This window comes from Polyodon spathula, chromosome 13, assembly GCF_017654505.1.
Source record: "Polyodon spathula isolate WHYD16114869_AA chromosome 13, ASM1765450v1, whole genome shotgun sequence".
Taxonomy (NCBI): Eukaryota; Metazoa; Chordata; class Actinopteri; order Acipenseriformes; family Polyodontidae; genus Polyodon; species Polyodon spathula.
The window spans coordinates 8,182,733-8,309,553 of NC_054546.1; the positions used below are offsets into that span (position 1 = coordinate 8,182,733).

A 126,821-nucleotide genomic window follows, 5' to 3' on the forward strand; every position below is an offset into this window, starting at 1 on the left:
GCTTTGTTGTATTGTTCCTGGCTTTTCCGGTGCATCTGTAGTTTTGACCTTGTTACAACCTTAAAAAGCAAAAGCTTTTGTGGCAATAATATCTTTGTTAACATAGGAATAACCTGGAAGCACTGTGAGTGTTTGGTATTGCTCACTACAGCAGCAAGAACATTAATGTCTTCTAGCTGTTATATAAAGTGCAGATTGTCATTTCCGTGCCAAATCCTCTGGGCACAGTCACGCTTTGAAGATCATCTGTCTGGCAGAGAATAATATTTCAATCACTGGGGGAGTGGACAGCAATTTTGTAACCTGATAGTGACTTTAATGTCTGGATTAAGTTAAAGGTTTGAGTTAAAATTGTGATTTAAGGTGAGAATTACATTCCTGAAGATTTAGCTGTTACAGATCAGAGACAGAGAGAGAGAGAGTAGAGAGTTTTAGCACCTGTGTGCACAGCCTATGCAATGAGCTGGTGCTGCATGCAAACTGATCTCAATGCAGGAAAAGAGGCAAAGATGGAGATGGTGAGAGAGAGAGAGCGAGCACAAGAAACCATGAGAGACATGGAGAGAGGGAGATGGAAGGAGGACAGGAGGAGTGAAATGAAATGGAGGGAGAGCTCATTCCTGTTGCATTAGCCCAGTTTTGAAGGGAGCTGTCAGATGTGACAGACTCTGCAGTGCAATTACAGCTCTGTAGCTAATGCAATTTAACCAACAATCCCCGCCCCCCCTCACCCATCCTTCAGTACCAGGAGGATGGGACAGCAGTGAGGCTGCAGCAGAGAGAGGCTGCTGTGAGTTCATCAGTTTGAATTAGGAGAGGACTGTATGTTCAGTATTTTATATTTTAAACTTTAGTGATAAATGTGTCTGAATGAGAGTACGTCTGTGTGTGTATGTATTGCTACCCCTCTAACACTTCTGATCACAAGAATAGACCCACATGGTGAGAAACCTGGAATGACTCACACAAGCTCGAGGCTCCAGATGGTGGCAGCCTGCCCCCACCCCCCCACCCCCCATCGCACTGCACTTAGTGTGAGCGGCAACATGCCGCTGCCACCTTTGCAATCCACGGGACGGTATTTTGCCACGTTGTGTGTTGCGTTCTTGTAGGGTGAGTGTTGCAAAGTACATCACGACAGAACTTGTTAGTGATGACAGTCATTTCTCTCTCTCTCTCTCTCTCTCTCTCTGATCGTGAGAGAGAGAAGAGAGGTAGCAGAAATCTTTACACAGTGTTTTACAGCCTACCACCTCATTGGAAGTGCAGAGTAAAGGTCTTTCCATACATCTTCTCTGTTCTGATCCTCGGTCCTTACCTGAACTTCAGCTGCCTGTCATTGAGACCTGGGCCACTCTCTACCTCCCTTCCTCCCTCAATGCAAGCAGATTGACATTGTCCTGAGTTATGTGGAGGCATTTGTTATGTGATGTGAATTAACCCTAGCTTACCCTTTAGTTTCTGCCACTAATATGGCCTTATGTGAGTAGGCTGGATCTAAGTTTCACAAGCATATTACTCTTGTTTGAATATAATGCAGACTGATGACATCACTCAGGTGAGCCCAGGCAGGCAGGCGGAGGTTGAGTGAAACAAGACAGGCTTGGGGCAGAGGTCCTGTGCAACACTGAAAACTTATCTTTATTGAAAAATTAAAAAAACAAAAGAAGAAACAGAATAAATGGAGCTGCTTTACAGGGCATCACAGAAACATCATGTTAGCCAGGAGGTTACTGTCAGAGAGCAAAGCTTTAATGCATCGTTCAGAGAGCAGGCCTGGAGACTGGGGTCACAGGGCATAAATATATACAGCACCCCCTGGACAATCCACCCGCAGTGTGAGCCCTGCAGCCCTCTGTGGTTTGCGTTAGTGGTTATTGAAGATACCTCAAGATTAGCACTGCCATAGCGCTGCTGCAAGAGAGAGTGTGAGGTCTGGTTCCTATCTGGTGCTGTCCTGTGTGAGGTCTGGTTCAGTCCAGTGCTGCTCATCATAACTGTGCATTAACGTGGGCTCCCTCAATGCAATAGTGGTACTGAGGCATTTTAGTGGTTATTCAAGATTCACATTGTTCTTATTGTGAGAAAGAGGGGGGGGCATTATCTTTCTCTGAACTCTGGTCCTTTAAGATATTCCAGGCCAGGTTTTTCTACCACCCAGACCCCAAACACTCTTCTGAAACCTGCTTTCCAGCTCCTCATTATAGGCTAAGAAGATTACTTTCTATAGTGAGCGTGTGTTTTGGCAAGCATAACATGATACAAGTTCTGCTTGGCTTGCTGTGGCACAGTATATTGAGTGTAAAGACTTCCCTGAAACACGGTCATCTAACATGCTACTAAGCTATTTTATTTATTTCTTTTTTTACTTACGTTTCCATTATACTATGAGATGCTTTTGTGCCTGAAGACAAATACATGATGGAAAAAGATTATTGTAATTATTATTCCAATGTATTAGTATCACTATCAGTCAGTTGATTGTTTGGGACCTGGTTGGAGTTTACTGCTGGAGTGGAGTGTCTCTGCCCTTTCCTTCATTTCCCTTCTCAAGTTCAAGAGATACTGCAGCTGGCATCTGGAACACACACTTTCTGCTGTGTGTCTGTCTTACTGGTTCCCTCCTGACTGGTTTAAAATGCAACCCTATACAAGACTCAGACAGCACTAAATAAATGAGTTCAATGCAGCCGCACTACACAGAGACATTGATAAGAAATACACCTTTCCTTGAACCTTCCTTTACAAATGCTCTGCAATGGAAAGGCAGACAGACAGAATAATCTATAAAACCTCTTTGAGTGTGTTACAAAGGTGCTTTTAAACAATATTAGACTGCCGTCACTAATAATACGACAGGGTGTAACAATGAAGTGTTATGAGAACATGTAAAGACAGTGTCGTACGAAGCTGAATAAGATGACGGCATGTCTCAGAAAAACAGCATTGTAAAAAACTGTGATTTCTTCTTAGTGCTCCTTTCATAGCATGTTTATAGATTATTTTATAAACCGATCCTTAAACTAAAGTGTGACTAAAAATAAATCCTTCCTATTTTCTGCTTTTCAAAATCTGACGAGCTCCTTCAGGTGGCAGCAGCTTTTACATGTGGATGTTTGTTAATTTATTTGCTCCTCTTTTCACCCTCTATAACAACACTCCCACTTGAGATGTGCAGCAAATTCAGATTGTGAGGCTAAAAGCACATCCCATTTAAAAAGCTATAGTTTCCTTTAGACTGCAATGGCTTTGTGCCCTATATTTTAAAAAGCATGTGGCTTTGATTAATTGAGTGGCAGTGAAAAAAGTTGTTCTCTAGGGTGCCTGGAGGTTTTATGATAATCTGAATGGGTTCTCTTAAACGGAGCGTCCCGACACTGAATTTACTGCACAGCCCTGGCACCCCCTCCCCTCAGGGTATGAGATAGCAGCCATGTGACACCTTCAGTTTATAAAAACAAATAAAAGAACAGAAACTCTCTCCCACCCTCCCTTACAGTGCCCAGATCTCTAGGATCCATTGACACTTCTTCATTGAGTCCAGGGTTCTGATTGGTTAAATTCTCTGAATGAAGCCAGTCAGGAGCGCCAGTATCTCTGCTATGCTGGGCCATCATTTTGTTTCAGTATTTCTAAATGTAGCTCTATGGAGTGTTTAATAGTTATGGATGAAACAGCAACAGTGCACAGCCTGGACATACTCAAAGGTAAAAACTAATCCAAAAAATACAGCGCCTGCGTAAATGTCCTGTTCTATTGAGACATTTCAGTCAAAATTCTTTACAGGCATCCTACAATATGTATGGGGGGGGGGGGGGGGGGGCTGGTGTTCTAAAATATTAACACAATCCAACATTCAGCTTGGAATAAGGGTTTTAAGAAAATACAAATTTATTAAATATGGACAATGCAGATAGATCCATTTTAGTCAATCAAAACCCTGAACCTGCCGGCCACAAATCTTTTACTGGGGTTCTCAGGCAGAGGGCAAAGGTCAAGCAGGAAGAAAGGAAGAAAAAGGGGTGTAATTCCGGAAGGGGAATGAACTGTCTGCATTTCATCAGGCAGAGCCGCTACAGAGGGGTACAGATTGAAGGAGGATTGGGGGCTCTGTTACAGAATGGTACAGACTGAGGGAGAGTTGGGGGCTCTGTTACAGATTGAGGGAGAGTTGGGGGCTCTGTTACAGATTGAGGGAGGGTTGGGGGCTCTGTTACAGATGACTGAGGGAGGGTTGGGGGCTCTGTTACAGACTGAGGGAGGGTTGGGGGCTCTGTTACAGATTGAGGGAGAGTTGAGGGCTCTGTTACAGATTGAGGGAGAGTTGGGGGCTCTGTTACATTACACAGGGATACAGATTGAGGGAAAATGGCAGGCAGTTTGAAATGAGTTTACTTGTACAAATTCAAGCTTTTATCATTTGTGTTTTTTTACTTCTTTACATTTTACTTTTTTTAACAATTAAAAACACCATGGAGATGACATACTATTTGGTTTTCTTTCTAAGTAGATGTTTCTCATTTTAAATAAATGCATATAAATAATTTCTCTTTTTTTTTTTGAACCCCCACCTGTATGTCTTTTCGTTTCTTCCATTTGTCAGTTCTTTGAGTATTTAAAGGTTTTTTTTTGTATTTGCTTGTTCCCATATGTTGTTTCCGCAGTCACATTTTGAAACTCCTCCCCTGCAGTACAATTGGTCCAAGATCAGATCAGCTACACTTCTTTATGGTTCACTGACAGGAAGGGGAGTTGTCTCTGTGGGGACCTCTGGGGTGGACCAATTGGGTCTCAGCAGGGGTGGGTTTGACCACACCTCCTCCTCTTATAGCCGGTGACATGAAGCTGGCTGGGAGGACCGGACTGCAGTCCTCACACTTCCTGTGAGCCTGTGCCAGCACCCTGAGCTGCTCGTGAGCAGTGTGGAGCAACAGCGCCACCTCCTGCTGCTGGCCAGTGGGTGGTAATGCAGCCGGGGAGCGCACAGAGCTGAGAGAGAGGGCGGAGCTCCCTGGTGCTGAGGCACAACTCCTGCCCCTTCGTTCTCTGCTCGTTTGCATACAGGAAGGGTCATCAGGGCCCTGGACAGAGGGGATTATAGGGGTGGACCAGGCTTTCTGGGGATCTAGGCTGCACTGCAGTTCAGGCTTGTCCCCTCCAGCCCCTGCAGTAGAAGCACAGAGGGGGGGTTGCATATTTAAGAAATCTTGGGGGTGTAGTGGGGGGGTGCCGCTTACTGAGTAGTGCCTGTGTAGGGAAGAAAAAGAAGGAGAGAACGTGAACAATCAAGCTGCACACGCTGTAAGAAAATGAGAGATGAACGACAGGAGTCCATTCAGACCAGCAGTGCTCATTCAGTTCCTAGTTGATTATTGATCTTGAACAACTGTCAAGTTGGGTCTAAAGGATCCCAGGGATTCACCATCAACAACGTGTTTAAGTAACCAATTCCATACCCTCACCACTGTGCATAGTGTCTCCTACCCTCTACAGCCTCTTCAGCTGTTTCATTTGAGGATCGTGCTGTAAAGCTGTTTCTTTTATTGTATTGATAATGATAATCACCAGGCAGAAATATGCTGGTGTTTTCATGCTGATAAAGCTTCAGGCATTTCCCAGCAAAAACAAAAGAAGACTGGGACATGGGTGTCCCTTGCCATGGAAAACGACCCCTTTTAAATCAATGCCAAAGCAAATTAACATCAAACTACTCGCAGACACATGGAACCACTTTAGCGTCAATACAAAAACAACTGTAGAATTGTTCTTGGTCAGATCAAGTTTAGAAACTATATAGTATTTGTCACACAACTTAAATCTTGAATATTTTTCTTAACAATGAGAGAGCTATGAATATTTCAGCAGAGGCATACCAAGTGTTTGAAGCGCAGCATGTCAAGGATTATAAATAATTACACACAGATTATTTGTTCAAAGCATGGCTGAGCTTTCATGAGGGTTTGATTTCCGTCCTACTCAGTAAGTGAGCTGCACTCATCTGTGAGAGGGACCAGAGCAGGTTTGCAGATAATATCATACCATAAGTAATTACATTATCTTTAGTCACAACAATGACATAACAGGCTAGGAGGCTTTGAGCAAACAATATTTGTGTAATCATTCAAACATTCAATACATATTTAAGACTGCGTTTTATCTTTGCTAATGGTGTTGTTGTTGATTTAGCCTTCATCAAGGATGTGTACAAACTGACCCACGTCAAATACAGAACACTAAAAAAAGTCAATTCCCAGCACACCTCTCTCAATCTGGAAATTGCATTAATTATTATTTGCAATCATGTCTTTGTTTAGGAAGTGCACAGTTCAGGAATGTTGAAGAGGTATGCTATTTAAACTTCAGAGATTCTGATCGCACTGGTTTGAAACTTGGCCCTAACAGACTAAACACTCGCCAGTCCCTTTGAACACTGATAAACTCTCTGCTGTGCTCGAGGATTCTCAGAGTGAACAGAGGTCAGACTGTACAGATCGAAGATGGAGCTGGTGGTTTGGTTCAACTTTAATAATATAATGGATCGTTTCAGGAAAGCATTTGTATGTATTTGTTTTCTGAATGGCAGCACACATGTGCATGCTGGCAGTGCAGCGCAGGGCCACTCCATTCCCACTGTGCCTCGGCCTCTACTCCTAGCCCTGCTTCCTCTGCAGACTGTACCCATGGCAACACAGGCTAGCAGCAGGCAGAGAGAGACCAGGATGTAGGTCAGCCTGCCATCGAGTCAAATACTCCCTGTCTGTGTCAGAGTCACTGGGAATCAATCTGCAGCAAGATATCAATACCAAGGTATTGACCTACTCATAGGTTGGACACCCTGACTATTTTCTGGGGTTCCACCTCTTCTTTTACAAGGATTTACTCCATAAACCCCCATTGAGACAGCTCTCAGCCCTGCGCCAATAGGAAAGCGATCCTCTGCCCTGCCCCTGTCGCTCACCCTTCCTGCACTGCCTCCTTCTCTGATGGCTCCGCCTCCTGCAGGTGCTGGTAGGCGGGCCCAGAATCCTTGGCTCCTCCAATAGGGTTGAGTCTCCCACGCGGAGGGGGTGTTGTCTTGCGAGGGGCGAGTCTGTGTGTGGCTTGGCTTTGCTGATCAGGGCTGTGAGACAATGAGCTGCTCCTGCAACACACAGTGTGGGAGTTGGGAACTACACACAACACAGTCAATGAATTACACACAGCGCAATCCAGGAATTAGACATAGCACAATCCAAGAATTACACATAGCACAATCCAGGAATTACACATAGCGCAATCCAGGAATTACACACACCAAAATCCAGGAATTAGACATGACACAATCCAGGAATTAGACATAGTGCAATCCTGGAATTACACACTGCGCAATCCAGGAATTAGACATAGCACAATCCAGGAATTACACATAGCGCAATCCAACAATTACACATAGCGCAATCCAGGAATTACACACACCAAAATCCAGGAATTAGACATAACACAATCCAGGAATTAGACATAGTGCAATCCTGGAATTACACGCAGCGCAATCCAGGAATTAGACATAGCACAATCCAGGAATTACACATAGCGCAATCCAACAATTACACACAGCGCAATCCAGGAATTACACACAGCGCAATCCAGGAATTACACACAGCGCAATCCAGGAATTACACACAGCGCAATCCAGGAATTACACACAGCGCAATCCAGGAATTACACACAGCGCAATCCAGGAATTACGCACAGCGCAATCCCGGAATTACACACAGCGCAATCCAGGAATTACACACAGCGCAATCCAGGAATTACACACAGCGCAATCCAGGAATTACACACAGCGCAATCCAGGAATTACACACAGCGCAATCCAGGAATTACACACAGCGCAATCCAGGAATTACACACAGCGCAATCCAGGAATTACACACAGCGCAATCCAGGAATTACACACAGCGCAATCCAGGAATTACACACAGCGCAATCCAGGAATTACACACAGCGCAATCCAGGAATTACACACAGCGCAATCCAGGAATTACACACAGCGCAATCCAGGAATTACACACAGCACAATCGACAAATTACACACACACACACACACACACAGGATTTGGAAGTTACATAAACACTGGATTTGGGAATTACAAAACACAATATGGGAATTATAATCTCAGAACACAAAACAGGAAATTACAAACAGCACAATCTGTGAATTTGGGGCATTTGGGAATTACACACAGAGCAATCCAGGGATTACCTCAGTAAATAACACAACACACTGTAAATACACTAGGAATATCATGAAACACAATCTGGGGAATTACTGTATGCTGAAGATAAACACAGAACACTATCCAGCAATCTGCAATGAAGACACAGCTGAATCTTATTATATCAGGGCAACACAGTCTGGGAGCCACTGTATAACAATGACAAGAGTTTGTTCTTGCATGATATGGGTTTCTTGATGTTACTCGGTGGACTAATGGTAGCACTTAGATGCATTCTCTGCTGCATTTTTCATGATGCATTTAGCTAATGCACTTTACTATTACACTTGTAGACATTACCTTGGTTTTTAGTAATGTGATTTGGAGTTGCAACCCACTGATGCATTCCCTGTATTGGTGCTTGGTAGATTTGCAATGTTGTATTGCAGTACTTTAACATGTTTGCACTGTGGAACTCCTGTCTGAATCTGCTGCATGAGAAACTGAACCAAACTGCTTGTCAGAATCACAGAACGGTGGAAAGTCCAACAATTACCCAGGATCACACTAATTGTACCCTTAATAGAAGGACATCACAAACGATTAAAACATTAAGTAGAGTAACTAATGGATCTATTACAGCAATAAACCAGATCAATCACACTGTTCCAAAACTATAGCATAGTGCGCTACAGAATTGGATCTGTCAGCTGCTAGTCATTGCTGATTGCAATATTCCTTCTTAGGAAATACTATCTTCTTCATTCTCTTCCCCTAATTCCAAAAGTGAATCCCATCTTACAGTTTAGCTGTTCTGTGACAAGCTCCATGAGTAAAGATTGATGACGTCATACAGTATCTGTGCCAGTGGCACGCAACACTTTGATCATAGACAACTGCGCATTGCTGATGTCCTACCTGTGCTGTTTCACCCTCTGCGAAATCCTGGTGTTGGGGGATCGGCCTCCTGTGAACCGTGTGCCCCCGCCGTGCGAGAAACTGGACTCATGAACACTGCCCCCTAGTGCAGGGAAGGGCACAGGAGCCTTGCAGTACTGTAGAGAAAAACACAATTTGGTCACAAAGTGAAAAAAAAAACCCACTGCTTTCAATAGGAAACATATAATGCCTTACAATATCCAAGCACAACATCATTAGTCATAGCTGATCACAGCAGACAATGGGAACGTTTTCATAATGCATTATAAACCATTACCAAGGCACTCCCATTGGGGAAGAAAGGTCTAATATATAGAATTAAAAGCTACTTTATTGTTTTTGCTCAATGTGTTTTGGAACTTCTTACTATACGCTAATAAACCGGGGTGGCTTTTGAATAGCTGCTGCAGATTTGGGTCATAACAACAGCAGCCACCCCTCAGAGAGGAATGGTACGGCCCTATTGTTGCACTTGTTGAGAGAAACGAATGACAGGAATTTTGGATGACTGGGTTGTTTGAATGCGTCAGAGGAATTGACTGTTTAAAAGCTCCCATTCTTCACTATGCTCAGCTTTCCTCTAATGGAGAATTGAAATGACCCTTCAGACAACTTCAATCCACAGACATCATATTATCAAGAGTACTCTCATGCACCTTTGTTCAAGAGTGCGTTTTTCAAGACTGATCAAACAAAAGCATTAAAAAAACAGTTAGAATCTACCGTGAAAAAAACTAGACTAAACTACATCCCTCTTTCACTAGACCACCACACTGCCTGCCTCTTCCAGTTCATCTCTCCTTTCTCAGCTCTAACCCCTAGATCACACTGCCTCCCCCTCTCCCTCACAATCCTTTAGCTCTAACCCCTAGATCACACTGCCTCCCCCTCTCCCTCACAATCCTTTAGCTCTAACCCCTAGATCACACTGCCTCCCCCTCTCCCTCACAATCCTTTAGCTCTAACCCCTAGATCACACTGCCTCCCCCTCTCCCTCACAATCCTTTAGCTCTAACCCCTAGATCACACTGCCTCCCCCTCTCCCTCACAATCCTTTAGCTCTAACCCCTAGATCACACTGCCTCCCCCTCTCCCTCACAGTCCTTTAGCTCTAACCCCTAGATCACACTGCCTCCCCCTCTCCCTCACAATCCTTTAGCTCTAACCCCTGGATCACACTGCCTCCCCCTCTCCCTCACAATCCTTTAGATCTAACCCCTAGATCACACTGCCTCCCCCTCTCCCTCACAATCCTTTAGCTCTAACCCCTAGATCACACTGCCTCCCCCTCTCCCTCACAATCCTTTAGCTCTAACCCCTAGATCACACTGCCTCCCCCTCTCCCTCACAATCCTTTAGCTCTAACCCCTAGATCACACTGCCTCCCCCTCTCCCTCACAATCCTTTAGCTCTAACCCCTAGATCACACTGCCTCCCCCTCTCCCTTCACAGTCCTTTAGTTTTAACCACCAAACAATGACGCTCCCCTCCTGACCTCCCAGTCCATTGGTTGGTATATTTCAATAAAGTAGCATACAGGTGAATAAAGTTAAGCAATGCAAAACTGCAGTCAAGATGGCGACACCAATGTGAATTCTATATTTATATTTATAATTCATCCACTTTTGAAGAAGAATGAGGATGTTAGCCCTGGTGTTCTAGAAGACTAAATCCCAATACTGTCACAAAAGCAATAATAATAATAATAATAATAATAATAATACAAAGCAATCCAGTGAGAAGACACTCACACTCTGAGGCCTGAAGGTGGATTTGGACATGAGGCTAGAGGTGTTGAGGCTGTAGCTCTTGAGGCTCTGGCTTTCTTTCAGGTGAGCTTGGAGCTTCTCCTTCCGTCTCCTGGGGAGAAAGCAGCTTTAGCACAGGAGTGCATAACAATGTTTTTAAGTCTAATGTGCTTCATATATTAATTGAGCATGACTGAGCAGAGGAAGAACATGCAAGATAATAACATCAATATTAAAACAATGGAACGCAGAACGGATTCTATAAATAAGACATTTAAACATTGAATGCTGAAACATGATGTTCCCCAATACAGCATTGGTCCTTTTTATACATATAAATAAGACCAGGGAACAAGTTCAAAAGCGAAGGCAAACTATCTAAGAGAAATTAAACAATTTGAACAATATGAAACTTACAAGAAGCAGTGTACTGTAGCTGCAGGAAAGAGATGTTCAGTTATCCAGTCTTGCTGGTTTCTTGACAGTTTTATACTGTGTCACATACTGTCTGAAGAGGCTACCCCACTGAGAACTGGCTGGCTGGCTGCGTTGCCCCTCCCCACCACCAGATGGCCCCTTACTCACTTGTTGCGGCAGTAGAAGGCGACACAGAGCGTGCCCAGGAGACTGATCCCAATCGTGATGCAGGAGATTGACAGCACCTGCCTCTGGTATACCTCCTTACTCTCTATACATAGGAATGAGAGAGAGAGAGAGAGAGAGAGAGAGAGAGAGAGAGAGAGAGAGAGAGAGAGAGAGAGAGAGAGAGAGAGAGAGAGAAGTATTAAAACATTTGCCACTCTCTGTTAATGGAATGGTAAAATGGCAGCAGGGGACAGCTACAGAGGCTTGTGACAGCAGTGTCAGGCAGGGGGTGTCTCGACCCCTTCTCTCGTTCACAAGGCGCTCTGTATCTTGGGTGAGTGGCTAGGAAAGTGTCTGAATCTTCCAGGCCCTGGAGAGCTTTGTTATTTCTCTTTCAAAGTGAATATTAAATTGGGAGTCCATTATAATGAATTACTTTCGCTTGTTTCCCCGGGCTGTGTGAAATGAGTTTACTGTAATTAGTGAAGTTGTTCCTGTACACTGTAACCAGGACAATGAGGACTGGGGGACTAGGGATGTGTGAGTGAGTGGAGTGTCATCTTCTGTGTCAGTGTTGTGCTTCTATGAGCTGTGAGCCAATGTTGTGTTTCTGTAGTTTGTGACCAATCAGGTGCCATCTGCAAACAAGAGACAAACCCCTTCAGCAGGCAATGGAATGATTATCTATCTGAGGGCCGATATCAACCAGTAACCATGCTGTTCAGACTGAGATGCACTCACACTCTCTCTCTACCAGAGATGCCAACTTTGTAATTTAAAAATCAAGAGGCACCAAATCACAATACACTTTTCAGATGAGGATACACCCTAAAAGCATCACTAGGTTAAGCATCTTCTCTCTCTCTCTCTGAAAGAGTTATGATAGTATGTGCCTGATTAGACAGCACTAGGAAGATGACTGCTGCAGAGGATTATATCAAATAGGGTCAATCAAAGCACACAATAACCAAAACCTGAATGCAAGCAGGTACTGCACTGTGGAAATTGTGCTTACAGGTAGAAAGCTGTTGAGCTCACAGTGTGTACCAGGGAGATGTCCATTGACATGGTGCTGAAATCACTGAGCATAGTCTACTGCCTGCCAAAAATCGTTTTTCGTTTTTATGTCACTTTGCCAGTGATAAAGTACCTATTTTTGTGTCAGTAACTATTTCTGTTCAGAGAGTGGGTGTGTGCTGTTTACTGCATTGACTGTAGCTCCTGACTTCTCAGTGCTGTGGGGTGGATTAAGTTTGTTCCTCACTGGTGTGGACAGACCACCCTCATCCCCTCCACTGCCCTGTCTTCCCTTCACTCTATTCCACTCTCACCTCCTACCTTGCCTCTCCCTCTTTCCCCCTCCACTCTCTCCCCTGCCCTCTCAACTCTGGCCAGTAAGGGAATGCCTAACAGCAGGTTAGACTAGCATGCAAAACTAACACGTAACTCCAGCAGATATAAAGTAAGAAAGAGATAGAAAGTTATCATCTTCTGCTCACCCATAAACTCAATCCCCAAGTGGTCTGCTGCTCCAGAGGACAGGATTGAGAGAAGGATGAAGGAGAGAAAAAATAGGGAGAGTCTGTTAGATACACAGATAGGTCTATTCTGTGAGCACCGGAGGGCAGAATGAATGCCTCTGTGTTCTGCAGGGTGACTTGAAATGTCCGGTAATCTGTGGGGTAGAGAGGAGAGGGAGGGAGAGCAGAGGCAGAGGAGTGGGGAGATAGAAGGGGGAGGAACGGGGAGAGAGGAGGGGGGAGTTTGTGCCACTGTTCTGATTCCAATTTGAAAGTAGGGCAGACTGAGGCAGACAAGCAACGCTTTGTAACTTCAAACTCCGATCACATACAGTGACAGACATGGTCCCCTGATCCTGTGATAAGAGAGAGTGCTGCAGCCTTCTGTCTGTCTGTCTGCCTCTCTGGGGGTCTGTGTTTCTGTCTAGCTGTCTGTATAGCTATCTATCTACATGCCTGCATGTCTGTCTGCCTGCTTATGTATCTGCCTCCCTGCCTCTCTGTATCTACAGTACCTGGCTGTCAGTCTGCTTGTATGTTTGTCTACCTGTCTGCTGGCCTGCTTGTCAGTCTGTCTGTCTGTCTCCCTCTTTTTTCCCCGCAGTGTATTCAAGAGGCTGTGTTAGAAGTTCTCTCATTGAAATCTATTTCATCCAGCCGCAGGAATAGTTCAGAAACAATCTGCCATAGTCTCTGGATTAGTGTCTCGTTTGAAATGACTCTGAAACGTGCTTTGTGAGTGAGCAAGCAAAGAAATGGGTGTGTATATAAAGGGGATAGAGGGAGACTCACTCATCTCCTTTACCCTCCCTTACCATCTCCACCCCTCCTTTCCTTTCTGAGATGAGATACTGGGAGGGAGGGAGGCAGTGTGGTCTATTGGTTAGAGTTGAGAGACTATTATGTAAAACACACACGTACACACAGGCAGTTTTTTTCGCAGCTTACTACCAATTTTAATTTAAGACAGAAACAATTAGGATTACTAAGAAGAAAAGGTGCAGACTATTTATCATTAGAATGCTGTGTTTTGAAAGTGCCAAGAGGAAATCCTGTCCTTGTTTGTCTCTCCCCTCTCCCCATCTCTTTTTCTGTTTTCCACAACTACTCTCAGAGTACATCAGATATGAAAAAAGATATTAAAAATGCTACACTGTGAATTAGGATTCCTGCTGCCTCTTTCTTTTCCCCTCAAGTCTTTCCTCATACCCTTTGATCGCAAAACCTTCTATTTCTGCCATCTTAAGAGAACGTCTCTGTATGAGACTGAAATGCATTGAGGATTCAGTTTCTCCACTGTCTCTACTTCTGTGTGTCTATCTGTCTGCTCATCTGCTGTATGGATCCATACTCCACAGCCTCAGCCCAGGCAACATTTGTTTCAGCGCAATTGCGCTCCCTGCCCAGCCCTCTTCCTGAAGGTGCAGTCATCTTTATAAACAGCACTAAAGCAAATTGAAAACTGGCCTGAATTCAGAAAACACGAAGCAACATCAAACTGTTAGTGTGTGCTCCTCACATCGCTGTGTTTAAACAGCTGCTGCTGTCAAGTGCTCTCTGGGTGGAGTGGGTGTTTAATTCGACACTCACCGCTCACCCTGGGGGGTGCCACACAACCCTCTCACACACTCAGGGGTTATAATGACTGGCCTGGTTTGTGTAGCGAGGGCCTTTCTTCCCTCTCAGTGCCTCACAATCCTTGATAAAAATAATGAATACAGGAATTTATTTACATGTTGTCATATCCTTTTAAGGGATTTCATATCATCTGCATTGCCCTACGAATATGGTATTTCATTTCCTGTCTGATCAATGTCCTATTGTGTATGTGTTGCCATTCAGTATTGTTTTCATTGCTGGGATTCTTCACTAAACCATCCAGCCTCTGAAACGACTCCTGAAAGCTGAATTTCTACTATGAGCAGTTACCTCGAGTTGTTATTACTGCCCTGTTTGTAACTGTGATTTTGTATAGAATTTTTCCATAAGCTAACTCACAGTTGTCACAGTTGCAGAGGAGTTGGACATTAAACAGGTTGGAAATGTAATATCTGGAAAATATAGATGGTATCCTTTGAATACACCCTTTTTAATACCTTCCTGACTGTATCCCTGCCTGTATCCCTGCCCATATCTCGATGTTCTCTTGCCTGTATCCCTGCCTGTATCTCTGGCTGTATCCCTGCCTATATCTTGATGTTCTCCTCCCTGTATCTCTGCCTGTATCTCGATGTTCTCCCTGCCTGTATCTCTGACTGTATCCCTGCCCATATCTCGATGTTCTCCTCCCTGTATCTCTGCCTGTATCTCTGCCTGTATCCCTGATTGAGATGTAGCTGTGGGCCCCTCTCCAGGTCTCCAGAGCTGGTTAGCGGACTGCTCATAGGTTGTCGGACCTTGGACTTCAGAAGATAAAATTAAAGTTAAGATAGAGCTAAAGTAGACAAAAACAATACAATGCAGTCCCGCAAGGCTCAATACCGACAGATCAGTGTGCGCTGAAGCGTTGGAGAGGCCAGTGTCAGTGTTACAACATTCTCATTACTCACCCAGAAGACTGCTGGTTCATATTAAACAGAATCACACCTGTGTGGTTTGAGCTCAGGATGATGTGAGCTGTGTGCTGAACAGGAAGAAACATGAACAGAAAGAAACAACACAAGAATCCACACAATATTTAGCTGATGGCAATGCAATGTGCTTTTGAATGGCTACGTCATCTCACAACGCAGTTCAAATTTGAACCCAGTGTCTCAAAACTAGCCTACACCCTCCCTTCCTGTAGGAAACGTTGCTGATATTTGTCTCAAGGTTTGCTTCCATCCTTATGAGGACACTGGTCAATATTTTCACTAATTGCATTAAATGGTTAGTTGTTGTTTATTATTCTTTTACCTTTGCTTTTTATCTGTCTGAGAAGTTTGGAGTTCTTTTACTCCTCCAGTGTTAAATTGTAATCATTATCTGAGCCTCACAAATCCTAGTTACAGGCTTCTCTTGAGTACTTCTTAGTTTTGATGTCGTGACATTTCAACTCTGCTGGCCAGCCGAGTTGAAAGTTCACAGCATCACGTGATTTCTGTGGAATCATGAAGTACTCACAAGGAACCGGTAACTAGGATTGTACATTCCAGGGGGATTCTAATACACAAATAAAATGATGAGTTCAATATTGGACAAATAGCACTCAAAACCACACACGATGCTTGTAAACATCACAATAGGGTAAGACAAAAATGAAAGAATTAATCGAATTGCCTTTGAAGCTGCTTACCCTTTACCCTTATTTAACAAGGATGAGTCTGCTTTTAAATGAAGAGCCAGCTAGAAAGAGCAAAGAGCTACCTGTTGCTCTATCAGTGAAACGAGGATAATGACGAGAGCTGATCCTGCATCGTTTCCTGATGCTATAGGCTTCGGCTGCCAGAGGCTAGTCAGTGCAATCAAAAGTGTTTCAGTGCTTTTTTTCCAAACCTGCCCAACCTCCTAAATTCTTGTCGTGTGTCAGTGGTCACTAGGGGATTGTGGGATTGTGTTGTGTTTTGTTTTAAACAAACTGGTGGTATCAAATACATTTAACCAGAGGCTCCTTAGAAATAAAAACTAATCTGGTTAACAAACAGCCAGCTTTTGTCATTGTGTTTGTCATGAATCCAAAAAAAATAAAAAAGGTAATGCGACTTCAGAATTTTTTCTTATATGCCAAAGCAGGATGAACATTGTTCAATTTAACAAAGTCCTCTGTTTTCAGTGAATAAAATAAAGTTTAAGAAAAAACAATAAGAAAATGTCATGTGCGTGCTTTTCCTATATGAAAAAGAATCAGTCACAATGGTAGCGATTTTAACGGTCACTTTCTTCTCTACAAGCACTTCCTTTGAAGCCAGTTTGGCTGCATCAAGTATGAGGTACAGAACCTTAGCAGAAGCAGGGGAAAAGGGGCAAAAGTGACCCCCTCAGAGACCCTGCCCTGGCTAAAACATGCCTGCCACTCCAAACCAACACCCACAGACATGATATAATGACCTAGTTAAATGAAGTGCAGCATGCTGAGGAAGTGAATGTGAGTATGTGATTGTCAGTGTTTGTGTGATTCGTGTCCACGTGTGTCTGTCCCTGTGCAGGTGTCATTGTATGGTATCACTGCTGCAGTGCAGTGCTATTGAGCGGTGACTCTGAAAGATGAAAAGCTTTCTTTCTGTTTCATTCTGTTCTGTTCTTGGGCTGGCTCTGCTGTTTCAAGGTCTATGGAAGTAAATGCACAGAGCCTTGTTCGGGAGAGAACTTAAAAGTTTCTTTGACTGAAAGGGAGGAGAGAGGAGAGAGGGAGGGACAGAAAGAAGAGAGAGAAAGAGAGACACATTCCATAGCTATCATTTTGTAGATTTGTATATTTTGCAGCTGAAAGCAGCCAGCACAGCCAGCTTGGGGAAGAGAGAATGCCTCTTTGGGTGAATAAGGGACCTATCACTGCGTCAATCAACTGGGAGTTAATGGATACACCCACAGACTTATTGCAGCCTCATCGAAAAGAGCAATGCTGCTCACTCCAGGACTGCAGCCAGGAATGTAAACACAGCCACCAAAGCTGGGCTAATTAAAAAACAATAGCAAGGTCTGATACATCTCACAGGTATTGGTATAGCCTGTTTACCTGTGATACAGAATTGTTAACGTGCCATTACCTACACAGTGAGCTCACTGGTATTTCACATATGAAAGGCACAATGGCACGTGTACTGCAGAGCGTCCAGGAAGATGTTTACAATGCAGAGCGGCTGCTGAGCATTGCCACTGAAGAGTGCCAATCCCAGGTCAAGGATAACCCTCTGCTTCTCTGTAATAGGCTTGAATTAAACCTGTCATGTATACACAATACAACCAACATGAGACCCTGGGGCTAGGGTACTAAACAAGTCTGTCCTCTGTGGCTAGCTGAGCTTCTCTTTCTAATGACATCAAGGCAAAACATACGAGAAAGAGTCTGTCCCAGGACTGCCTGGAGCTGGAGGGCTTAATGCCTAATATTTGGTTATTAGGATTTATTTCTTGTCTGTGTTGCATAAAATAAGGCGAGGATATATACTGTGAAAAATCCTTATTTTATTACTTTCTTTAATGCAGCATCAGCATAAGATGGTAGAAGGGAACTAGCATTTTCAAGGGACTAAATGAGAAGAAGACATAACTGATCAAAAGTAAATATAGGGCATGTTCTATCACTTGTTATTATAAAAGTATTTTCTTTCTGTATTTTATTATTTATTTGGGGATAAGCTTCATCCTTTAGTTAGACATACCAAAGTAATTTAATTAGACATATTGAATCTTCAAAGGAAATAAACTATAGTTAATTGTAATGCAATTAATTATAAATTTAAAAAAAAAATCTAGTACTGAGATTTGAATTTTGAGCAGAACAGAATATGGTTCTACTTTAAAATCTGATTTAAAAAAGGAAGTATAATCCCTCCCTCCCTTCCCAGTGACTACATATGCGTTAGCCAGACCCTCAGAAATATGGGTATATTGTGTTAGACATGGGACACATTCATAAAGTTGTTTATTTGTGCTTTGGTAGCTGTAGAAAATGAAGGAAATGTGCTGACGAGAGCTTTAAGAATCGAACCTGGGGAGTATTAGACTCCGTGTCCCACCATGTGTGCTTTACATATATACTGTATGTCATACACGAGACACATCTGCTTCTTCCATGTGTGCAGTGCGAGGATGGCCACGCCTGTCCTACCCCGTGTCAGTAGCCAGGTATAATTGTGCTGTTTGCTTGCCCTGTGTTGTGGGGTTAAGCGGACCTCTCCTCTCTCTGCCAGCCCTTCTGCCTGCCTGCCTGCCCGCCTGCCTGCCCGCCAGCACTGGAAGCAAACCAATGGAAGGAATATGATTAACCTCCCAGCAACCCGGTTGGCTGTAAGCGGCCTTCTTACTGCAAAGTTGGCTGATAATATTCTTCACACTACGGTGCTCCAAAACAAGTTTATTCTCCAGAAATCGATGACCATAAAAAAGAATCTGCTGTGGCCAGCCGAGCAGAGTCTCACCTGTTTCAGTGGGCAAATTGAATCAAAATGCCAGCTTGGATCTTTGTTGAAATTGGCACAGATCAAACAGCAGCAAAGCTATTGATTTTCAGCTAAGATAAAGAGAAGGAAAGCAGGATGGCTCTGCATAGGGAAAGCAAACAAACACTGCATGGAAAGCCGTGAGCATCACAAGGTTTGGACTTCACTCACAGAAGCAGCACAGCATTGCAACGCTCAGCTTCAGATCCACTTTGAAGGGATTTGGTCCCTGAAGTATCAAGCATCAAACTCCTGATGCCAGACCATAAAAGGCATGTGTTTTTATTTCTTAATCCGTAGAGCAAGCAGCTCTGAGCAATAGTAGCTGGGGGAGGAGAGCAATGCTTAGGGTCAAGTATCAGGTATCCCTAAGAAATACAGCTTCCTCGGGCTGCTGTCTGTGAACCACTGGGAACAGGAGAGATTCTGGGCCATTCATCTCAGAAACGATATTTCACCTCCAAAGAAAAGGAAATAACAAACCAACACTGTTGTATTGGAAACCCAACAAATAAAGCATTTTTTTTCTAAATTATTAATACTTAAAACATGATTAATAATGTACTATTTGCTGTATAAATCTATTAGCAGCATTAACAGTTAAAAAAAAATTATTCAGAAGCGGTAAAACATTTAAAAAAATATATTCAAACATCATTAACTTTTAAAACACATACAGGGTTTGAGTGGTTCAGTGGTTAGAGAAAGCGCAGGGCTGTGGTATGGAAGGTAATGGGTTTGAGTAGATCAGTGGTTAGATTGCTGGGCTGCAGTGTGAAAGGCAGTGGATTTGAAATGCTCAGTGGTTCAAGAAAGCGCTGGTCTATAGTGTGGAAGGCAGTAGATTTGAGTAACTCAGTGGTAGAGCGCTGGGCTGTATTGTGCCCAACATATTGGAGGTTCTATAGAGATAACAGAGCTATAAGTTCTACAGTAATGTACACAGTCATTTGTATTGATGAAAAGTATAGGTTATCAGCCATTCATGTGCATTCTGTGGTCCTAAGTAGTCTTGTGTTGCACAGAACAACAATCATGGTCATTTTTTAAAACACCTCAAATCAGAAATGTAGCTTTTAGAAGCAGGCCCAGTGGTTGAAAAAGAACAGTTTTGCAGGAATAGTTAGTAAGAATGGCAGTCAATGCTCCTGGCAGAAACCGCAACAGAGAATCATGCAGAACACATGGAAGAAGATAGTTACTGTGTATTCCTCAGTAAAATCAGTGACATACAGACACACACAGCAAAGCAGAGGAAGGTGAGGGAACTTACTTGGGTCGGAAAGGATGGAGTCGGTTTTCGGGAGGAACTGGTCGCAACGAACCCCCTGGTACCCCTCTTTGCACCTGAGAGAGAGAGAGAGAGAGAGAGAGAGAGAGAGAGAGAGAGAGAGAGAGAGAGAGAGGAGAGCAATGTTCAAGATATTAAGACAAAATAATCTTTATTCAAGCAAGCAGCTGAGGATAATTGCTTAAAAATGTCACTGTCAGATTAACTGCCGGAGAGATACCTGAAAATTACCTGGTGTTACATTATAATTAGAGACATAGAGGAGCAAGAGAAAAAGAGAGAGAGAGGACTAGGGATAGTGTGAGGGTGAGGGTAGTGCTTCCACAAACATTTCCCCACATGCTTATACTGCACTTTGCATGTCCTGTGCTTTACCTTGGTTAATCATGCTTAAGCATTGCCATAAGTCTCCATGCTTTGCTTTATTACACCTTGCTTTGCTTTTGTCTTGGTGAGGTGAGGTAAACTTCAATAGAACGAGGGTCATTCTGATGGTTATCATCTCCCTGCCTGGAGAATGGAATCCCAACAGACATACCAGCTTTCCTATGATGCGGAGAGCAGAGACGGAGAGGAGATTCCCTGGTGGGAGCTCGGCAGCGTGCCATTTATTCTCAGCCTGCATGCCTGACTCTCTCTCCCAGTACCCTAATCTGCCAGCAGCTTTCAAGAGCGCCTTTTTTGTCCTGCCGATTAACAAGACGACACTGATTTACCAGTCTCAAAAACAAGCAACCAAAAAAAGTGCAATCTGGCCTGTAGCAAAGCTGGAAGGAAAAATTGCTATCATTTTAACACATCCAGAGATTGCACAACTGGGAAATGGCTAGGAGTATTTACACGCTGGATTGTGTTAAAAAAGTCTTAACAACAACAAAAAAAAAACCCCTGGTGAAATACTATAAACCCTGGATCTCGCTGGCTAGCTGAACATCAGACCCTGGGTCTGATGGGCAATCCAAACTCTCAGATAAACCACCAGAGCATGGATCTATCAGGCTGACTGAGCCCAGCTGTGAACACGACGACTGCTTGCTTTTACTTCTCCAGTGAAATTCTCTGCTTTTCTCTTCCTGATTGGGATTTCATTTTTTTACAGCTGGTTTAATCGAGTTGGAATTTCAATAAGACTTGCAGAATCAAGTTGTTACAGAATGGAAATCTGAATATCTCTCAAAGAGGCAAAGCTGAGTGCTGGCTAGGTCCTAATCAGAGTCATAGTCACTGCAAATGGGGGATGGAGAACAAGACAAAGGGAAACCAGATTCAATGGACTGCTATCCATTAATGGGAAAGACTTCTAATTGTTTTTTTTAACCTTGCTACATATTCCTTTATATTACCTACAGATTGTAGTATGGAGGCCATATTGAGCAGTCAAAGCAATACCCACCTATGCAGCTCTACTCTCTAGCAGAGACAGGCAATCACGCTGGGCTGTGTGATGGTGGAGTTTGGTTTGTGATTTAGACAGAAATCCACTGAGGGCTAGGTTGAGATTGCCAAACTAATATCTCGACAATGGTAAGGAGCAGAATAAAGTCCTTTGGAATATGTTCTAATGGGGACATAACTTAGGCAGTCACAGTGCAGAAAGAAGTCACTGACAGAGCTCTGTTACACAGCAGCCCCAGTGCAGTGTGGGAGTTTAAGTGCAGGCTGACCACATGTGAACCAGTACAGCTGCTTTACCAAAAGAACAAAACAGGAATAAACAGGTCACATTTGTGTCGTTAGTTCTTCATATAAATTCATCTTTTTTTTTCAATTGTTTTAACGTGTTAATTTATTCCTAACTGTTTAGTACTAATGTATCTGCAATTCCTTGGCAGAGTCCCGGGGGTTGTTCAAAATAAAACTTGTTTTCCATATTCATCCTGTGTTCTGTCAGTATCGATTTGCTCAGAGATGAGAGGGAAGCTGACAGGTTGACAGCCTTGATGTTTACCCTCTGTTGAAAACATTTAGCCAAGGCCCATATATAAATAAACCCCCACATTAATAGACACATTACAGCTGCTGTTCGCTCGGTGCGCTGCCTTCATCTTTGTGAATCTCAGTGTTTTACAAGCAGTTTGTAGAATCATCCAGTAAGAATTACTCTGGGAGCATGTATACACAAACTGAACACAGGGTCAGTATCTAAACTACCTGCTCCTCATCTACACACAAACTGAACACAGGGTCAGTATCTAAACTACCTGCTCCCCATCTACATACAAACTGAACACAGGGTCAGTATCTAAACTACCTGCACCTCATCTACACACAAACTGAACACAGGGTCAGTATCTAAACTACCTGCTCCCCATCTACACACAAACTGAACACAGGGTCAGTATCTAAACTACCTGCTCCCCATCTACACACAAACTGAACACAGGGTCAGTATCTAAACTACCTGCTCCCCATCTACACACAAACTGAACACAGGGTCAGTATCTAAACTACCTGCTCCTCATCTACACACAAACTGAACACAGGGTCAGTATCTAAACTACCTGCTCCCCATCTACACACAAACTGAACACAGGGTCAGTATCTAAACTACCTGCTCCTCATCTACACACAAACTGAACACAGGGTCAGTATCTAAACTACCTGCTCCCCATCTACACACAAACTGAACACAGGGTCAGTATCTAAACTACCTGCTCCTCATCTACACACACAAACTGCTCCCCATCTACACACAAACTGAACACAGGGTCAGTATCTAAACTACCTGCTCCTCATCTACACACAAACTGAACACACACTAAACTACCTGCTCCTCATCTACACACAAACTGAACACAGGGTCAGTATCTAAACTACCTGCTCCCATCTACACACAAACTGCACACAGGGTTAGCTTTTAAACTTTAAGCATAGTAAAGTGTAATAAAGCATAGTGAAAGCATGGCAAGGCACAGCTAAGTGTTCTAACTTAGCACAGGTAACTTTGTCTCAGCATTGAAGGTATTTAAATTGAGTTGAAATAAGGGTTGAAAGAAAGTCCGACCCCTTTCCCTGAATTCCCAGAGCAGAAATAACAACACCTCCATGACAGTGGATTGTAATTATTGGGAGGCGTGTACAGGGCCTACTTTCCTGTATTGGGATGAAGGCAGCTTAATTAAAAACTGAACTGAAAACTAGGGTGCAGACGGGCTGAGAGATGAGCCCAGTGTTTCAAGAAATCAAAGAAGTGTTGTGACAGCAGCTCAGTGTGCCTCCCAGACACAGCATGGGAGAGAAAATAAGAACCCTAATAATAATGATGGGTATTACATTGCTTTCCATACATTCCACCTGACTGCTGCTGAAGGATTCAAATGATCCATGCTCATGAAATACAGGAATTAATATAAGTACATTCGCTGATAGAATTGGAAGTGAGGGGGCTGGCTTTATTGATCTGGATCTTGAATTCATTCTGTGTTTTTCGCAGCCCCTGAGAATACCATTTTAGATGTCACAGTGGAGTGGAGAGACGATTAAAGTCCTTGGGAGATGCGTGAGGGAGGTGATCTCACTGGAGTGTGGCAACGATGTCCACACCCTTCCAGTCTCACTCAGCATCAGAGACAAAGCCACCAGAAGATCAAGGAAAACTAAAGATCATTCTACTGACAAAGGCGTTAGATGAAACAACTGTCTGCTTGACTTAGGGCCCTGTCTTTAATTAACTCAATTTTTTAAAACGAGGGAATTCAACCTTCAAATGATAAACAAACTGCCTGAGAGTGCTGAAGAAGTTATCTGTGCCCTACCTAATCAGTACTGCAAGATTTACAGATCATCGCAATACCTCTCTCTCTCTCTCGCTCTCTTTCTCTGTGTGTTTCAAACATGCTATAAGCACACACTTCTAGATAACTGCACTGCCCCTCCAATTACAAACCAGCACTCGCCAAATACCACTCCAGCCCTGCCGGACTGGTCAAACCACCTAATACCCTGTGCTTTAACACTGTGCGTGTACCAAACACTGCTCCAGCCCGGCCATACTGCTGGAGCAAGCAGCTTCATCCAGCCACCCCCTCCCACCTTCAAAGTCACATACACCTACGCAAATAAACAGCTACACAACATCTGGATCACGCTGGAAGGCTTCAAACATCTCTATTGATTTAGCTGCTGCTTTAACTTTGGCTGGCCAAAGCACATTTTATCTGGTTGGATTTATGTTGCTGTTGTTGATTATCATTACTCAAGTGGCAGCACATTTTTGCATTGTGATGTGTCCTGGTCTGCTGCTTTCAAAGGGATGAGAGAGAGGAGGGAGAAAGAGGAGAAAGAGAGAGAGGCAAGAGAAGACAGAAGACATTGTAAGCCTCAGAGAACTGAGACTGAATTAAATCAATAGCCTATTAAAATTGTAACATGACTTAAAAATGACCTTTTTAAAGAATCAATTTATTCAAATACAACTCACTTGATATGTAGTATTGTCTTCATATTACACTTATACATCAGTCCGGTAGAGATATTTATATTGTACTGTAAATGGGGTAAGCACACACATTTTTCAAATGAAATTATTCTGCATTAGGAATGTTATCATAACTCCTGCCTGGTACTGTTGCTAATGTTTCAGTTACAATTGCACACTACATATTTTATTAAAAAGATTTTAAAAAAAATATATATATATATATATATATATATATATATATATATTATATATATATATATATATATATATATATATAATTAGTCTCAGAAATTGGATTGTGCTAGGGATTCAATTCAATTTTCTATTGTTTTGTCACTAAGGGTCCCATTAAGATCCACAAGCAAGCAGACCGAACACTGAGCTCAGCCTCAGTAATACTAGTATTACTGTCTCACTGACGCCAACTGAAGCAAGCAGCTCTTGCTCTGAACCCACTTTGTAATGCTGCTGTGGAAACCCTCTCCTTATGGATCTGAAAGCCAGGGTTTCTGTTCCTGTTAGGAGCTTGCTTTATTATAATCAACAACAGAGCACGAGAAGAGTGGTGCCTTAAAGGACCGCGAACACAGAGTTTAGAATCCATTATTTTACCTTTCATTGCCCCCCATCCTCTTGTTGCTTATTTTTTATACTTTAGTTCAGGTATGCAAATATTTTAAATACCGTGTACCGGCTGAAAATGTGCTAGTGATTACTGATACCTTGACTTGCTGGGCTGTAGTTCAATGGGCTGTGGTTCAAACTCACACCAGTGGTCTGGCTGCCATCAGGTTGTGAACCCTATAAACAGATACGTGTAAGCATGAGTCTGAACTGTTCCCTCCCTCTTCCTCTAAGAGAAAGGGTGCTCCCTCCAGTGCAGGGCAAGCTTGAGTCATGGAGACTGAACTGTTCCCTCCCTCTTCCTCTAAGAGAAAGGGTGCTCCCTCCAGTGCAGGGCAAGCTTGAGTCATGGAGACTGAACTGTTCCCTCCCTCTTCCTCTAAGAGAAAGGGTGCTCCCTCCAGTGCAGGGCAGGCTTGAGCTTGAGTCATGGAGACTGAACTGTTCCCTCCCTCATTCCTCTAAGAGAAAGGGTGCTCCCTCCAGTGCAGGGCAAGCTTGAGTCATGGAGACTGAACTGTTCCCTCCCTCTTCCTCTAAGAGAAAGGGTGCTCCCTCCAGTGCAGGGCAAGCTTGAGTCATGGAGACTGAACTGTTTCCTCCCTCTTCCTCTAAGAGAAAGGGTGCTCTCAATATATGTGTTCAAGGCTATATATATACTGTACATTTATTGTCTATCCAACCAGCCCAGGCTTGAGATAAACTGAACTGAGACCGAGAGAGGGAATAGTGAAGAACTGGGAAGCGGACAGGAGAGAAGAGAGTATCTGGTTTCTGTTTGAAGCTCGCTGCCCCTCTCGCCAGTCTATCTCTGGTGTCAGCTCGTTAGTGCAGAGCGCTGTGGTTGTCATGGAAACCCCAGCACTGCTCGGAGCTCAAGGACACGGAGCTCCGCAGGTGCCCAGCGATTACCCAGACCGCACCGGGGCACTGACACACACACACATTGCATTCCCTATCTCATAGGACCTTACAGGAGAGAGATGAAATGGAAAGGGAGAGAGAAAGGAAAGGGGGGATGAGGTGAGAGAAAGAGAGAGAGAAGGAGGAGAAAGAAAATGAGAGACAGAGATAGACTCATCTTTTCAGTTAGTCTGGCCAGCCCTCCATCTCTTAGTTGTTTAAAAAGTTGTGACAAGGTAGCTGAGTGGATACAGGTGCAGAGGTGATGCAGTGTAGGAATGAAGCAAACAGAGACTATTAATCTGCTTTGGTAAGAGGGTATCTTATTTTGTAATCCCAGGTCTGGTGACCAGTAACAATTATAACAAAAACAATAACGGGTTTTGCAGACCCAAACAATAATAAAACCAGACGTATCCTCTCCACAATAACACGTACACGGTCACCAGTCCTGGGTGAGTGCACTAGTGCTCTTGGTGGGTGATACAGTTTAGTTTACAGTGACAATGGCACACTTTAGTGATGGAAACATGTTAGCCGTCTAGTGTACAAACAAGACGATTTAATACACAGAAAAATAAACAAACAACACTCGCAATATTTGTTATTTTAGTTTTTGCTTTCTTTTTCACTGGTTCACTCTCAGTCCTTCTCGGATCTCCATGTAAACCAATGCGAAGGAACAGATTGCGATTCTCCATCCCCTTTTATGCTGTCACACATGACCCCATGGTAAACGAGTGCAGCCGCCTCTCCAATCTACGGCTGCCACATCGTTTCCTTTCCGGGTCAATAAGTTCTTGCAACGGAGTCTCGCCTTCTTCCAAACTGGTCGACTTCCTGACCCTGGGAAAGAACGGTCAGACCATCCTGTCCAAAGAACTCTGTTCTAGCTGCTTAGCGCCCACACAGGTCGGGTGGGAGATTTACAACCAAGAATCATTGTATTTCTGTCAAAAAAGTCCAGTTCCTTTCATTTTTCTTTTGAACCCTCTATGACTTTAACTTTAGAGGCACTTCTTTACTTAAAAGCCTATTTCCTCTATCTTTAGAGACCATTAAAGATAGACACAGACCCTTTAGGCACAGACTAGACAAATCCTTAACTCTCGCAACCAGGAATACCCACATGACTCATCCCACATGAATGGCTTGTGACATCTCCTACATGATGCACTATTTCCATTCTTTTGCTAAAGACTCACACAAGTATCTAAATTGGTCTCAGCTGCCTGCAATACATTGATCACTCTTAGAGACAGGACTGCGGAGAATAGGTTGCTGCTGTGATTTTCCCCCTTTTTTATTCTCTTTATTGGTTATTCTCCTAGGAATTGGCCCCCTATTGGCTGAAAAAAAAGAATGCTGTTTTTAAAAGGATTAAAGCTTACTTTATTGCCTGCTGTGAGGCCAAGCTGTGCTGAGCTACTACATTACTCTGTTTATCTGGCTTTCATCTGCATTGTATTTCTTGGCTTGTGATTTGCTCAGGTCTCAGAAAGCTGGGCATTCCTTAATGGTCAGTGAGATTTTTTTCTGTGAGCGGATAAAAGTGTGGCTTGACTGTTTAATAACATCAAAGTGTTGTTAATGAATTAGTAAAGTAGTTAATTAGTTGACAAACATCCGAGTCAGCCAGGGGATTGGTCCCTTGGGTGTGGGGCTTGGGCAGATAGGCTAAGCCAATAAAACACCTTAATCCAATTTGTTAATTCTTTAATGGCATCAGGGATACTAGACCTTATAGAGATATGCTGATATTTATTAGATACAATGCAACACAATACAAAAGTCTAGACATACCAGATACCCAGTATCTGCTCATTAACAGTGCCTGCACTATACAAATCTGAAATTGGTTAATTGCCTCTTTGTTAGTAAGTGCAATTGGAATCAGATTGTTTTCATTACTATTCTAATTGTTTCTGTCGTCAGTGTAATTGGTGTGATTGTTATAATTATAATTGTTGGCAAGATTACAGCAGATTTCATCACTTCCTGAAACGTCTGCTTAGACATCAGAACAATATGCTATGACTGATGCAGTTCATAGGTACTAGGCATGCAATACAATAAAACAACATCAGCCTCCTTCACACCAGATTGAGCCAGTGGCAGGACTGAACCTTGGGCTCCAGGCAGCAGAGACCAAAGCTCTGTGGAACTGTCTGTTTTTTTATACAGCCAGGCTCTATCGGGGAAACAGACAGACAGACAGACAGACAGACAGACAGACAGACAGATCTTTAAATTACTCAGATCTTCAATGGCAGTGAGTTGAAAGCATATTGAAATGAGTCTTGCTTGTTTCCACTGAATTCAAAACCTGTTAAACACATCCACTAGCCCAGTAAAAAGTCTAAAAAACATTCTCCCCTTCCCACCTCCCGGCCACTCTTTCCCTCTCTCCCCCACTCTTCTTTCCTCCCTTTCTCCCCCCTTCTGCTTCCTCCTTCCCTCTCTCCTGCTCTCTGAGTGGCCTGAATAATTAAAGAATGAGGGATCATTGTAAAACAGACCAAGGCTTTATTATCCGTGGTTAAACTGGATTAAACATTTAAATACAGCAATTTAAAATCCCTTTTCCTATGTCATTTATTTAAGGCACAGTGCTGTAAATGTGCAGAACGATTCTCAGGTAACACTGAATCACTGTCTGAGGGTCCTGTAGGAATAGCTGTTCCTACAACAGGCCTTTAGAATTCATTATCAACATATATGCAATGGCCTCTGGTATTTAAAGCTCTTTAGATCCTATTTCTCCATTTGGTGTCTTGTTGATTTGAAACCACTGTAGTGGTGTTAGTCAGCGTCGGAAGAGAGGCAGAATCATATTTCAAGAAAACAAAGAGAGCTCACATATTACACATATTACAGAGAGAGAGAGAGAGAATGGGAGTGAGAGCTATAATGAGAGTAATAGTGTGCGAGAGAGGGAGAATTTAATAGCGGGAGACAGGGTATCACTGGGAGGGGATTATGTGAATGTTAAAACAGCCTTGCCTATCGATCGCAGCGATGTTGAATGGACAAATTGCATATCTGTGAGATTCAATAATTGACAGACAATCAGTTCTAATTCCCTGTACTCGTGCACGTGGCTACATTACAAGGAATCTCAGCCTGCCTCCTCCTTTCCCTGTCTCTCTCACTCTTCTCTCCTTCCCTCTGTCTCTTCAGTCTCTTACATTGTTGTTTTAATGTTTTTGGAATTGTCCTCTCAAGATCAAGTCTTTCTTTCAATCTGTTCAGTGGTGAAGAACTCATTTCCCTCGCAGCCTTTGGCTCTCTGACATCCTCTGTTAGCAGTTTACGGGAAACAAGGACAGAGATAATGCCAACAAGGGCTTTCATAAGGTAACAAGCTGCATAGATATTGTTCCAGTGGTACAAGCCCTACACAGTCTCAGAGCTGATGTGTGTGGTGAAGATATAACTCCTGTATTGTGCTGTGGTTATTCCAGTGTCCCTACTTTGTAATTACTTGCCCTGTCTGTTGCTGAGTGGTTGAGGTTGGGACTGTATTTCAGGAACGGCAGCTCATTTGAAAGGTTCCTCTTGGCTGAATCTCAGTATTGCAATATTGAGCTGCCCTGCCAAGCTGAATTCCGGAGTGGGGATTGCATGCAGCCAGCTGGCCCTCACTGGCTAACATTAATTTACTGTCCTAACCTTCTTATCATTAAGAAACAGTAAAGCTGGCCATTTGTATGACATTTAAATTAAAGCCATTCTCTCGCTCTCTGCTCGCACACAGCCTGATATACAAGGGCTGTTCCGGCTGAAGCAGAGCGGAGACAGAAGAGGCAGAAACTCTCCATACTTTAACTAGCTGGCTCACCCACTCCACTGCAGTGAGAAAAACAGTAACATAGACTATTCCATGAAAATCTGGGGAGTAATCCTGTTCTCTGATTAGCTGAGGATGTACCAAATGAGGATGTATAAATAAAATACCATCTGGTTTGAATATCGCTGGGGGTAGGCACCACTCTCTACACCTCTCTGCCCAACACTGCATCTGATATACAGCAGATAATACCTGCTTCGTGCAATGGTTTGTGATCTGTTTAATACAGCAGGCCATTTTTTAAACTCCATGGACTTTACACTATTGCAATATAAACAGAGAGAGAGAGTTGCATTGCTTGGTTTTGACATAAAAACTATTTGGCTTATTTTTGCATGGGCCAATGATATGACATGATGCAAGCAAATTAACTGCATCGAGGGGTTCTATGACATTGTGAACTAGGAGAGCAAAGCTGCAGGGATGCGTGAATTAAGACATCACTGAGGCCCGAGATGCAGGTTCTTTATGAATAAGACAGTTGATAATATAGAAAAAAGAGCACCACAGCGTTGTTTTCAAATCCTGACTGCAGAGTCTGAGAAGCTTTCAGAAATGAAATCTAAAATAAAATAAAACAATTTGATGTCATAACGGTGTACTGTAGACAAAGAAGGTTACAAGAGGGCGCCGAGCCAGCTGAAGGTTTTCCCTTACCAGGATCTTCTGGACCGGGACCTCTATCACACTTGGAGGCAGCCATCTGAGGGAAGATGGCATGAATACACAGGTCCCTGCTACTCAAGTGGGATTGGTGTTCGGCTGACAGCGGGGGCATTACTGCATCATGCAATAATATATGAGGAATAAGGTGCACCCAACTGCACATAATAAGGCTGCAATTCTGTCTAGGGTTTCTGGTGACATATAAATCACAAGAGTGCTGGCAGAAACCAGAGAACCAGAAATTTGCTTGGCTTTTTTGGAGGGTGGATTTGGATGATTTCCTCCTCACTCAAGAGACTCTTCTTTCTGAGAGCCATCAGTCTAAACTATCTAACATCCTACAGAGGGCACGCGGCTCAGGTTATTACTTACTAAATGTAAATTGCTTGTTGTTTTTCTAAGAGTTAAACCACCAATCAGGTTTCTATGTTCTTCTTTTTCTCCACAGATGAGAGCATGGAACTGGAAAGTGAGAAAGCTGATTGGTGTGAATCTGAGGGGGCTGACAGACAAAGGAATGTCACCTTCCACACAAGTGAGGAGGCCCTCATCCAGACAACAAGAAGACAGGGAGAGGGAGAGAGAGAGAGGGGAGAGAGGTGAAAGACTGAAGGAGGAGGGAGAGTTAGAGAAAGAGAAAAGGGGATTATCCAATAGTATCTCCATATGAAAAAAAAAACACTTAAGTTATTCAGTACTTCTCTTAATTGAAAAGAAAAGTGCACAATCTTTCTCGCTCTGTCAGTCCATAAGAATTACAAAATAAATCATAGCTTAAAAATAAAATAGTACAAGTAATTAGTGTGCTGATGGTAAGAGCCATGTGAGTGGAGTGCTGCTTGGCCCAAAGGTTGGGAAAGCAACGCAGTTTCTGTGCAGTTCAGATCATTCCCATCCTTAGTCTAGGAGCTGTTTACTGTTTGCTGTTGAACATACAGACAGCACTGTGCTCGGTGTTAGCCTGTGATTGATGCGCTAGTGGGTGGATTGACATGTTTGTCATTATTCCAAGTCAATTAATGGAGTCCTCAGAGCTCAGGGTAATGCTCAGAGGCAGGGTTCTTACAATTACAGTGTGATATTAAAGAAATCTTCAAAGTGCAATAACACAAGTGTAGCTCAGAACCTCACTGATAGCTCAATTGTGCGTATATCCTGATATTAGCATTTAAATTCATCCAGAATTTTAAACACACTGAAGAACTGAGAAAGAAGAGCCTGCAAAAGGATGATTCACTCTACCCACCAGAACAGACTGTGTTGCAGATTTCCATCACAGCTTCCCTGGAGGAATAAGACTGTGATCAAGAAAGAATAATCATGTATCCCTCCAGGACGATATAAACACCTTGCAGACTTGCTGCTAAGCTGAGTCAGAGACATCCTGGCAGCCCACAGCCCTGCACCTGATAGACTATGGCAGGTATATCAGTCCCCTGTTATCAACCCTATTGACAGTGTTATGGCAGGTGGCTCTGTACCCATAGTGGCCATACACCTTTCTGACAGTGCTATTCAACTCCAGATGGAGTGACAGACTGTGCCCTCTCCAGCAGGGTGGAGCTCAGTGTAAAGATTGCTAATGTATCCGCTGCAGCAGCAGCATTGTGCTGGTATATATTGTACACAATGCCCTCAGGCTGCTCCCAGACCCTTCCCTGTCTGGGTTACAGCCCCTGGAAACAGTGCAATTGGCAGAGGTAATGGATGGGGGGCAGTTTCTACCAACACTAACCTAAACTGGCTAATAATTTTATGTGACAATCAGAGGCATGGCGTGAATTACTTTCCATTATTCCCGCTTTGCGCACACTGCCTCAAATACAAACGAGGGCCCCAATAGAAAAAAAAAACAATCGCTGGATTTTTTATTTTTAAACAGAGTGCTTTGTCTTCATTAGACGCTCTTTATTTCGACCTGCCAGCAAACCAACACAGCAACACTGGTGACAGCATGAAAACATGCACATGTAGGCTATGCTGGGGATCAGTATAGAACACACCGACACGTGGGGCACAACTTTATTACACAAGTGAGCATACAGTAGCTGGGGTTTTTAAACTCAATGAGAAGTTTATCAGAAAGCAACCTCATTTACACACATTTGCATCTCATTAGCACATCAAACTGCTCGACATGAAAGGGAAGCATTGATTAGAAATGCCAAGAATGTTTTGTGTCTTCATAACAAACACTTCCTAAGAAAAAAAACAATTAGAAAAGTTTAACCTTTGGAGGGGGTGGGGGGGGACAGCTAAACAAGCTAGAGTAGAGTGCGAGACAGAATTTGAGAAAATGTCCCCACAAAAAACGACGCTGTGGGCATGTCCCCACTTTGTAAAACACCTTTTTAAGAACTAAATGCCTTAAAAAAAAATATTTTTGCCAAAATATTTTGTTGACTTTCACCGTGTGTACGTGCGTGCATGTGTGTGTGTGTGTGTGTGTGTGTGTGTGTGTGTGTGTGTGTGTGTGTGTGTGTGTGTGTGTGTGTGTGTGTGTGTGTGTGTGCGTGTGTGTATGTGTGTGCGTGTGTGTATGTGTGTGCATGTACCTGATCTCTACTGTATGTTTGTAAAATGTAATAATTGGGCATTATACAGGAATTTATACAGTATTCCAACAATATTCTGTAAAAAATATATATTATTGGGGAACAAATTTACTGAGGGTTTTTTGACCTTTGGGTATCTAGAGGCCAAAAGTCCACACTTTATGTGTAACTGGAACCTGTATCATCTGACATCATCGGGACACAGCCACTTTAACCAAGGGAGGGGCAGTGAATACTAGTAAACAAGAAAACAATGTGCTTCTCTGAAGGCTGGTTGAAGGGACTCGGCTGTGCCTTGTGTGTTAGTAGCATTGCTTACTGTATGCTTCAGAATATTGATCTAGAGCAACTCAACAGCAGTAATGGTCATTTAACACTGTTACAAAGAACAAAGCCTCCTTCCACTGTTGTACAGATCCATAGATCCTTGAAACTGAGCCTGCTTCAGTACACTGGGCTGCGTTTCTAGCACATAATCCCACTGCAGTGATCTGTGATACAGGGGCAGCCTCGTTAGCAGGGTCCAGTGCAATGCAAACAATTCTCCACTCAACACTTCAACACAACCCGCAACTCAAGATATGAAGGCATTAATACAAAATCAATAATACGGGTGTTGATAAAAGATCAATAATAATATCAATAAGTAATCAATGGGTAGAGCATGTTAAAAAACAAAACAAACCGCTCCTAGCTATTGGAACATCAGCATTCACAAGCTATGTATGGGAATACTGTATCCATGAATCTGTTTTTAAACCATCTCATCTACATAAGTCTGACAGGAGCCTATATTCCCCCAGGCCTGTCAGAATTTCTCCGGTCTGCTGAAAAACATTCTGTAGGTAGGTTACCATGGCGTTGTTATGGTGCTGCATACCAACTCACCTGCAAAGTGTTACTGATCTTGCAGACTCTTCCACAGCACTCTCATTCAAACACACCCATATCCAACAATGAGTGACAGGGGACTGTTCAACACAGTACAGAATAACCTTAGAAAAGTTTACCATAGCAAAGCGTTATAAAGCATAGTGAAAGCATAGCAAAGCAATGTAAAGAACAGTGAGGTATGGTAAAACATATTAATTAAGGTAAACTATGGTTAATACATGATATTACCAAAGAAAAATTAATCTGAGACCAGCTAATTCAATGCAGTCTAGTATAGAGAACACAGTACTGTACTAGGGATCTAAGAGCCAGCTAATTCAATATAATCTAGTATAGAACTCAGTACTGTTCTGGGGATCTGGTACCAGCTAATTCACTGGTTTCTTTCTTACTGGTTATGAAACAAACCCAGTACAGGCTTACAGAAAACCATTTAAAAATCAATTTCTGCAAGAGAAAGCTGGCCCGAGTAGAAACTTGTTCAGCAGTTTACTCTAAAGAGACAGAGTGCTGAAGAAAGAGGTTGAGTAAGAATGTGGCAGCAGCATTGAGCTGGCTGGTCCCAGCAGAGGTCATCATTGATCTCTAGGGAGTCTGTTCATTTATCTGTTAAACCAGCAAGACCAGTTGGCATGTGCTGGTAATCCCTTCCCATCCCATTACAAAGCTGTCTGTTTCAATCAGTCCGCTGGGAACGAGCAGAGAATTCAGATTCCAGCCCTTCACAATAAGGGTCTGATGAGTGTGGAATCGATTAGGAGCTTACTGATTGCTTAGCTGGAACAACGCCAGATTAGATAAACAGCTGCATCCTCCCTGGTATCTTTGCCATTGGTCACACGGTCTGATTGCATGAAGTGATTAGGTACCAGGAAGCAGCAGCAACTTTTGATCGATAGCGTTCCACTTGAGATATCTGCACATTCCATATTGAAGTATAAAATACAAGCAAAGAACCAAAAAGAACACAAGAAAACTGGAACCCATTGGTAACATTGCCAGTGTTTGCAGCAGGGTTAAAAACTGATTTGTCTAAATAAAACGATTACTCCCAGTATGAGCATCTCAGGAAGAGTCGATTAGAAAGGATTGAATTATGCACTGACGGCACTGCAATGAGCAGTTAACAGGGGCGTGCCATCCTCACACCATATAGATCAGATCACTTAGATTTGTGCTGGCAGATATTGCACATCTAGGCTGTGTGTTTAGAGTAAAAAAATAAAAAAATAAAATAAAAAACTATTAAAAGCAGTCAATGATTGTGTTTTGCAACTTCAAGGAAAGTGCTGCTGAATTCTAAATTAAAACTGTCTAAGGAAAAGAAAATTATAAGCAAGCCTTGCTAGATTAAGCTTGCATTGTTTTGTACTTGTTTTTAAATACAGCTATGGTTTTGTTGCAGGCAACAGTACTGGGCTTAGATCCCAGGATGGCATGGCCAGTATTTCTTGTAGGTTATCTCCAGAGCAGATTCAAGGTGACAGTAACACATGTTGACAGACAGTTCTCTTTTTATCTGGTGGATGGTTCGCAGGTAAGCTTGGCATATTTTCTCTGCTCACACACTACTTAAAATGTTGACTGATGCTATTGGAATGGTGACAGGCTGTTGGGGCACAATCAGTGTTGACATCTTGCATCACCATGGGAACCCAGTACACAAGGCTGTTACCACAGCAACTGGGGGGTTAACAACCAGGAACGGTGTTTCCTGTACTGGACTGAAGAGCAGTTAAGGAATATATTTTTATTTGAGGCCATACAAACAATCACTACCACTTAAAGTGGCATTGCTTGTCTACATTTTCTACATTGGCATCTATGTTTGTTGCTATTAAACTGTATGCAAACTCACTGCATCAGCCACATTGTAGAGCTCCCTCCCTCTTCAGACAGCATCCTGCAGGACTTATGTGAACCTGTGTGGTTCTGAATGACTTAGGGGAGATTAGTCTACTGTTTGTGGGAGCCCGAGAGAGATGAGGGAGTTAGATGTCGATGTCTGAGTGACTCAGAGAGATGAACTGACCTGCAGTGCTTGTGGTAGCCCGAGGGGAGGGGTGGGGGGGATGGGGGGGTTAGATGTCAAAGTCTGAGTGACTCAGAGAGATAAACTGACCTGCAGTGTTTGTGTGAGCCTGTCAAGGTCTCGATGACAAAGCACTCGCCCTCGTTCAAGCAGTAGGCCAGGTCCTTGTCTCGACATGGCTTAAAGTGCTCCGAGCGCTCAGGGGAGGAGGTTGGGGCATCTGAGAACCAAAGAGAGAGAGAACCAGTTAACACAAAGACAAACAGTTAATAAACCTACTGGAACCAGTTAACACAGAGAAAAACAGTTAATAAACCTACTGGAACCAGTTAACACAGAGATAAACAGTTAATAAACCTACTGGAACCAGTTAACACAGAGACAAACAGTTAATAAACCTACTGGAACCAGTTAACACAGAGACAAACAGTTAATAAACCTACTGGAACCAGTTAACAGAGAGAGAAACAGTTAATAAACCTACTGGAACCAGTTAACACAGAGAGAAACAGTTAATAAACCTACGGGAACCAGTTAACAAACCTAACAGAACCAGTTAACATTAAGAGAAACAGTTAATAACCCTCCAGAACCAGTTATCACAGAGACAGAAAGTTAGTAAACCTACCGGAACCAGTTATCACAGAGACAAACAGTTAATAAACCTCCTGGAACCAGTTATCACAGAGACAAACAGTTAATAAACCTACCGGAACCAGTTAACACAGAGACAAACAGTTAATAAACCTACCGGAACCAGTTAACACAGAGACAAACAGTTAATAAACCTACCGGAACCAGTTAACACAGAGACAAACAGTTGACTTTGATTGGCAGGATTTAATGTAGTTTGCTATCGTTTTAATATGCTCCCTGTGCTGTGCAATACCTGTCTGTGTTAAACTCACCTAAGCTTTATCATGGTAAACCTTCATCAGGGAATACCAGCGAGAGCCACATTTCCTTCCTCCCTCCTTGCCAGCCCCCCCCCCCCCCCCCCGCAATAACCACTGAGCCACACTGTCTCCCTCCCAGCCAATGTCCCAGGAATAACCACTAAGCCACATACCCTCCCTCCCTCCCAATTCCCCAGCAATAACCACAAAGCCACACTGCCTACTTGTCCCTCAAGTTTTTCACCAAATGAAAATGTGACTTGGGCAGGTTTTGCCTTGGGCCATCAATATTAGAAATGTTAGGTTAACTGACTTGGTTCCCTCGGGTGCTGTGTAAAAACGTCCTTCAGAAGTGACATTACTCTCGGGCCATGCCTGTCACATGAATTTGAAAGGTCGCCTAGCATTGATTACTGTGCAGCAAGAGGAACGACAACAGACCCTGAACAACAACAGAACTAATCTGCATCACAGCAAGGGGATAGGCCTCTTAATAGGAAAATAAGCATGCACACATGGACAAGGGTCTGCAGAAATCCAGGGACAGGGGAGGATGGTGTGTGTGTTAATGTGCAGGCTGCTAATAGAGCAAGGTCAGACTTATCCCACACTGAAGATCTGAAAAGGAAAAAGGGTTACCAGTTGGAGTATAACCTATCTTTCAGCTAATCTTGGAAGAACATTAAAAACAAATGAACTGTAAACCCACAAACAAGCTGTCAAAGATGGAGCTGGTACAAGATAAAAATACAACATGTTTGGCTTTCCATCAGCTTTTTTTGTCATGGATTACCGAGTATTAAATCAGGAAGCTTTGGTGTGAATTTCCAAAGACAATTCTATAAAAACTATAACTATGACTTTTGTAAAAACCCAAGAAAGTTTTGGTAAAAATTGTAAAATCAAAGAAAGAAATTAGAATTTTTGTTTTTAAAATCCGTTTTTATGAATAGAATACAGTTTGATATATATGAAACTGATGAAGACTGTTGCTGGCTTTCTTAACAACATAATAGAGCATTTTAACCCTGATTTAAAGCTTTATGCACAGAGCCAGGGGTGTTAGGGTTATGATCAGGCTGTATGCAACTCAGTTCTGATAAAAGTATCACTGTGTTCCACTGATTCTAATATTCAACACAGCTGGATTCTGTGTATGAGAGTAACTGACAGCACTGGGAATCTTAATTCAATAAGTCCTTTCCAGGGAAAGACTGGGGGAAATTATAAATGTATGCAGTTAAGACAGTTCATTCTCAGCTGTGTTTATTTGGACTCAATTAACACCTTGAAGATAAGGAGTATCATTTCACATTCTATTGGCTAATGGACTGAGCTTGTAATTTCACCTCAAAGGGAGCTGAATTGGTTCCTGAGTCTGAGAGCCGAGAAAGGAGACAGTTTCATTGTGTGTTTCATTGTTGTGCTGACTGGTGTTATTTCACCCTGTTTGTTTGTTGTCTCTGTTTGGAATACAGGGGCCAGCTGCAATTCTGCATCACTAACCTCTCTGTACAGATACAATGAACTTCATCTCCCGAATCAGAAAACTGCGAATGAGACTTAAGACAGGCAACCTGTCAATTTGCCATCCTTGTGTGAACAAATTAGACCACCAACCCACCCACAATACACACACACACACACACACACACACACACACAGTTTTACTGGACTGGAGATGCAGGTCAGGTCAGCTCTGTGGAGATTGCTGTTAAGGGGACCAGTTCACTCCACCTTATTACAGATCATTTTAGATGTATTGTGCAAATAAAACCCAGTGTATCTAGTGGAAGGCAACCACTGCTCCACACTGCCTCACTCAGCCTGCCTATCAGACAAACCCCACACTAATAATCCTGTTTATTAATGAAACTGTAGAGAGGTAGAGAGAGAGGGTGATTGTCTCTTTGTGGTCCTCACAAAAGATAGTCTGTCACTCCTTCAGAGAATCCAAACAAAACAAAACGCCTCTCTTTCATCTGTTCTAAAAACACCTCACAGAAGAAGCTCTGCATTGCCTGCCTGACAGACGGCACTCGCTGGGTATTTGAGCTGATCCTGACTTACTGACTTGATAAAGGACTTGGGTTCAATTCTGACAGTAACCTGTCAGACCACTGTCTGTGAAAACAGCCTGACCATTCAGGGGAGCTCAGGCAAGCTCTGCCCTGCCGGCGAGGCTACAGAGCTCATGCTTCTTACTGGCACAGTGCTAACCACAGTGAAATAAAATGTGTCAACATCAACAATAAATCACATTATATCATTTGACGTCAGTGCATAATGAGACTTCATTAACCCAAATCCCTATTGACATAAACCGTTTAAATCAAGTCCTCTGCCTGTGGCTTCAGTTTGCGTAATTAAATAATAAAGTGATCAATCAATCATTCTGGGTTCAGGGGAAATTTGAAATCTATCAGCAGCAGTTTTTGATATCGATGCCTGAGCTTGTTTGTCCTGAGTGATTGATGTGAAGTAGGACCTGGCTGCCCTGGACTTCAAAACAAAACTACTGACCAGGGCTGACCTGCTGCTGCTTAGCTTTCAGATCCCCAATCCAGTTTGTTTAGGGTGCATTTAGGCTGAGTCTTAACATTTTTTCTGGTGTTATAGTCACATTTGGAAGCTGGAAGTCACATTTGCAACTACAGTAACCCTTAACTATAGCTAACGATACGCACAGTAGTCACTACATTCACAGAACCTGTGAGTTTTGACATTTCTTTCCATTAAGCCTGAAAATAGGGAGTTAGGAATGCATGTCTTTTGTATTTGCGGCATTGTAAAATTAAATTGCAAATGTCAAATAAAGGTGAACACGTACACAGAACTGCAGAAAACTGTCGAAAGCATGTTCCGAGCAACTAGCAGAGCAATATCCCAAAAACTTTTTCATGAAACAGGAGGGAGCAGCTTTATAGAAAAACAAACTTCAAATTAACCAAAGCCTTATGTGCAGAACATATACCTCTGCATCCCCTTGATCACGCAAGCCTAAAGGGAGGATTGGGTTATAGTTTTGGAGAAGCATGAAACTCTAGTTTGCAGCTCTTACCTGTCAACCATGTAGCTGCAGAACGATCATTCTAATCTTTCAACAATGTGTTCAGGGATGACAGACGCTGCATCAAAAGAGGATGTTGTTCTACAATTTTAAATTTACAGCCAGAACATTTATTTTACAAATGTAATTTAAGCGTTCTTATTATTATTATTATTATTATTATTATTATTATTATTAATAATAATATAATAATAATAATAATAATAATAATAATAATAATAATAATAATAATAATAATAATAATTTTTACATTTTAAAATTTAAAGGTAAGCATATTCCTGAAAAAAATAAAATACACACTAAATACATGTTAAATACATTAAATTGATGTTTATTTAACACAAATATTAAAATATTACAATAAACATTTGTTTTTTTAAGTTCGAGTCTTTGTAGCCGTGAATCATTGCGTGAAATCATCTATTTTTAACGTGATTTTTACATATTTTTACAGTGACAAAATCGTATCCTTGACTGTTGCCACCAGTTTGATAGTAAAAGACATTACTTGAATCCCTAAGATTTTGTTTTTTAATTTGATTTGGCAAAAGGGTTCCCACTGATGTCTTGAAAGTCACTCTGCAGTTCCACTTTTAAAAGAGGTGCACAGTAACAAGCTCAAACTGAAATGCACTGGTATTCAATGTTGTTCTTCCTTTGGCCATTTAAAAAAAAACAACTGAGGATTGTTTCACACATAGGATTAAATACATTATACAAGCTAACTTCAGCATACTGTAGTAAAAACAAATCGTTAAAGCTTGTTAAAGCTCAGCTAAGTGTGGTAAAGCACAAATATGCGTGTTAGATCACAGAAGCCTAGAGCACATAGACGTGTGGCAAATTGTATTGTGTCAGCATGGGAAATGCAATGTAAGATGCCAAATTACTATGCAAATGTGCTCCCTCTCAAACACTCCACAGAAACCACGGCAACACCACAACAGTGATGCTCCCTCTCAAACACTCCATAGAAACCACGTCAACATCGGTACCATTTGGCATTTTTGGTAGAGTAGGTATTTAGTTTAAAAATGCCACAAGAAGGTGCCGCTTATGGCTGTATTTTAGCCTAGATTCCAACCGACGATTTCCAGACGTACAGAACACTAATACGTTTCTAAAATTATTAACAATAATTACACTTCCTGTGTAAAAGAAAATATTAAATTGTTCTTTTTAATTTTTTCAGTTAACAAATGCATTTTAAAATATTCCTTTAATACAGGACATGTTAATGCCCCCCAGTCTGTTGTCAATAACCTAACAGTAATATCTGTTTTGAGGTTGCTGCGTTTGCTCGGACAGACAATCAGAATAAAGCATATATATTTTTTCTTATTTATCAAAACACCTACATATCTGAGCATTTTATGTATAGTATGATCTGAAGTTTAGGTTAACCATAGACATTGGAAACTTGACATCGAGTATGTATTTAAAAATAAAAATGTGTCTTAGTACCTTCCGCTCAGACAAGGTTGGATAGGGTAGTAATATTCTGGTGACGGAATCAAGGCTTCCCAAGAATTAAATAGTAATGTCCAGGCTTGTTTTAAAAGTTTAAAAATATCTCTTTTGAGGAGATGGTTTATTTAAAAGCTCAGTATTTCCCTTACTGTGTAAACGTGTTTCGCGGACAGAATAAACAATAACTCCAAGAAGTAATGTGATAAATGTCACAAATGTCTATGACTGCTTTAACTTTACTTACAATCCCTAAATAAACATTTGCATTTAATAGGCTTTTATTTCTCAACACTTTACAGTAAATCGACCAGCATTGTGTTCCATTGGTTAAAATATGCCAAATATCAAGAGTTGTTTACCGGTATCGTGTGGTTTGTTTATTTTACCAACCATGCATCTGACCTCCGTAAGATGGCGGCCAACACACGCATTCCAGTACACAAGCATCAACGGCGGTAACGCTTCTAGTGTTCTAATATAGTTCTGTGGTTCTGAGACTGAGACCTCTCAAACATTCCACAGAAAGCACGTCAACACCACAATAGTGATGCTCCCTCACAAACTGCTCTCAAACACACTCCCACACTGGAAGAAATGACAGCAAACAACTTTATTTTAATGCTGCTGAAAGGTAGAAACACACCAACTAGCAGCAACAGGCGATTGTTGACAGTGTGGAGAAGAGAAAGAGAGGACCTTTCATGAAGGCCAACTGAAAACCTGACACTTATATACAGATAATATTGGAGGTGAACGCAATCTATGTTTCTGTGCAGCCCCGGTCCTGGGTAGGTGCTGTATCTACTCATTCACCTTCCCTCTGTCTCACGAGGTCAGACTGGACAGCTGTGCTCAGTCTCAGCATCACACAGATGCTGCAGAACAGAAGCCAGTAATCTGAAAGGCATTTCTTTATTTTTGTTGTTCATTCTTTACCAGTGTGTGCAGTCTGTTCAGATTGGGAATGAGACAGACACAGCATCACACAGATCAGACCCTCATACTGGACTCAGGACCGCTCACCCTGCATTGAAACTGCCCTGCGTGAGTGAGTGTGTGCAGCCTGCTCCACTGGTAATGAGAGTCACAGCATCGCACAGCCCTGCAGAATCACAGAACAGATCCTCATACTGGACTCAGGACCGCTCACCCTGCATTGAAACTGCCCTGCGTGAGTGAGTGTGTGCAGCCTGCTCCACTGGTAATGAGAGTCACAGCATCGCACAGCCCTGCAGAATCACAGACCAGACCCTCATACTGGACTCAGGACCGCTCACCCTGCATTGAAACTGCCCTGCGTGAGTGAGTGTATGCAGCCTGCTCCACTGGTAATGAGAGTCACAGCATCGCACAGCCCTGCAGAATCACAGAACAGATCCTCATACTGGACCCATTGAAACAACGTGAGAGAAACTGAATTCCCATGAGAACCATAGAGCTGCTCCTTTCCCTGACTGGTCAGACTGTTGATGTGCAGAATATGCACACAGGCTGGTCTATAGGAGTGATTCAGGACAACAGACTTAAAGTAGACCCAAAACTCATGCTGCGTATTATAGAAGGGCGACCCAGAACCACAGAACTACCTCTTAAACTAGACCCATTCCAACAGTGAGATCAAGGATTGCAGATTCCTGAATGTACTGGTCTGTGATGCCTGATCCCAGACTGGTCTAATATTCTGCTGGTTTCCTATAATGCAGAGTGAGCAGTCCCACATTTGCCTGTGGATCCCAGGAGCCCAGCACAGAGCTCTGTCTCTGTGTCGAGATGTCAGTCAGCGCAGGCTCTCTGTCTCCCTGAGCTGTGATAACTCCACCCCTCCAAAAATTACAACAGTAAAGTTCCCTATTAACACAAGGAGACCAATTTCCAAATGAACCTCCCCTTCGCTCATACTGATACCATCAGGGGTGAAGGGGGGTGAGAGTGTATCACTTTGTCAGCCACACAGACGCACGCTCTCCTGCTGCTGTGCAGAGATGCAATAGCACAGCAGATAACACACGTCATCTAAAAATCTGCAACTACTCACGCCCTGGTACTACCATCACATAGAGAATGTTTCACTCAACTCGAGGAATAGTTCTAGTCTTTCCAGTTTATTACTGGTAAGCTACCTGTACAAAACTAAAAGCTGGACTGGATCACATTGGAAGGCACCTAATCTTGCCCTGATGAAAGCTGTGGTATAGTGTGGTATACTGTGGTAAAGGTGTCGTAAAGCACAGGTATATGAGGTTTTGTGATACAGATCAGTTTGAAAACACAGTGCAGTTGTACTGCATGAATAACACCAGGATTAAAAAAAAAAACTCCAAACAAATGAGCTCATACTACATTTAAATGTTTGGTACCTGGAACCTTTCCTGTTACTGTTCTACAGATAAAGGGAGAGCTAGTTTTGTGACTTGTTTTTTGCGGTTTCTCATGGTTGTTTCTTGTTAATGGTGTGGTCTTGTCTGTGTGCTCAGTCTCTTTAAGCTCTGCAGAGACTCAGAAGCTGGCAGTCCCAAACTAGGAGCTGATCTGGGCACTGTGCCGGAGTCATGAGCCTGACAAGCTGTGAAAACACGGCCCTCATCCCTCCTGGCAGTAAACAGCTGGGCTGAGCCATTCCAGATGTGTCACAGTGGCCACACCATCTCTGCACAGCTGTACAGAAGACACAAAGAGAGGTGTGGGGAGAAGGGGAGAAAGAGGGTGGAAAGAGGGGGCTCTGCTCGTGACGGAACTGGCTCTGTGTGTGTGAGTGTGTGTGTATGAGAGAAAGTGTGTATTTGTGTGCGTGTGAAAGAGAAAGGGAGAGACACGACCCAGAATTTGATGCTAGTACTCATCACCCTTACCATCTTTCTCCACTCTCACATCCCCTCCCTCTCCCTTTCCCTCTCCTTACTGAGGCAGCTTCATTCTATCAGTGGAGCAGAGCCCAGCGTGTCTCTCCTGCTGAGAAAAGTAATTAATCTCTCATTGACAACCAACCCCAACTCTGACTGAGATACAGGAAGCAGTGCAAACCTCCAGCACAGACACTCGCAATGACAACAATTTACACATTCACTGAAAAGAACGCACACACACACACACTGACAGGAATGCACACACGCATTGACAAAAATGTACACACAGACACAAATATGCACTGACACAAATATGCACATATAAGTGGCATGTATTTACATGCACATGAAATTAATATAATTATCAACCAACTCTATGGGAAACACTGACATCTTACAACCCACACAGCATGCTAAGAGACACACCCACAGTACCAGCACGCACACATGCTGACAGACAGGCGCACAGTGAAACATTCTGCTCCAGGACAAATTATGAGTATTCAACCTTCCTGCTCCCATGGTCTTCCCTGAAGCCCTCTGACCCCCTGGGAGTACTCTCACACCAATTGACCCCCTTGTGTGGCTGGATCTGTGGATATTAAATAGGGTCACGGCACAGGTGGCACAAAATAGGTCGTGAAACCAACCAGACTACATTCTCCCATGCCCTGGTCAACTCCTGACACTTCCTGGAAAAGGGGACTTGAGTTTCACCCTTCCTGTCAGCGAGACATTGCAAGTCTCCCTTCAGCTATGACTTCTTCAAAAAGAAACGGCTCGTTAAAATCTCTTGATGAGCGGTGGCTGAACCCTGTAAACGAGTTAATGGCCAGGCATAAATCACAACGCTCGTTTGCCAACAAAGACAAAAATGAAACAAACAAAAGGAGACCAGGTTAGGGAGCCTTGTCTGCTGAAGCTCATCAATACGGTCATGAAACATACTGTCTTGTAAAATGAGACACGGATGCTTCAGTGTAACACACATACACACACACACACACACACACACACACACACACACACACACACACACACACACACACACACACACAGAACAACAGCTGAACATAATTTGAATTGTGTTCAATTTCACTCAGTCATCATTTCAGAGAAACTACTATCCTTAAGGTACAGAATGTTCAGATTCAATTTCCCTTTAAGAGAAACAGTTTGAGCCCAGAGAGAGAGAGAGAGAGAGAGAGAGAGAGAGAGAGAGAGAGAGAGAGAGAGAGAGAGAGAGAGAGAGAGAGAGAGAGAGAGAAAGAGAGAGAGAGAGAGAGAGACTAACTGAACCACCACCTATAAAACAATCCAAGAAGGCTTGACCAGGCTTAGATTTCTGAGATTTCAACTGTCAAGACTGTAACCCAACACTGTAATTTGAGTAGATCAGAAAGCATATTTTAAGAGACAGAAATGCAACACAACCTGTCAAGTTTCCAAGAGTCTCACTTCTATAGTAGCAAACTCTAAATTCTTTCCCAATATAACAATGTATCTCAGTGCCCGAAATGGATTCATGTACAGTACAACATTAGCTTTCACAGCATTACGCTTAGTGACACACTGACCATTTATAAAACCTGTCGATTGTGAAGGAAAAACACACCAGTGCAGCAAAGGTACAAAACCAGAAAGAAACAACTAAGGAATTAGAGTTTAAATTGCTTAAATGACCCTTTCAAGTTTTTAGTTCATCTCATTTGAGTTTCTTCCTGAGTTGGTAGCATTACTAGTAAGAAACAGTAGCAATAAACAGAATAATGAAGACGTTCCAGAGCAGTTTCTCTGACTCTAGTGATCATCAGGCAGCAGGTAACACTGTAGCCACACCTCTAGAACCAGGGCAAGCCTCCCATTTATGGCACAAGCTTCCTTTTTATTCTGTTTACCCAGACGGTAATGGCACGGTCCTACTGCCTTTTTAATGGATATTAATATCTATCTCATCAGAACGTCCTTCTTGTCCATCAATACAGGACACTAACCCAATTACAGTCCTGGAAGAACGAGTATGGATTTAAAAAGCAATGAAAAAAGGACAACTCTGCTTCTGAACTTTACAGTAATTGAGCTGAACTGTACTGCGAACCACTAGGGAATCAACAAATATCTATAGTTATCCCACCGGCATTGTTAATTAGGTATTTTTCCATAGAACACAAAGCCCATGTTAGTGAGGTGTTGCAACTGCAGTGACAAGGATCCAATCAATACATGTTATACCACAAGTTTTTCTTCATAAAGTCCAATGAAACCTGCTGAATAATGTTACGTTAACATATACTTAATGAAAACTGAAAAATGTGACATTTCAAAATTTAACAAGAAATACCGTACTACTAGCATGGCTTCTGCAATATAACTTTGTGCCTGTGAGAAGGCTTTCTTCCGATGCATGCAACATTGAAAAATAAACTCAGTGGATCCTCTGCTGGCAAGGAATTATTCAGATTAACATTTCCAGTCAGTTTTCTGAGTAGAGACAGCAGGAGTCTTAAGTGTGATCTTTCAACACTTTTTGCTCAAGTGCTAAAATGTCAGTTTTTTTTCAGAAAAAAAGTTATTTTTTACAGAGCTGAAATAATGATTCCAAATGACTACCTCTGTGACATTAACAATTATGTGCAGTGAAGCTTCTGAAATGGCTGTGTGAGTGCATCACAATATAATTCCCTTAACTTCTAGTTCTTCCACTTTTCTTTGTCAGGTCACATTGTGTTCATTCTGTGAGTTTATTACCTGTGTGGTGCACAGAAGCAGATCACAGACAGAACACATCAGCACTCACTGCACTGCACAAGCAGCTTGCTCTTCAGCTTATGAAAGTGTTTGTATCGAGATGGGCATTCATTATTAACATTTTAATCATCATTCCTATGTCAATTCATTAGCGACTCATTTTTGTGTCTAGTCTGCTAGACTCCCTGCCATGATCAATGATAACGACAACTGTGATCATTTTTGCTGATTTGGACTTATCCATGCAGACAAACAAACAAGCAAAAAAAAAAGATTAAAAGACGAATCGACAGATACATAATTAGCGCTGGTACCTCAGGTCAGGCATTCCGAGATGAACACTACATTTTAATTATACTCACACACAGAACTCTGTTCGAAGGAAGCCAGGACCTAAAGCACAGCTTTACAACTATTCTATTCCCACTGATGCAAACAACAGGCTGATTTTAATATGCAAACAGTTGAAAACCAGTACAGCTGTCAGTCCTGACCAGTTTAAAAGCAGTACAGCTGTCAGTCAACAGTTGTACTGTGTTCTTTATCACTAGAGACCATTCCCCTGTCACAAACTGTTTAGCGAACCTCTTCATACAGACCCTCTTTACTCAATGCACACAGTCCTGGTTTTGTCCCTGGCAACCTAAAACGATCATCTTCACATCCCAAAGGACTGGGGCTGGGGGAGTTGTCAATATATCTGACACAGAACAGTGACAAATGGCTGCCTGTCGACTCCGAGGATTATTGATGTGCCAATGAAACCAGTTCTGTCCCCTTGGCCTCCAACAAGGTCCTGCTCCATCTTGCATAGCCTGCATAGAGTTCTCAGGTATTAAAAATATGGCAAGCTAACCTAACACGCTGCTCCGAGATTTACAAGCACGAGGAATCCACTGAGATAGTATGCATTAACACACAGGCACAGCTGTTATGTTTTATTCTGCACAATTTGCAGTTTGTATCAAAAAGGTGAAAGTAATGGAAGACAGAGCTCTGGAAACTGTCAAATGACAAAAAGAAATTCCCTTTGCAGCGCTTTTTAAAAATTCATTTTTCGTATAAAACACAATGCTTCCATATCTGCTGTAACAGCATCTGCATCAGTTCCACTTTAAAAAAAGGTGTTGATTTCTGAATGATGTGTACTGTGCTCTATTCACAGAAACAACGTCAGTGGCAGTGTGTACGTATGTGTGTATGTGAATCAATGTGTAGGAGTATGAGGGAACTGTACTGTTAGGGTTAGTATCGGTAGCATTGAATGTCGAATCTTGCAGAAAGTATGAAGCTCTGTGGAGCTAAATCGAACCCCTGTTGAATTATTTATTGGCATGCTGGGTGAGCTATGTGTGAGTGAGGCTTGTCTACCTGGTGAGATGCAATGCAGGGAGAAGAAGAAGAGGAGAGAGACAGAAAGAACAAGATAGGAAGACAGAGCAAGACAGAGACAGGGAGAGGGATAGATAAAAGAGAGGGAGAGGATGTGTGGTTGTCCTTGCACGTGTCACAGTTTGTACATGTCAGTTTGTGTAAATGTGCATACTGTATATAGAGACAGGTGTGTGGAACGGAAGGGGTCTGAGTGCGGAGATCCTGTGTGTCTGATTTAACGAGAGGGAAGCCAGGAGTTGCCAGAAAGGAAAATGAGAGAAATGACCTTGACAGGCAGCTTGGGATCTTTTGCGAGTTTAACCCATTAATGACCAGGAACTTCAGGGGTCTGAAGTCAGTCACTGAAGTAAACATTTATTTTTACTTTTCATTGTTTATTTATGTATTTATTTATTTATTAAAAAACAGCACAGCTCCTGTTTATTGTATCAACTAAGGTCAGTTCAGCAGTCATGAGATCCAGAGCTTAGGATCATGGGATACCTACACAAAGAAACACATCTTAAATGTTCATATCATGAATTACTAGATATCAAATTGACACATGTTTAGAGACTATACTTTCTATTGGCCCTAAGTGATTTTTCTCACTTCTTGAACCATGAATTTAAAAGAAGTCAGACACAGTAGTTGTTTTCTGTTTCTGTGTTTAAATCTGTCCAGAAGTTGTCGAGCTGCTTTCTGATTTCATCATCAAGCCGGCTGATCACCTCTCTGTGTCTGTGGGAGCTGCAGGCTATGAGTGAGGGAAGGCTATTAGCTCTGTGGCAAGAGGTTAATGTGTGTACGTGAGTGTGAGTGAGTGTGTGTGTCTAATCTCCTCGTAGCGATTGCACTGGTGGCTGTATCTGAACCACAGCTCCTTAGCTCTAGGGTTTGGTTGCCACTGACTTTGTATATTTCTGGAAAGTGAGCGAATGTGTGTCTCTGATATCTTGTGTAGTGAAACTGTTTCAGAGCTGCAGCCCATTAGCTCTGCAGTGAGAGGTTACCAGAGAGTGCAACCCAGTCAAGCTAGAAGTGTTGGTTCTGCTCCGACAGGAATCACAAGAAACACAGCCTGAAACACTCACTGATACACTGCATAGCAAGAAAACACACACACACACACACACACACAAGCACACACGCACTCACACACACACACACACACACACAAAGAGACTCACTGGGTTTGAATTGCTACGCAACAGGAAAGACATTTAATTGAATGTGCACACACTCATAGAAGCGAGTGAGCATGGAGCTTTCCACAGCAAATGGTGCTGCATTTACTACCTTTCCACCATATTGTACATGCAGGTTTACAAGACAGAACAGGGAGCTCTTCATTGCCTGTGGACCTTGTCTTGCAAATACATGAATTAATAAACTATAGGCGTTGCACTGAAATCGTAGGTATCAAAATGTCAAACCCTCCAAGCAGTGGCTGCAGTACGACTTTTTGCCAGATCAGGAACCTGTTAACCTGTGTGACCTTTGCCTTTGATCTGATTGGATGTTTTTTTTTTTTTTTCCTGTGATCAATGCTCCTAAAATGATGCATGCTTTGAAGTGCAGGGCAAAGCAGGATATTCAAACTGTTCTCCTGACCCCAGGGTCTCTCTGCAGGAGCTCATATACAGTTTATTCACTATCCTTAACCTTAAAAGCATTTTGAATAGCCTTCCAAACATGATTGCAGTTTTAAGGGAGAATAATAATGCTGTGTTTTAGTTTATGTAATCTGATATAATCCAAATAGTAGTTTGACAGCAAAAACTGGAATGCCTTTAGCCCATAAAATTGGTATGAATTTGAATTGCTGTGTTTTTCGTGAACTACATTAATTTAAAGTTTTTGGGCAGATGAAGATTTATATTTTAAAACAAAAAACGTTGTCAATAGTCGGTCAGTAGGCACAAGAATCACATGATCAAGAGAGATGCAGTTTAAATGCAGAGGGCAACACACAATAAACACAGGTTGTGGAGCTTGACGTTGTTACACATAGATTTAGAATAAGGAATGAAAACGAAACATTTCCCTTGATTAAATCATTCAGTTACAATTGTATTATATTATATCATATATAATAGAAAACGAATGATCCAGTCATCATCTAAAGCAAAACGCATAGAGCTTGATGTGGACAAAAGGAGCTCTCCATAGTCCTGACAGAGAGTCCTCTCATGGGATCTAGCATTAAGAAGCTGAAACCACCATACAGAGTATAGGGTGCATAGTCTTGTGCAAACAATCACCCAGAAGACCCAGCTATATTCCTTCAAAATTTTACACAATTCCTTTTATGTTTTGTTATATCATCCTGCACGAGATGCAAAATAATTGTAAACATATACGTTTATATTTTGAAGCTACTATTTTACTGTTATTCCTGGTATTCCTTTGGATTGTTTGCCTTAGTTGTTTATGCTGTTTTGGGAAATCAGGAAGAACACAACTGTAACCCGAAACACATCTGAATGTTTTTGTTGGTACAACCTGGAGATAAATGATCAATTTACTAGACTGAGCAGCGGTGGGGTAAATCAGATTCCAAATCGGCTCTGTGCACTGGCCTCTGTTCCAGCTATATATTCATATGACTTCAGAAAAACTAAAACGAAACTAATTGATCAACACGGTACAAAGGTTCTTTGATATATTCATACGCTGTTCAATTAACCTCAGGTGCTGCAATGTTGTAATGTATCCCAGATGCAGTCAATTAAAACAGTGCTAAAACTCAAAGATTACAGACCTAAAACCTAACTGACAGTGTTCACATTAATATGTCTGTGTGTGGTTGTGTGGGCAAAGTCTTCCATTACATTTGACATGACCTCACATGAAGTCATTCCACAACAACGCTACTATTGAGCCTTGTATATCTGCGCTACCATTGAAATGTTGTACAATACATGCTGTGGATTTGTAAGTGTGTGTGTGCTGGACTGTTTATTATTTATTGTTCACTGGGAGTGATATATATATATAGTAACAATTGCCATGTTGGTTCTTATCTACTGAATTAAAGTTCTTGATCTTCCAACATTGATAATTCTATCTCGGAGCCTCTTTATAATAAAGAACAGTTGGTTGCAAATACCATTCTTTTCACCAATCACAGTTTGGCTTACTGCAATACAGCAAGCAAAGATAAACTTGTGGAATACAACTAATTCTGATTTAACAGAGAGGTCTTTGATCCTGGTCGACATTAGAACAGTTCTGGAATCTACAGGATATCATCATGCAACAACAAAGGGCTGTGACTGTGAACTGGGGTTTTAATAAGAGACTTTCTGGACTTTAGTTTGTTTGCTTTAGAAATTATAACGGTGTTGTAAATAATTGATCGATTGATTTGAATAAAGCAGGCTTGCTTTGTTCAGTACATGGCATGTGTAATAAATCGAGTGCTCATTTTCTAAAGAAACACAGCGGAAAGATTTTCCTCGTAAACACACTTGCATGCTCACGGCTCCACGTAGTATTAAACAAGGCCTGCCTTCAAGATTGTGTGGTTTAATCTACATTCCTGAAGAAACTACATTTTTTACTTGTGGGGAAATCCCTAGCAAGGGGGTAGGTTTAGCCCTATGCCTCTAGATCTTAGCATTTTTTTTATTCCTTAGCAACCATAGATGATGAGTTTCTCACTGGGTTGGGACTACTCACATGACACACCTACACTCATCCAGATCCACAGGGAAGAAGGTTGGTGTCATGTGGGAGATTGTGAGGGGGCTTGATGGGCGGGGTTTCAAAACCGTTAAGAACTAATTTTCTAAATGATTTGCCCCCCTGCCTAGGGAGAGAGAGTGGGAAAGATGATAGAGAAAGATAGAGAAGAGGGACTTGGGGAGCTAGTGAGAAAGAAGAATACAAGGCTTTGTTCTTTTGATATTTTATTGTATTTGATGTACTGATTGACAATATCAATAAAGACCATTTAAATTCGAGATTGTGCGACTGACAGGGAAAGAGCAAGCGAGAGAGCAACACTATGAACTCCTTCATTCCTCACTTTCATTCAGCAAATTGTTTTTTAATCAAAGGTTAAAGTTTCATCTCATGAGAGGAGATCTTGTTTCTATAGCAACACCCACACCTTCAGTTATTCAGAGCAGATCTTTCTCGGCTGCGTTTAAATATGGCAACAAAACAGGACCTTAACAAAAGACGGTTTAGCTAAATGCAAATGCTATAGTAGTCTTGTTTAAAGAAAAATGAAAAAAAAAAAAACATGTATGCATTCTATATTTATTATATATTGGTTTGACCTTGGTATTGGTATTATTATATATTGGTTTGACCTTGGTATTGTCATAGATAGAAAAGACCTAGTACTATAGCTAGAGACAGCTGTGCTTTCTACTGAGAGCAGAGTGTGCTGTTCACTGAGCAGAGGGTCTGTGCCCCAGGAGGGCTGAGGTTTTTTTTTTCTCAGCAGGAGCAGAGGGGAGACTGGCATCCCAAGAGACCTACTGCCAGCCTCTTGAAACAGTCAGAAAACGCTTCAAGTCACAACAGCATCAGTAATCTAACAGAGCCATTGAGATGTGACCAGACCTGACTCTCTAATTTTATTTTTAATATTGAGTTCATGTTTTTAAGTTAGCAGGACCTTTCCCTCCAGCATAGGCTAGAGAAGATGAATATCTCATTGCTTCACTGTACTGTGTGTATGTGTGTTTGTTTGTTTTTGTGTCTGTTTGTGCGTTTGACTCCATCCCTGGTAAAGAGCATTTCAAGGGCATTTCAATTTTTCTTTGCTTTTTTAATATTTATAATCAGTATGGTTTTTGTACTTACTTTCCAGACACCTATTTGTCAAAGCTGTTTTTCCTAGTAAGTACAATACAGTAGTAATCTTACAGGCAGCTAAGTGGGTGGACTGAAAATTGCTTGCATTTCACATGAATGATCTACTCTGTAACTTGGCCATGGGAATTTGTCCTCCATGAATAAAAAGGATGTTTTTTGTGTAGAAGTGTGTATCAGAGTAGGACAAGCTGACATTCATCTGTGTTCACCAATGATGAGACTGGGTTCCTCACCAAGATTTAATTTACAGTGCTAATGAAAAGAGCAATAGACAAGGCCATCATGCCTGCCATCACTAGACTGACGATGTCACAATATAAGAAGTGATAACCAGTGCCATAGCTTGAGTTCTCTTACCCTTCAACCACTGACACAGTCATCTTGCCAGAACCAAGCAATGACAATAGACAAGCAATCTGCAAAGCCCTTGCTTTTAGCTAACACAGCACAGGGAGTCGTTCTGTTCAGTTTAATGACAGCATCCATTAGTGACTGTGTGGTGCAGTATGAGAAAAAAAAAAGAGGATTTCTGATGCAGGAGGCATGCTGGGGAGGATTTCTGATCTGGGGAGGATTTTTGATGCAGGAGGCGTGCTGGGGAGGATTTCTGATCTGGGGAGGATTTCTGATCTGGGGAGGATTTCTGATGCAGGAGGCATGCTGGGGAGGATTTCTGATGCAGGAGGCATGCTGGGGAGGATTTCTGATCTGGGAAGGATTTCTGATGCAGGAGGCATGTTGGGGAGGATTTCTGATCTGGGGAGGATTTCTGATGCAGAATGCATGCTGGGGAGGATTTCTGATCTGGGGAGGATTTCTGATGCAGGAGGCATGCTGGGGAGGATTTCTGATGCAGGAGGCATGCTGGGGAGGATTCCTGATCTGGGGAGGATTTCTGATGCAGGAGGCATGCTGGGGAGGATTTCTGATCTGGGGAGGATTTCTGATGCAGGAGGCATGCTGGGGAGGATTTCTGATCTGGGGAGGATTTCTGATGCAGGTAGGCAAGATGAAGGTATTGGAAACAGGGCTACAAAACAGCAGTTCAGTTTAGCAGGCTTATCTCCTCCAGGAACTTTCTTCATTCGAATAACTGAAACAAAACGGGAGGTTAAGAACATCCAGACAAAGGGGAAGGATTTGTACACAAGTCTTGATTTTGATTTGTTTCTGTGAATTATGGATGAGTGAAGTGCAGACAGCTCCTCCCAGGTTTGTAAATTGAATTTCAGTGTTCCTGACAACAAAGACATCAATATTTAACAATGCTGGAAGACACATGAGGACACCCATCAACCACAGAGAGCTGCAGATCTGATTTGCTGCAAAGCCCAGTCAGTAACTCTCAGCACCCTCCCTAACATTTCATTGTGCAAATGAATGAATGGCTGATTTTTTTCTCTCCCTGCTAATTCACTGAGAGCAGCACCTGCCTTGTGAATTAGACTCCTCTCCACCTCTCAGTGGACACCTCCTGCCTCCTGAGAGCAGCTGATCTCCAATCCTGCTCACAGCACTCCCTGCTGCTCAAACATGCAACTGCACGTTGAGAGAGCTTCCACACAATGAATTAGTGTGGAGTGTGACTTTCCCTTAAAGAGACATTGAAATGCTGTGGCAGCTGAGTATCAATATTAGAGCAGCTTGTAGTCATAGAGTCACCCAGTTGAAATGCTGAGGATGCCCACATTGCATACAGACCTCCATCACTGACCCATCTAAAGCGCCCTTGCTCCTCCACTCAAGAGCAATAATTCGTTTCCAGTGGTACAGTGTCCAGTATTGTGCTATCTGTCAGAAATACGTGGATTATCCTGGTAAAAATAATTTCTCAAAAAAAAAGAGTTCCCATTAACTTCAGTGCAGAGCTGTGTAGCAGTCTGTTTCTTTAATGCTGGCGCTCACTGACAATATAACTCTCAGCTCTGTGTGATTGGATCACACAGTAATAATCGGCTCTGAGAGCACACAGCTCAGCTGCACTGACAGGCCTCTTCATCAGAGGAGATTTTCTATTTGCTTTATTTTGATTTTTCATCATACTTAACTGTGCTGCAGAAATCAAAACTGGTTAACTTTTTTGGCATGGATAGGAGTACTAAAAAAAAAAACTCGATAAATTCAAACATGTTTCTCTTAGGGTTATGGGTTTTACTTCAAAAGACAGAATTTGCTTACTGCACAGTTTTTTTTTTGTATTTTTTTTTTTTTTTTTTGTAGATGGTTCACGAAAGGTAGAGGCTTCTGAATGCCACAGTAAATCACTGTGGTTTGAGTCTGTGATTGAGATAGGCCTGCAGTTACCTGGAGCAGTGCAATGAACTGCAAAGAGACGAGGATTCTGAACTCTGCTGATCTGGTTCAAAAAGCAGCCTGTCATTCTTGCCTCCTGCATTACACAACAGAATAGGGACAAATGAGGGAGAAAGAGAACTGCTCATTCCCATTACCTACAGTACTACAACCAAGATGAAGTACTGCTAGACCTCATACATCACTGAGAGTGGCAATAGCTTCACATGATCCACACCAAGAGTTCCCATAATGGAGAATACTGCCCTCCCCAGTCTGAGCTTATGGACCAGGACCTCGGCTTCACCTCACGTCCCTTGGAGGCTGGGTCCCTCTCTTCTATCCTCTCTACAAGGTCATCCTGTGATCTTACGCTGCAGCTGATGAATTCTACGATTCAACTGAAAGCCGTAGATTCATCAAAGAATCCAAATTACACAAATCCAGGCGCCGGCTCCACTTAATTGCATGTTTTGTAACTGAATGGCTGTCAGAGCTGCAGCAGGGAAGGGATAAACAACTATTTCTAATTAGCTTTGGTTCAATTAGAGAGGGGAATGTTTTAAGAGACACGAACAACTCAAAGTGTCAAATAGAACCAGCATGCTTCAGTTCTCCTGCCTACCAACAGCAGTGGGTTATTATTCCTCACTCCTTCCCCAGGGTTTTATTTCAGTTGCGTTCTGGTTAACAATGCCAGGGCAGCGCTGTAGGGTGTATCCTATGGGATTTATTAATGGTGATGTCAGATGGGTTACCCAACCATCATATTTCCCTTTAACATCTTCTGTGCAATGTACTCGGGTAAAATACCATTTAAATGTAAATGATCCACAAATCAACCACTGATGAAGACGTTTTTGTTAAATCAAGTGAGAACATGAATGGGTCAAGCAGTTTACCCCCCTCTCCCCTCTTCTCTTCTTCCCCTTCTCTCTCCCTCTCCCTGATAAATTGCTCTTCCCGGGGCTTTATTGCACAGAACAATTGCTGGGTCCTGATTGATTTCATGTGAGGAGATATTGATCGCTGGAGCTGCTGTTGTGTTTGTGAGAATCAGCTCTGCACAGCAGATACAGGCAGGATAGCAGAGAGGATATAACCCCCCCCCCCCCAATCTGCAGCTCAGTGATCCCTTACTCCAGCTTCTCTTTGCATCTTTCTCTCTCTGTAATACCTGAGCCCCGTTTGTTCAGCAGCCATTTCTGTCACTAAATACATCCTGTCTCTCAGAGCAGAGCAAGCAAGGAGCTAATGAGGACTGAGGGTGAGAGAGATGAGAGAAAGTAAGAAGGAGAAAGAAGGAGGTGGTGGAGAGGAAAAGATCAGTAATGAGAGAATGAGACAGAAAAAGAGAAGAGAGAGGGGGATAAAGCGAGAGAGGGAAACTTGCTTGAAGAGAGAGAGATAATGCTGAGGCCTACATATCTCCTAACACACCTCTAAGACTTTCAGTGAGTTAAGATCACTCGTTCCCTCGGTTTTGTTGCAAGCACCCTTCATGGCTCCATCACCCCTTCCCATTTTAATTAGATGAACTGAAAAAACGTCTAAACTGTAATTAAAAATATATAAAGCCTGTGCGTGGCTCAGCTGCTCTGTTTGGCATGGGTTGGTGATGTACGTTTCTGTTCAGATCTGCTTCTGTCAGCAAAAAACTGGCTGATCGCTCTGGCCCTGGTGGAACACACATTATTTCAGCCTGCAATCCTCTGAAAGCTCTCTCCCTCCCTCCCTCAATGCTGATGTTCAGACTTCCTCAGGATAGAGAGAGAGAGAGAGAGAGAGAGAGAGAGAGAGAGAGAGAGAGAGAGAGAGAGAGAGAGAGAGAGAGAGAGAGAGAGAGAGAGAGAGAGAGAGAGAGAATATTTAGAAAAAGGAGAGAATGGAGGAAAGAGAGCAGACACAGGGAGGAAGAGAGATGTTCTTGTCTACTTGTGCTCACTGAAATTGCAAAACAATATTGCCAAGCCAATAAAGCCTTCAATCGAATGTATTAGTCACTGTAGGGACTTGCATACTGCTTTATTAATTTAATAAGGACAATGCATTGCAATTGAAATCCCTTTAATAAAAGATACCTGATCCAGGCTGGATTTCAGGAGGCTGAGCTGCAGCAGCAGGGCCAGGCCTGGTCAGTACTTTTTCTTCTTCTTCTTCTTGGATTGTAATCTGAGCATTGGGTATGTATTCCAAACTAAAATGAAATATGATAGATTGGACTTTCAGAAATAAATTACTGGAGATCACCGGAGGGAAAAAACAGATTTTCCTCATAATCCTAATAAACTGGGGTATTACATTAACACTGCTGTTTATGCACCCAGTATACTAATTAGATTCAACACTTTATCAGTGTACATATAATAAAATAGGAGCAATATTCAGAGGAAAAAATAGTACATAACCTCCAGATGTATCACTTGACAGCTCTCTGTATTCAGAACACAGATCTTCCACTAGAGTATTGAGCCAGCAAATTCAAATAATAAGAGAACTGAGAGCCCGCTTATTCAGTACAGTTTGATATAGAGAACTCAGTACCGTGGATCTGAGAGACAGCTAATTCTATACAGTCTAGTATAGAGAAAGTCCTGGGGATCTGAGAGCCAGCTAATTCAATAGTATAGAGAACTCAGTACAGTACTGGGGATCTAAGAGCCAGCTAATTCAATACAGTCTAATATAGAGAACTCAGTAAAGTAAACCTGACAGCCAGCAAATTCAATACAGCATAGTATAGAGAACTCAGTATTGTGGGTCTCAGATCCAGCTAATTCTATATAGTATAGTACAGTATAGTATACAATAGTATAGTATAGTACAGGGGTCAGCAACCTATAGTTTGCAAGCCATACCTGGCTCTTGAAGTAACCAAATATGTCTCTTGAGTCTCACACACAGAAAAAACAAATGACCAACTCGCAACGTGACCTCTCACTTTATTTATTTACCTTTATAGTATAGAGAACTCAGTATTGTGGGTCTCAGATCCAGCTAATTCTATATAGTATAGTACAGTATAGTTAACAATAGTATAGTATAGTACATCAGCAACCTATAGTTTGCAAGCCATACCTGGCTCTGAAGTAACCAAATATGTCTTTTGATTGTCTCATATGCAGTGAACGACCAAAAATTCAATTTATAACGATCTCTCACTTATATTTATTTATATGCATTTGCATCCCCAATCTGTAAGGTATTAATTATCTTGCAGGTTGAATCAACGTGTGACTTTAGGGCTGCGTGTCATCTCAGCTCTTGCACGAGTTTCTTAATAGCAAAAAGAAAGAAGTCGGATGAGGAATACTGTTCTTTTCAGCCGGAATGGCTCATATGCAGTGAACGACCAAAAATTCAATTTATAACGACATCTCAAATAAGGCATGCTCATTTTCAAAGAAGGTATTAATTATCTTGTGGACATTATAGGTCATTTGAATCAACGTAATGCTACACTTTAGGGCAGATCTACGAATGTCGTTCAAGCCTAGTTTTGTGGACTATCGCAGAAACGCAGACACAGCACTTTGTTCAAGTTTATGATTCATCCCCTTGAAACTTGTGTGGAAGCGTCTCAGTCGGAGATTCTGAGCTGGAAGTTGCTGACTTCAAGGAGTCAGACATTTGGGTTGAAAAGTTTGGCACTCTAAATTCTAATCTGGAAAGCCTTGCTCGGCAACGCGCCGAACTAGCAAAACTGCACACATGGAAATTGAAGTGTGAAGATAACCTCATTCTGCAAACTAGGAATGAACTTCCACTTACTTACGGCCCAATGCAGAATGTCAGTTTGGCTCTCTTAGCCAAGTTTGGCTTGTGCTAGAATGTGCTAGAATGTGCTGGAAATGTTTAAATGGAGCAATACTAAACTTTATGTAACCTTGGATTTATAGTAAGAGGAACTCAGCAGCTATGAAACTTATCTAACCACAGCACTAAGACTGGAATGTCCCTAACGTCCCAGTCTGACCACAAGCAAAAAAAAAAAAAACCCTTGTGACTGTTAAGACAGCGTTCTGCTTTTTAGGCTTACAAAAATAGAGTACTGACAAAGATTCAGTGTCAGATACTTACAGACAGCTTAGCATTCTGTGTGTCTGGTCCTTTCTCGAGAAAGTGCCTTGGGTAAATAAAGCTCTTAAAACATATTTCGGGTAGTGTCAATTGATTTTCAGATTTCCACCACAGGGTTCACCTATATGTGTGAACAGGCACCCTCCCACTTGAATTACATCAAAAACAATGTGTGCTCATGTTTAATAGAAGAAAGTGTGAATGCTTGCATGAAGCTAAACTTGATCAGCTATGACCCGGACTTCAAAGAAATGAGCAAAACGATACAGCAGCAAAAGTCATATTAAAGCAGGACACTATACAATAATGCACTTTAAAGGGCATAAATTATGTGTCTCTTTGTAGACCTCTTGCTCTAAATTTCCATTCAGTTTGGCTCTCTTGCAGAAACAGGTTGCTGACTTCTGGTATAGTATATTATAGTATAAATAACTCCAGACCATATTCATACAGAATCCGTGTGCTCACAAATGAATGGATCCCTCTGCATTCATTAGAGCAGTAAAGCATTCTGAAAGAAGCTTCTGTACTCAGTGGTGGAACAGTCTGCCTGTGCTGCAGTGGCAGCTATGGTGTTGGTGCTGTGACTGAGTGCAGAGCAGAGACAGGATCTGGCATCCTGCTGGGAGCCTGGTCAGAATATACTTTTCCTGCTGGAGCCTGGTCAGATATAAGAGTTTTGTCCAGAATGAAATATTCTTTGCTATAATGTATACATTGCTGTTGGTGGACGGGTTGAAAGACTGACTGATTATGAATAATAAAGATGCAATGTTTGGTTGTGTATGTTCTGTTTAAATTGATCTCACTGCTGAGGAAAATTAACAAACAGACCTTCAGATGAGCCAGAAATACATTCTCTCTCTATCACTATCTCTCTCTCATATTCTGCCTCTTATCTTACCTGGCTTTACATTTAGTTACCAGCTGTATCTGAGATAAGTACATTACGTTTTATTACTTTCATATAAATGGATGGCAAGACTCTGGCCACTCTTTTCTTCTATTGCTGTTGAATTAATTAGGAGATTGAGTGGGACGGAAAGCGATCAGGTGACCTGGTGAACTGCAAGGGCATTCTACTCCCTTGGTGTTGTTTGTAATTTAAATACCAGCTCTCCAATGACATTCTCCCCCTCACTTTCTCTCTCTCCCCCACCTTTCTCTTTCTCATCCTCCTGCCCTTTCTCACTCTTCCCTTCCTTCCCCTTCTTACTCTCTCCCTTTCCCAATTCCTTCTCACTCTGTCCCCTTCCCACCCCCCTCTCTCAATTTCTCCCCTTCCCACCCCTTCTCACTCTCTCCCCAGCTCTCCCCAGGAACGTGATGACAATGGATTTCAATCCAACCTGATAAAAGGTAGGTCTCAGAAGAACCATGACCTGCTAAACCACCATAATGAGCAGGTGCCTAATTAACATGTCATTATCCTGGCCAACATCAGAAAGGATCAGGGTGTGAAATGTGAAGTTTGAGCTGTTCAAAGATTTGACTTTAGGTCATGATTCCTATTTAAAAAAAAAAGAGCGAGAGGGAGAGAGAGAGAGAGAGAGAGAGAGAGAGAGAGAGAGAGAGAGAGAGAGAGAGAGAGAGACAGAAGGTGTTCTATCCTCACCTCACTCTCCCCCCTGATCTCTGTGGCTCAGACACTTACTTTCAGATCTGTAATTGCCTATAAAACATTAATTTTATTATCCCAGCGCATTGCTGTGAGCTGCTGTCCTCAGCAGAGTCTTAAAGGGGAGGCAGATTACTCTGCTACGACAAACGAGGTTCTTTCAAAACATCCACATTCTTCAAGGAAAAAAATGAGTGAGAATGATTTAAATTCGGGCTATAATGGCTTAATCCCCCGTTCCATCTCTGGCTGCTCTACAGACATTTAACACTGTCTCTGAGGTGAGCTATTACAGGACTTACCCTGCTGGGGGCGCCCTCTCACGGGTATATGAATATGGAAAAAACAAAAACAAAAAGTGAATGCAGGAGTGCTGAAATTAATATTCTGGGTTTCATAATTCTAATTTTCATTTCAGAAATAAAACAATGAAATATCTGTCTTATTGATGCCTCCCCCCAACCCCCCCCCCCCCCCCCCCCCCCCCCCCCCTTGAGTTAAAGAAAGTCCTTAGAAAATAAAATCTTCATTGGATAACACGTTCTCTGGGTAAGTGTGAATGTGCCAAACGCCTCCATATGCTAATACTGGGGGCTGAAGTCCAGGTAATTCAAATCCTGGTGAAGCAAACATGACTTCACTGTGAACCACAGCAGGAAGATGCTTTAAGATGCGTTATACTGGGTTAATGCCAACAAAAGTTGCAAATGTATCTTAATTCTAAATGTATTAATTCAAATTGGCTTGTATCACTGTTAAGGATAATGGTTGATGATTATTTTATAACATGATGTTTTGCTGGCCTCTTACGCGAAATACAAATGTGTGCAGAAGTCCATGCACCTTCACTATATCCCATGCCTGTATATAAGTAATGCACGTCAAGAGCCTGTTTAAGGACCTAAAGCCCTACTAGCAACACAAGTCCAGCAAGGAAAGTGAAGAGAACACGGAACAACTTCCATTCCTAATGCATGTAAAATACCAACCCTCATTTTATGCCTGAAGGGAGGAAACAGCAATGGGATTTGATCATTTCTAGTTTTGCTTCAATACAAACACATGGGCACATCCATTATAGTCTGACAACAACTTCCATTGCTGGTGCATTTAAAATACAGTCTGTTTTACATAATACACAGCATACAACAGCAGTGCACTTATAAGCAAAACTGAAAACGGTGCTGCCTTGTTTTTGCTGTGGTCAGAAGGGCTTGGAGTGATTGAAGCTTATTTTTCTCCTGGGCTTGGCCTCACAGTATAAACTCCAGAGCAAGCCAGACTGTCCATTAGCAATGTCTTCCACTGAGAAATATGGGAGTATGTTGTTTGTACAAGAAAAGGAAGCCTGGATATGCTGTTTGCAAACACACATCTGCGCAGACCTGCAGAGAAATAATACCTTGAGTTGTCGGACATAGAAAGGCAATCTCCCAGCAAGCTCTGAAAGTCTCCCCGCCCACTAAGTGGGATGGGCCTGAAAAGAGGTGGGGCTAACTTAGACACTGCCTTTCTTAAAGGATCTACTGTTTATAACTCATGAAAAGCACTGTCATAAATATTCATTTAAAATGTGTATGTTTTTTATAAATAGGCATGTTTGGGATTGTTTTCCTTTCCCACTGAAATATTTTCTGTGCTTTTTAACCACAGGACACTCTCTGCATGTGCAGGAGCAGCATAACAGTGCTACACAGTGATTACAGGGGCCTGTAATGAATCCTGACATTTTCACCTCCACACATCAGGTCCAGTCCTCTCTTTTGTACTTGAGGTTGAAAAGTATCAGACCCTCTCCCCCGGGATCTATTAGACCCACATTCTTGCAGTTTACGTCTTTATACAATATATTCTGGTTTTGAAGTCTCAAATGTAGCTGATTGCTGACAGCTGCACACACACATTGAGGATATTTCATTGACTCCCATTGCATTATAACTTGTGATTCCTGACTCCAACTCCTAAATGAGTTTCTTAATCAATGCAGATTTTTTTTCGGAACACAGCTGAAGCTTAAGCTAACACACGCACGCACGCACGCACGCACACACACACACACACACACACACACACACACACACACACACACACACACACACACACACACACACACACACACACACACACACACACACACACACACACACACCAGAGTGATTCCAATACAGGCCTGTCGGTAATGACAAGCAATTGCCACAATACTTTAGTGCTAAAAAGACAGATACAATGTATGCAGTGCTGTGTGCAGTGAGCCAGTTAACAGCTATCAGCATCACTGGTTCATTAGCTCCCAATCTTTGTTAAGAAAGCAGACCTGTAGACAGTAATAGGATTGCTGTCATAGCTAACTAAGGCTAGTAGCGTCCAGGAATTAATCAGAGTTTCCAAATGTGGTAATCGCAAATGGGTTGCACATTAGAAACAATCTGTTTTGATTAGCTGTTTATGCTTATCACAGTGAGCCTGGTATTATTTATTATGGTGAAAGTGAGCAACACATGAGCACAGAACTGCTCTGCCTCTCCTCCCCCTCTCCCACACACTTCCTTCTCTCTCTCCCCTCTCTCTCACTCTCTCTTTTTCTTGCTTTCCGTTCTTCCCCACATCCTGCCAAACATGATCACAGATCTGTTATCCCCCTTCCCCTTCCCCACACTCATTGTCAAGTTTATTTAATTCAGAATTGAACTCCTATAAGTTTAGGATTTATACATAGAGGTAGTTACAGTAAATAAAGCAAAGTTGGCTCATGGCTTTGAGTCTTTTTCATTCATAAATAAATAAATATTTTAAAAAATGTGCACTTCTCAGTCACGAACATGCTTTGCCAGTAGGCTTCATCAGCATTCAGCCTACGGGTGAAACATGTTCGTGACTGAACTGCACATTTTTTGAAAAAATGCTTTTAATTTAAAATAAAGGAAATCATTTCTATTTTTTGAGTGCGGCCCTTTTTTGGATTTCTTTATAGTTATGTTTTGGTCTACGCACCGCAACAAACAATTTTGTTTACAAAGCAAGGGTTATTTAGCTTTTTTAATTTATAATTAAATATAAATAAATGTAGAATATGGTCAAGATTTGTATTGATTCACTTTCATGCTTGGATATGTGTGACGAACATGGCACAACTCTCCTTAACTAAATCTATAAATAAAAAAATAAAAAATCTATGAAAATGTCAGGGAGCTGTGACATGCCCAGCACGGTGCTGTGGTTTTTAAATGTCATCGAGTCTCATTTGGTTGAATATCGCTTCACAAACATCCCATCCAGCCATTTCTACCAGCACTGTGCGCCAGGTAGACCAGCAAGGAGTGGTGCGGAAAGGCAGGGAAGGAGGGGCAGACGCAAGGGAAAGGAGTTAAGATTCCAGATCGCACCCCCTAAACAAGGGGCCCCCTTACTAAAGCTCAGTCACAGCAGCTTCAAATACAAATTCAAAACATTGCCATGAACACATTAGCAGATGTATTTTTTCCCTTTCACTTTACATTTTGCATTAGGGCAAAAAGCAACCCTGATATGATAAGCAGTGAAAACATTAAAACAGAGGATTATTATTTGAGCACATTATAACTTTACATATAAAACAACTTGTCTTCATTCCACCAGCGCGGTTTGTTTGCCAGCGGGCGACATGACAGAGAGGCAGGCAGATGGTGCCCATCCTCCCACTGCAATGGACGTGCCTGCATGTGAGGGGGGTGATTAAAAGACAATGTAATCTGATTCTGTAGGGGGGACAATGTTGAAACATTTACTTGTCACAGCATAGTTCCCGAAGGACTGGTGTATGTGGAGCATGTAATTTCAGCACCACAGGTGAGGGACAGCACCCTGCTTAGTACTTTTGTGACAGAATAGGGGTAAATGTATATATGCATGCAAATCTACCTATTCATTATGAATAGGCTCAAAACTTGTCATAACTCTTTTCACTCCGGGGGGGGGGGGGGGGGGGGGGGGGGGGGGGGGGGGGGGGGGGGGGGGGGATTATAAATAGTACGATTATAAATAAATACATTTTTAACGTTTATAAACATATTTAAAATGAGAAGTATTCCTGTCTGGATGATAAGAATGGACCTAGAACTGCCCAGGGGATTGGAATTTGGCAGCCTAACCTTGCCTAGCTAAACACTGTGAGCATTTATTCAGTAAACAGAGAGAGATCCCTTCTGCTGCACAGATGGTTTGCTGTTTTTCCAAGAAACCTACAAATAAAAATTAATGAAATAAACAGAGAGAGAGAGAGAGAGAGAGAGAGAGAGAGAGAGAGAGAGAGAGAGAGAGAGAGAGACACTTTTCCCAGGCCTTTGGGGAGTGGGCGGTGGCTGATGAGTCAGTTGTGCTGTTGTATCTCGCATGTGTTTTACGGTTAATCATATTTATGTTTTGACAGCAGTGTGCTGGCATTTTAACATGATTGAAGGGCACAGAATGACAGGCAGACAGAGCAGGGATCAAAACCATGTAGTGTCATCACCACCAGCCTTTTAACAAGTGCAGCCCCTCAGAACAAATGAAGAGAAAGACCAAGCCAAGAAATGATTCTTGAATAACCTACCAGGAAAGGAGAAAGGAGAGACAGCGTTGTGTCAGAGCAGTATCGACAGAGAAGGCGGTGGGTTCAGAGCAGGACTGCACTCATCATATTCACAGTGGTTGCCCACACACACCAAGAGCAGTAAGAGGAACTCTATAAAACACCCAATGAGAATAATCCTCCTGCAAGCCTGTGAACCAGGTCAGAGATCTGTCTGCTGACTCCCCAAACCATAACTACAAACCAAGCTGGCCATCAATCAACTGCAATCTTACGCAGAAAATCCATTATATAAAAACACTCCTGGGATTGAGCCACACGAAAGACTGTTCTGTGAAACTGTTTAAACCCCCAAAGCCTGGATCGCTCAGTTTATCTTAATTGAGCTCTGAGATCTGAGCAGGTCCTAGTAGTCCAAGGAAAAGAAGAAGCTCTGACCAGGCCCGACCCTATTGCTGCTTCTGGTTATCTTTCTGATATCTGAGCAGATCACAATCCAAGGAGTACTGACCCAGCTGCTGTTTACATTTCTGAGATCCGAATGCATCAAAATACCAGGAGCTCTGTTTCCATTTCAAAACAGACTTTTTGACTCATTTTCTCAGTTTTTGTGTTCCAAACACAAAATAACTTGAGATTCAGTAAAGTATTGTTAAAGGATATTACAAAATAGTGAGATTATTGAGACGAGTCAGTTGGGGAATTGATTACCCTCCTGGAGAGTGAGATGCACACAGAGTGGAGAGGGGGGAATGGAGGCTCACAAGTGTAGATGAGTCTTGGAGGGGGGGGCCCTTCTCCCCTAGCATAAATGAAAAGAATCCTACATTATCTCTCTCAAAGAAAAGAGCTGGGTCATGTGTGACATCACAGCTCATGTGTATGCATGCTTGACATCATATCACACACCCACCCCCCCCCCCCCCCCCCCCCCCCGCAGGCTCTCTCAGAGGCAATGCATGTGGAATCAAAGGTAGACTACTTGAACATCAAAGGGACCAAATAAAATCGATAAACAAAAACTTCAATCAGCACAGAGCTCACACTCCCTCTCTCTCTCTCTACCTCTCCCTCTGTCTCTCCCTTGTCCTCTATTCTCCTGTCTCTTGCTCCATCTCCAGCTTTCCACCACTTTCTCTCCTTTTCTATTGCTTCCCTGTCTCCCCTGATTTTGGTAATTGTATTCCTAAAGTGGTTTGTTTCCAGCCTGGAATAGGTATTCTGATGAATGAGTATCCCGGATACTGTGCGATGCTGCCTGCATACCAACGCGTCAGCTCAGGCTGTTAATAACCAATGTGTTCCTCCATTATCACAGGAGGTTCATTAGCAAATGCAGACTACTCCCTGTGTGTGGATTTTAATGCAAATACCAACTCACTGCTGCACTGACATTCACCTTCCCCTCTCTCTCAGATTCAAACTGAATTCAGAAGAGATTCATTGGCATGACAAGATTATTCAAATTTAACAATTGCAGTCAACATGAGTAACAAGAACAGAACGCATGTAACAGATACAGACTGCACTACTACTACAACTACTAATAATAATAATAATAATAATAATAATAAGAAGAAGAAGAAGAATAAGAGTCCCAGTGCCCAGGGTTCAAGCACTGCGTCCAAAATTAATTTCAGGCCAGAGAGAGAGGGTGGGAGAGATCCAGGCAAACTTTCAATAAGACAACAGATAATAAACTCACACCACAATAGAGATTTCTTACACAGGCTGGCTGACAACAAATATAGAAAACAGAGATTAACAGGTACAGGTCACTGCGCTATGCAGCTGCCCCCAGTCACTGCGCTGTGCAGCTGCCCCCAGTCACTGCGCTGTGCAGCTGCCCCCAGTCACTGCGCTGTGCAGCTGCCCCCAGTCACTGCGCTGTGCAGCTGCCCCCAGTCACTGCGCTGTGCAGCTGCTCCCAGTCACTGCGCTGTGCAGCTGTCCCTGTCTGTACACTGTGGACTGCTCTTCCATTGCTAGAGGTGCCCTCTTCCACAGCTTCTCTATAACTAGGCTTGCTACGTATCAATATTTATTATTCAAGGACAAAATACAGTCATAAATCACTCAACTTTTATAAGATGTATTTACTTTTCAGCCGACTCAGGTTCTTTATTGAATCACCATGAAAGCTGTAATCGTGCGATTATTTTCAATTTAGTCTTTGCTTCTGAAAAATCACAGAACATGCAATGAGTGTCAGTCATACTTGACGTTCTCTTATTGCTGATTTTGGACGCCAGTATCTCCACCCCACTCAACCAATGCTCAGCTCAAACAGGCAGAAAAACTCATAAACTAAAAGTGACGGAACCTATAGTATAATTGACAGGTTTCATGGCATTCCAATGAAGAAAGCCAGTCCAATGTGTTACTTTAAAAGGTGAGTGAAATATTACGGTATTTTGAGAGCAGCAGGAGCAAGCCTACCTGCGATGAGACTGCACCCCACTGTCATGAGTTCTTTGCTCTTCACTGCTTGTCATTCCCACAACAGCAACAGCTATCAACTGGTTAACAGTGGATTGAAGTGGTCAGGCAGTTGACAGGTTAGTGCCTGCAGTGAATTACACTCATTGCTCGTTGATTCTAGTAGTCACTGGCTCTATTGCTTTAAGGTTTCTCCTTGCTGCTCACTGTTATAAACTCCAGCACTTGCTGTTCATGTTGTTTCAAGCTGGTTATGAATCTGGTTCCAGAAAATTCAGGAACAACAATCAAATTTGTCTCTCTCTCCCTTTTTCTATCTCTCTCCCTCTCTGTTTCAGATCAATCTGTTATTAAAGCTCTTTTTTCTGCCTGACCTGTGCCTATCACTCTCATTACAAACAAACCATGTGCTGGGTTAAACAACATTGAGCTGTTTTCATTCTCCCTCCCTCCTCTCCTCTCCTCTGGCCCTCTATGTATTTTTATAATATCTGTCTGTCTGTCTGTCTGCCTGAATCAAATAACAAATTGAGCTTCTTACTGCTGAGGATTACTTTTAGTTCGTCTCTCAAAAAAAGCCTGTTCTGAAATGCTGGCAATGTAGTTACAAGGTACCTTTCAAGGGACCTGAGACTGACCTCTGTCAAGGGTTCTGGAAATGAACAATGGAACCTATGTCTCCAGGGATAGTTATCTCGGTAACACTTTAGTTTAGATATCCGTTATAAGTTATAAACTATCTACAAACATGTTATTAGCTATGTTGTTAACCATTGTAAGGTATTATTAGAAATAATAAGACTGTTTTAATGCATGTTTGCCATTTGTTTTTTGTTATAAAATGGCTATAATATATTATAACAGGATTTCTTGTGAAAATGTTAAGCTTGGGGCTCCCGGGTGGCGTATCCAGTAAAGGCACGATTGGCCGAGCGTTGAGCGCCGCCTGGGTAGGGAAGAATTAGGTCAGCAGGGGAATCCACAGTTCACGGCGCACCAGCGCCCCCTGTGGCTGATACGGCGTCTGCAGATCTGCAGCGGAGCCATTCAGATCTGTGTTGTCCTCTAGCACTATAGGTCTGATGGCTTCGCTGTGGATCCGCAGTGCGAAAAATGGCAGATTGGCAAGAACACGTTTCGGAGGTCGTGTGTTCCAGCCTCTGTTTCTCAACTTGCCGGGGGTTGCAATTGGTGAACTGGGATAAAAACAATAATTGGGCATTCCAAACTGGGGAGAAAACTGGGGTAAAACCATTGCTGACAACTAAATTTAAATACATAAAAAAAGAAAGTGTTAAGCTAAAGCTATTATAAAGTATCTTATAAGACATACTAATTACATAGATTATAAGTGTCCTGTTATGTTATTGTATGTTTTATAAGATTACTTTATTGATTATATATAAATATATTAATCACCCCATGAAGCTTTCATTCACTGTTTTAAAGCATGCCACAATGCTCTTTGGTTCCCTTCCTTTATATATAATTTGTTCCCATAGCTGCCAATCTGAAAGGGCACTTTTTAAAAATAATTATTGATTGATGATATCTATGAAAAAATACAGACTTATTTTGCCTGTTTTCATACTACTTTTTCTGATTCAATGTCTGTTGATGTAAATTAGGCATTGCTATTAACAATAATTGTGTTTATCAGAACATAATCTTAGAATGACAGTGACACATTTTAATAACCCTTAGAACATGGCAAGAAACATGTTTTACTTCATTATACAACACAATGGTTTCCACTACTAGTATTGTAAGCTATTTTCCAGTTAACCATCCAGCCTGGCTAATATCACTCAAATTCTTAATCACGCATTTATCGATTCTTCCAAATGTATCTCATGTTCTGATCTTAAGGTTTATGAATACCCTTAAAGCAGTTTGTTCATCCTCTGTTGTCATTAAAAACATATTTGTTGAAATATGTTCCTATTAGCCTTTAATTACAAAGTCTTTCATTTATAAGATAGTAATACAATATTTTGCAACCCCTATGAATACTTCGAAGGGTTTGCAAAATATAGGGCTCCCTATAACATAACTATAAATGTATATAAAGTATATTAGAAATGCTGTCAAGTTCCCTATTAAAGTACTGTTTACTCTATTTACAATTTATAAGATATTAATAATGTATTTTGCAACCCCTAATCTAGTCTAATTCTAATTTATTACATAATTATAAATGTATATAAAGTATATCAGAAATGCTGTCAAGTTCCCTATTAAAAGTACTGTTTATTCTATTTACAATTTATAAGATATTAATAACATATTTTGCAACCCCTAATCTATTCTAATTCTAATTTATTACATAATTATAAATGTATATAAAGTATACTTTTTATAACTTATCAATAAACCATATTGAGCCCCAAATGTAAAGTAATTTATACCTTCATAATTATGATAATGGAAAAACAATATTTTCTAAGTGTAACATGCTTTACAATGAAGTGTTTGCTTTTGATGTTTTCAGCAGAAATGCACCCAAAGTGCTCATGGAATTAAATATTTCAACTATGGACTATGCAAACTTTCAGTGCATTTTTTTTATTTACCACATGTAACTGTGTAGATCTTCCATTGCCCATTGTTTTCTTCTTTAACTTGACTGTCAAAATGTGTTCATTTTTAAGAAAGACAACCTGAATGTTTTTTTATTTCTTTCATTCAATTTTTTAAATTGTTATTATTTAAAACTGTAATACAAACATCCACTGGAAAATGAGTACTTATGCCCCCAAAAAGTTCAAAATAAAGTTTTTACATCAAGCACATATAATATTTCACTTATTCAGTTGACAAGCTACCAGCATGCACAAACAGAACAGTTCTACACAACATGGTTCGCGAGTTACAGCCCTTCAGTTTTTGGAGTTGACAGCCTGTTACCAAGTTACTTTCCTCCTAATTTTGAATATTTTCACTGTCTAGTCTGTTTTCATTGTTATGTTTTATTTGTCTGTAATAAAGTTTTTCCAAATTAAGTTACATTGTTTCGTTTTTAATAGAAAATCTGAAATGGTTACATCCTAGTCTTCAAATGAATAGGAAATGAATGGGAAACAGTACATTGTGTGTGTGTGTGTGTGTGTGTGTGTGTGTGTGTGTGTGTGTGTGTGTGTGTGTGTGTGTAGCAGGACAAACAAAAAATGTTTGTGCAAGGAACAGAATCTAACCATATAACGTAGCTTTTGGGAATCTGCACAGAATGATACCCACGAACACACCCCTTGTTTCAGGTCTGCGATTAATACCTTTCAATCACAGAAACAAAGCAAATACATTGTTCCAAGCTTACCCCACAGTACTCCAATACAGATAAACATGGTACACACACAAACAGTTGTATTGTTCTTGTTCAGTTTGTTTCCCTAATGTAAAGAAAGTCGGATAAAACAGTGGTGTTAGCTACTTTTAATATTTGTGTTACTTTGCTATAGAGTTTGTATTTGTATTGGGTGAGGTTTCCGAATGGTTGCAAAGTGAACACCTCTGCATTCTGGTAGACCATTCTACTTAAACAGACTACTGGATCTTTAGGAAAGCTGCTCACTCAGCATCACATGCCGATGGGAATTTGGGGTGTATTTGTGTCCCTGTCGCAACTTTTTTCTTTCTTTGGGAGCATTTAAATTAAATGATATAAAAAGTGCTCTAGTTATGGTTCGGGTTTTGTAAGCTGGAAGACTATCACTTGGTGTTAGTTTTTCATTTTGGTTTATTCCTGGTATATTATCAACAGCAAGTATGGTGATTTGTCCTTCTTGCAGTGCTCTCTCTTCGCAGCAGTGTATAGAAAGGTGCGATGTCTTACACTTCTTTCCCCTCGCCTGTATCCAGCAGCTCTAGTGAACCTGTTACTGTACATTAGCACAAGTGTAACCACAATCATTGCTCTGATGAATTCTTCATAATCAGCTAAATGTAAATCTACAACAATCCCTGCAGCCACAATATTGAATTTTAAAGCTGATGCAACTGACTGTATTCAATACTCTGGCCGCAGGGATTGTGGTTAATAAATTAATATTAATAATCAAAGCTTTTTTTAAATGTTTTTTTAATCATTTAGTGTGTGCCACAGGTCTGCAGTATTCTCCTCAGGCATTGTGGTGCAGGCTGATTATGAACTGTTCATTACATAAAAAGTACACAAGTCTTTCAAGTTACACCATTGTTTAGTGTTCCATTATTCTGGGGATACATTGAAAACCAAAGTATGATTATTTTCACCAAAATGTTTTTTTTTTTAATTGTAAATCAAAAAATTTAAAAATCAGACCATTTAAATAATAATAATAATAATAATAATAATAGATATTATTAATATATATTATTTATATTAAATAATTTGAATATCTCGTATAAAATAAATCCAACTTATAGTCATATTTTATTTAGGTTGCAAAATTAGTCTTTCATTGATAAGATAGTATTACTATCTTATAAATGAATGGCTTTGTAATTAAAGGCTAATAGGAACATATTTCAACAAAGAGGTTTTTAATGACATCAGAGGGTGAATGTCACCAGTGTGGCGAAGGCTAAACAAACAGCTTCAAGGGTATTCATAAACCTTTAAGATCACAACATGAGGTACATTTGGAAGAATTTGAGTGATATTAGCCAGGCTGGATGGTTAACTGGAAAATAGCTTACAATACTAGTAGTGGAAACCATTGTGTTGTATAATAAAGTAAAACATGTTTCTTGCCATGTTCTAAGGGTTATTAAAATGTGTCACTGTCATTCTAAGATTATGTTCTGATAAACACAATTATTGTTAATAGCAATGCCTAATTTACATCAACAGACATTGAATCAGAAAAAGTAGTATGAAAACAGGCAAAATAAGGCTGTATTTTTTCATAGATATCATCAATCAATAATTATTTTTAAAAAGTGCCCTTTCAGATTGGCAGCTATGGGAACAAATTATATATAAAGGAAGGGAACCAAAGAAGCATTGTGGCATGCTTTAAAACAGTGAATGAAAGCTTCATGGGGTGATTAATATATTTATATATAATTTAAAAAGTAATCTTATAAAACATACAATAATATAATAGCTTCATAAATTGATCTTGACATTTTCACAAGATATTGTTATTAGTGGGCAAATTACATGTTATATATTACATTAGAAATCCTGTTATAATCTATGCTATTACCTTTTTTGATAACGTATTATAGCAACAAAAATATGGCAAAAGTGTATTATACAGTCTTAGTATTTCTATTCATACTTTATAATGGTTAATAGCATAGCTAATAATGTGTTTATAGATTGTTTATAACCACTTACACCAGATACCTAAACTGAAGTGTTATCTCTGTCCCCTGTCCCCCCCCCTCCCTCTCCCTCCCTCCCTCCTTGGAATGTGTACTGGGTGTTAAAGCTATTTATCCATTGTGCCTGGCTCTCAGAGCCGCAGGCAAGGTAATCTGTCTCTTCTTTATGTACGTAGCCTCTTGGAACTGCACTACCTAGCAGAGCAGAGAGAGAAAGAGAGGAGATGAAGGGTAGAGGGAGAGAAGGGGAGGTATAGAGGGGATAGTGTCTGGAATTTAAAGATCTATCTGTGTGTTATTCAGCATTCCACATTCTGATATTCTAGCCCTGCTGTGTGTGTGTGTGCATTGAGTCACTAATTTCAGCACTGTGTAGTGGACAGCGCCAACCCTCAAGAGCCCTGCTAGGCACCTTATATTGCAACTAGGTATTTCAATATGTGTGAGTATGTGTGTGTGTGTGCCCACACCTACGTATGTCTTTCTGTGGTACTTTAAGCCTTATCTGCATGTACTAGAGCTAATAATAGTCCAAAGCAATCCCGCGTAGTCAACCTTTTGTTATATATGAAATGCATTAAAGTGCAGGCATAGATGTTGTAGCGATTTCCTGTGTCCCCCATTTGTTCTTCGTGTGGGTTTACCAGTGTGTAAAAACATCTGCTTCACAACATATCTGATAGACAGTGGACATCAAGGGGACAATAGATTATCATACACCTGCACAAACAGGCACAATCTATTTCAGTTCTCTGTGTGATGCTGTTTGAATCTTGAGGTATTCTGGATGTACTCGCGTATGTATGTGATAATGCATGTATGCATGTATGTATGTATGTATCTATGTATGTATGTACCTATCTCCCTCACGCTTACAGCACACATATTGTTGGTTGTGAGTCTCTTTGATGAGGATATTACTGCAGTATTAACCTTGGAAAGCGTCTGCCCAATAGACCTTGGAAATTCAGGCAGAATGAATAACAAGAAAATAAAACATGCAGGATAAGTTACCAGGGAAGGCAGGAAGGCCACTGAAGCAACAAGAAAAATGTATCTGAGAGAGAGAGTCTATTCTTGTTCTGTCTTTGCCTCTCAGCTTGTGTTTCTCTTTTGTCTTGAGTGCTGCAGTGTAAAGATGTTTCATGTATTTTTAAGACTAATTTAATTTTGCTTTATGAGTCTCTGGGGTTCTTTATCACCTCGAGAGTTCTGTTTATGTGCTGCTCTTTGATTTACAGCTTGGTTTAAACCATCCATTAAAACAACATTACAAGCTGTATTGGGAAATGCGAGATGGAATTTCACAGGAGAGATTTTTCCTTTGTTTTCTTTTGTTAGAGACTCCGAAATATTGCTCGGAATCAGGAATAGCTGGTTGGCTTTATGGCTCACTATAAGACTGAAACATCTACTGTGCAGATCTGTGCTTAAAAACTGCTCAATGTTTGTGCTGGATGAAACCTCCCCAGAATCGGAACCACTTCCAGTGGTGGTCTGTCATCTTAGGAATAATCACAGAGAGCGGTGAAGGTATAGAATGGGCTACCTTGCCATGTTGTTGATGGTGAATCATTGGTATCCTTTAAGACCTGGCTTGACAAGGTGTTGAAATCAACCAGGTATGAGGAACTGGATGAGCAAGCCTCTGTAAGGACCCGAGTGTAAATAAACAAGCCTCTGTGCCCAGTGCCTCTGTAAGGCCTCAGCTCTGTGGATTGATTATACTGTAGTGAAACTGAGGAAAAACATTGTCTGTAGATAATCCATCCCTGCTTTGTGAGATATCAAGTTTTTCCAGGGCACTTGTCACCGAGCTGAGTGACTGGATCCGGCTTGCCAGAAGGATGATAAACACACCACATAGGAAGCCAAAATCAAATCAAAGCAAAGCCAGCAAAGCAGAGCAGGCTACAGAGAGGATATCACATAAGAGTCTCTCCAGCAACCACGTTCAAGGTTAGACCTCAACTCAACCCTGAGCATTTTCAGGCCCTTATATATAGAATACATTTCCCGTAAGGCAACTCTCATTTAAAGATAGAATTCTCATTTTATAAAAGAAAATAAACACAGATACAGAAATGCATCAATAGCATCAAAAATTATTTTGGCCAGATTCACACATGCACGGTTAACCATATACATATATAACCCAATACAAGACCACAACATGAAGAAAAAAGCATTTCTAAATAGCAGCTATGACCCTTAACCTCTGAGGTCACCATCCATTTTGTTTCTGCTGATGTGGTACTATCAGCCATATTTATCTACTGAGGTGTCTCTGGTGGCCATCTTTTATACAAAGCTGACCTGCTGCTACTAGCAACAAGGAGAAACAAACTTTTACTTTGTATTATATTTTCTTGTTACTTCATATTGTTCTCCAAGAATGGGTATACACTGCCGTGATTTAGGAAAAAAGGGTGAAGGGTAAGTAAGAATTGATTCCTCATGCATATCACAAACATACATATTCATACATGAAGTGAGGTAGGAAAGGCTCTTCTGTTACTTTGGTAACAAAAATAAATAAACAGGGCACCCTGTCACAGCACTCCTGAATTCTCAGTGATGAGTTGACTGCCTGTCTCTCCAAGGAAAACAATACATTTCAATTGTAAGTATAGGAACACATCCCCTATATCACAGCTACAGCACTGCGTCTTGCTGAACGTGCTCCTGAGACACTTCACTGCAGCCCAAAGCTACATGCGACTGCACAGCGTGACGATCTGCGGTGCCGGATGGACTTCATTCAGTTCCAGGATTAGCCCAACTTTATGAATTTTAGAACTGATCTCAAAGGCATAATGCAGAACGTTGCAATACTGGGTTGAATCAACAGCAAAGTGTATTTAGTGGTAATTGGAGTCTCCTGTAGCATTGATTATCCATGTAAACAACTGTTCTGTATGACAAACTAGACATACGTTAAATTCTGCTAATGGGATTGTTTTTCTAAAACAAACAAAAAAAAACCACACAACAAAAACTTTAATTGTAATCTTCAGCCCCATCCCATTTCTCATTGGGGGGTAATTGATAAAAAAAAAAAAAATACCGAAATGCAGGAATAATGTCTGTGTGCTTGACTAGCCTTTCATAGATTTTCCAATTGACTGCTTGGACTGCCTGCATTTGATAAGTCAGAATTTAAGATGGCAATGAAATTGAATTTCATGCCTAACAGGTCCAGTGATTAGTAGCTCTCTGTATTTAATTAGCCAGGGTTGGGAGGCCTGAGAGAAGCAGGGAGAGAGTGAAGGAGTGGAAGAAAGGAATGCATGCACACCTGTCAGTGCAGCTTCACAGCATCCAGCTTATACCCAGCAGCGCTACAGCAGCACAACTACTGCACTCTCTCTCCCCCCTCTTTTTAGCCTGCCTGCAGTTTGTCTGTCTGTCTGTCTGTCTCACCCCACTCTGTCATATCAGAGTGCAGTAGGCTGAGGAACTACTTCACTACAGCAGGGAACGCTGCTCAACACAAGTAAGAACCAGGCGAGCTGAAAAAGTTTGTAGAGAAGCTGTCGTCAGATTTCAAACAGCAAGCTGCCCACTACCTCAGTGCTGAAATGAACACATTCAGGATATGCAACTGCAGTGCACACACAGAGCAGCTCAGTCTGCATAGTTATCTGAATCTATCAGTGTGCTGGACCTGCTCTGTGGATGGTTCAACCGACAGCCAGACAAACAGACAAAGACTGCCTGTGCTCCTTGCAGCTCTACACAGCACACACTGATTATATAAAGTTGTACATGCACCCCCCTCTCCTGATTGGTTTTATAGAGCAGCTCATTATTAATGTATGAGGATTTTTGCGCTTCACTGACCTGATTTGCTGAATTCACAAAAAATGCAAATTTAACAAAATGTTAAATAAATATGGTAATTTAAGAGCCGCTACTTACTGGTGCACTGAATGTATAATTCCAGTCTTTAGATTAGAGGTGTGTGTGTGTGAGACTAAATGCCAATTATGTCTTGCTGTACAAGTCTGTGCTTGTTTCTGTCTAACTATCACTAGCACAATCGGTCTGAGTATGCGTGTGTGTGTGTGTAGGGAGGGATAATCTAGATACAATCTGCTGATAAAGGATGACATTTGTTTTATATTTCTCTTGTGTCAGTGGTTTGAGAATCTTGTAAATTCTTATGACTATATATTTTGAAAATGCCAACTGATGTTATCGGAATGGATATGCTCAGAGCTCAGGCTTGACTGCGCACTGGAAATGGAGTGCGTGTTACTGCGAGAATGAGTTTATGCATTTTTTGTGTATCTGTGTAAGTACATTTTGTTGTCAGTTTGTCCTGTGTGTGTGTGTGTGTGTACTGAGTCTGTGTGTGTGCCTCTATTTCGAGAGTGTGTGTATATTCGTCCTATATGTGTATTTCTAGATCAAATGTGTGTGTTTGTGTGTGTGTGTGTGTGTGTCAGTACTGAAGAACTTCATCTGATGACAAAACATTGTAAGTGGCAGGGAACAGACTGATGAGAGCGAATGTATATTCTCTTGCTGCATCCTACACAACTCTTTCCTGTGTCATGATCTGTATTTTATGAACATTTTTTGACAATCAGGAAATTAAGCAAAGTAAACCTACAGTAATAAATTAACAAAAATTATTTAGGATGACACAGAGCTCTGCAGCACAGGGAAGTGGGCCCAGGGGACCCAAACAAACAGGCAAACAGGTCATTCTAGTGGTGGGCTAATAGAGCTGAGAAGAGAAGCAGACAAATACACACGCACACACACACACACACAGACACACACACACACACAAACAGAGGAGCAAAAAGAGACATGCACACTTACAGACACTCCAAACCAGGTGCTAGAGTGTCAGGTTAATGCCAATCCAATCCATTAAGCATTGCAAATACATACCAGATCCCATACTGTTGGCAGACATTAAAAGAATATGAAATTTAATTTAAAACACGAGAAACAGGGTGTACAGAGCCTCTGTTAAATCGGCCCTGAATAGAGGGGTGATGTTAGCTGGTTTCACTTGAAAATTAAACTCAGCTGTGATAAGAAACCGCCCACACAGTTCAAGGGAAGAAACAAAATGGATAAAGCCTGGCCGTTCAGCCAAAGGACCTTGACTTGTAACCACAGTCGCACAAACAAGACTAAAATAGGATAGGGAAATAAAACGTCTATGTTGTATCATACGATGGGAAGCTTGTAAACACTGTACAAAAAACTTGCAGATTAACAGAATAACCAGCACAAATGAAAGATAATGCAGGAAACAGATAAAAGCTCTTAACACCTATTATACGTCAATTAGCAGCCACCATGGGAGTGGTTCAGGGCTAAGATAGGAGTTAGAAAGCAGTATTTGGTACAAGGCAAGTTTAGTTTAGGGTATTAAAGTCTAATGAGAGTCTAATGAGAGTGGAATAACACTGAATAAAGGGGTGTTTGATAATAAACTGCCGTCTCACAGTGACTGAACAGAGAAGTGAGAGCAGTGGGGGATATACCTTATGTAATGACTTACATTCTGTACAAGCTTGTGGGAATTTGTGTATCATGAGAAGACGTGCTTGTAATGTAATAAAAATGATGACTGTATCAAACAACTTCAGGTTTCTTTATTTTACCGTCTACATCATTTTTACTCACATTATTTGTCAACATTGGCTTTTCAAGCCCTTTTGAACTTCAGAAGCTTGATTAACTTCCCACTATAGCGAAAATGAACCGATAGCGATAACTCAGTGTTTTAATAATAAGTTACAATGTATACAAAATGTGAATAGTCTTGCAGAGTTAATGTGTGCACAGAATAATTACCACAGGTTGTACCTGTGGTTCAATTAACTTTGTCACTAATTACTTGCTAATGGAATCCAAATAAATATTGCTCCACATTAACTCTGCTAATTGCATGAAATGACAGTTTCCAAAATGTTTCTCTCTAGGACTGGGATTCGCTGCTTTTCAACAGGCAGGGCCCTAGCCATTACACACTGAACCTGCTGGAGCGCAAAGTAAACTTCACTAACCAGGGTTGGGTCAATCCCTTTTTTAAATTGAAATTTCTTTCTCAATGTAGTTTTAAAATAAATTCCCAAATCCAATCCCAAGTCCTGTTACGACATAGGCTTTTACAACATATCAAACACAAGCAATTACACAATTCAAACAGTCCTGGTTTCAGCACTGACTCCTTCCACTCTCCACCCAGAGTTTCAAGACTACCTCACTCGAGCAACTGCTGCAAATGACTCTGAGCCACTCACTTTCTGGAAGGATAACAAACACAGGTACCCTACCCTTGCCCAGCTGGCCTGCGATAGTACCTGGCGATACCTGCTTCATCAGCACCTAATTAGAGACTTTTTAGCATCGCAGGATAAATCTTCAGCCTAGAAAGGGGTAACCTGATAGAATCTAAATCTCGTGATCATTTGTTGTAACAGGAAGTTGAATTGATGTGATACATTTGTATTGAAATTGTGTAATTGTATGCGTTGTTTAACAAATTGTCTGTGTGTTTGGGAAACTGCATACATGTTTGCTCAGTAAAGCCTGTCATAAAAAGATTTGGAATTGGAATGGGAATTGATTTTAAAAAGGAATTCGAATTGAATAAAAGGAACTGATCCCAACACTGACACAAACTCGCTGAAACATTACAATAGGCTTTAAGAAAGGGTCTGCATATTAAAAAAAAAACGCAGTTTTGTTGCAGCACTAACATTAGGAATCTATTAAAACATTTTTAAGTATCTACGATTTTCACAGTATATCTAAAGCATTTCAGTGTAGTTACATACAGTGGTGTAGTCAAGCCGGAACGCTCCGGAATGGTGTTCTGGCACTTTATTCAATAGACAGAACCTTGACTTAAGAGTTAACTTAAAAATAATTTCCAGCAATCTCTTTTCCGTGTGGAAATCAAAATAGTCTTTCTGTACCACGCCATTGAACAGGCATTAGGAACCAGGGGCCATATTACAAAAGCATCCTAAGTGACATTCTTATCTTATCTTCAGAGACAGAATGTCCTAACTACAAGTTACAGCCCCAGATTCCCTACGTGCCACTACTGATTGTACACGAATCGGAGTGTCTGTCTCCGTCGCACTTATTTTAAATGTTTACAGTTGAGTCACACTCATCTCCTGATTCCCGCACGACTGTACGATTCAGTCCGTCGTCCTTGTGATGCAATGAAGAGAACATTAGGAACTTCTATTACAAGCTACAGCACTAAAGTTTAATAAGAATAACAATGTTTTTTTTTTTTTAGTAAAAATGCTGCTGAAGTAGCCAAATTGTGCTTTTTAAAGCAGTCAAAAATTGCACTTACATTTAAGATGTTCTTCTTGAATATATATATATATATATATATATATATATATCTTATATATGTAATTACAGAAGCATAAATAAGTGCTGCACATTAATTTAAAAAAAGTAATGTTATAAACTATGTATTTCTTTATCTGCTTTGCTTGGTTTTTCTCTCACAAATTTACATTTCAGAACCACTGTTTTTGATTATTATCTGATATGATCAAATGCGGTAAGTCCAGGAAAAATATGTATTCAGAATATCGTGTAAAATGAAATTGTCCAGAACTGTCAGCGGATACATTCTTTAAAAATAAATTGAAAAACAGCTGTAATTATACAGTTCTGAAATTGGTGACGAATATAAAAATAACAGCGTTTGTGTGCTTTATAATTTTGTTGGATGCAGTATAGGGTGCCATGTGTAAAAAAAAAAAAAAAAAAAGTGTTAATATTTTATACAGTCTTTTTTTTTCCAGATTTAACTTAAATCTTGTATTTCCCCACCAGATTTATAAATGTTGTGAAAATGAATAAATATTTTTTAAATGTGTATCTTTGTTTATATTTAGCAACTTTTCAACATTTAAATGCTAAATCTTCATTTTAAAAATAAATATATATTTTGTTATTCAATGTTTATTTTGAGAATCATGATTTACCTGTTTGCAAATAAATCTGGATTTTGTGAACTTAAATATTTAACTAAATCTTAAATCTCTTAACAAGATTTAACATTTACCTAAATCCTGGGTATTACTTCTGACTGTCAGCATATAAATATACTGTTCACACAAACAAAAACAAAACTGAAGCTGTGACTGCAAGATAAGGGAAGCAACAGTAGAAAATGAGTCTAAATGTGTTTAAAATGCTCTTAGGTTTGTTTCTTCTCAGACAGTCGGGGGAGTTGTGCTTGCAGGAAGAGCAGTGTTGTATCGGGGGGTAAAGTGGAACAGCATTGGAATGCTATTAAAGGGAGGGGGTTGTGTTTGCAGGAAGAGCAGTATTGTCTCGGGGGTAAAGTGGAACAGCATTGGAATGCTATCGAAGGGAGGGGGGTTGCGTTTGCAGGAACAGCGCTACAATGTTATTGAGGGGGCCTTAAAGGAGGAATAGCACTGTCACTCCGTCGATAACTCACATTGATTTTTAAATCCCAAACTAGTTGAATTAATGCAAACCCCCCCCACCGGCAGACAGCAGGCACCTGAGCCAATTCATCACAGGCTGGATCCCTGGTCAATCACTTCCTGCAATGTTTCTGCAGGAATGATTGCACCTGACTCGCTGATTTTCTGCCTCATTATTATTATTATTATTATTATTATTATTATTATTATTATTATTATTATTATTATTTATAGCACCACCCTTCTCACCTGCAGGACATGCTTTATGTCTTTTGAAATGATGGCTCTGCTCATTCTACAGGCAGATGTATAAACATACATTTCTGCAGTCTAGCTTTCAGGTTTAATGCACAGAGACTATACATTCTATAAATAATTCCCAAGTTATTTCATTAATAATGCATCCAGTCCAATGAAATCTGCCTCTGAGGCATGATGAGATGTTAATTCACTACCAGAGATAAAGAAGATGTCTTACTGTGAACAGACTGGCTTGTGGTGACGTCAGACCAGGAAGGATAATAGACACAGAGCCTGCTGTTCAGAAAGGCCAGTGCAGGTTAGTAGAAATGATCCCCTAAGTTAATACTAACCCTGACATTTACAAAGGCTCCAGGTTTAATCATCCTATACCTGCAGCTTGTAAACGACATCCCGGTTAATAAAACGCCAGGTCACCAGTCTATAAAGGGCTCTTGCTTTATTAATTCTAAACATGCAGTCTATAAAGGTGCTCTGGTTTAATAAGACTGCAGACAGTCACTGAGAGCAGGTTGCTAGCAGCTAGTACAGTACAGGCAATACAGGGAATAGCTTCACTTCATACACCCCCTCGCACGCTCAGACAGACTAACTGACACATTAATCTAGGCAGACAGACAGCAACGCATTTTTAGTCAAAATACCTATAACTGGGAGCTGGAGCACAACTTGCTTATTTGACGGCATGTCCCTATGAAAGTGGACAGCAGTCAATGGAAGCCCTCCTGAAAAGACCCATTTCAAATTCCTAACCAGTTGTTCCCACTCTGGACTGGGTCAATGGATTCTGATATCAATAGGGTTTTGATAGCATAAAACATTAAAATGCTGTTCAGTGATGATCCTTTGAACCGAATTCATTTTAACACAATCATACATACAGCAATGATGCAGATGCATGTGGATCGTTAGCTGAGATCCTGTGTGGTTCTTTAGGTGCTGCTGGCTTGTGATACAGCACCTGGCTATGGTTTTTATACAGTCCTGACAGCTTGCAGTGGTTCTCACACAGATGTTCTGCCAGTTAACTGAGTATGTTTGCCACAAACCATTTCGTCCTTACAAAAGCTGTTAACTCTCAATCACAATAACACATTCCCCATAATCTAGCTGACAGCCCCCCATTACCTACAAACCATCACAATTACCCACAATGCCTGCAGGCGAGCCCCAGACCTCTAATCTCCAGACTGTTTCAAATCTATTTCCTCTGACTCTGAAATGATTACAGAGGCAGCAAGAATTCAATCTGCTTCAACAGACCTGAAGGATCTGAGCAATATTATTAAAGAGGTGCCTCAGTAACATATCACATGTATGTTGGGGGCATCACACAAGCATGTAGCAGAAAAAAATCACAGACCATTCCACTTGTGAAGTCAAAGGGCATGGCTGCTAGATAAATAGATAGGTCGATGTGAATACAGCAGGGGTCGCCCTAAAGCACAGTGCATTGTGGAGGCTGCAGTAAAGAATATGAAAAGAAAAACTACAAACACAAACAGTCTGAGGACTGGACCTCGAATGTATGCATGGACATGAATGCCCTTCAGTCAAAATGTGAGATAAAGGATCGACTTGCCAGCTGCTCAGTTATTTGATCATTTATGGATTTTTCATGGATAACCACACACACACACAAACACACACACACACACACACACACACACACACACACACACACGCGCACACACACACACACACACACACACACACACACACACACACACACACACACACACGCGCACACACACAACACACACACACACGCACACACACACGCACGCACACACACACACACACACACACACGCGCGCGCACACACACACACACACACACACACACACACGCGGGCACACACACACACACGCACACACACACACACACACACACACACACACACACACACACACACACACACACATATACAGACAGATCTTTTTTTCACCTTTCTCCTCAGTGCTTAGATCAGACAGACTGGGACCAAATTCAAAATCTGTCAATGTGACAAAAAGCTGTATTCTCTGCCCACTTAACATTCAAAATGTCTTTATATTAGTGCTCAGCTATTCCAGCAAGCCTTTCAGAACTGAGTAAAAGTACTGATCAGCATTTCTATTGCAATAAACTGTGATTGGGAAAAAGGTGGTGCAGTGGGTTACTGTTCTGACAGGAACAATACAAATCTGCTTAATGTGTGAGTTTGAGACTTCATTTAGAATTGGCATGATCATATTGCATGTCTGTAATAACTGGGATCTAAGAATATGGAACCAAACCCACTCCTTTCCCTGTGGACTGACAGTTAGAGTGCCAGACAGCAGACTCGGGGCTGGAACTCAATATCACTGCTTTTTAACTCTATATTAATCCTGCTGATTTATAGACCCACTTACTAACTTTACTACATACAATAAAATGCAGTAAAATGAGGACCTCAAAAAACAAACAAACAAACAAACAAAACAACAAACAGGTTTATGCATTTTAGACTGTCATTATTAAGATCAATATTCAGATCCATTAACATTGACCACTAAGAGAGACAGACAGACAGGCTGACAGAGACAGATAGTCGGTGTGTTGTACTGCAGTGTAAAGAGTGGGAGGTTAGTTGGAAAATGGAAAAATCTGAAATAAACTATGCACTTGCTCTCCAAATAACATAACCAAGTGTGAATCAGTGAAGGGAATGATCAGCCCTTCTCCATTTCTATGTCTCATAAAAGACCACAGTGTGACATTTGAGTAGCATATTAACAATTGATGGTGATATTACCCCTAGCTGAATTCTGGCTGTTGAGACGACAGTGTGGCTATAGGATCCCTAAGCACTTAAGCAGCGCTCAGTTCTAGATGAACCTGGCCGGGTCAAACTGGACTCTTACATGCTGTGTAGCAGATAAGCAACAGGGTTGTCTGAAATATAGCCGACTGCTTCACAGGGCTACACTGTGGTACCCATTGCAGGGTAATTACCACATTAATACTAATCAGGTATTAATAAAAGTAGCATTGCTAATGGGCAATTAGCTCCTGATTCAATACATAACCTCCTGAGGCTTAGAAACAGAAAGACACTGTGGCGCCTAACATACAGGATCTAAGAGAGAATTACTGGAGACCAGTGCAATAGTGGGGCTCGTAACAGGCATTTAACAATGACCTGTTTAAATTGCTTTATTCCTAAAAAATACAAAAAGGTCAAATGTTTCAGTTAGCTATTGCTTTCATCAGCATGCAGCTTTGTGTTCTGCATTACATTACTTAACTGTGCCTAATAAAGTGGGCGCAGGCTGTATGATGTGTGAGACAGGTCTTTTACAATTGCTCATGGGTTATAGGATGTGTTTAGGTACTGCACATGAATATTAGAATCTGCCTCCAATTGAAATCTAGGTGGCATTTGCTGGGTGAAGCCACATGGACCCAGGCTCTGTCTGCCCTGCGAGGATTGCTCCACCGTTTACCCACATCTCACGGAAGCCAGCACTTTTAGTAACGTATTTATTTATTTATCTATTTATTTATTTATTATTTAACTATAGTACAACGAAAAACATTTCCGGAGATGGAGCTGCTTCTCATTTGCAAGGGTGTCCCCGGGGAACTGGTGAGAAATACACTGTCATTTCACATCTTTCAGAGAAGCACTCTCCATACAGGCATTCAATACACTTTCCAAGGGTTCAGCAGTAATTGCATTGAAAACCAGAAATGTTTGGAATACAATCAATGATAGCTGACCTGGTATACAATCAATGCAATCAAAGATTAAGGAGGGCAATGTATTCAGGGCTTTTTCCTGTTAACTTAATACATTTGGTATACAGTAACACTAAAATATGGCATAAATCACATTAAAATGTATGAGATGCATTCAAGGAGAGAGAAACATGTTTGTTCTTTTTTGCCAGATATAAAAAAATTGATCAGGAATATGCTGTAAAAACACATGGCCACTTTACACTGCTGATGTGGAAAAACACATTCAATGCACACAGAGATGAAAGCTAACAAGACAGGGCTGAGAGAACCCTGGATTAATACCACGTGAGCTCACTGATAAAACCCTTCCTTAGCCCCACTTATTCTTAAAGGTGTCTTTTGTGGACATGCTGAGAATCAAGTCCCGCTATCTCTGAGACAGACCCCTGAATTGCTGCTGCTTTGCTGCACACTAACAAGTGCCCCTAGAAGGGGATTCCAAAGGTTAGCCTGGCAGCATAAGAGAGGGTGACAGAGCCCTGCTGGCTACTCATCACTGCAGCAAGCTGTGTAGAAAAAAACAAAATCAATGAGAAAACTGCCCGACCTGACAGCGGAAATGCCACCCCAAGTCGAGATCCATAACTGTGCGTGTGCAGCTGTCATTAAAAACTCTCCGAAAGGTCAGGAGCAGGCGTGGGGGGGCAGCTTAGTCTCATCACAATTCATGACAAGAGAGAATCCAGAGCTCATGACTTGTATTATTTTATTGTGTCCGCTCGCTAATTCAAATCTCTCCGACAACAGCAAGTAAATGTAAGCTGGGTGTGTGGATGAAGTGTGAGGAATTGCATTTTGAGGTTGGAATGAGTTTGGCTGAGCTGATTGGATGGGCTGCCAGAGAGATTTGAACGCTGAGTGTGAAGCCTGCTTGCGGGAGGTACAGGAGTGACAGACACTTTCTGTCTGTTCAAGATGAGGCTCTGTCCAGCTGAGGTTAAGTTTCTTACAAACACAACAGGACTCCAGCAGAGCTAGGCAGTGAGATCAGATACCTCCTGTTAACAGAGTCCGGAGGCTGAATTGAAACCTTTTCATAATTAAGAACTCATTTAACTGGGATAAAAGCTCTTCCCTTTTATTATTTCCTTTTGATATACAATGAGGGCATAGTGCCACCTGGTGGTTCAGTATTGTAACCCCTTTACCTCTAGCTGTGTCCAGCCAAGCAGTGCAAACCATGTGTAGTCTCCGGCAATGAGTTAAAGGGACACAAGTAGTGTAGCATTGCATGCTGGAACCACTGGAAACACCAGTGAGGAAAGAGTATTCACACACACACACACACACACACACACACACACACACACACACACACACACACACACACACACACACACACACACACACCTGAGGGTCCGATAGGTACCTAAACCTATAGCACCCCCTCGGGAGACGTATGCCCAGTCCTCTCTGTCCTGCTCTAACACACTACCCCGAGACAGGAGGAGCTCCTACGCGTCTACTCTAGATAAGCCCTCTGCAATAAGGTCAGGCTAAGTCTGTCCTCCTCTGAGCCAGATGGATCTCACACCCTGACCTAACACACCCTCTAGGCAAAACCATTCAAGAGACCTTAACACTACAGACTGAGGGAATCGTTAGCTGGCAATACACTGCAAGGGAATTGGGGTTAAGGAAGTAGCTCCATCACCAACTGAGGAAATCAGGAGGACTCAGCACTGATCACACATAGGGCCAGGAAAGGCATGAATGACATTGAAGCAGTAAGATTCTAAATGGGTTTAGGAGAGGAATAGATGTGCTTCCAGAAAGAGAAAGAGAGCGTAGCATCAACAGATACTTGGACTAAACATTATCATTTCATAACAGGATAACATTTATGCAATGAAGTCTGGTTATGTATTGCACATAACCCCAGGAGCCCTTGCAAGTCTGTATGTTAATTACAAAAAGACTGTCGCAGAATGTTTATTTCAAACAAAATGGAGTCTACAATAAAGCAGAGCTAAAAACAGTACAACAGAAATCACCCTGGATCCCTGAGGACCTGTGTGTGTGTTGAAAGATAATTGTAGTGTAGGCAATTAGGCACTGACACGGACACCTATACATGAGGACAACCGAACTACACAGCATCTACATATCAGTACAAGTGGCTTGTGCTGAACTTAACAAGGAAGGGGGAAAGAGGATAGAGAGGATTAGAATGAGAATTAAACAGAAATCTTTAAGACTTGAGCACACTGACAACTTTGTGACCATGCTGCTGCTGTGATGACACAGAGATCCATGCTGTGCCGCTGTGTGCAAAATGCAACCCAATGCTGCCAGGGTTGTCCTGAAGAGCAAATCTATCCTGCTTTAATGCTGGTGACTGTTTAACCCTTGCATGGGGATCTGGGGACTTTGACTAATTACCTCCATGTGATGTTAACGGCAGGATTCATTAAAGCAAGGCACTCATTCTCCTTTCCCAAATAACCACTGCTTCAGGGAGGGTGTCAAGACAAATATTTACTGCTGCTGCCAACCACATTGGTTATTTTCACCCGCTGACCCTAGACAATGGATGTTACTAAGATACTGAACAATGGAGATATGCACCAATGAGATCACACAAGCTCGATAAGGTGAACTATCCACTTCTGACTTCCCTTCCATAACCCCCACAGACAGGATTTCAACTTAATTCCTATCACCCACCTAGCACTCCAGCCAGTAGTGCTTTTACTTGGTGAGCCACTAGGTATACCATTACTGCAGTTTATAACTTGCACACAAGCCACAAACATAGATAAAAAAAATCCTACTGACATCTCTGACATGTCCCTTTTTCATTTAAAAGGACAAGGATAACCAACAAGATTTTAATTTCAGTCTAGTCTCTCCTCTCTGCATTGCCCTCCCTATCGCAAGGCTTCAATTACAATGAGCTCAATGCTTGTGGACTGGAGGCAGCTTCAATAATCTGTAGCTCATTGTTCAGGACATTAGCTGCTCTATTGAAGAAGCACCAAGCAGCCAGGCCAGCACTGCAAGCTACCAGAGATAATTGTTGAAGGCTTTTTCACTTGTTCGGAGCTAAGAGCTTGCCTTTGAGATTTCGCAGGAGAGTCACTACACAAATAGCATTGATCCCTATAGATAGTGCTGGAGTTTTGATGGTCAATAATACTGATCTCTATTGATAGCACTGGTCATCAATAACTGATAAAATGGGATGGTCTCTTATCAACAACTGATAGCCAATCTCAGCTGGTTGAGGTGTGAGGTTTAGCAGTGTGTTCACTACACAGATAGTGTTGGTCCTGATTATAGACAAAGATGGTGTCTATTGATAATGTGGGTCTCTGATTATTATTAAAACATCAAATTAGTGATTCTGAGTAACAGCTTTATCAGTGTGCAAGGCTTATATCTGGTTCACCTCACAGTTAGATCTGGCCTCTATTAATAGAGCTGATCACGGATTATTGATCTTCCTTGTTTCAGTCATTATAGTGATTATCAATAGTGCTGGACCTGATTACTGGAGAGTGATCATTGACTAGGGTCCCTTTTTTTTTTTTAGAAGTCAAAGTGGCAATTAAATCAGACTTCTGAAATGCCAACTGGGTTTCTAAGAGAAGGTATATAGGACGATATAGGAATTAATTTAAGAGAATAAGAAATAGAAATTCAGGTGCTTCAGGGATGCCATGGACAAGGCAGAACTGTCCCAAATGCATGGTTCCACAGACAGAGGTGCAGAGTAGGGAGCTGTCCTTTGCCATGTTGCTGAAATGATCAAGTACATGCTGAAAGGGTACAGAGCTGAGCACACACAGCGATGAACAGCATTACATAACACAGCAGACCCAGAACACCAACTACACACACACACACACACACACAGAATAAGGTACAGCTTGTCTTGGGGAGCTGTCCACTGAAATTACTACAAACAGGACACAGATATAAAATACTCTGGCCAACACCACTCCTGTTCTCAGCACACCTGCCCTGCCAGACCTGTCTGCTTAAACTCTCTGTGTTTGAAAGTCTGACAGTCACCAAAAATGACCAGAGGCACTGCCCACTGCGATGCAACAGAACACCTGTATATACAACTGTCAGGTCTGTCCAGGTCAGGATTATTGGACTATTGGAGTTAGAAGCAATGGCCTGAGCAGAGGAAATGGACCTCCAGAATCTGTCAGTAAAATGGAACAAATCCAAAGAGACAGCTTGAAACTGAACACATTGTTATAACAGCTGATTATGTTTGAGCTCCTTCACAGTCAGTGTCTAATCAATCCAGCGAATAGAGCTTGTGTGTTTGATCGTTTCTGGGTGTTTCTGGGATCTGATACCTCTCTTAGTGACGTGAAACACGATTAACTGTTGGTTATATTTAACCGTCAATTGGATTATTTTGTTTCATCTTTTTTTATGGTTTGTCGGTAAAGTGCAGATGAATCATTAATCTGAAGTGATCCAGAGCCACAGAGAAAATCCATACTCTATATGTGCCACCTCAAGCTAATGCCAGGGTCAGGCATGGTAAGCCAACAGGGGGGACAGGGGCAGCAGCTGTCTGGGAGCCCAAAATAATATCAGGAAACAGGAAGTGACTTAAAGATTACTTACTCACTATCCTACACTCTCCATCTCTCCTTCACTTTGTTCTCTCACCTCCCATTTCTCATCGCCTTTCTCTCAGGAAAGGCCAAATCTGGCACCAAAATCCCATTCCAGCTCTGTCTCTCATTTCAGCTTGTGTCGGTTTCTAATGAATTTCAGTGTCTGTGGTTATTGTTGTGGTTAGTGAATGAATGGTACAAAAACATGACCTGGAATGGAATTTTGCTGCCAGGTCACCCAGAGCTCTATTTCTTTCACAGTTCTTTGAGGAGTCCATTCTGCCCATCAATGCTCATCCTGTTCACCCTAAAACTGTGTCTAATATTGGGACCTTTAAAGAGACAACTAGAGCTGCAAGCAACTGGACAAGCATTGATGTGCTAGCAGTATTGCCCTTGTTTGTAACTTTTTATGATCATTTGAATGAATGAAAGTGACTGGGATGGGATGGAGACCGTCTTGCTGGTCCAAGGGGTGTCCAAAATATACCTCAAGCCCTCAGTAAGTAAACTGCCTGGAGAACAGAATCAGAGATTCACCATGTCAGTCCATGTATCCACTGTAAACAGGCCCTAATATAATAATGTACTCTAGTGGGATGTAGAAAGACTGGGCTGTGCTATCAGCTCCCAGCAAGACTTCAAAGAGAGAGAAGGAAGGAACATTGAGAAGAGTGATTATTATTACCACAGTCGACAATGAACCTGCAAAGCATGACTAATGAAAACACAACTGCCAGACACAAAGACAATCACTGGGGGAGGTGGAAAGGGCATTTTTGGTGGAGAATGAGAATCATTTATTCAACATTTTCAATAAGAAGAATACTGTTCTCTGAGCAGGCTCATGATTTGAAATGGTGTGTATTTCTATCTTTGATAACGCCTCTCTACTGCCTGATGAATGAAACGAGGGCTCAGTGCCTGGCATCCCTGGGAGGTCCCTATGCAGAGGATAGATCACATAACTTAGTGCACATTTAATTATAAGGAGGTCCTTTATATTGTACAACAGGTTATAAGGTCACAAGGTGGTGGCTGCCATGTGCTCCATAATGCCATTACACTAGCACTTGTATCCTCGGCAGAACACAAATTACATGGTCTCTTAGCTACAGCTACTGATACAGTGTTATAAAGGGAGAGCGCCGTAAAGAATGTCTTGTAAACTGCCTCAAACGTTAAATCAAGGTAAGGGCTTCTAAGCAGGCCCCTATCTGCCAGTGAAGTGACTCTTTGCAACATTTAGACACCGGGTGGCACTGTGTGCTATGCTAAACCTCCTTTCAAAGTAAATGTTCTATGGGAAACGGGGACCAGATACTTCCCCTGATTAGTATTCTTTGTCTCAAGAAGACAACACGTGATCTGCTAATGAGATCCAGAGCAGCGTGCTTCTGAGAGCTGTCAGGCTGGCAGAGCTACTTTACATCTAAATTACACAGCCAGCCCCTCACCAATTACCAGGCAGCAGCTCGCGCTGTCACAAACAAGTCTGTGTGCACACGGCACTCAGAATCACTCTGAGACACCAACACAGCAACAACACTGCCACTGTCACTGCAGCTGTGAGCTTCAGACAGCAGCAAACTGTAAACGGTGTGCACAACATGTCCACCAGAGATACAAACAAGAATCATAATATTAGCTCAATTTGACACATTCGAACTTAGTTAGCTACAAAGTATAGAATTTCATATATACTACTAACACCTCGCCATGCTGTAGATCATTCACACAGACGAATTAGGGCTAATAAAGTAAAAGTTAGACCACGTTGGCCCATCATCACTGACCCCCCCCATTACAACAAGATCTGTCAGTAGCATGCCAGCAGAGCAAGCTGTTATATTATACTCAAACAATGACCTTCTGAATTCTGTACTGTCATTTTGTCCCATCATTATGGAACATTAGAAAACATTTTACATTAACATGCTCTCTTCTTGCTGACTCCCTCAAAAAACACAGCAGTCATCTGTTGATTTGTCAGAACAACGGTGGTGTAGGAGTCATGGTTCTACTTGCTGAACTGAAGGAGGTATTTCTTTACTAGACTAACAAAAAGCTGGTCTGCAGATGGAGACATTGTGGGTTCCATGGGACAGCCCTGTGGCTCAGCTACAAGAAAGGAACCCAAGAATCCCAGCATCTGGGAGAGATGAAGCAGCTCTATGCTATAATACCATCCCTTCCTTACTTTCCTCTCTCCACTACAGAACTGATTAAACCGATGACACTATCAGACAGAAGGAAACTTCAGGAGACAGGACTCAACAAGATGGGAGATTAAAGGGAATTATATTGTACAGTAGAAAGGAACGATGTGTTATCTTGCTGCTTCAATATTGCCCAAGAGTAGTTTAGTTACAGAGCCAGACACACACACACACACACACACACACACACACACGCTATACTCTAAAACACACTCTGATACTGACTGGCAAATCAAAGTACTCATACTTCACTAACAAACAATTATAAAATGTGTGCATGATGTAAAAGGTGAATACATGTGTACAAGCACAGCGAATCACAAAGACACACACTGACCATGTTTGACTGTCAGTAGTGGTACACTACACATAGTTTTTTTGAGAGTAAAAAAGGGGGTAGGGTGCAGAGAGCTAGAAAGAGAACCTTGGATTGAGAATGACTGCTGCTGCCTTCAGGAGAATTTCTCTTTTCTTTTCCTTCCTTCTCTTTTCTGTTGGGCTCCCTGTTCTGCTGCCTGCTTGTGAGTTTAAAGCAGATTTAATGCATTTCAGTGTTTGCTTTACTCAGTTTTGTTGTAATTTAACTATTTAAAGTTATGTAAGCAAATTGGTTTAATAATAAACTACATATACTACATTATGTTTTCTGAAGAAGGATAAGAGTCTAACAACACAGTCTTGTAAAGTGAGGGGAGAGCCCTGAACTATAGACACTGTGCCGGTTTATGTGTAGTGATCACCTCCCATCCACACCATCGCCCTTACTGGCTACACGATGCACGTCAATAATCCTTACTGGAAGGATCTTCTGAGGTGGCAGGCTAGCCTAGTGTGGAACCATGCATTAACTCACTGTGTCACCTACAAGAATGAAACACACGCCTCTGGAGGTGAAAGGGTAGGCTAGTCTACTGCAATGACATTAACTCGCTACACCACCTAGTCCCCAAAATTGGAACCGAGGTCTCCACAGGCGAAGGTCATAAACCCACCTTGTCACCCAGTCCCTCAAGACTACAACTTAAAAGACATTGGTATTGCTTGTGACCAATCCTAGGAGATTATGTCACCATCCACTAATGCAGGACTTCCCAACCGTACCGTATCAGTACCGTCATGTGTTCAGCAATGGGAGCTTTCAGATCATTGTAATCCACAGTGCTATCACAATCCTGAACGAAATATGAAAAGGTGGGAAACAAGTTACGATTTCCATCCGATAGTCGAGAGGCCCACCTGTACAGTTTTTGAACAAAAGCTGTTACCTTGTCTGTAAGGAGGAGGATATTTGTGTCCTTGCCTTGCATAGACACATTTAATGAATTCAGATGGTCAAAAATATCAACCAAGTAAGCAAGCAGAGCCAGCCAAAAGCTATCATGAAGGTGGTTAACAAGATTAGACTTTGAATCAGTTAAGAAGATTTGAGCCTCCTCCTCACAAAGGTGAAGAAGTGCTCTCCCACATGATCGCCGTACTTCAGTGTGAATTAGCAGGTGCTGAGGATCAGAACACATTTCCTGGCACAAAACTGAAAATAAACATGCATTAAGTGGCCGTGCTTTTATAAAACTGATTGCCTGCACTGCTTGCTGCATAGCTGCCTTCAGTGTCTGGGGCATCATGCAGTGCGTCCATTTAGCACGGGGGGGGGGGGCTACTTGCTGAACTCTGGTGACCAAACCACTGTGCTTTCCCATCATGTATTGAGCTCAGTCACTGCAAATCCCAATACATTGATCCCAATTCATACCTTCTTCACAAACAAAATGATCTAACACTGAAAATATCTGTTACCCGGTTGTGCGAGTTGGAAGGGGTTGGCAAAAAATAAATTACTCCAGAAGTCTGACGTAAACAAGCAGTGTGCAGCTCCAGCGATATCGGTTGTCTCGTCAAGTTGTATGGCATAGAATTGGCTCGTCTTGATGTAGTTCAGAAATTTGGCAGTTTAGCAACTCGGTATGACTCAGCATAAGAAGCCTTAAGACACTTGACAGTTACCATGGAATGCTGGCTTATAGCACTTTTTTGCTGATGACATGCTTCACATTTTCTTTTGAAAAAGTCAAGTGGCTTATCCTTCAGTCCAGGATGTCTCATCTCCAAATGGCGTCGCAGTTTGCAAGGCTTCAAGCTGTCATTAGCCAGTACATCATGTCACTGATTCTGATAATAATAATAATAATAATAATAATAATAATAATAATAATAATAATAATAATAATAATAATAATAATATATCTAAGAAACACAAACTAAATTTCAAGCAAAAAATTAAGTATCGCTATAATTACTATATTATTAAATGCTCACAGTGCCCCCTCTAGAAAGTTTAACACACGCAACCCCCTCCTCCCCACCCCCCCGTTGGGAACCACTGCACTAATACAAGAAAACAGGTGACTGATGTATGACTGCTCCTGTGTGGTTAAGCAGTTTGTTTGGATTGAATGTTAGTTGAATTGCTTTTGACGGCTTCACTGCCTTGGCCCTTTGCTCATGGTGCCAATGCATGCATGAAAAATCCTGACCGGCAAACTAATTTTACATGGTTCCACGTTAGCGGTGCAGATGAGAGGACATAGTTCATTGACTTAATTTAAGCACTGGGGACTAAATTGATGCATAAGTTCATTACACTAATCTGGATTTCAACCCAGGTCTTCAGAGTGCCACCTAGCTCCCAGAATATTGCTTCTTTTTCATAGCATTTCTTTATTTCAGTTGAGTTCCTTTTTAGCATTGCAGATCTGTGAAAGTGATAGTGTCAGTAAACGCGATTAGAAAGGAGCGTGGCCACCTCTGTGGTCAGTAAATTATGACAAGAGCGCCGTCCAGAGAGCTGACAGGTGTCCTAACAAGCAGCTCCCGTGATGAAGTGCCTGCCTGGGGGATGGCATAAATTATTTCCCCAACTGCCCCCCCTCCCCTTCCCACTAGAGAGGAAAGAGAGAGGCAAAAGGAGAAAAGAGAACAAGAGATGCAAAGAGAACAAGGTGGGGATGGGGTGTAATGTTGAGATTGATTACTGGATTTCTTTATTTAAATGGAGCATGTAGCAATTTCAGAGCTGTTTACAGTGGACAGCTATATGCATGCATTTACCTGTGGAGGAGGTTGTATTTTCAGCACCTTTAACGGTGTGTCTTGCACTGTCTGTGTGTTTGTGTGTGTAAGCATGCATTCATCATGTGTGCTCTGTGTGTAGTAATTTCAGCACTTTCTGCAGTGGACAGCTCCCCTGACATCAAACAGCTCCTTGTACTCACGACATCTATACAAGATTTTACACTCTTACTTGCTGCAGTATCCGTTTTGCATACAGATCTGTTCAATACCCACACCCTCAGACAGACCCCTACTAATTCTCCACATACAGCAATATATATTCTACATCTCTCAGGTTTTCCGACAGCCTGGCATATTCCCAGAATATAGATGTCTTTTAAGTAGGGATTTACTGTTGACTGGTAGAAGGCACGCTCAGAATTGGTTTAAAAACCTCTCTTGTCAGTTAAGGGTTTAGGTAAGTCTGTGTTCACTGTGAGATATTCACATTGGGTAATGCAGCTGCATTTCTGAGCAGCACAGTGTTTGGAGGCTGTTGATTTCTCAGTCCTGAATTTTTCTAACTGACACTTCAGTGAGATTCTATTTTTTTATGATAAGCTTTGTGCCAGTGAGAGGAATAACTTTTGCAGACAAGCTGGATATATGCAAACACATTTACATACATACAAATCCCAGCCTGAAGAAAATGTGTTGGTGGTTGGCAGGGATAGGGTTAATTTCTGTCCTTTTCCAGATAAATGTGTGTGTGTGTGTGTGTGTGTGTGTGTGTGTGTGTGTGTGTGTGTGTGTGTGTGTGTGTGTGTTTGCACACACACACACCTGTTTAATTGTTTTTATAGTTTAATTGGTGTCACTTGCCTGTTATAAGCAAAAAGGTATTTAAACAGGGCAAAAAGTTTATTCAGGGCAGTCTTAGGTTTCTGTTTTTCATTTCTTTTATTAAATAATAAAATTGCACAAAAGTGCTTAAAAACATCAATTTCTGTATCAGTGTCTGCTTCAATAGGGCAAAAGAACTTAAAAATCAGTGAAATCTTTCACAATACTTAAAATATTCAGACACTCAAACTGAAATTCAACACATACAGAGTCACCCACACTTCACATTCTCACACATAATTGCATAGTTATATTCTCACACAAGGTTAAACTTTTCACACACACATGAGCTTGCATATGCGCTGCTATGATACACAAAGGTGCTTGCACATTCACTTGTACAGTACATACACATTCACAGACATTCCAGAGCTATGGAATACAATATTGTGTCAGTTTGTGGTAAAGCTAATCTCCATGCACAGTCAATCTCTGGCCATTACTCTTGTTAGCCAAACACATTTTCTTTTTGTAACATATAGTACATTTATCCTTTTTAAGATATTTATAATAATCATGTTAATTGCTGAACTCTTTCTTGCTGAGAACTGAACTTATTTATATGTGCATGGAGGACTTGGAGGACACAACATAGAGCTAGCTGACTTTTCCCAAGCTACCTGCTGTTGAAGGACAGATGCCCATCACCTGTGATCCCACTAGAATCTGGGGTTAAGCTTACTGCTTCCATATTTGCATGTATTTCTACAGACTCATCATAAAGTGTTATGATTCAAACACACTTCTTGTGCTTTTTTCTTCATTCTACACCTTCGGCAGCTATTCTGACATCATTAAAAGGTAGAGACAACCTGCCTCTGGTACCATAATGTTATGTTTTTATTGAACTTTTTCAACAAACTATTTCTGACAGGTCTTTTGCCAGACCAAAGGTGCAATATATGTTCTTGTAAAACCGAAAATTCCTGTCTCTGCATTGCTGTATGTTTATCATACTGATCAGAACTGAAAACTACACTCAGGATAAAGATCCTGCTCTGTACCGACCTGCGACCCTGGGTCCACTCGAACATATTCTGTGTGTGTGTGTGTGTGTGTGTGTGTGTGTGTGTGTGTGTGTGTGTGTGTGTGTGTGTGTGTGTGTGCGCGCGCACATGCATAGGCGCATGTATGTGTGTAACTCATGTATCTATGTGTTTATGCAGTGGGTATGGGGGTGGCATTCACACAGTTAAGGTATTGAAAAAAGTGGTGATGACACACACAGGCACTTGTGCTCTGAAAGCCATCATTACTGCATTGGCTGACAGTCATTCATCTTTATGCAGAATTCAAGGAAACACATCTCAATCCCAGACCACAGCGAGTATCTGCAGTAACACGACAGTCTCAGAACAATTAAGGGAAAAGTAGATACTAAAAAATTTTCTGCAGGCATTGCAGTGATTAAAACACATTTAAAGCTCTGAGGAGGAGAGTCTTGAACCAGATTGGAAGCTCCACCACCAAACCCTTTTCTCTCTTCAATGGGTTTAATAAAACAGAAATGCATTTAGACTGTAGATGTTTCAGGTAGTAGTGAAACACTCTTGCCCCTCAGTGACAGCGGACTATAGGAAACACTGGAGCCAGGCTTCAGCTTGGCCACTTTGATTAAAGACAGAGGACTATAGAAACACTGAAGCCAGGCTCCAGCTTGGGCACTAAGCAATGACAGAGGACTATAGAAACACTGAAGCCAGGCTCCAGCTTGGGCACTGAGCAATGACTGTGGACTATAGAAACACTGAAGCCAGGCTCCAGCTTGGGCACTGAGCAATGACTGAGTGGACTATAGAAACACTGAAGCCAGGCTCCAGCTTGGGCACTGAGCAATGACTGTGGACTATAGAAACACTGAAGCCAGGCTCCAGCTTGGGCACTGAGCAATGACTGTGGACTATAGAAACACTGAAGCCAGGCTCCAGCTTGGGCACTGAGCAATGACTGTGGACTATAGAAACACTGAAGCCAGGCTCCAGCTTGGGCACTCTGATTAGTGAAGGATGCCTAATTGAAAACAGCAGGGGGCTTTTTGACTGGCAGCTAGTTAGCTACACTCCAGGAGGGATTAAAGCAATGCAATTAAAAACTTCCAGTCGGTCAGAGTAAAGAAACTCTTTGATGAAAACAATAATTTAGTTTTGTCACTCAAATGCACTCCTCAAGCAAAACTCAATATTCTCATTCTATAAGAGACTTGGGGGGTAGCTGGACGATCCAATTATAACAAAACTGACATTACATTGACCTTTGAACTCTAGATTTAGACCTGTGGGTTTTGAGCCATTTGTGTCCCTTTCAGCTCTAAAATAAAAAAAAAAAGCAGGGAACATATCACTTCATAAACTAGGCAAGCCAGCTGCTATACCCGATTAACATATTCAATTATTTACTCTGAAATGCATTTAAAGTTTCATACAGAACTATTAGCATCTATGCTGCAAAACCCTGTATGCTGGGTAATCCCATTGGAGAACGCTTCTCAGAGCTGTTGGTGTGACCTAAATATATGTGAAATATGACATCAGCATAAGAAACCAAGCACTAACTTCATATATTGCTCAGAGCAGCACAAGTAAAAAGAAATGCTCAGCAGATATTAACTCAACTGCACATTTTAAATATGCAGTGTCTACGTCTATTAAAGACACCATTACAAAAAACAACATACTTTATTAAAATAACCTATATAGCAGCCCTATACTGCCCACTGTGTTTGAGAGGTGATGGGAGAGGAATGGATAGCAGCCATATAGTCTATTATAAAATATTATATATCAGAGCAGGGAGCTTGCAGAAGGTGTTGGAGGAGTGCAAAGTTAAAAAAGGGGTCAGCGTTATGAAGATAAGATACTACATGGCTTTCCTAAAAAGGCAATTGGAGGAGACACTCATAAACCCAAACCTGGAGGCTCTTGGAAAGTTTTCTGTGTAAATACACATGAGCTATGTGTTGAGAACCCAGGAGTCTCACAGGCAGGTTTTAGATAATCAAGTGCCAGCTGTAAGGATTTATACTATATGTATTTGTTAACCTGCAGCTAGTCCAGGCCAGCTACTGCAAGATAGCTATTCATTAACCATATTTGTGACATAGTTGGGAGAAAATAAAATTATTGTCTGTCAGGCTTTAAAGAGCTGGCTGTTAGCCAAGGTGGCATGTTCATGAATGTTTTACAGGATGCTAAATGTTGAGTATTTTAATTCCTGTATGCTGGGCTTCCTTCATGATTGAAAGCAGCTGCTCTCTGAAGAAAAATGTAAAATTGGACACACCTGATCCCTAGCTAGTTTCCTGCACTGCCAAGCCATTAGCCCTCATCAAACTAACTGCATCACAGGCCAAGCCAAGAATCCCTTAGGATACATGGACTCACTTGGGCAAACACGAGACAGTGACACACACACTGACAAACACACACTGGGACACACATACTGACAAACACACACACCGAGCCACACAAATTAACAAACACACACTGGGACAGTGACACACAAACTGACAAACACACACTGGGATAGTGACACACACACTGACAAACACACACTGGGACACACATACTGACAAACACACACTGGGACACACATACTGACAAACACACACACCGAGCCACACAAATTGACAAACACACACTGGGACACACACTGACACACACACATACTGACAAACACACACTGGGACACACATACTGACAAACACACACACCGAGCCACACAAATTAACAAACACACACTGGGACAGTGACACACAAACTGACAAACACACACTGGGATAGTGACACACACACTGAGACACACAAACTGATAAACACACACTGAGACACACATACTGACAAACACACACTGAGACAGCGACACACACATATTGAGACACACAAACTGGGACAGTGACAAACACACTGAGACACACATACTGGGACAGTGACACACACACTGAGACACACAAACTGAGACAGCGACATTCACATTGACACAGCAACACAGACACTGAGATAGAGACATGCGCACTTTCTCATACAGGACAGTGAAACACACACACCTATGTCCCAGTGATGTCCCAGTTCTTGTTGTACGGACGCACACACCCCTACATACTCCTTGAAACTCAACATGGAGAGTGTGTGCTGAAAGAGAAGGCAGGTATTATAGAGACTTTAGATAACAGCAAGCAAAAGTTATATAACAAAACACCAGGTCATGTGACTCCCCACAGCTAGTTTGGAATGTTTCATTTGGCTGCATGGGTCTCTCCTGAGAATGTTTGCACCTACATGCACCAAGAAGCAGCTAGCGAACCTGGAAATGAAATATGAAATTGCTTCCCGATGTAAATCCTGCAGACACATGCAGGCTATGTGGCTCTTGCTGCTGTTCATCCTGTTTATGCTGGATTGATTCGCCCAAAGCCACTTTCTTGACTACAACACAAACACACCTGTATTGACAGCAAATTTAATAATAATTGGCCTTAAACCCCCAGCGCACACTAGCTTATGAAACTGCAAAACCAAATGTTCTACTTACCTGCTCTCTCTCTCTCTCTCTCTCTCTCTCTCTCTCTCTCTCTCTCTCTCTCTCTCTCTCTCTCTCTCTCTCTCTCTCACTCGACTCATAACCACCTCTACCATGTGTTCAGGTTCAAAACCTTAATGTAATGCGGAGAGGAAATAAATACTTGTTCAAATTGAGGGATTTAAACTACCAAAAATTGGCTTGGTTCACATTCCAGGTACAGGAGATTCAACTCAGACACTCTTCAGCAATGCTTCCACTTGGTCTATCAGAGACTTGAATGGTAAGTATGTACACTAATGCCCCCTGCTGGAGAATACACACACTGCTGCTCACAGTAACTCATCCTCAGAAGCACAGGTTGTGCCAAACAAACTTCATGCTCGACCATAACACATTCAAAAAGAGCCAAAAGAAAGTCAAGGCTGTGCCTGAAGAGTCCAGAACAGCTTCAATAAAAGAGTAATGAAGTCATCTTGATTCAATTTGCAGTGACACATTGACAAGCCACCCCTCAGCCCTGCAGGCCAACAGCGTCACAGTTTATCATCTTTGAGAAACCCAGGGCATCTGAAAGAGACTCACGGTTCACTTACCTTGGAGTTTCTACCTCAGTCTCTGTACTATTTATTTATTTACATGACCAACAAAAGGCACAGACAGACAGAGCTGGACTTCCTTCAGACCATCAGCTCTGGAGATAATTGACAAAGTTATTAACATGCTGGAGTGAAACTTTTTATCTATGCGTCCACACTGCTACGTCTGTCTGTCTGTCATGGGTTCATTTTTAATTATCTTGCTGTGGTGTTTCTGTTCTCTCTCTCCCTCTCTCTGGATTGTGGGACTGCGGGAGGGGCCTGTGAGCGAAGAGCAAGGAGCAGTGAACTGTGCGAGCGGTGAAATGTATTAGTAACTATAAATTTGTTTAAATATATAAATACATTTGTTTTCTATATAAGTTTGTTTTACTATCTGCAAACTTTTAGTCAGCGCGTACCCCCGGGGAGGGGCTCCCACTCGAGTGGAACGGGGGGGCTGACTATTCGGGTGTATACCTGACCCCATGTCTCCGTGGAGGATGTGTTGTTGGTGGTGGGAAAGTCAGTTGGATTTGGAAATATTAAATCTGCCTCACGAATGAACAAAGCAATAGTTGTTCAGTTCTGGTCAGTAAAATTATGGAAGAGGGGTTTGTTATAAATGGTTCATTTGTTTCAGTCATGCCCCTATCTACACCTTTGACTAAAGTTATTTTTTCAAATATCCCCCCGTTTATTGATAACGCCGTAGTTGCGAGGGAACCAGAAATTAAACATGTAACGTCTTTTAGAAGACTGTTTTTTGTGCTTCTGAATGACCCTGATTTTGTTTTAAACGTCGCATGGAGTTTTAATATTGAAAGGACAGACGTAATGAAATGTTTTCGCTGTGGGGAACATGGGCATCTCAAACACTCACGCCCATGCTCAAACGCAGGAGCAGGTCTGAGTGGTAATAGTAGTCCTACCGGGGAGAGGGTCAAAGTGGTTCAGAGAGCGCAGGTGGAAGCGACCGGAACCAGGCGACTCAGCCCAGCAGCGAGTCTACAGCCGAGCCAGAGGCTGCTACAACATCAGCTAATGCTGACCAGGAGAGTGAGTTCAAGGTGATGGGGAAGAAAAAGCAGCTAAAAGAGAGGAAGGCACCCTCTGCTGTTGCCGGCGCGGTGGGCGGGGGGGAGTTAATCTGGCGGATCTCAGTCTCAGTCCTGCGTTGCGGTGGAACAGAGGGGTGAGGTTGTGACTGTGCTTTAAGTCATGGCTCAAATGTCAGTGCAGGGGTGGCTGTTTTATTTTCTCCAGGTTTTAAGGTAGAAATTTTAGCAAGAAATGAAATTGTTCAAGGAAGAAGTAGAAGTAAAATATGGTGGTTTTTAAATTATATTTGTATATAATATTTGTGCTCTTGTTGGGGGGGAGCGAACTTGATTTTTTAAAAAGTTGAGTCAGGTGCTGGGACAATGTGACACTGGTCATGTCCTCATACTGGGAGGAGAGTTTAACTGCACTATGGAATTTAACAATGATAGAAACCACAGGAAGCCCAATCCCCAATCTGTTACAGAGCTGGCCACTGTATTAAACACTTTTGACCTGGTTGACAGCTGGAGAAATTTTCATCCCACCAGCAAACAATACACATGGATTAAAGTCAATCAGAATCAGCTGTCAGAGGCACAGGGTTTGGACCGGTTTCACACACCAAAGCATCACACAAATAAATTCATTAGATGCAGTATCTCACCCAACTCTATTTCACGATCATCACTTTATATCTGCTACTTATCTTTACCCACCAAAACACATTCAAAGTCATACTGGCACTTTAACACAAAACTACTGTTAGAAAAATAATTCACCAATTATTTTAAATTATTTTGGCAGAATTGGAAAAAAGAAAAAAATAAGTATGCCAGTTTGAGGCATTGGTGGGATATTGGAAAGACCCAAATTAAAGTGTTTTGTCAGCAATACACCCAGAGTGTCAGCAGGTCGATAGATGTGATGTCAGTAAGTTAGAGAGTGAGACTGTGGAGTCTGACAGGCAGTTGGATGTTCAGTGCAGTGAGAAATCGTACCGGGGCCTGCAGGAGAGACGGCAGCGCCTGGGCAGCTTGCTGGAGGAGAAGGTGAAGGGCTCCCTCCTCAGAGCCCGTTTCACTGAGCTTAAAGACATGGACGCTCCTACAGCCTTCTTGTTCAGCCTGGAGAGGAAGACAGTGGAGCGCAAGCAGATGAGCTGTCTGAGGCTGCCCTGAGGGAGACAGGTCTCCAGCTCTGCAGGGCTCAGGCATGCGGCAGTGGATTTCTACAGTGGTATCTTTAAGGCTGAGAACTGTGACCTGAGAGAGATGGAGCGACTGCATCAGGGGCTCCCCAGTCTGAGTGAGGAGGAGTGGCACAGGCTGGACACCCCGCTGACCTTCCAGGAGCTCACTGTCGCCGTTGTGCAGCTCTCCAACCAGAAAGTGCCCAGGATCGATGGGCTGCAAGCTGAATTTTATAAACAATTCTGGGACTGTATCGGACAGGATTTTTATAAGGTCCTTCAGGAATGCAACCGGGATGGAGAGCTGCCTTTGAGCTGCCGCAGGGCAATAATCACGCTGCTACCCAAGAAAGGAGACCTCTGTAACCTTAAGAACTGGCGCCCCATCTCATTGTTGTGCTCAGACTACAAAATCTTGTCCAAGGCACTGGAAAATCGGCTGCGGACACAAATAGGATCAGTGGTGCATAAGGATCAATCCTACTGTGTACCAGACCGATTCATTTTTGATAACCTGTTTTTAATAAGAGACCTTTTTAATGTGTCCAAACGTTTTAATATTGACGTTGGTTTAATTTCAATTGACCAGGAAAAAGCTTTTCACAGAGCTGATCATGAGTATTTGTTTCATGCACTGAAGGCATTTGGTTTTGGCCCTGTTTTTATTTCTAATATTAGACTCCTCTATAAGAATGTTTTTAGCCAGTGAAAGTAAACAATGATCTGAGTGTCCCTTTCCCTGTGCAGAGGAGGATACGGAGGGGCTGCTCCCACTCTGGTGTGTCTGGACACTCCCCTGGGTCTGTTAAATGAGATTCAGAAGTGTCTGGTCCAGTTTTTCTGGAGTGGGCATCACTGGTTGTGTCCGGCTCTCCTGTACCTCCCCGTGATGAAGAGGGACAGGGGCTGATTGATATCGCCAGCAGGGTGGCAGTGTTCAGGCTACAGGCTGCCCAGAAGCTGCTCTATGCCCCAGAGCTGAGCTGGAGAGGCCTGGCTCACTCGCTCCTGCACAGAGCGGGAGGGTTACAGCTCGACAAGCACCTGTTTTTAATACCGCTGAACAGCTCAATGAGAGCGGGCTGGTTAGTTTTTATAAAAACCTGCTTAATGTATGGAGGACTTTAAAAAACACTAGAACAGAAGAGTCGCTGTGCACTAAATGGGTTTTTGAAGAGCCTCTGTTTTTTAATCCCATTTTTAAATGTAAAAGTTTTAATTCTGCACATATGTCTTCAGTGTTTTATAAAGCAGTCAGTGATCAGTGCCCTTTCTTCCGCAGTGGAGACAGTTTTCCACCTGTTTTCAGACTGCCCCCGGCTGCAGCCTTTTTTTAGTTTTTTAGAAAACCTGCTGGCTTCCTTGGGAGTTGTTTTTACAAAACAGCTCTTTGTTTTTAACATTAAATATAGTTTTAAACAAAGAAACAAGTGCTCACTGGTCAACTTTGTACTGGGTTAGGCAAAATTGTCCATTTTAAAATCCTGAAAGAGCAAGAGTTTAACCACTGGTTTTAGTAATGCTGTAAGTGTTTTTAGAATCCTGATGGTCTCCAGGATTAAGATTGATTTTCATTATTATCAAATGGTGCAGGACTTGAACAGTTTTAAAGAGTGTTGGTGCGTTGGAGATTGGGTGTGCGACGTAAGCGAGGAGGTGGAGCTCATTGTGTTCCTATAAAGGTAAAAAAAACCCAAAAAAACAAAAAAACTTTAAAAGTGATCTGAACGGACCGCGATAGTGTTGCTATTGTTTTGAAATTGTTGCATTGTGGGTAGATGTATTTTTGTTATTTTTTTGGATATAATAAAGGGATTTTAAAACTTAAACTCTCTCTCTCTCTCTCTCTTTCCTTCCCTCTCTCTCTTCATCAGTTGCAGTGAGACAGAGAAACAGCCTCCATTCCAATCTGTTCATGGAATTGCTCTGCCATTACAGATCTATTTAAGAATGACATGTTCAAATAATGAGCCATTCATTCAAAATAGCCTCATAGAGGATCGTCTTTTAAATGTGGTGACATTAAATGCTGACTGACCCCTTTCTACAATTCCAGACGCATTCACACTGCATTCATACGCCCATCAAAGTGCTTAATTATCAGTATAGTGACTAAAAGATAAAAGCTACAGTACACAAAATGAATAAGTAGACTCAATAACACAACCGTGCAATCTTGGAGAAATATACTTCCACTTGTTGCCATTCCCTATCAAAGTGAGATCTTCAGAGTAAAACACCACCCTCCATACACAGTCAGTCAGCCTGGGACATCAGTTTCCAACTTATTTATTCCTGGTTACCCCCCACTTGAAAAAAAAAAGGTTTTATAAACAAGTCCAGTATAGAATTAAACTAAACAAGTCAATTAGTCAATTGGATTTGCTAAAGAATTTTACAGAGAAAACAGGAGTCTATGAACCAGCAACGCAATTTTTTGAACCAGTTCTGAAGAGTTTAAAACTAGTACCGCTATGCATTTTGGTACTGACGATGGTCAAGAATGGTCGAAATTTTGTCGATAAAACACACACACACACACACACACACACACACACACACACACACACACACACACACACACACACACACACACACATTCCTTATAGACATTTCTGTTTATGATCTGCAGTCCTGTCTGTCTGATTAATTTCAAGGCTGGAGCTGCAGCAGACTGTGACCTATACAATGCCAATCGGATTGCTATTGATGATGATCTAATCATCATAATTACGATAATTAGTGCTGATGTTTACACAATGCCTGCAAGCTTTCAATAGCAGGGTTGTATATTGAGCCCCAACCCCAACCCCCAAGGATTTTTGGAAGCAGTGAGAGAAAGGGAGAGGCAAGCTGCAGAGAGAGAGAGAGAGAGAGACAAGCTGCCAGGACGGAGAGAGAGAGAGAGAGAGAGAGAGAGAGAGAGAGAGAGAGAGAGAGAGGAGAGAGAGAGAGAGAGAGAGAGAGAGATCCTCGTTGCTCGAACTGATACCCCCCGGCGACCCCCTCTCTACCACACGAAACCACCCGACGCACACCTTGCGCTCTCTCTCTACCCTACACAGCTACTCTATATTCTCTTCCACTCCGCTACCGCTCTCTCTCTCTCTCTTCCATCTCTCGTGCATGTCTCTACCCTTACACCAATCGAGGCTGCTCCCTACTCTTCTCTATCCCCTCGCCCTCTCTCTACCCCATCTCTCTCTACCGTCGCAGCGAGGGGTCAAACACCCTTGGGACTCAATCCTCCCTACTCTCTCTCACACACTACTCCATCATGCTCGTCGTCTCTCTCTCACTCCCTCTCTCTCTACCCGGCACCCACGCTAAACTACTCTGAGCTCTCCTTCGACCACGTCTCTACCCTCTCTGCTCTCTCTCATGTTTCCGGCTCTCGCTCTCCGTACCTCCGTCTCTACCGCACCTCTCACTCGCCGACCTACTCTGCTCTCTAGCAAGCTCCTTCTACAAGCTACTGCGCTTTCCGTCTCTCTCTCTCGCCTACCTGACTCCTCTCTCTCCCCTCTCACCCCAACCTGCTATCTCTTCTCTCTCTGCTAATCTACAGCTCTTCTCTGGCTACTAGCCTACTCTATTTTATCCTCATCCTCTATCTCCTCTCTACCTTCGAGAGCTCTTCGGACTTACAAATCACCTCTCTCCTCGTGCTAATTCCCTCTCTCTCCTGTGCTTACCCTACATCCATATACACCTCGCCACCCACATCCACAGCCATGTATTCTCTCCCTACTCTACTCTACTCTTGCCGCCCTCCTAATCTCTCGTAAGTCTACTAACTACCCTACTCCTCTAATTGCTCTCTCGCTTTCTAACCTCTCTACCCCACCACATTCTCTACCGCCCACGACGCTGTGCCTCTCTGTCTGCTAATCGCCTTCTGCTGCTCCTTTCTCTACTCTTCTAGAATCTACGCTCCCTACTCTCTGACCTAACTTCCCATATCTCTCTAACTCATCTCTCGTAGCTTCCTTCTCTCTCTCCCTTCTTCTATACTTCTGTGCTGCTCTACTCTCTCTCCTACCCCATCCCCTCTCAAACACGCTCTCTCTCTCTTCAACTCTACTCTCCTCCTACCCCACCATGTGCTGTCCTATCTACCCCGCACGGCCACCCCTCCACATCTACACTAGAACTTCCTCTACCTCGTGGTCTTACCCCTGCACGGCATATAAAGAGGGGACTACCTCTCTTCGTACCCCGACCCAACTCCCCACACATAATCCTCTACCCTACCCCTTACCACTCCCTGCACTCACCCAAGTGCTAACAGGAGATCATCACCCCCCAACCATTGACTCATCCGACTCCTCTCCGCGGACTAGCTCTCTCTCCCTCTCTCCCTCCTTCGCTCCTTCTCTCTCGGCACTCTCCTACGCCTACCACTCTCTCTATTACGTCCTTCCCACTCTTCCCGTATCATCAACCCACTACTCTCTCCTAAACCCCCGTCTCTGTGGGTATTAGAGTGAGACAGAGACCTGCAGACTCTAGATATTATAATTCAGTTTCACAATGAATCGCCTGCTGCTTTAAAAACAGTGCATGTGATACAATGGAGTTTGTCCCGTCTCTCTATTGATTTTGCTCCAGAGGCTATTACTCACACTGTGAGATACTGACACTAACCCTGGCTACAGTACTGCATTTTGGTCACACTTAGTCCCTACACTAAACTGGTCAGGAGACTGTGTTAATGTGTTTTAGAAGTGTACAATGTGTGGATGTACATTGAGAGAGAGAGAGAGAGAGAGAGAGAGAGAGAGAGAGAGAGGAGAGAGAGAGAGAGAGAGAGAGAGAGAGAGAGAGAGAGAGAGAGAGAGAGAGAGAGCATTAAATGCGTTAAATGGCAGTGAATGCATTAAAAGAAAAAGCCTGCTGAGTTTTTTATGCTATCAAAAGGAGGCTATACAAAATAAACAATCTGGATACAAATATTTGACAGCGTTATCCAGCCGATTGTATTATATGGAAGTGAGGTATGGGGTCCAGTCAGTCAAAAAGGTTATATAAAATAGGATAAACATCCAGTAGAAACCCTGCATGCTGAATTCTGCAAACACAATTATTATACATACAGTGAAAAACACCAAACTATGCATGCAGGGCTGAATTAGGCCTCTACCCACTGCTCACCAACATACAAAAAAGAGCACTAAAATTCTGGATGCACCCTCCAGTACAACCCTGCAAACCCAAGAGCTCAGCCCACAAAACAGTCCCCTTAGCCAGCTGGTCCTGAAGCTCACTATACTAACCCACACTAACACTAATCAGCTTCAGGACAGCACTGCTAAAGCACTGCCAATCAGAGATAACCAAACTGTAAAACAAATCAAAAACTCCTATTTGGTACATTGCAACAAAGAAACAAAAATCCCAATTAAACTTGATTGCTATTGGGCCCTAAAAAGAAAGTTTACCCTAGCAGAGTGTCTCTTCACTGTCAAAGATACAAGGCAGAGGCAGATCCTGACCAAGTACAGGCTCAGTGACCACAGCCTAGCCATAGAAAAAGGCAGACAGAGAGAGAGAGAGAGAGAGAGAGAGAGAGAGAGAGAGAGAGAGAGAGAGAGAGAGAGAGAGAAATTGGTCATGTTGTTATGGCTTTGGGTCAGCTGGCTTACTCCCTGGTGGCACAGTCAAACTGGTTGGAGGCTTTACCAGTTGCTCGCTGCCCTCTGTGAGTGATGAGTTATTAGTTATTACTGAGAATATGCACAACTGGAAAAAACACTTTAACTTCCTGTGTGCAATGAAGGACTCTGTAATCGTCAAGGTAGCTTCAAGAAAGTGAATAATAATAATAATACACTGAGCTGCCTCATTGCACGCAGCCAGGGATGCTCACAGCCCCACCACGTGCAATCACCAGACCAGCTGAGGCTGTCAACACAGCTTTGTCATTTTATTTTATAAAAAAATGATTTAAAAAATAACAATGATCAACAACCAAAAATTGCACAACTTTGCTGACAATTCCACTGTGTTGAGTCACCACCGCATTCATCATCCAAAACAGAATAAAACCAAATCAGACTTCAACAGCAGTGACACACACTTCACCAGTCCAAGAGGATTGCACTTATAAACAATATGCACAAAACATTTCTACAGCGTTCAGCTCTGCCGAAGGCTTGGCTCCTGGTTATGCTTTGTTCCAGTTAGCTAGGGTGCTGTACAGAATGTTCCTGCTTGGTGTATGGTGCATTTCCAGGATGGTGCATTATTGATGAATCGAAGATGCATAACACATTAGTCAGTCATGTGATTGTAAACCAGTCATTACACAAACCTGATTTAAAAGCATTATATTGCATGACAGGATACAGATCTAATCAGAGAGCACATTCTGCATCTAACCACTTTGGTGAATCTTAATTATTCATAGGCGCTATAAATACACGGTGCATTACTATAGTACCCTCCCCCCCCCCCCCCCCCCCCCCCCCCGAATTGAGCACTACATGTTGTCACTATCCTGCCCCTTAATAATAGGCACTAGTCTAAGCACTCCATTCTGAGCTCTCCAGCACTGTCATTGCCAGCACCTTTATAATAATGAGCACTAGTCTAAACACATTCAATTCTCAGCTCTCCAGCGCTGTCATTATCCAGTCCCAGTAATGAGCACTAAACACAAAATGTTCCGGTCTTTGCCCATCAGCACCTTATTCAGGGCTTTCATATATTGAGTTATATTCATTCCATGCAGCAATACATTTAATATAAAATATTTAAGTGAAGTCACATTCATCCAGGTTTCCTTTTGTAATAAAAGTGTCGTGGTTCCAGTTATGTCTACTGCGGTTTGACAGATGAGGCTAAAATCACAGCGGTGATGGAGAGGCTCCCTGAGTTCACATTAACAGGGGCCCCGGCAGCTCTCAGAATAGAGACCTCCACTCCAACTTCCGCTTCCACTCTTCACATATTAGCAGAGTGTGTTGTGCTTTCATACACGGGCCGAACGGGCATTATCAGTGTACTGTCAGGCACTGAGAGAGCAGTACTGGGTGTCAATGATGTTCCGTTCATCACAGGCAGCGACTTCATGCCGATCTGGGATAGAAGCAGTTACATTCATGTTACAAGTAGTTTCTTACTAGTTTTATAGAATGCAATCAGTGGGATCCTTTAAGAGCCAAATAGAAGTAGTTCTGGGATCTATCAGGTACTGGAAACTGGGGGAGCACGAATGGGTCGAATGGCCTTCTCTCATTCAGAACCTGCATTATTTTCTCATCTTCTCCATTCTCCTTTCTCCCCTCTCCACCACCTCTATCTCATTCCTTCTCATCCCTTCTCTCCCCCTCTCTCATTCCATTGCTCTCTCTCTCTCAATCTGCTCTCTCTCTCCTCTGAGCAGAGCTCTCAGCAGGATTTCTCCGGCCCCCGACATTTAAAGGAAATTGGAAATCCTGATCCCCTGCTCTGTACTGTGAGGAATGTCCTGCCTCACTGTTATTAGTCTGTTTGATTTGTATTGAATTTGTTGTTCATTAGGTGATGGATTGTTCCCTCTCTCACTCACCCCTCTGGTCATTCAGGCAAGTCTCAATCCATCTGACATCACGTCAATCAATCAATACCACTGCATGCACACACACACACATACACACACACACACACGCACACATGCACGCATGCATAGTATTATACAGAAATATATATATTTATATATAGAAATGTATTACCATTATTATTCTTTCTTCTAGACAATGCTTGAAGACTTTCTCACAATGCACATATATTTAATAGGAGCTGAAGGGACCATTATCTCAAGATAGCTGTCAGATTTAGGCAGTAGCTGGATTTGAACCTGTCTCCTTGTGCCTCTGGTATATCCCTCTGATCTCAGCTGCCCTCTGAACTGTGGAGTGCAAATATATCTGTTTAATTATCCAATGTCTGTTTGTGTTACTGTGAAAACTGAATATCAGGTGGATCACAGTTGAAGAACACAACACACTGAACGCATTGAACGTTGAACGTTATGAATTGGCCATTCGACCCATCTCATGCTCATCCGGTTCGACAAAGCTGATTGACCCCCAGGCCCAAACCAGAGAGTCCTGCTTTAATGTCTCTTTACCTGCTGTCACTTTCCAATAGCTCTCTCTCCCTCACCCCTTGACTCTTTCTCTTGCAGTGAATCAGAATAAATCTCCCAATACAGGTATTGATTTCTGGCCAGGATAAGTAGACAATGTGCATGGTTCAGCGTGAGTAACTTGGCCGTTGGTTAGTTACTCAATGTCTCCCCTCTTGTTTTTTATTTCAGCCTTACCCACTTAGAACAATCACATATCTTCTGTTTGATTTCCAATCGTTAGCTTTCCTCCCGTGTATGCAAATCACTGAGAATGCCGTCAGGTGGCTTTAGAATGATGATGACAGGCGGTGATGACAACGTAAATATGTTGACATTACCATGGAAACGAAAAAATATAGATGATAATTGAACAATGCAGACTGTGAACTTGGTGGAGTATCTACCTGTTTTCCCATCTATCTAGCTGTTGCCATAGCGCCACGTTTACACATAGAATTTTATATTCATGCTTATGCATCTGTCATCTGCTGGACTATCCCCACTTGGTGCATTTATGTGCTGGGCTGCTCCCAGTTGTAAATTATAATATAGCCAGTCAGTCGGGGAGACTTGTGAAGAGATATATAGGTTGGAGTTTCTTATGGCTCAGCTGAGACAGTCATATAGCCCCTGGACATGAAGACTCACCTAGGAGAACACAGGGGGACTGACTGTGCCGTGTTTTTATGCACTGTGCAGTCTGGATGTGTGTCTGCAGGTGTGTCTTTGTGAGAATGTGTTGGTGTGAGGGTTCATTACAGTATTCCACCAGGTAAACACCTTATACTATACTTGCATGTGACTGTGTGTGTGTCAGTGTGAGTTTGTCTAAGTGTGTCAGTGTGAAGGTGAGTGCATTACAGTACTGGATCGGACAAATCTATAAGACTGGAAATCTTACACACTATGAATAAATATCCTTACAGAAATCGATATCCTTATCTGTCCTCAAATAAAAGCAACCCATGCTGCTTGATAATGTGCAGTTAGTATTACTTAAAGAACTCTATACTTATAATAGAAACATCAGGTGTGCTTCATCACAGGGCAGGGAAATTTGAGAGAAGATTCAAGTTAAACACTCACTGGGGCCAATATGCTTTCCTTCAATTAATTAGCACTTCTTCATTAAAAATAATAAACTGGGGGAGGTGCTTTTTACTAACAAAAGCAAGAAGGCAGGCACTAAAAAACAGGATGTCATACCAAAGCCATACATCATATCTAACAGGCTGTGAATAAATACGATCCCAGGCATCTGCGGGGCTTGAAGTAGATGGCAGAAATCTCTGGGGCCCAGGTTTAATGTTATAACAGGAATCTAGCTGGCCGGGTGAATACATTTCATAGCAGAGAAATTTAGCAGGCTGTGAACTGATTCTGTACCAGAAGAATCTGACAGACTGTGAATAAACATTGCAGAAATGCAGCAGGCTGGGGCACTCATCTACTGTAATGCAGAGAAATCAAATGGCCTGTGAATGTATTCCTTACCACAGAAATCTAGTGGTCTGCGATTAAATACAGCGTGAATAATCTACAGGCTTTTGAAGAGCAGCGACAGCTGTACAGATTAAAACAGCAGCAGAGGAATCTGTTGGGTTGTGAATAAACATTATCATGCCGAAATGAATGTGTCTACTCAGATACTTCAGCTGAGATACTGCCAGGGAAGATTAGGGTTATCAGACATCCCGGGAAAACTGGGATTGTCCCAGTTTTCAGACAGATTTTTTGTCCTGGTAATAAACAAGTACACTATTACTCTGGAAATCTGGTAACCCTGGCAAGATTATCTTTTGGCTTTCCTGTTTTGGGTTAAGATCGTCCAAATCCCGGTGCTCTATTTTAAAGATATAAATAGTGCCATCCTTAACCCAATTGAAGATATTTTTAATATTGCATTATCAAGGGATCAATATCACCCAGACAGGGGAAACACAAGCAAGATTAATATAGTGATGAAGGGAGTTACTGCCGTGTTTAACATCCATCACTGCTTACATCATTAAAATAGAGCCACTTATCTTGTTTGTATGTACAGTATGAAACAGTCTTCTCCTCACACCCCCTTACTTACTTATCGATTGACTGCATTGTGGATGGTTCACGCTACTTTTACAGCTCCTTTTTGCTTTCAGAAAAAAAAAAAAATCTCAAATTTTCACAAAGCATTAGAAAATCAATCACCCTGTATAAATAGTAACAGAGAACTTGGATCCGATACCAAAGACATCTATCAGCCTGAGAATTCGTATTTTAACAGGGAATTCTAGAGGGATGAGATCAAATAAATAAATCTAGCCGATATTATAACTTTGAAATCTGCTGAGCTGTCTTGTGGCTTCATATTGTCACAAAGACATTTTACAGAATGTATTTCAAGGGACTCTCTTGGACAGGGACCCAATAATACATACCAGATTGAATATGATTAAATATCCAGACAGAAAGTGAATGTGTTCCCACACTCCCAGTGTTTGTCTTGTTTTGTGTGACAGCACAGGTCTGCAAAATCTGGAAACTGATACCCATAAGGAATATTTTTTAAATCCTTAGATTAGATATCACAGTGGAAAAAACCCCCAAAAAACGTGGCTTTGATCAAATATTGATACTGATACGACAGCAATCAAACAGAATGCACAGCAAGTAAGATATAAAGCCAGAATAATCGAACACACTCAGAAATTTAACAGAGAATTATATTAACGGTTATTAAAGGGCTATACCTCTAGCACTTAATATAATTTGAGAGTTTTCTATCAGCAGCAAAAACCATAAATACTGCAACAGGCACCGGACAGTCTGTGATGAGATATCTGATCTGATGTGTGATCTCAAGAAATCCTTCTTACTAGGATCAAAAATCTGTCACTGTTCAAATGACATTCTGTAGCCAGTTACGGTTCTGTGATCAAATATTAAACACATTTAGAATAATGCTCAGGCTCAATAATAGATTTTAACAGAATTTTGATACAGTGTCATTAAATATTATGAATGATAAAAAAAAAAAAGAATCTAGCAACAACTGTTTTCAAATTTCTTAAATCAAAACCAGAGGAGTGGAGTTCAGAAGACACAGGCTGAGTCTGCCATTGTTTACTTCGGTGTTAAATATTATTCGAACTGTCTCATGCACAGGGAAACTCAAAGAACTCTGCATACTGCCAAACTATTTTGAGTCGTCTCAACACAAAAAGCACTTTGAAACGGGAAATGTCTTTTTGTTGTTGTCTGTCATTTATGGTTCTTTACCAGAACAGCACATTACCAGCTACCAGCTTACATCAAATTCAAAATTGCAGGGCATTTACACTAAAACAAGTATCTGCATGACACAGCTCGCTTTTAGCTGATTCTGTTACCTCAGTAGATAGCTTCCTTTTTTAAGCTGCGGTTAGCAAAGTGCTTCTTATTGCTTCTCACAGAAAGGGAACTGCCCTCCGGAGATGCCAGGTGGAATGCATTGGGTATTGTTCAATAATGTGTACTATGGAACACAAGAGATGTGAATGTTGTTATTCTGCAATGGATTGCATAACAAAGGCATTCAACATATCTGAGCAAAGAGCACAGGCAGGCTGGACCTCCAGCACAGAGCCTGCGCTGCTTTCAGCTCCTGATTGACTGACTGGTGTCCACCACAGTGAAATAAGAATGTACCGGTGGTGCATTAATACACAGTGGCTCCCTGTGTTTCACGACATCGAATGGTGAAATATTGAAAACTATGAATTACTGAAGGGCCCTTTTACAGTAAGATATGGAGTAGAGTTTACTGTCAGCATGGTCTCACCGTGAATGAACCAAAATTGATACATTACTGAATTGTGAAACATCACTGTTGTAGCTGCTGTTGGTGCTTGGCAACCAGAACACATTTTTACAGATTTCTTCTTGCTTCTGTCCCTGTCAGCTGGTCAGGAAAAAAAAAACAAAAAACATACAGTGCACAGTAGCAGCTTTCCATCTGTAAAACAGTGGTGTAGCTTTAATTTGTTACAGAATAAACAGTAGATGTTAATTTGCACCCCACATCACTTGAAAACCAACTCAAATGCTAGTCTGCTCTCCTGTAAATATTTGAATAGCCCTGCTAACAGGGCACAACTATTTAGAGATTGCACTGAGAGAAATAAAACGTCAGAATCTCAAGAAACACAATAAAATGATTTAAGTTTCATCCACAACTGCAGGAAAACACACTGACTGAACACCATGAAAGAGTTCTTCCGCTGTGCCAGCCTGCTTCCAGAAACCACCCTGGTTCCTAATTCATCAATGGAGGTAATTAACAAATTGACAAATCTGGTAAATAAATAATCATAAATACATAATACATATACTTAGTAAAGCAGTAGAGCATTACAGGACAGCACATACATATTATTCATAATGAGAGAAAGCATGGCTCCCTTGACTGCGATGTTACCAGCAAAGGTACAAGAACAGAAATTCAAGCTGCTCTCTAGCAATCCCTGTCCCTTGTTGGATTTTCAGCAGCCTAACACTCAATACTGAGGTGGCATTCATAAAATGGTTAATTATTCACTCAAAAATATAATGTATAGCTGATATTGTTTCAGTGTAAACAAGTTAACAAACAGGGCTTGACAGAACAATCTTTCAGAAAGCTTAATTGATAATAACGTAACAAGAATGTTTGAAAAATAGAGACACGCACACACACACTCACGCACACGCGCACCCCACAAAGATGTCTACATGATGCACTGGTCGTTATTCCAATAACATGTGCGTATTGATAAGTTAATCTTAAGAGCTGCATACAAGTAAAGCAGCAAGATATTGTCTAGCTCGCAACATCCTAATGACCAGTCCGGTCGCCATGGATTACATCGAACTAAATATTCAAGGCAATCGGCTTAAAACATTAAGGGATTGTATGCAATAATGCAAATCACTATTATTATTATTATTATTATTATTATTATTATTATTATTATTATTATTATTATTGATCATATATCTATAGATCAATATACATAATTAAATATCTGGCGACAGGCCACTGTTTTTAAAATAAGCCACTCTTCCAATTCAAGTTAATTAATGGCTATATTAAGTTGGGAATGTGTCTTGTGTCAAAGATGTTCAGCTGTATTTGCGTTCAACACAGAAGCGCTCATCGTCGTTCTGTACTCAGTGCAAATACGCACAACTCAAATATTATTTGCTTCATAATTCGAATGAATTCATTATTTATGTATTACACTGTTATTGATATAACCAGTCCAATATGCTAAATGTGTTATACATCACAGTAGTAATAATACAGACGCACTAGGGCATAGACAGGCTTCTGAGCTGAGTGCCCGCGTCCCGCCCGTCGAGTTTATGGCAGGTCGCTCCTTGTTCAAATTTCCACTGATGCAAGATATATTAATGTTGCGGCTGCAAAAAAAAAACAAAAAAAAACGGAAGCTCCCGTACTGTCTGTGGGTAGATCTGCCGGTCTGCGGTTTAAAATCTGCTGCTATCTACCCTCTATTCGACACAACCATATCTGCATTAATCTTAATTAACCAGCATTGATTTTGATTTATCCGAATGAATCTATCAGATTAAAACAGCCTTGACCCTTGTCCCAATAAGTCCATATATACAGCCCTTTGCTGCATACATAATGCGTAAATAATGGGTAAATTCAGTGCACTGATTGTAATATGAATCCTGATTAAAACATTTTCACACAGCTAAAACAAGGACAATATGTTGCTTTCTGCTCTTTGGTTTTTAAAACCTATTATAACCAAAAACCAGAGACCACCAATAAAAGCTGAAACACTCCACCAGAAATACCAGAATCTCTTATCTAAACTCACAGGTGTGCTGCCTGAGCAATGCTCCACCCTCACAGCAACAATGTAAGGCTATTGCAGTTTACTAGACTGCCATTGTGCATATTGTGCATGCATCTGCTTAGGACTGATTAGACACCTCAGTCATGTTGTCTTTTCTGTGCCTACTGGTATCTTGACTACTAAAAAAAATCTAACAAAACATTAAGTAACACTTTAAGTACATGATCACAGTATGTAATTCCGTTGTAGTTCACGTTATACACATGGAGTTAATATGCAGCTTTCATGTTATACATGTGTAGTTAAAACTGCCTCAGTATCTATAGTGAAATTATAGTATCTAAAGTAACCCTCAAACAGTACGGCCACGTATTGGACTCACGTGTTTTGGTGCGCAGGGGGGGTCGAGTGGGCACGGCGGGCGAGCTCTCTGCTGGAAAGTGACCGAGGGTCCAGACAGCTGTCGAGTCGTGAAGGTAGAAGCGCCCAGAGGGCGAGGGCGAGGGCAGGACAGTGGGCTCCTGGCGAGCCTCCATCGTTGGGGTTACTGCAGCTGTGGGCACCGCTGATTCCATTCTGGCACTGGTACCCGTGGTCACTCTGCGTACGGTGGTGCCTCGTGGGGTCACTCCCCGGCCCCCTGGGGGCAGCAGCCTGGGGGCCCGGGTGGTGGTGGTGGTGGTGATGCGGGTGCTGATGCGGTTGGGGGCGCGTGGCGTGAAGCTGCCAGAGCCGGCAGGGACCACCTCGCCAGCGCTGGAGGCTGTGGTGGTGCTGTGGCTCCCCAGCCCAGGTCGAGTTCTGCTGGATACTGTGATGGTGGCTGTAGTAGTCTCTGAGTTTTTGGGGAAGGTGCTGGGCTTGGACAGGAAGATGGGGTCCTGCCCAATCCCCTTGGCGTCCACCAGGTCCGTGGGGACGTAGTCCTTGACCGAGCCCACCACGATCCACTTGAGCAGCATGAGGCTAAGGCCCAGGCCGATGAAACCAATGAGCAGGGGCACCACGCACAGCCAGGTCTGCTGCCGGGGCCAAAGGGCACAGCTGCCACAGCGCAGGGGTCCAGGCTCAGGGGGGGAAGGCTGCTCAGAACCTTCTGCGGCCCCCTCTGGATCCTCTGAGATTGCAGCCCCCGACACAGCAGCAGCTACAGCCTCGCTCATCCTGCTGGTGCAGAAAGGGTTAACCCCGGGGGTAGGGGGAAGTGGGGCATGTGCAGGACTGAGCAGAGGGGCAACAAGCAATATTAGGCATCGAGGAGAAGCAGAACAAGACAGAGAGAGAGAGAGAGGGAGAGAGAGAGAGAGAGGTGAGGAGTGACTCATCTTATAGAAATATCTGACTCAATACAAGGTCTAAATTTTTTGTTTTGAAGGAAAATTAGCTTCGGGCTTATTTTTGTTTTTGTGTCATACAGTATATCTGTAAAATTAGGTCCGTTTTGAAAATCTGTATTTCCAAAAAAAAAAAAAAAAAAAAAAAAAAATATATATATATATATATATATATATATATATATATATATATATATATATATATATATATATATATATATATATAGATAGATAGATAGATAGATATCTAATATCTTTAAATATAATCTGTAAATCCTTCCTCGGGGGGAGTTGCAGTCCATTCGCAGCTAGACATCGCCTCTACTGAAGAAATAAAATGATTTGAATTTTCTTAATTTTGTTTTCTTGATTTTCTTCCTCCTTCTCTCACTCCTTTATTCAGAGGATCAGTGGGGCCTCTTTACTGCAGGTTAGATTCAGCGCTGACTCAGCTCATTCCCAGTTAATTCCAAAAAAGCCCCAATTTCCACTCGTGCCTACCTTTCCCGAGAAGCTCCCCAGTTGTATAATTCCCCAGCAGCAATAGCAGTGGCAGCAGCAGTACAGAAAAAAAAGCACAAAGACCAACAAGCCAAGCAGATGGGGGTCTGAGTCCACCTTTCTTTCGAGCCTCCTCAGCACTCTGCCTCCCTCTGCCCTCCTGGTCCTGCTGCTTGGGTTGCCACGGCTGTCCAGCACATTATGTCAGTCTTTCCATCGACTGTCATTTCAAGAGAAGAAAAAAACTCCTGCTGTATGCTGGTACATTCCACCACAGTGATGGAGTGTGAGAGGCAGACAGACACAGGGAGAATATCCAAGCGCGTTCTCCTTCTTCTTGCTTTGTTACTATCCTTCTGTGATCACCCTGTCTCTGCTTTTGTTCCTATTATTATTTTTTCTGCCCTTGTTTTTTCATGTATTCATTTTCCTTTACTCTGAGCTCACAGATGAGCCAACATCCCACTGCAAACGCTCATGCCAGAGACACTGCTGCTGCTGAGAGAGAGAGAGAGAGAGAGAGAGAGAGAGAGAGAGAGAGAGAGAGAGAGAGAGAGAGAGAGAGGAGCCCTGGAGACAGAGCACTCCGCCTCTCGTGGATGGACGAGAGAGAGAGAGAGAGAGAGAGAGAGAGAGAGAGAGAGAGAGAGAGAGAGAGAGAGAGAGAGAAAGAGAGGATTGCACCTGCTCTCTCCCTCCCCTTTCTCTCTCTCTCTCCTGACTGAGACTCCGAGGGAGGGAGAAGAGAGAGAGAGAGAGGAGAGAGAGAGAGAGAGAGAGAGAGAGAGAGAGAGAGAGAGAGAGAGAGAGAGAGAGAGAGAGAGAGAGAGAGAGAGAGAGAGAGAAGCCAATCCTAGCACTGCTACTGCAGCAACGTTATGAGAAGAAGCTATCAGAGTCTGTAAATCCTCAGGACCAGTGGTACAGGCAGGAAGACAAGGCAGACAATCCACTGTCAACAATCAAACCCTAATCCCAGCAACCAGGAGAGCAGGAGCTATCCCACACCAATCCCGTTCTGAAATGTAGACAGAGGGTGTGTATGAGAGTCTGTTGCTGGCGCGAGATCGAGAGAGAGCAATGTCAGATAGACTGGATAACAGAGATAAAGTACCTCCTACCAGTCTTCATGCACATACAATAAATAAATGATCCCTCAAGCAGATCCCATCTGAGAGCATTGGAAATGGGTGTGCAGAATATACAAAGGTATATGCACTGTAGACAGCTGAGAAATCATAGCTAAAGTACAGACTGACAGAGAAAAAAAAAAAACAACATAAAATTAGCAAATTCTAAATGGACTGGATCAGTGTTATCAGACTGGATCTGCTGTCCTTCTCTATTACCTTAGTCTTCTCTTTAATTATCTTATCAGTCTAATCTGTCCTACACTACTAATCATTCCCGATCTGTCTTTCATAGTATCTATCTTTCTAATCTCTCAACCTTGTGCCATCTACGGGGCACCACCCAGCAGAGACCCGCTGCATTCAAACTGGATGGAAATGGAAGATGTGCAGATCTGCACAAGGTTACAGAAAACACTTTTGAATTTCATTCGTTCAATGCAAACGTTACAGAAAGACTACACCCAAGTAAAACCGATTAAATAATGCCAGTGTCATATGTTGAAAAATGAATACAAATGTGCTCAGATTAGTTTACTGGTCTGCAGTTTTGGGTGGAGCTGTCTGCAGTTTTAAATTCTACAGTGTATTTACAAATAATCTAGATGCAAATCCCTCTACCCTTGGGACAGAGCAGCACAATTTTGACTATTATAAAGGTATGTGGCAAGGACAGGATCACAGCCAAGGCTGGTAACTGACAGGTAGAAGACCCAGACACAGAAGCTGTAGGTTGAAGCGCTAATGAGCACGTTTATTGACAAACAGTGAAACACAAAACATTTAGGAATTTAACCCACTCCCTGCCAACCCAATATTACCCACACACCCGTGTACTGGCACGGCTTTCACCCTGGCACAAGATGCCATGAGGAAATACTATTTATTCCTTATTTTCTTGGATAAACATCCATTGAAAGACTGTCATTTTAAAATTCCCACTGCTTTTTATCAATACCCATGCTATTGATTTCAGGAATACAATGTTTTGCCTTTATCAGTTTAATGGTCAGGTCTTTATAATGGAACTCATTTTTTCAACCTTGCTTTGATCCCCTTAGAAATTAATTAATCTCAAGATTAATCTCTATCAGATCGATGAGACAGAAATATACAGTGTTAAACGATATTCAGTGATGCCAAGATATTTAGAAGTTAAGGGGAAACAAACACCTCACCTCAGTCATTCTGTATCAGGGCTGCTGTCCCAAAACTTTGGCCCCTCACTTGCAGACTAACATTGTCTTGAATAATGACTGTATATGTTATGTTTTTAGTCTTAACTGGCTATAATGCAGAGTAAAAAATCACTTACAAAAATGATTCTAAGAATTCGTTATTCACAGGTTTGAGAAGGGTGATGGGTGTCAAATTAAATTGGAAGTTTTAATCAAATATGTATGTCATGTTCCCTTAATTAAAGTTTATTCATAAACGATTTTAAATGAATTTATAAAGTTGAACCCCTTCTGTCTCTCATTCTGTCTTTTTGTTCTCAGTTGTCTCTCCTTAGAGTTGGAGCAATATTGCTGTGAAGGGTGCTGTGTGTAGACTCTGGCTTGAGACCACTCCCCACGCTGGGACTCTGATATCTTCACTAATAATATTCATGATTACACAGCATGGTGCAGTTGAGTACCTGGGAGATTTTATAGGTGTTAACCAGAAAAAAATCATATTAGCTCCCTTTGATTAGCGCTCACACACACCACCAACACCAAACACCACACAACTCTGGAAGCTTGTCAAGATTCGTGTGTGTGGGGGGCTGGTTCTAAGAACTGAGCACTACCCAGAGAGCACATGACTTTAATTACAAACACATATTTCACACGAATGAAAAATAAATATAATTAGAGTCTAGAGGTGCAGCAATTTATAGCTTGAAATGGAAAACCTAGCTCCACAGAGGCAAGGGAAACTAAGACCCTGAGGTAAGAAAAAATAAATGCATGTATGTTTGTTTTTTTATGATAGTAATCCTGGGGGAGAAGCCACAGTCATTGCCAGGAATGAAAGGGCTCTCAGTAAAGTAGAAATCTTCTGCTATTGTCCAGCGAAAGTAACCCTATTGTTCCCAGGTAATCATCCTGCTCACTGCTATTATCGCTTGCTCATGTTTTTATCCTTGCATGTTGTCCGATTTCTGTTATACTGAACGAATGCCCTCATTTCAATTGTAAGTTGCTGTGACAAAAGAAATAAGTACAACAAAATAATAATAATATAAAAAAGCGTATTACTAGCTTACACCTTCAGGTTGTAGACACTGTATACTGGTTTTTATTTGCTTAATGCAATGGTGGACTACAACACATTCTGAACAGACTGAACCTGCTGCTTAGCTTCTGAAATCTGACCATCCTAATTCAAATCATGAAACAGTGTCAACCAAAGAGAATCTATAAGTGAAAATATAGACAGAATATACTACAACTTTCCCCAGTTTCATACATTTTCACTGTAGTGTTGTCTTTCAGTTACAGTAAGCGGCACTTATTCTGAGAATGTTCCCCTGCAGTTCCAGTCTGATGCCACTCGAAAGCAGTTTATTAAAGATGTATAAGACAATTAGCCTTCCAAGAAACTGAAGATATTAAACTTCATCTCCAAGACAGATGATATCACTGCATCGCAGTACAACTCGACAAGTGAGGGCTGCAGGGCAACTGGTGGTATCAAATCTACTAAGCTTTTGCTTCAGTGAAAACTAGATTTTCAGTGAAAAAAATGATACTTTTGACTCGTAAACACTCAATATAAAAACCATAGTGTTCATTTACAAATCCATACACATTTACAAGTTAGGACAACATTAAAAAACGTGTTTTCCTGTAAGAGAAAAAGTTTGAGCTGGAAAAAGAAAACTACACAGCTGTCACAGTGTAAAGTTACTCAATGCACAACCAAAATCTTGTCTGGGGCAGAAATGATTGTTGTGAGTATGACCCTGGCTCATCCATATTGTTATTTAACTTACCTGGTCCCAGATGCTCGATGCTGTGGTGTTCCTATAGTAGCCAACTGGTATATAACCCTGAGTCACATGGTTGCTTCACCTACAGAACAATGGGAAAGTGTATTCTATTTTTTGCTTACCGGTTCCAAAGACCATGAAGGATTACTGCTGCCCCCTAGTGCATATTCCTCTCTTCTAACATTATGTTTCCTGTTTGGAGTAGAATTTGGGGAAGGCTTCCCCTATTGGCTTAGGAGATGATATTCAGTGTACAGCTGATATTGGTTTATGTACTGTTACCTAGACTGTTTGCACCACATGACGTTTTAAATACTCATTTGTTAGAATACATCCTTAATCATAACAATAACACTATGTAACGCAATTTTTGTTCCTGGGTAGTAAGTGTTATTTCCTAATTGCTTATGCTTCAAAAGTATTGAAAATGGCTATTATTCCCCACAAACTTTGCTTTTGTGACCAGGACAGTGATATTTCAAAATATCACTATTTCCAATGGGAAAACGGGCAAATGTGTGTCTTTTCATTCACATAAAGTCAGAAAAAAACAACATATGAATCCAAATTAACATGTATTTATACTAAAGTAATACAAAAATGACTACAAAAGATTTAGAAGTGAGTAGTTTTTTGAGATTTACGATTATACTGTATTTACAGTATAATCGTAAATCTCGAAAAACTACTCACTTCTAAATCTTTTGTAGTCATTTTTGTATTACTTTACAAAGTTTGTGGGGAATAATAGCCATTCTATACTTTTGAGGCATAAGCAATTAGGAAATAACCCTTACTACCCAGGTACAAAAAATAAATAAATAAATAAATAAAACAAATGTGTTACACAGTGTTATTTTTATTTTGTGAAATATAATTATGTGACCAAGATATGGATAAACTTAACTTTTTAATATGACTTTTGAATACTTCTGTGTTAGAAGACAGATCTTTGTAATGAAGTGCTGCATTGTCCTTCAGCAATACATGGCATTGTTCATTAGTATAATCACTAAAGTCGATTCAGGGTCTCAGCAGATCAGATTTGGTATGAGAAGCTTGCTCCAAACCATATAATGTCTCCTGCTCATTAGCGCATATTATTTCTCCCCTTCTCTCTTGCTCTCTTTCTCACTTCACACATTTTCAATTTTCTAAAGATTTCCTGACCCTTTCTCTCTTAATTACCTTACTCTCCCAACACACACACACACATACACACACACTAAACTCAGGCTTGCTGTGAGCAAGCATGTCTTTAAAATAATGTATAATCACTAATACCTATTGAGTGACCCTTTTTAAAATGTAAGGGGAAGAACATGTTGGTTTAGTTAGTCTATAGAATGGATTGACTCATTGTAATGTACTATAGTATTGCATATGGGTAGAAGGCTTGATTCATTAGTGCATTGGAGCTGAACAGTACATTTCCATCAATAAGTGCCACAGACCATGTGCTGTACTGCATAAAATAATTGTTTCCATTGCTGTGACTACAAAGATATAAGCAGGTTGCTCAATAGAGAGGGTAAGCCATGCATTTTAGTGTTCTTTTAACCTTTACTGGAATAAAGTGGGCGGCAAAGAAAGTCGTGGAAAATGCACAGGCTGCCCTTCGAAGTGATGATATCATGGGGCAAGTTCAGCATGGAAGAGGGGATCTTGATCTCAGTTTAGCTCCTATTACGTGACACAAGGCAGCCCCAGCTCAACAGAGGAAGCTGGTAGTCAACGAGGTGCAAAAGCAGGAGAGGATGAGGTGTGTAAAAGTCATTTCCCAGGCCAAGTAGGGGGAATGGATGAGATGGGAAAGTGTGGAACAACGCAAGATCAGCTAGCAAGACTTATAGACAATGGAATAGAGCATGATCAGTTTCCTCATCAGATCAACATATGATGTTCTCCCATCACCACAGAACCTAAACCTCTGGTTGGGTGAGGATCCCTCATGTCTTTTGTGTTCATCACCTGCAACATTAAGGCACATTTTGACAGGATGTAAGGTGAGTCTTAGCCAAGGATGGTTTTCTTGGCGTCATGACCAGGTGCTGCGATGTTTGGCCTTAGCATTGGAAGGCAAGCGTAACCTGACCAATAATTTGCCACCAGTTGCATCAAAGCATTACACACAAAAGACATTCCGCCATCCAGGAGAGCAACCACCAAGAAAAGGTGTCAAAACCAAGCCTCGCCCAGGACAACTGGAAGCTGCTAGAGACTGGAAAATGCTGGCAGATGCTGGTCAATGGCTTATTTTTACACCATTAACCACACCCTGTTCACCTGGTAGAGTTAACAGTGCCATGGGAGGATGCTATAGATGAGGCGTAAGAGAGGAAGATACTGCGATATGCTCATCTAGCCACTGAGTCCGGGTTTACCCAATGGAGGTGGGTTGTCGAGGATATGTGGCACACACTACACCCCTGTTTCTCAGAGACATCGGATTCAGTGGCCAAGAGTTGTGTCGCACAGTGAAGAACTTATCTGAAGCAGCAGAGAGGAGCAGCAACTGGTTTGTGGTTGAGACGG

At 41.8% G+C, this 126,821-nt stretch overlaps 1 protein-coding gene across 1 annotated transcript; it reads right to left on the reverse strand.

Moving 5' to 3' along the window:
• Positions 1-4,264: 4,264 nt before the first annotated feature.
• Positions 4,265-120,702, reverse strand: LOC121325152 (pro-neuregulin-3, membrane-bound isoform-like). Its single transcript, XM_041267467.1, has 10 exons — positions 120,180-120,702; positions 118,727-119,565; positions 36,393-36,522; positions 20,341-20,414; positions 12,967-12,993; positions 11,468-11,570; positions 10,886-10,994; positions 9,114-9,250; positions 6,959-7,141; positions 4,265-5,247 (listed from the first exon to the last, which is right to left on the reverse strand). Exons 2-10 carry the CDS (start codon positions 119,505-119,507, stop codon positions 4,734-4,736), a joined length of 2,058 nt encoding a protein of 685 aa, XP_041123401.1. The 5' UTR covers positions 119,508-119,565; positions 120,180-120,702; the 3' UTR covers positions 4,265-4,733.
• Positions 120,703-126,821: the final 6,119 nt, after the last annotated feature.

Excerpts from the sequence above, each read along its gene's own strand:
- LOC121325152 (XM_041267467.1), bottom strand. The coding sequence starts at position 119,507 with ATGAGCGAGGCTGTAGCTGCTGCTGTGTCGGGGGCTGCAATCTCAGAG. Across the intron at positions 36,523-118,726 it reads CCCCCTGCGCACCAAAACAC|ATGCCCCAACCTCCTCCCCT; the intron begins GTGAGTCCAATA and ends TTTGGTTCTCAG. Across the intron at positions 7,142-9,113 it reads CAGAGGGTGAAACAGCACAG|GAGCAGCTCATTGTCTCACA; the intron begins GTAGGACATCAG and ends TGTGTGTTGCAG.